This window comes from Lygodium microphyllum, chromosome 2, assembly GCF_053477565.2.
Source record: "Lygodium microphyllum isolate KBCC chromosome 2, Lygodium_microphyllum_v1.1.10, whole genome shotgun sequence".
Classification (NCBI taxonomy): domain Eukaryota; kingdom Viridiplantae; phylum Streptophyta; class Polypodiopsida; order Schizaeales; family Lygodiaceae; genus Lygodium; species Lygodium microphyllum.
Genome location: NC_141136.1, coordinates 124,617,597 through 124,761,775, shown reverse-complemented (window position 1 = coordinate 124,761,775; position 144,179 = coordinate 124,617,597). Strand labels below are relative to the sequence as shown.

Genomic DNA, 144,179 nt, shown 5'->3' with positions numbered 1-144,179 from the left:
GGCAATGATACTAGATCCCAAGTCTTATTAGCCTCTAATGCAGCCATCTCCTCATCCATTGCTGCATCCCAATGAGCATGACCAACAGCCTCCTCAAAACATGTGGGCTCAACATCCTCAACTAGTTTCACCATATAAGCATAATGGTGAGCTGCATAACCCTCAAAACCAAATCTTTTAACAGGGTATCTCACCCTGCTAGACCTGCGTACCACTGGATCACTCAATGGAGTCTTTGCATTAACACGTGCTCTCTGCACACCTGGAGTCCTCACTGAAGGAATGCCAAGCTCATCATCCAAGCTCTCTGAGCCACTGGAGTCTCCATCAAGAACTGCATCAATGCCTTCTGACACTTTATTCTTTCCTTTGTCTTTACCTGTAGTGCTACTAGATGCACTCGAAGATGTAGAGGTACTCCTTAGTCTCCCAGACCAAGGACTACCAGATGATGTCTCTGGTCCACTAAGAGTCCGTGATTCTTGCCTTTCAGCTTGCACATGAGTGTCATGATCATCATCAACATCCAATGCATCACCACTAGATGCATACCAACTACTCATTTCATCAAAGATGACATCCCTGCTCACTCTGAACTTACATGTGACAGGGTTGTAACAGCGATACCCTTTTTGCTCTAAAGAGTATCCAATAAAGATACACTTTTCAGCCTTTGGATCCAGTTTCTTCCGCAACTCATCTGGCACATGAACATACGCAATGCAGCCAAATACTTTCAAGTGTGAAACATCAGGCTTCTTACCTGTAAAACATTCTTCGGGGGTCATACCATGAACTGCAGCTGTGGGAGTTCTGTTCATAATATAAACAGCAGTATGAACAGCCTCAGACCAAAAATGCTTAGGCATATTCTTTTCAGCCATCAAGGCGCGTGCAACTTCTGCAATATGCCTGTTTTTCCTTTCTGCAACCCCATTTTGCTGTGGGGTATACCTGCATGTGAACTGTCTCTTTATCCCATGAGACCTCAGAAAATCACTGAACTCATTTGAGAGGTACTCTCCCCCTCCATCTGACCTCAGGCACTTTACTTTCAAGCCTGTTTCTCTTTCAACTGCAGCCTTGAAAGTTCTAAAGTGCTCAAAAGCTTCACTCTTTTCCTTCATAAAATATACCCACAGCTTTCTAGAACAATCATCAATGAATGTGACAAAGTATGAACTGCCTCCAAGAGATACATTTTGTGTAGGCCCCCAAATGTCTGTATGCACAACATCAAGGATATTTCTGCTTACATCTCTGTCATGTGAAAAGGGTTGTCTTGCCTGCTTACCAAACTGACATGCTTCACATACCTTCTGAAATTCTGCAACTTTAAAAGTAGGCAAACCTGTAACCAACCCTTTGGACTGCATTAATTTCAGCCTTTGTACATTTGCATGTCCAATGCGTTTGTGCCAAATTTCAATGTCTGCAACAACACCTTTTCCTTTGGCATACATAGCAGCATTCATAGTAGGAATTCCAGCATCTAGAGTGAACATACGTCCAACTCTACTTCCCTTTGCTACCAACCTGCACTTGTCATTGAAGTCTTCTACAAAGCAGCCCTTTGCATTAAATCTGACTTGCAGCCCTTGCTCTACCATTTGACCGACTGACACCAAGTTCTTTGTAATAGATGGTACATGTAATACATCTGAAAGACTCTTTGTCTTACCATCATGCAAGGACAAGGGAACTTTTCCAATGTGTGAAATTGGGTGGCATGAGTCATCACCCGTCTGCACATAACCTGCATTCTGCAAATCTTGCATCTCTCCAAACCATTCTGCATGGCTGGTCATATGATTGGATGCACCTGAATCAACATACCAAACATCTTCATGTGTTCCCTTTCCTGTAACAGCATTCAGCATATGCTGCATAACGAACAAACGTTCATTTTTGTCTTCATTCTGTCGTGAAGACGATGCATAGTTTCCTTGCTGCAACTTACCACTGCGGATATCATCTCTCTTAGCATAACATTGGGCTGCAATATGACCTGTTTTGCCACAGTAGTGGCACACAATACCAGAGTTGTTAGAACCTCTGTTCTGCCATCCACCTCTTCCTCTAAAGCTCCCCCTGCCTCTAAAGTTACCACGACCTCCTGAAACCTGCATATCGCCAAATTGCTGATTCAATCTGTTTTGCTGGTTGTCACTACCACGTCCTGTACCACGGCCTCTTGAAGAGAACCTGCCACGTCCCCTTCCTGAACTGGAGTAGAAAGCTTGGACCTGTTCACCACTTCTTTCAGATGTCTCACTCTGCATGTTGATCTCTTCAGTGATCATAAGGGAGACCAATTCATCGAAATCTGGGAATGGCTTTCTGACATATACGGAAGTTACAAAAGACTTCCAAGCCTTTTCATTGTTAAGTCCACCCAAGGTAGACGACACCAAATCATCATCATCGGGCATTGCATCAATCGCTGCCAATGCATCTGCAATGCTTCTTACTTTCAGTGCATACTCATTGATAGACATCTTCCCTTTCTTCAATGTATTCAACTCTTGCTTGAGTTGAATCTTTCGTGCCTTTGTATTTACAGAAAACATACTTTCAAGTATGGTCCAAGCTGCATATGCATTCTCTGCATTTCTAATGTGTCCCAGCATGTTATTGTCAATTACTGCAGACAACCAATACATGACCTTCTTGTCTTTTGCATTCCATTCCTTTCGTGCCTTTGTCTCTTCTGCAGTTGGAGGATCACTCACCTCCGGCTCCTTTTCTTCACCTGAAACGAACTCGTAGAGGCCTTTTCCAATAAGAAAGTTCGTGACACGAAACTTCCATGATGGGTAGTTGTTCTTGTCGAGCTTCTCAATGATGGGGCTTCCACTGTTCTCTGCCATTATCACAAAACTAATACCAAACAGCAAGCAAATCTTCTGCAACCCTTGACCTGTAGTGCACAGCAATACACCAGACAGCCTTTTTTACTGTCTGCTCAACAATACATGCAATCTGCAACCAGTTTGCAGATAAACCTTGTGTTTACTCACTGATAAACACCTTTGAACTTACAGATCTGAAATCTGTAACCTGCGCACCCACGTTCGGTCAATACAGTCGAAGTCACAGTGTACCCCGAAACTACTGTCCGCAACCTTGCGGCTCTAAAACGGGCCCTGAAACGGCCTCAAATGCCCAAAATCTCTGCGGGAAAGCCCTAAAGGGCCAATCTGCAGAATATACAGCGCTCTTCGCGCACACCAAATCTCACTGCAATCTGAGATTTTTGCTCTGCCCTGCTTCCGGTGCCTCCACAGGCACTATCCAAGAGAAGGAGTGGAAGAATGGGAGAGATTCTTACCCGTAGCTTGCTTGCTCGAACCTTGCTTCTTCTCCTTCACTTCAACCTTCGAAATCAGCCTCTCTCAATGGCGCGGCTCTGATACCATGTCAAGAATCGCGTGGTGGAGGGGGTTGCTCAAGATGCTGCGCCGAACACACAGAATGCACAAGGAGAAGCTCACTCAAGAGACAAGAAGAGAGATGGAGGCCAAAACGTTTTCTTGCTGATTTCTTCTTCTTCTTCCACACTCTTTACAATGTACACAAAGTATAGATAAGATACAACATAAAAGGAAAGTGGCCTACTAAGTCAAACAATGCATAACCGACTACACTAGTCGACTGGCGCTATAACTATGCCAGCTGTAAATAGGTGTAACAACCTGAATATAATAAGTAATGAGTCAGTGGCCATGTGAGAGTCATAATGACCACCGACGTGCTAAGTGTAGACGTGTGGACCCATCTAACCAGGCGGTCCATCATCCATGTCCACATGTGTTGAGCTTGCCATCTCAACAACATTGAAGTCTGCTCCCTCATCGATCAAAGCATTGAAAGCGCAGGTTTGCTTTGCAGTGACCGTTATATGGAGGTACGCGGGCTCTACGGCTTCTTCATCCTCATCATCCATCTCAGTGATTGTGGCCACTTGTACTTTGACAGGCGGTTCTAACATCGGGGGCTCATGCCAAGGATGGGTGGGAGGGTAGTACTTCTTGACATGACTGCCATTGAAGAAGCCTATGCTCTCACCGTCTAAGGTTTCAAGTTCGACATTGCCTGTGCGGCTGATCGCACGAACTTTGAAGGGTCCAAGGCCTTGAAATTTCATTTTCTGTTTATGTCCCTTAACGGAGTAGAGGAGCACTAAATCGTCCTGTTCAAAGTTACGCTGTGTGACATGCTTGTCAAACCAACTCTTGCGACGAGCCTTCTCACATATGAGTGCATGGGTGGCTAGAAGACAGGTTTCTGATAGGCGTTCAAGCTCGACCAGGCGTTGCATCCATGCCTCCTTCCCTTCCCATCATTCTTGAAGGGCTATTCTGAGGCTAGGAACAAAGAATTCTAAGGGTAGGATTGCTTCTGTTCCATAGGTCAGCCTGAACGGGGTTTGACTGACAGCCGTTTTATAAACTGTATGGTAAGCCCACAAAGCCGCCATAAGTTTGTTGTCCCAGTTGCTACGTGAGGCTGAGACTACTTTGGTTAGGACATTGATGAGAATCTTATTCGTGGATTCTGCCTGACCGTTTTCCTGAGGGTAGTATGGCGATGATTTGAGATGGATAATGAGAAAGGTGGACAGGAGATGCACAATCACTTCATTGATGAAGTGCATGCCTTGATCACTGACCAATTCGATGGGGCAACCAAATCACGAGATCACTTGCTCCCATAAGAACTTGGCAGTCATCCTAGCATCGTTTTTACATGTGGCTCTTGCCTCTGCCCATTTCATGAGGTAATCCGCGGCCACAATGACGTACTTCGCTTGTGAGTACTGCGCCGCAGGACTGATGGGTCCTATGAAGTCAATTCCCCATTTTTTGAAGGGTTGTCGAGCAATAATTGGGGTCAACTCCATCTGATCCTTGCGAATCGGGACTTTTGTCCGTTGGCACTCGTCACAATGCTTGACGAATCGCATGGCATTGCAGAAAAGCGTGGGCCACCATAGTTGAGACTGTAGCACCTTCCGTGCTGTCGTGTCTCCGCTAAAGTGTCCTCCTGCAATGTCACTGTGCGCCTCCGAGAGCACATCGTGCATCTCATGCTCACACACGCATCTACGCAGCAATCCGTCTTGCCCCAGCCTATAGAGTTGGCCTGCAATCAGCTGATAGGGCTGGATCTTAAGGATTAAGTGCCTAAGTCAGAATTTTTCTATTGGTCGCTCAGGTAGTCCGTGCTCAAGCACTTGGACTATGTCATCTGCCCAATATGGTGTTAGATCATCCTTAAATAAATCTCTCTCGCTGGACAAGTGGAATAGATGGGTGTCGGGTAATTCATCAACAATGCCTTGTCCAGCTGCTTCTCCCGTGGGAATGCATGATATATGGTCAGCCATGTAGTGTTGTTTTCCTTTCCGCACAACCACGGAGAAATCGAATTCCAAGAGCAGAAGGAGCCATCGAGCTATGCATCCTGTAGCACAAGGTTTGTTTACTAGATAGAGTAGGGCTTGATGGTCCACGAAAAAGATGAAGGGTGTGGCCAATAGATAATGTCGGAATTTCTTCACAGCGAACACCATGGCTAATCCCTCTCTTTCTGTTGTCGAGTAGTTCATTTCCGTCTCAGTGAGTTGTCTGCTAGCAAAGCTCACTGGATAATCTAAGTTGTGCTCACCAGGTTGGCACAACACTGCCCCCACGGCAAACTTGGAAGCATCGATGTGCACATGGAAGGTAATGGTCCAATCTGGGGCTCGTAGAATTGGTGCTGTGGTTAGAGCCTTTTTCAATTCTTCGTACGCTCGTTGGCATGCCTCGGTCCACTCAAAGACAATCAGCAGCTTGTACAATGGTCTGGTGAACGATCAACGCATAGTTCAGTACAAACTGCCGATAGTACCGCGTATGGCCTAAGAAGCATTGAACTCCCTTTTAATTAATTGGGGGTGGAAGGTCAACAATAACCCTGCCTTTCAAGAAGTCAATGGCAATGCCGTTCTTTGACACCACGTGCCCTAAGATGCATCCGTGCTTTACCCAAAACTGGCACTTTAAGGGGTTCAAGGAGAGACGATATAAGCAACACCGTTCAAATACTGTGCGGAGTTTGTCTAAGTGTTTGATCCAGGTCGAATGGACACACAGGTTGTCGACAAAGACTTCTAACTCCTTACGAAGCATGTCCTTAAAGATGGTGCACATGAGGCATTGGAAAGTGGTAGGGGCGTTAGTCAACCCGAAGGGCATGACTATGTAAGCAAAGACGCCCCACTCACTGGTGAAGGCGATCTTGTGCCTATCCATAGGATGCACTTGCACCTGGTTGTACCCTGAGAAGCTTTCCAGAAAACTGTAGGCTTCCTTGCTTGCCACCCTCTCAAGCATGTGCTCGGTGTACGGCAATGGATAGTTGTCCCTCTTCGTAGCAGCGTTCACCTTCTTGTAATTGACACACACTCGGATTTTTCCATTCTTTTTCATCACGATGACTATGGGTGATATCCAGTCTATGTGCTCAATTTTGTAAATGAATCCCGCTCTCATCAGCTTGTCAATTTCCTCTTTGACAACATGAGCGTGTTTTGGATTCATAGGGCATGGTCGCTGCTTGACCGGTGTTGCGTCTGGTGTCATGGGTATGTTGTGAGTCACAACACTCGGGTCTACCCCCTTAAGCTCTTCCAAGGACCACGCGAATATGTCTATGTACTCCTACAAGAGAGCGACAAGACTAGTTTCTTCTTCCTCAGTCAAGTCGTTGGCAATGAAGACTGGTCGGGGTGTTTCCCCTTCCTGGGCCAGATTCACCTCCTTGACCTTGGCTCGATTGGTTCGTTGGTTTGTCCTTGACGTTTGGAACCTAACAGAACCACTATCATATCCCCTTTTTTGAATTTCGTGAAGTGCTTAGGGAGGTCCTGCGATTTTCGTTGTTCTTCCATTCGCGTACCCCTGGGTTGTTTTACCTTTTCCTGCCTTATCCGTATGCGCCTCAGGTGGACGGGTAGATCCCCCTTCGTGCGTCTAACCATGGGCGGCCTAGGGATTTCTAGATCACTGTCCGAACTAACCTCCGACTCAGAGTCAAACTCCCCGTCTTTGCTAGAAGAGGTAGTCTCCCCAGGTGGACGTAGTTCAGATGGTGATTCCGTCCTAAGGACTGGTGTCGTCCCTGGCTGGGCTAAGCCTACTTGTTCAAAGTTTATGGCTCCTACGTGTTCCAATCAGGCGCGGTCACATTCCCTGCGCATGACCCCTCTCTCTATCCTAAAGATATTTCTTTTCTATGGCTTGGAGTCTGCTTGTATTTGCTCTATTTCTTGTCCTTCAGTGTCGTATTCTACGGTATCTACTTCACCCTCAGTTCCATCACTGAAGGATTGGCAGTCTTCGTATTCGTTGTTAGAATCCCCTTCATCAGACTGCTCGTCCTCTCCTAGGGCTTGGTACACCTCTTGTCATTGGTCAGGAAGTAGGGCCCAGTTATACATGAGGTTTAAGTCATGCACTCTGGTCCATTCCCACTTGAATTCACCTAAGAGATCCTGTAGTGGTTTGAAGTTTGCAGCTGAATTGCCAGCTAGCTTGTCTGTCAAGTATTCCAGCATCTCCTAGAGTTCCCTTTTGTTAGTTGCGAATCGGAAGTTGATAGGCCTAGGCTTTCCCCAAAGGGTTCCTGCCATCATGCAGACTGGTATGGAGAGTGTCTTGCTAGGCTTGTCGATCGTTTTCATGGTTTGCTCATATGCCCCATGGTCTGAGAATGGCAGGTCGATTGCAGCAAGAATGTGCATCCAATCCCGCTCATCCTCTGGGCATGGGATATACTTGGTCAAGGGCCCATAGGACTCCTTGACCTGAGTGTTACCCTTGAGCATAGCAGAGATGGCATCTAGGTCGACCGGTGATGTCTTCCAAGTATCCATCTCTATCCTTACAGCATCCGTTCTGTTGCCAAGGAAGATCAAGCCATTACCCCAATCTTCGATGACTCTAGCATTGCGCATCCAGGGTCGGCCTAATAGGATATCGTAGTCCACTCCCTTCATAACTATAAAGTCAACAAAGAACTGGATGCCTGCAATCTTCAGTGGCCAATTCTTAAGTACCCCCAATGGCTTTACTCTCATGCCGTTTGCTAGTGTGACATTAAACCTAGAAGTTTCGACAGGCGGGTTTTCCCAAGTCTGAAGCATTGCATGGCTAAGCACACTAACCCCAGCTCCCGTGTCTACAATCCCCTTTCTTGTTGTGTCGCCTAGGGCTAGGACCGGTAAGACTACGTGCATCTCAGAACCTTCCCAGAAGGCATTGACATGCAAGGATTTAGGCACAAAGTGCAGCGTCAAACTCGGTAATTGCATTTCTGCGTCATGGTCGTGAGGGTCTACTGTGACCTGCTCTCGCAACCCTTCGACCCACTGCTTAAGATCTCGCCATAGGGTAGGATGCTGCCTAAGCAGATCTCCCAGGCTAAGTGTTACGGGGGTAGCCACTAGTGTGGTCAGGAGATCGTTGGATACTCATCTCTCCCCTAACCTGGATTGTCCTGGCCAATGGCCGTGACTGATCTGTGGCTCTATAGCACCAAGACTTGGTCTTAGCAGCACTGCTTGTGGCGTGGTTGCTTCTGCCGACTTAGGTTGAGGCGGTGATATTGGCATGCTTACACTGGAGAGATCATCGATCTCGTCCTCTATGATGGGCTCAGCGTCCTTGAGATGCTCTTGAGCCTCCTTCACCCATTCCTTTACTTTTTCTATGGCCTCTAATTGTCGCTTCAGATGCGAGTATTCCCCTACCTTAGTGCTTCCCTTTTCGGCCGTCTTAGGGGCTGAAGTCTCTGGCTCTACATCTAAAACCTTCTTTCCAGTGGGCAGAGTCATAGCACTCACTATTTTTAGTGCGACTTTAGCTTCCGATCTCTTCTTTTTCTGCCTACGGCTTTTCTTCCCTGTCGAGGTTGCATCAAGATTGCTAGGCCCTAGCAGAGAGATGCCGGCCTACTTCATTTGGGCTCGGATCATGACCCGCAATGGGATAGGTGTGGCCTCCCCATCGAGGTTTTCGACACCAAACAGCCCCAATGGGACAGATGGTACATTGGCTGAGCTAGAAGATGGCTTTTGCTTTGGGCAATCTATGAAGAGATGGGTGATTCTGCACTCTCCGCACCTTTGGTCAGCCTTGTCTCTGTTTTGCTGCTCTCTTTCAGGGCAGTGTGATGAGACATGACTGGGGTGACCACAAGTCCAACAGATGATTGGATCTTGCGTCTTCCCTCCTAGGCCTCTACCTCGTCCTCTTCCTAATGCCATCACCGGACGGGTCAATAGTCCATGAGGACAGCGTTGCCCTCGTCGTCACATGCGAGACGTAAGGGTATATGTAAGTTTCTTCCTCACTTGGCTCTTCCACATAGTGGACTGGAGCATCGCTCGGTGGATGGGTCACGTAAGGACCAGGCGGTCTAGGGATGCCCGTAGGATTTATTTCCATCCATGAGGACAGCGTTGCCCTCGTCGTCACATGTGAGACGTAAGGGTATATGTAAGTTTCTTCCTCACTTGGCTCTTCCACATAGTGGACTGGAGCATCGCTCGGTGGATGGGTCACGTAAGGACTTGGTGGTCTAGGGATGCCCGTAGGATTTATTTCCATCCTAGGAACAGCTGGCTTCATATCATTAGGCGTGGAAAGGGCCAATGGGACTCCCCTTCCAAAGAATGGCTGCGGCCTGTTCGCTAGGTAAGGCGGGCCGTAGGGTTGCGAGTACGGAAGTCTTATTGGTAATCTACAATGTGCAGCATCATGGCCAAACCTACCGCAGTTAGCACAAGGTCTTGACCTAGGGTCTTGACACTCGGCCGGTAAGTGGTTTCCGCCACAGTACATGCATTGGACGTGCGGGCGCGTTGGTCGTCTCAACATGTCTTGCAACTTGGCTAATTTCATCTTGATATCAGCCAAGCCTTGGTCTATCTCGGTGGCCTTCCCCTTATCTTGGGATGATGGGACTGATCGCTCACTAGGGGCTGACGCTCTCTCTGAACCTCGCGAGTTGGTCTCCTCTATGTTCGAGCTCTTGGAGCTCCGCTCTTTCAGCTGATCATCGACTCTGATGACTTCCTCAAACACTCTAGCTATCACATCTCGCTGCAAGCTTGAATTGCCTGTCAAAGCCTTGTATAACTCCTCGTCTCGAATTCTGCTAATGAATACAGTTGAAACTGCTCTTTCAGTCGGCCGCTCGCCCAGAGGGATTCTCTCGAAGAGACTCCTCACATGGATTACGTAGTCGCGAATGTCCTCCTTCTCTTTCTGCTTGATGTTCATCAAGCGTACTAGTAGGTTATCGGAGTATTCAGGCTCAGCGAATCTCTTAATGAAGAGATCCTTGAGGCCATTGAAATTGGCTCGCTCTACAGTATCTAGGCTCGTATATCACGTCCTCCCCTTGTCGCCTAGGCAAAGCCCGAACGCTTGCGAGCATTGAGTTAGGTCATTGAGGCCGTTGGCTTCGCAGACTTGCTCAAACTACTCAACAAAGCTGTATGGGTCGTCATGGGGTTGGTACTTATCGAGTTGCTTGGCAACGATCGGTATTTTGGACTGGCTCTTTGAGCCTTGGTTCGCCCCTAGTCCTGCGAGCATCGATGTCGCTAGTGCCGCGGCACTTTGCTCTGCAGCCGTGTTATCTAGCAATCGCTGTTGAGATATCGAGCTCCACTCGTGATACGCCAGGGTGACCGTTGTGTATTTACGTCACCGACTTGTCAGTTGCAGATGCGGTTGGTACACCGCCCATGAATAATAGCTACATGATAGCTATCCTTATCTACTCTAGTTCGTGGCTCAGTTAGTATGCCACCTTAGTTAGTTGAGTTTGGTTTGAGACCCATATATAGGGTTGTTCTATTTCCTTGTACGTGAGTTCTTTTGGCTTACACAACTAAGAAGAGGAAAACTGTTTTCAGCCTCCACCCTTGTGTGTATTCCCCCATTGTGTAAGCAAGAAAGCTACAAGTGAGACTCCTTCCTTCTCTCCCACAATCTTGACATGGTATCAGAGCCTTGTTCGTGGTAAGGAGCTCAAGAAAGCAAGCCAAGCTCACGGTGTTCTGGTAAGAGGAGCAGTGTTGCTTTCATTTTCTGTTTTGGGAGCAGATCTCTATAGATAGCACAGCCAAAAATTGCAAGAGTGCACTGTCTCAGGTTGAGACGCCCTTCGCGGTGAAGCAAGAGGGCAGTATATGTTGCGGGAGAGGACTTTAGCCCTTGGCGACCTTGTTTTTTTTATTTGAGGCCATTTCGGGGCCTGTTTTGGAGGCGGAAGTTTTCTGCACGCACTCAGGAAAAGGCCCGGTTTTATGCTGTGCGACCACTGTTCTACAGGTCGGTGAAAAGTTACCACAGAAATTGCATTGTATGCTTATGTGCAGAGACATTGGAAGTTACAGAATCATCCTTGGTTCCTGTTTATGCAAAATCGTCACTAGGAAGTGACTGTGTGGTCAAATACCACTTTCGCCAGTTTTGCAGATTTTCCCTTGTGAGGGTGAAACTGTGTTTTTTGCAGTGACAGAATTTTTTGCAGTGTTCTGTAATGGCGTCTGATTCTCTTTCACAGATTGTAATTGAAAAGCTTGACAAGAACAACTTCCAAGCATGGAAGTTTAGAATGACGAATTTCCTTATGGGAAAAGGATATTGGGAATTTGTTGCAAGAAATGAAGAAGAACCAGTTCTTCCTGATGTTCCCAATCAACAACAAATGCAGGCATTTAAAGCATAGCACGAGAGAGCCAGGAAAGTTATGTACTGGCTGTCTATCAGTATTTCAGACTCTATGATTGTGCATATTCAGGATGCAAGTACGCCAAAGGAGGCATGGGATACTTTGTCAAAAATGTACAGCACAAATACGCAAGCCAGGAAAATGCAGCTCAAGCAAGAGTTGCATAATGTGCAAAGAGAAAATATGAGCATCAATGACTACCACATGAAGGTGAAGAAGATTGCAGATGCACTTGCTTCCATTGGATTGCCAGTGGAAGATGATGATTTAGTTTCTGTGACCTTGAATGGTCTAGGAAAGGATTATGCACAGTTTCGGACATCCATTTCAGTTCGTGAAAGATTTCCTGATTTTGAGGAGTTGATTGCTCTTCTAATTTCTGAGGAGCAGAGAAATGGTGGTGCATCTTCTTCAGGAGGAACTTCAAAAGAAGCTGTCTTCTACTCAAATGCTGGAAGAGGTAGAGGCAGAGGTAGAGGAGGCCGATTTGGAGGCCGTGGTAGAAATCAGAATATGCAGCAAACTCAAGAAAACCAGTCCTATGAAGGAGGACGTGGTAACTCTAGAGGCAGGGGGAGCCAAAGAGGTCGTGGTGGATGGCAAAGAGGCCAAAATGCAAACAGCAATGTTGAATGCTACTACTGTGGTAAAATGGGTCATATGGCTAAAGACTGCTATAAAAAGCAGAATGACATCATGAATGGAAAACTGCAACAAGGGAATTATGCATCTTCTAGTAGACAGGGTGATGACAGAAATGAGCATTTGTTCATGGTGCAGCACATGAACAATTCTGTGACAAGTGCAGAAGAAAGCAACGATGTGTGGTATGTTGACTCAGGTGCATCAAACCACATGACAGGTCATGCAGAATGGATGGAGGATGCAAGGAAAATGGAAAAACCAGGATTTGTGGAGACTGGCGATGATACTGCACATCCTATTGTGCAGATTGGAAAAATTCCTTTGTCTATGCAGGATGGGAAAAAGAAATACCTGTCTGATGTATTTCATGTCCCGAATATCACCAAGAATCTGGTTTCTGTTGGTCAAATGGTTGAGCAGGGCTTGCAGGTCAGATTTAATCCTCATGGATGCTTTGTTGAGGATATGAAAAATAAAGGTCGCTTGATAGCAAAAGGAAAGAAGAAGGGCAGAATGTTTACATTGGATGCAGACATGTCTGAATTGAGTGCAGCAATGTTTGCACATGGGACCGGTGTAGTTGCAGATATTGATATCTGGCATAAACGCATTGGTCATGTTAATGTACAGCGACTTAAATCAATGCAGGCCCAAAATATTGTTGCAGGATTGCCCAAATTCAAGGTTGCAGAAATGCATAAGGTATGTGAAGCCTGTCAGTTTGGAAAACAGGCAAGGAAACCATTTCCTAGACATGTTCAAGAGAGTGAGAAGCCATTGGAATTAATCCACTCTGATGTGTGGACTACTAAAGCTGCATCTCTTGGAGGCTGTCATTATTTTGTCACTTTTATTGATGACTATAGCAGAAAAGTTTGGGTGTATTTTATGAAAAAGAAAAGTGAAGTTTTTGGGCATTTCAAAACTCTTAAAGCTATGGTTGAAAAAGAAACAGGCGTGTAAATAAAATGCCTAAGGTCAGATGGAGGGGGAGAGTACCTCTCAAATGAGTTTGCAAGGTTCCTGCAGGAGCATGCCATAAAGCAGCAATATTCATGCAGTCATACCCCACAACAAAATGGAATTGCAGAAAGGAAAAACAGGCATATTGGAGAGGTATCTCGTGCCATGCTCAACGAAAAAGGCTTGCCAGATTTTTACTGGGCTGAAGCAGTTGCTACAGCAGTCTATATAATGAACAGGACTCCCACTGCAGCAATACATGGGATGACTCCAGAGGAGAGATATACTGGTAGGAAACCAGATATTTCTCATTTGAAAATTTTTGGTTGCATTGCCTATGTACATGTGCCAGATGAGTTGAGATCCAAGTTGGATCCAAAAGCTGAGAAGTGCATCTTTATTGGTTACTCTCTGCAGCAAAAAGGGTATAGATGCTATAACCCTTCTACTCGTAAGTTTACAGTGAGCAGAGATGTTGTTTTTGATGAGATGAGTAGCTGGTATAAACCAGTAAATGTGATTGATGATGTAGATGCACAAAATGGTAATGCTGCACAGAATTCACAGCAGCAGTCACAAAATATTAGTGGACCTGGAGCGTCCTCTAGCAATGGTTCACATTCTTTGCCATGGACAGGCAGATTGAGATCAGGAGAATCTTCTCAAAGCAATGCAGATAGTGGTATGCAGGTATCACGAAAAGGAAAAGAGAAGGTTGATCAGCCCATGTTTGATGTGAATGTAGGTCACTCTTATGTGGATGGTGAATCCAGTGGCTCAGAACAGAGCATTGATGATGAGTTGGGTATTCCTTCTATTGTTACACCTGGAGTAAGGAAGACCAGGGATGTTTTGAGAGCACCTGGGAGTGAACCTACTTTGCGCAGGTCTACGAGAGCTAGGTATCCTGTGGATAGGCTGAAATATGATGGATTTACAGCCATTCACTATGCATATATGGTCAAAGTGATACAGGAACCAGAACCCACTTCTTTTGAGCAAGCCATGGGAAAAGAAAAATGGGAGAAAGCCATGGATGAAGAAATGGATGCCTTGGAAGCAAATGCTACATGGGAATTAGTACCTTTGCCTAAAGGTAAGAATGCAATTGGCTGTAAGTGGATTTATAAGGTGAAGCACAATGCAGATGGTTCTGTGAACAGATACAAGGCAAGATTAGTAGTCAAGGGGTATGCACAAACATATGGCATTGACTATGAAGAAACATTCAGTCCGGTTGCAAGGATGGCAACCGTAAGAGCAGTCATTGCTATGGCTGCATCAAAGGGATGGTCTTTACATCAGATGGATGTAAAGAATGCCTTCTTGCATGGTGATTTGCAAGAAGAGGTCTATATAGAGCAGCCACCAGGTTATGTGCATGCTATTCATCCTGAGTTTGTTTGCAGGTTGAAGAAAGCCTTGTATGGCTTGAAGCAAGCACCTAGAGCATGGTCTGACAAGATAGGACAGTATCTTGTCACTATTGGCTTTCAGATTTCCAAGGCAGATTTCTCACTTTATGTGAGAAAAACAGAGAAAGGTATTATGCTACTTGTCATTTATGTTGATGATTTGATTATGACAGGTGACAGTGATGAAGATATCCTTCATGTGAAAATGCTATTGAAGCAGAAGTTTGAGATGAAGGATTTGGGAGAGCTGCGTTATTTCTTGGGCATTGAGGTGATTAGATCACCAAGTGGGACACAGCTCTTGCAGAGGCAGTATGGATTGGACATGCTGTCCAAATATGGGATGACAGGCTGTAAGCCTATCTCAGTTCCTTTGGAGCAGAATGTGAAGCTGAGCGCAGATGCAGGTGAGCTTCTGGAAGACCCTACTATGTACAGACGCATAGTAGGAAGCTTGATTTATATGACTATTACCAGGCCAGATTTGAGCTATGCTGTTGGATTGGTAAGTCAGTTTATGCAGGCTCCAAGGAAACCGCATTTGGATGTGGCTAGACGCATACTCAGGTATGTGAAGTCCACATTGCAGTATGGACTATTTTATGAGACTGGGGTTCAGATACAGCTGCATGGATACACTGATGCTGATTGGGCTGGTAGTATTTCTGATAGACGATCTACCAGTGGATATGTGTTCTCTTTTGGGAGTGCTGCAGTCACTTGGAGCAGCAAGAAACAGCCTACAGTTGCCTTGTCGAGCACAGAGGCTGAGTACAGGGGTGCAGCAATGGCTGCATGTGAGGTAGCTTGGTTGCATAAGCTACTTTATGATATGCATCAGTCTATAGATGGACCAATTGTCATTTACTGTGACAACATGAGTAGTATACACTTGGCAAATAACCCAGTCTATCATGCTAGAACAAAGCACATTGAGGTGCATTATCACTATGTGCGGGAGAGGGTTTTACTAGGTCTTATTGATCTAGTTTATGTAAGCACAGAGGATCAGGTAGCTGACATATTTACGAAGGCATTGGGCGCAGAGAAGCTGCGCAAGTTCAGAGACCTGCTTGGTGTGCAAGAATTGGGATTGAGCTCGAGGGGGAGTGTTGAGATATCGAGCTCCACTCGTGATACGCCAGGGTGACCGTTGTGTATTTATGTCACCAACTTGTCAGTTGTTGCAGATGCGGTTGGTACACCGCCCATGAATAATAGCTACATGATAGCTATCCTTATCTACTCTAGTTCGTGGCTCAGTTAGTATGCCACCTTAGTTAGTTGAGTTTGGTTTGAGACCCATATATAGGGTTGTTCTATTTCCTTGTACGTGAGTTCTTTTGGCTTACACAACTAAGAAGATGAAAACTGTTTTCAGCCTCCACCCTTGTGTGTATTCCCCCATTGTGCAAGCAAGAAAGCTACAAGTGAGACTCCTTCCTTCTCTCCCACAATCTTGACAATCGCTTCATGAGAAGCTCACTCAACGTCAAGTCCCCCTCTAGGGCTCTCTCGTGATCTGTTCGGTTCCTACCTGCTAAGTTCAACACTCGCTGCACCTCGTGCAACTCTGTACTTTGCCTTTGGCTTCTAGCTTGCTGATCCCTATTGTATTCGGCTATGCTTTGCGGGCTAGCTTTCTCTCCTCTTCTAGATCCGCGATGATAGCGTCTGTTGTCCTACCACGGTGCTCATACCGGGTGTGTGCACCGTAACTGCTTTCCAGCTACCGAATAGCATCTGGGAAGATGTTCAAATCGAGTTCCTCATTAGACCCGCGGTCTGAGCTTTCCTCTGCCATTGTCGAGTTGTCTTGCTCCTCCAAGCTGTCGATCAAGTTCAGTAGACTTGTTAAATCCACGTCCTTGGCACCCCTTGCTCGGTCCTAGTCTGCGCTTTGATGGCTTGTCTATGTCTTGGGTCCTCTCCTATTGGTGGGTTCCTTGAGTGGTTTATCTGAGTGAGTTCCTTTAGTTATTGAATACAAACCTCAATTCATGATCACTCAATGCGTGTGTCATTTCTCGTGCACTTGTGCTCAATCAAGCTTTCAGCTTTCTTAAGTGTACTTCAAGTGCGAAAATTCAATGTGAGTGCAGCAAGCAATTCCTAAGTGTCTTACACACTCTCGCTTGTTTCGGGCCTAATAGGCTTGTAGATCAATTTTCTGGCCGTTTTGTTAGGGTTTAGGGTTTTTCTCGTATGTCGCCTTGTTCGTTTTCGATCAATCAGGTTTTACAGCTTAGCGGCTCACATCTAAGTCCTTGGGTCTCGCAACTGCCTACTTCTAGCTGCTAAGCAGCTGTGCGCTACGATTTTTTCCTATTACGTGTGCCAGAATCAAGTTCTGAGTGCCCGAAGGGTTTCGACCGTTTGTGTTGTTGCATTTTAGTCAGGTCAGGTCAAATTTCTAAAAATTTTAATTAAAATTTGCACTTGGACCAACTGGTCCAAATTGCAAGGTCCGAGTAGGTCACTCGGACGGGCCGAGGCATAGGGCCGAGGGCCAAATTTCAGGGTTTGACTCGGACGGTCTTGACTCAGACGGGCCGAATGGCAAATTCGGACAAGGTGATTCGGACGGGCCGAGGCACTTGGACCGAGGGCCGAATGTGGAAAGTGGCCGAGGGCCGAATTTGAGACTCGGACGGGTCATTTAGACAGGCCGAGGCCGAATGTGCCACGCTGTCGAAAGTTTGATTCGAACGGGCCGAATGGGTTGACTCGGATGGTTTGACTCGAACATGGTCCGAGGGCCGATTGGCCGAGTGGGCCGAGTGACAAGGGCCGAGGGCCGATTCTGGAACTCGGCCCAGAAAAGGCCACTCGGACGGGCCGAGTGCAGCGCGCATAAACCGTGCGAACACATATTTGATCGATTCACAAGATATAAGCAAGCACAATGGCCATGCACTTCTAGATCCTATCTAGGGGAGTAGAGGGAGAGATTCATATACCTGAACGGGCCGGTAAGCGCGTTGGTGATGCGATCGAATCGATGCGGGTTGGAGCTCTCTATCTCTCTCTCTCTCTCTCTCTCTCTCTTTCTCTCTCTCACTGAAATGGCACAAATGAGCTCTCCCTTGGCCTCATGGCTCTTATACCCCTTCCCAAGTGTGGTGTTGATGCCCCCAATCACTCACTTGCCAATCTTAGGCATCACTAGCGAGCATTTTACCAATTTTTGCACAATTTTTGCCCTGTTTTGCCCTGTTTTGAAACAGTAAACCCTACCCTTCTCCGGTTCGATTTCCTAATTCTAACCTATGCTAAATGCAACAAAAATCAAAGGAAAAAATTTGAAATAAATTCTCCATGTTTTCCAATCATCAAACAACCAAAATATCCTGAAATACTTACTTGTTTTGAAGATCAAAAACACCCAAACTTCCTACCTATCTCAAGCTCTGTTTCAGGGATGAATCCCCTACTTCGATGCTCGGTATGAGGCGCGCAAGTGCTCAAGCTTGAATCCATTGTTCCCGAAAAACGGAACCAAAATGTGGTGGGAGCTCAGGCTCAACCGCCAAGACCCACAGACCACTTATTGCTTCAAGCGTTTCAAGCGAGCTCTAATGGCTATCTCTCACCTAGCCGATGCGTCGTCGATCCTATGAGTGTAATGAGCTTACCTTAATGTCGATGTGAGTAGCCTTCTCCCTCACACACCTCGGTAGCTCCACGATTCTTGATGCTAGCTCAAGCATCCTCAATCCTCCTCCATCTCCAAGCTCCATCCTCCATAGCCGCGCGTGAGAGAAGAGAAGAGAAGAGAAGAGAAGAAGAGAAGAGGAGATGGTAAAGAGCTTCACCCTCTTGATCCCTCACTCCCACACACTCACTCCCTCACACTCTCACACTCCCTCTCTCAAGAGCACACACAAGCAAGAAGGAGAGAAGAAGAGAAGAAGAAGAAAGCTCTTGTTAGCCACACACCAAAGAATGAGCTTCCATTCACTTTTTGAACTTTATATACAAACCCTAAAATCCCATGGGCACCCATCCCCTTTTTTACATGACCAGCCATTGTGGCAAGGTCTTTTTTCCATTTCCCTCTTCTAGCCTTATGCCTCTGCCCGTCTAATATTTTACAATTGGCACAGGAGGGAGCATGGCGCTCTTTTATAAGAATTTTCCAAGTTTTTTGAGGCGCCTTTCATTTAAAAATGCGCCTTTGGTCTCGGCTTAGCTTCTAAAGGTCGCGTGCGTGTCTTTGCTCTTCTTCCATGCTTTTTTCGCTTTTTCCTTCATTTTCCGCCATTTTTTGCCATTTTGACTTGGGGTTAACAGTGCTTCGCAGAGTAACCACTATAAGTCAACATGTCAATAGGATACCTGACTCTCTGTGAGTGTCTCAGCTATGGTGCACTGCTCGATTCCCCTCTCTCATGAGGCGGAATGTACCTACTGTGCCTCATGACAGTCGAAATGCCAAGCTCACTGTCTAAACTGCCAGCAGAGTCATAGCCTGAAGTCATAATACTAGGTGTCATAATACTAGGTGTCATCAAACTTGATACATCCTCAAAGGCTTTTTCCTTCCCTTTGCTATCCAAAACATCATGTCTCCCCTTCACTGACATAATGCCATTAGTGGATGGTGTTACAGTCCTCCTCAATCTACCCATCCAAGGAGACACATGAGAAGAAACATCTCTCAATGTAGGACCTGACAATGCAATACTATGCTACAAATCAGCTGTAGACACCTGTGTAGAAGACATATCGGATGGCACTATAGTAGGTGATGCATACCAAGATGCCATCTCATCAAAGATAACGTCTCTACTCATTATTGTCTCCTGAGTGGAGGGATCATAGCATTTGTATGCCTTCTTCTCCTGCGAATATCCAAGAAAGACACACTTATGTGCTTTAGTATCCAGCTTCTCCCTCTTCTCATCAAGAATATGCACATAAGCTATGCAATTAAATACCTTCATGTGACTTACATCTGGCTTGTAGCCATACAGCCTCTCAAAAGGTGTCACATCATGAATACCTGCAGTGGGAGTCATATTAAGAATGTACATGGCTGTTATAACAGCCTCTGCCCAATAATACAATGGCATGCTCTTCTCATTCATCATCGCACAAGCAGCTTCCATCAACACTCTGTTCTTATGTTCAGCCACTCCATTCTATTGAGGAGTATAGCTGCAAGTAAGTTGTCCCGATGAGCTCGCAGTTGGTCTTGTGTCGAATACCTATCACATGTAGACAACTTGGGCTCAGCCTTAGCTGCTCCAGTCACTACTCCCAGTAGCCTTTCCCTATCAAGAAGTTCTCCATATGAAACTTCCATATGGCATAATTGTTGCTATCGAGCTTTTCCCCATAATCTAGGTAATGTTGTCCGTTTTGTCTGCATTTGCCATATTGCAAACTCTACTTGACTCCCTACAAACCAAGGCTTTTGGACTGATCGGTTTCAGCCTTCCAATGTAATGACAACTTTCAGCAACACTTTGCTCATAATAATTATTCTATTCATTGTATGTTTAGGATAGTTTCAGTCCTCCTATTTTTAGCAGTAAATTCACTGCAATATACACATTATCTAAGCTTCCAAACTTGTTCAAACATGTTCCAACATGTATACTCTTAGTTGAGTATCAACACTTAAGCATTGTGATCATAATAGTAACACAAGCTTCTCGTATTCATGTAAGAAAAAAAACTTTCAGCAATCTGAAATTGCAAAAAATTGCAGTATTCAGCATAACCTTATTTCATTGTTTGTGCTCTTAGCAACTCAAATAGTAAGGCATAATCATATAGTGGCATTCACGCATGTATGAAGGCACACTGCGGTGAGCTATTTTCAGTTTTTTTAAAAACAACATGTTCAAACTTCCTTACAGAATATGGCATGCACTATTCCTTCAATTTGTTTGCCCGAATATTCAACCACATAAGTTGCATGACAAGTTCAATGTCAACATTTGTCCTCAGCTTCCAAGTCGTATTCCTTTTGCATTAATTACTGAATATGGATGGACCTTTTAGATTCTGATCATGTCACTCTCTTGAATTGTAGCCATTAAGCTCTAACAGGCTTGCAATGATACCAACCAACTATTGACACATATATCCATTGTAGACAAAGAGAACCTTGATTTATTGATAGTATTGCTACCCATACATTGGAGACAACACAAGTACTACCTCCAAGATGCAAACAGTGTATTCTCAGAAGGTATTCATCCCTCAGGATGATTCATAAACTTCAAGCAAGCATGTTGTTACAGCTCACAGCCTGATCACTAACTTAGCATTCCATTTAAAAACATGGGCTCTCAATCTCATGCCAAAGAACTCCATGAACTAGTGTCTTATGCTCCCAAGGCATAGTACCATCCATACTCCAGCCAGATTCAACTCTGAAAACATATACCACTCAAGCATTCTTGCTTGACAAGTTTTGTACTTTCACCACTCATCAAGAATCAGATAGCTCATACATTAGAGATCTAGATTACTTCTGAACTAGGTGTCAAGTCAACCCAAGAACCACAAATTTTCCCTTGCTTAACCCTGGCTTCAACAAGCATACACAAGTGCTTTATCTTCAACCATTAACTCCTCTTCATCAAAAATCCTCAACACAAGAGTGACACCTTGCAGTGATGCATTCAAGTATCACAATAGCTTAGTTGCTGATCATGCTATCAACCAAGGAAAATAAGTGCAATCTTCAGATGTTATCCACGTTGTTAGTCAAGGAGGAAAGCACAATCTCTGAGTCCACTTTATCAACTAGGACAGCAGGCACAATCTCTACTATCCACACTGATCCACATTCTTGTCCACGCTATTCCACGCTGGTTAGGAATGCCAGAAGTACATGTGTTTGCTCTGGTTGGTGCTTAACTACTCAACACTCAACACTATGGGCTTCCTTGAATGCCTCACAGGCACTGATGAGAAGATATCTTAGCTACATACCACTTACTTGAGATTGCCATTGATTGCAATCTAGATTCAGCTCCCGGTTATACTTGCTCTCTGCCAAAAACCACGCTCTGATACCATGATGCAAGTGTAAGAATAGTTGAAACCAACAATGCCAAGCAAAGAGCTCTAACACATCTTCATTATTAGTCAGTCATAACCAAAAAGAGTACTACAACCTAAGGTCACAATAGGACCATTCACACCAAAGACAGCTAAGTAGAGCTTGAATTCTAACAGTTTTTTATCTACAAAAGCACTCTCCTTCTCCTTCATTTCCTTCTAGATTTTCTCCTTTAAGAGGTTTTCTTTTTCTAGACAAACCTTTTGGAATTTTGCTTGTAGGGACTCCTTTTCTTGTAATACCTTTTGGATGTCCCGGTTGTCCCACATGGCTCTAGTCACACTGAGATCCTCTCTCTTTGGTTAGAGTTATGCTTTGTATTCCTTGAGTTGTTCTTGTAGTTTTGTTACTTATTTCTCTCTTTCTATAATGAAGTTCCTACATTTTTCTTGCAACTCATCCAACTCTTCCTTCATATCTTGTTTTTCATTAAGTGCATTAGTCTTTTCCCTCTTGAGGTCTTTGCACATCCTCTCTAAGTTTTTTGTTCATTCTCTTTTCCCTTGTTATTCAAGATGTCTATGGGCACTTCTCATGGATTCTACATATTGCTATTGTAATATCCCGCCCTGTGTAGGAACCACCTCCCCTTAAAATTAATCGAAATTTTTTTTCATCCCCCCTATCAACGCCAACAGCTGGCAAAGGGAGGGGGAGATGGAGTATCAGACGATGACGGGAGGGAGGTAAAGGCAAAGCTAACGAGGTAGAAGAGGAAGATGACAGTACCAACATAACGATGTGGAGGAGATGATGATGGTGCCAACGAAGTAGAGGATGACATCCACGAAGAAGGAGAAGAAGTCAACGGAGATGACAATAGGGGGGAGGGGCACACATGTGCCACCTCACTCCCCCCCCCATTACCTCTTTTCCCCCAATAATACACCCCCCAACACCTATAAAACCCCCCCCTTAAGCAAAGGGGATGGCCACATCTCCTTTTCCCTTGCTGCTGGTGGCAGACTAAGAAAGAGAGAGAGAGAAAGAGGGTGACAGAGAGGGTGAGAGAGAGATAGAGAGAGAGAGAGAGAGAGAGAGAGAGAAAGAATAATCCAAGGAGTCTCCTTCCCTTCCCCTCCTTAGAGGGTGACTACACATGTTTTTATTTGTCTCTCTTCCAAGTTATTCCCTTCCATGTAAGATTAATCTCCACCCCGCAAGCTTAACTTTCTCCCCGATTGGCCCCACTATTTGAGAAGGAGATTGCTGAAAATTCAATGGGAATTGCGCATAGAAGAAAGGCATGTTTGTGAATGGCCCCCAAGCAAAGAATGTCGAATGCACACAGAAATCCCATAATCCGCAATGAAACCTCAAGCAAAGGCATCACTGCCAGTCCAACTACGATACCAATCGTAAGCAATGTGTTTCCAAATTGATGGATGCTTGCTTTGATTTCCAAATGAGATGCATTAGACCCATACTACATCGCACAAGAATGGATTATTGAGAAGGATAAATTCATCACAAGCATTTGAAAGATGGAGTTTGCGAAGTGCATATATCAAGGGAAGCACCTTTGCGCCTTAGTTGCATATGACTTGTTCATTGATAGAGCAATTACAAGAAAGAATCAATCAGGGGTTATGAATGGCATAATCATTAAAAGAATGGCATTAAAGACTTGTGCACACAAGAGCTAGGTTTAAGCATAGTCAAGGGTTACCAATAGCATAATTGCTAAAAGAATATCACATCAAGAATCATGGACAAGGTTTCCTAGTTTAAAGTTTAGATACTTCAAAGTACTTAACCTAAGAACCCAAATATTAGGAAAAATGAGATTCTAGCCCACCAATGCAAGGCCTATTGGAGTCTAGTTACTTCAAATCATCTAGCACTTATCTTACCAAGTACTTACATGTTATGTCTATAACATGTTTGATATATGGGAATAGTTTCCTATTTGCTTCATGGCTTGGCTTGTTGACTAGGAGCTAGTACAAGAAATTAATCATAAGGATTAAAACTAAGATGTCGTGAGATCCATCGAATAGCTACGACTTTCACCAATCCAATTCAGAATTGGGTTATTGATCGATGTAAGTGACCTATAGAACTTATGTCGCGTAGAGTGTTTGAACCCTTAACATATGGCTTATCCGAAAGAAAGGTGTGTTAAGTAAATTTTACATAGAACTGCTCCTTGATCCCAAGGGGGAGAGAAAATCTACGATGGGAATGTTATCGCGTCTATTCTTGCATTGTTTAAAAAATACAATTGGTTTCATTGGATTGATTAAACAATGTCCTAAATGCTTTTACATTCAACTGATTGTTAGAATGTCATTTGGATGATTATTTCAACTACTTGTGTTTGATGGTAAATACATGGCAGGGGTCTATGATGACAAGTTGCCATGGGGATAGAGGAATGTTTTCTTGGACAATGATATTAGGCTGATTGCCTTAATTATGCTTGATTCTTAATTGGATTAATTAAGGAAGGATATTTTGTGCAGGGGGTGGAGATCTGGACACCCCTTTCCTGTCGAGAATGGAGTTGAAGATTGCCGTGAGCCCAACATATGTGGCATTGGAAGATCCTATTCTAGATAATGGATGGAAATTATGGTGCCATGTGATTTGGACCGGGTACTTCTGTTGGACAGAAGGGATATATAATTTCTCCTGTATGGGCAGGAAGGACCTAATTAGATAACTAAAGAACACCTATGGAGGGAAGCGGGTGGACGGAACCCCGACAGGTCCATCCTACAATAAGGTGGTCCCAGAGAACCGAGAGGCTTCTCACAAGGTTTTATCAATGTTCAACCTTTAGGTATTGCTAGGTTAGAACCCCAATTCATGCCATTTTAGGGGACCGGAATAGGACTATGCCCTACAGGCAGAGAGGTTGAGTAATGCATCCCTTTCATTTCCCATTCTCTTTAAACGAAGTGCAGCATGGATTTGCTTTGGCTTGGGTATCTCTACATAAAGTAGGATATCCAGGACCCAACACTAGAATGCTGTCAAGAGACCTTGACTACTAGAAACCCAAATTTCATGTCGATCCTAGTGGGTTCAGTCGTGAACATTCTGTTGCGAGGCAACGGACTCGAGAAACCCTAGGCAACAAACCCCATGACATTCCATGGGAGTGCCTGACGATGTCGCTTAGACTCGTCTCTTGATGGACCACTAAAAATATGCCTAAGGCATGCACATTTTAGCTACTTTTCTTACAGATTGGTTGTGGTGGTCTCTTATGGGGTCTTTTCTTTGGCCACAAAGGCATGCATTTGTAGCTAATCCATCTTTCTTTGCATGTTGAGTAAGAGGGACAAGGGGTAGGTGACAGATGATTTTTGACACCGAGAAGTGCTAAAAAATAGCCAAAATTTACGAATATCCAGGGAAAAATAGGCTTCGTCGAAGGCGGCGGTGGCAATCAGTACAATTTTAAGCAGCAATGCCCCAGAAATGCTTAAAAGAGCCACTGGATGGCGGTCGGAGAATTTTCATAATTTTTTGGCATGACTGACGAGACCCTGGGAGATGCCGAGTAGTGTGGGACCTCAAGACGGACGTGCAGGAATTTTCGGCTCACAGTTCGGGCATCGGACATGGAAAAGGGAGTGCCCGAAAGGCCAAAGGGCCAAAGTGGGGAGAAGCCAAAGGGTGTGACCCTTAGGGGGCCCTTTGGCCCCAAAAAATCAACGAAATGAGGGGAAGAAGGGGGCATTTTTTTCGCGTGAAGAAGAAGGTGCAGATCAACGAAATGGGGAAGGGGGGGCTCCATAGCCATATGAGAGCCTCCATATACCCATACCAACTAAAGACAGCAGCAGACTGAAGGTCTTCCACACTTCCTATCGCCGGCCTTCGCCTATCAAATGATGCACTTAGCAAAGAGATCAGAATCTAATCTTTCTCTCTCCTCCCTCTCTCTTCTGCATAGAGGCTATTCACATGCAAGAAATCAAGAAGAAGAGGGGCTGAAGAATGCTTGTCCAGCTGTGATCAGATTGCTTCAAGATGAAGAGGAGGCTAAGGAAAGAGGTTCAGCACTAAATAATGGTTGTTGGTTAGTCTGTGGGCTGCTCAAAATAATTATTAAAAAACCCGCAACACACAAGACACGTGGTATGCTTCAATTCTACAAAGTAATTTGATTGTTTTTGTTGTTTCATGGTCCAAATGTTATTCATATGCAATGAAATTTTGTTTGAACCTTGTTTACATCATGATTGAGGGCTGGGACTATAGAAATAGAGAACTCGTAATGGTTTAGAGCCGTTATTAATTATTTAAAATCCGTAAAATATCATTTTTAATGGAAATTAGTGGGTTTTTTTTATTTTGAGTTGGGAGAAAGGAGTGGAAATGGGATGAACTCGGAGAAAATGTTAAGTTTCAGTCAAAATAATAAGTCAATACAAATAAATCAGAAAATACCTATTTTTTATGAATAATAAATAGGAAAAAATAGCAAAAATAGAGGAAATTGGGGTTTTGCGCTCAAAAAAATATGAAAAAATAAGATTTATGTGTGTGAATTTTTGGCAAGGTTAAAGCATGAGGTTAAGCCTCATTTTGACCTTATCCTTTGTGTTCTAGTACGTGTTTATTGTTTTTTACATACAAAAATAATACAAAACAACCATTTACACCTATGCACCGCAGCAACACCTAAGGTGACTAGTAGCACGAAAGTTCTAATGTTGGTCCCTAAAGCAACGCAGCAAGTAACGCCTAGTTTAAATTCATGAAAGGGCTGTTTTCCGCACCTCACATGGCTGGTTTTTTTAATCATAAAATGGTTGTGCACAATCGTCATACACCTTGCATCAAGCATGCCACGTGGTATCTCCTAGAACGCATTACAATTGATTGATAAACTTTGACCAACGTTGAGAAGACAGGATTACCCAAGTTGTAGGGTTAGACAGGTGCTTCCGTTGGGGAAAGTTTTGTGAGGAAAATCAAAATCTCCTGGAACACTGAATTATGAAAGAGTGGAGTTTGTGTGTTATGTTTTATATGTTGGAGCGACGCATCTTGGGGCCAATCCCCAAGGTGTAGGAGAGTCGCAGTGGAGCCGCCGCAATCAGCCGAGAGGTGCTTCCCTATGTGTGTATCATGAGGCATTATGCCTATATGTTATGGGATCTCCCTCAGAGGAGAAGGGAATGTGAACTTTGGACTACATATTGGATACAAACGCAAAATCTTCATAAGCATTTAGTGCAAAGTGAGTTTTAGACACTCCTGGCCTGCGAGGCCGTGTGGTGGGGTTGTCTGTCGTATGTATGAGGTCCGGCTAGTGCTATGGCCAGTGCCGGCCCATTTTAGGTCCCATCAGTAGGTTCTTCATTTTCCCTCTCTTCTCCCTTCTTGGAGTTGGATTCTCCCCTTTCAAGAGCCATTATAGTCGTGACTTGTTCTTGGATGAAGATTTCTAGTGATACATGGATAGCCTCAGTGAGATCCTCCCTCTCTTGCTATGTATGTTCAACTTCTAGTTTGTAAAATTTTGACTTGGAGATTCTGGCTACCATCCCAAACAGTTTTTGTTCCTCCTCATCAAACATGTCTTCTCATGGCCTCTTCCATTGCTGCTCTTTTTCCAATTTTGTCCTTGCATGGTTGGTTGGTAGGGGGCCAAGCGCAGAGTTGCCAAGAGGGACTCCAAGGTGGGTATCTACTAGCAAGTGAGTCAGCATCGATCCATAGTTGATGATTATGTTCTTAGTCTCTAAACGATTCAATTTGGAGGATCTATATTTCTCAAAAAACCTTGTGAGCTCGTACAAGTGACTCGGAAATACACTCCAACCATAGTGCATTTGAATCTTGGTTCACTATATTTCCTATCATAATATCCTCCATGAACCATTTTAGAATTCTTAGTAGACTAGAGATACGCTTGTTTGTAAGTGAAGAGATGGTGTAGGACTTGTGTTGTAGAAATCAATTCTTCATCCCCTAGTTTTGTAAAAGAGAACTTTCTTTGAGTCCTTTCAAATCTAGGATACTATCACTAGTTTTGTTGTTTGGTTGTACCTGCCTATTATTCTCTCGGGGGATTGCAATATCCGCCGTCGTAATAATTTTTCCCCCCACCTTTCTTTTTTATATATATAATAATAAACTAAATTATTTTTTTCATCGCCTCTCTCCCTGTCGACGCCGTCTGGTTGGCAGAGGGAGGGGGAGTTGAACCACAAGATGGAGGGGGAGTTGAACCACAAAATGGAGGGGGATTATAACTACAAGATGGGAGAGAGAGATCCAGACATATAGTCAAGATAGGTGAAGAAGATGACGAATACAAAGGGGGGGACACACGTGTGCCACCTTCAAGATGGGAGAGAGAGATCCGGACATATAGTCAAGATAGGTGAAGAAGACGACGAATACAAAGGGGGGGGACACACGTGTGCCACCTTCAAACCCCCCACTATCACTCCCTCTCCTCCAGAAACTTTCAATTGCATGGCAGAAAGGTCGTTTTGGCCACGTGAATGGAGGAAGAAAAAGGGGGCCTCGTGTCACACCCCCCCCCCCCATAATACCCTTCTCCCCTTCCCTATAAAAATCCCCCCCCCCCTTCTTCACAAGTGAGATAATCCTCTTTCTTTTGTCCCTCTTAATCATCACTATCCCTCCTTATAAATCATTTTCCCCCCCCTTTACTTTCAGGAGACCCGTTATTCTTCTCCCCCCCCCCCCTTGCCACACCAAAATTGTGAGAAAGGGAAGGAGACAGAGAGACAGTGAAGGAGAGAATGAGAGATACATGAGAGGAAAGGGAAATCTAGAGTAAAGAAAAGTAAGACAGGGAGAGAATTGGTTCAACAATAGCTCCCTTATTGGGCAAAGGCTTGAGTACCACTTCTCCCCACTACAAGTCCCGTAGTCGCTCCATCGACTGCCTCTAATTGACAAGGAGAATGCAAAAGTCAAGACAAGCACATGGAACTCCAGCACCAAGGAGTCCTTTGAAGGAAGTGAAGATCGCTTTCCAACTCCGAAATGGCCCCAAAGCATAAGCTCTCCAAAGTAACTGGAAAAACCATGACTACGAGAGAAGGATCCCGCAAAGATGCCACCATCAATATGAATGGGTTATCAAGCATGAATGCTAACTCCACACTCCAAAACCAGGTACCGCTACCATGTCTAGAAAATTGAAATCAAATATTTAAGCATAAGAAACATTAGGAAAAAGTCATACCTTGCATCGGGTAATTTGCATATTTTGAAAGGTAGTTGAAAAGCATCTAATAATCATAAGTTGTGGGGAATAGATTAAGTATCTACAGTTACAACGGAAACAAGTCAAGTATTAGGATAGAACTTTTGCAGATGCGTCATAGATTGCTGGGGTACATAAATATTCCGTATAGATCAATTGCACTCTGTAGACCATTGTAGTGAATTAACTTGCATTTACAATGAATGCATGTACACTTGCATTTGAATAATTAGGTCATGCCTTTTGAGTGCATAAATGTACTAGAAGGGATTTTTATGAATAGGGATCTCGCTTTGCCTCAACAACTCAGGAAAGACTTGCACTGAGAATTGATGGCATCATGAATAGCCTCAATTGCACCACACAATAGGATATGCATCTAAAAAGGTAGATTAAGATGTGCATGTGAAATGTTGAGCTTAATTGAAAGGGACAGTTTGGTAAATGAAATCCTAGCCGATATGCAAAGCCAAGTTCGACCCAGCTGGACTTTAGTCACAAATATATCAAGTCGTCCTTACGACCATATTTTGACTTGGAGTCAACATGCTCTTTGGTCTCTACCCCATTAGCCAACTGCGATGGATCCAAAACACTCCTAGGTATATCATTTTCAAAATATGATACATCCCGAAGCTAACACAAGGAAGCTCGAATGTAGTACCCACAAGGAGAATGACTATTCTCTAAGTTACATTCGATGCTCGCAACTATTTTGGAATGGTAAATAGACATGGTTTTACGCTTGACTTGTAAGAGGAGTAAACACAAGTTCTTGCTTTCTTGAAGGTAGGAGACCCTAGGGTGAACTTAGAGCCCCGATAGAGTTCTAAGATGGAAAACGCTAGACCAAGATCTTAAGATAGAAACCAAAGGATAGTAACCTTGAGAAGCCGTCATCTAAAACTATAGCGTAATTGCTTAACCCTATTACATAGAAGTGAGGTCAGAAAGAGGGTATTCTCTAACCCTGGAAGATGATGAAAAATGCTGTTAGGGCAAGAAAGACCCAAGAAGGGTAACACTAAGCATTTAAGACGAGGACTCCACCTTAGCAAATGTCATGAGCACTCACCTTCATTGATTGTTTGTGCCTGTAAATTTAAACTCAATATTTGCAAAAAGAATTTATGACTCAAACTTACAAAAGTAAATTTGAATAATGATTTGGGTTGAATTCAAGGAGGGCACACCAAGCTACCCCCAGCTGGCCGCCAACCCTAGCCAAGGGGGTTCCAAATAATCGTGATACGAACGTGGACCGAACCCACCACGAGAGGTCTCTCCATGGGTCAATTTGAATGTAGGAGGACGCTTGGATGCTGGGGGGGCTCTGGCTATAAATTCCCTACCTCCAAGTCCTACTCAAATGATCTACGTGACTCAAGATAGATTCTCGAGGCCCTATTACCAGTACAAGGGCAGAATCTTGGAGGAAATAAGATGCAACCTCACAGATTGTGGAATTTGTCCTTTTTGGATTATATTTCAGTCAAAAGGATAATATAAAAGTTCACTTCCAAAGAACTTCTCTGAACTATTTTTGTGTGAGTGCTATAAGTCACGTAAACAAACCCTACTTCCTAAAAGGCTTAATTAAGGAAGTTGTTTTTTTAAATGTCACACATAAATATGATAGGACCTATTTAGATAACTAAAGAATGCCATTGAGGGAAGTGGGTGGGCGGAACCCCTAACAGGTCCAGGGTGGTCCCAGACAACTGGGAGGCTACTCACAGGATTCTACTAACGTTCAACCTTTAGGAATCGTTAAGTTAGAACCCGACTCATGCCATTTTAGGAAACCGGAATGGGACTATGCCTAACAAGTAAAGAGGTTGAGCAACGCATCCCTCTCATTTCCCATTCTCTTTGAACCAAGTGCGGCATGGGTCTGCTTCGGCTTGGGTATCTCTGCATAAAGTAGAATGTCTAGGATCTGGTCCAAGATCCGACGCTAGAATGATGTTAGGAGACCTTGGCCTCTAGGAACCTAGATTTCAGGTCGATCCTAGTGGGTTCCGACCGTGAACGTTCCGTTGCGAAGCGAACTCGTGGAACCCTAGGCGACAAACCTCAGAACATTCCATGGGAGTGCCGACAGGCAGCGACGCTTAGATTCATTTCTTGATGGACCGCTAAAAACGTGCTTAGGCGGGCACATTACAGTTGGTATCAAAGCAAGCCAATGAATAAAAAATCTGAATATGAATAAATTGGGAAGGGAGAAGTGATGTTTTTCACTAGGAAAATAATTTTTTCTGTTATTCATTTGTGGATTGTTGCCACTTTCAAACTTACAAGGCATGGAGTAGGCTCCTCGTATTTCACATCATGTTCAAGATGGCCATGAACTCTTCAAGTTATCGCCGATGATCTGATATGATGGGGATCCTAGATCGACTCTACAACCCTTCACCATTGTATGTGGAAAGGCGTTGGACTTGGAGTGCGGGATACTGCTATATAGATGCCAACCGACTCACCTATCTTCAAAACAATCTGAAGAGGCTAAAATGGTTGGAGGATTTGAAGGTCATCAAGTTGTTCATCTTCCATGAGGCTCGTGTAAATTTGATACTACATATCGGATGCCGAAAAGTTGAACAAAATTGCTATATCTATGACGAGGTCATCAAAGTCTTGCCCACTGACAAAATTAAAGTAATGGGGTGAAGCGAACATCATGGCTATCAAAAACGGGGACTTCCCGAGCTTCCCATGACTTACTGCTTTCTGAAAATCCATTCTCCCAATCCATATTTCTATTCTATCCATGTAGTTGAATCCAATATGTATCTATTGGAATGATAATCATCCTAACCAATGTCTATCTATCCCCGAATAATTGTACTTAAATCTTATGCTTCTTTATGGATAAATAAGAATTTTGTGTTATTTGATTTGCCGCATAATAGCAATGAAAAATAATTTGTGCATTGTTTCAAGATGTGTAAAGATATGTAAATATTATCTTAACACAAAGGTTTTTAATGCAAAACCAGATAGAACCCCAACCGCAGAACCAGAGTCTTGTTTCCGCACTAAGCCCAGCAAAGGCACAAGAGAAGAAGTTTCTTCTCAAACAGATTGAACCACCAAAATTCGACAGGAAAGGGAAGTCTACTGAAGCTGATGTCGAAGTCTGGATTGAATCAATGGAGGATTACTTCAATGCAGCGGGAACAGCACCTGTGAACCATGCTATGATTGCCAAGCTCAAGCTTACTGGAAAAGCTAGGCTGTGGTGCAAGCAATGGTGTAAGGACCAATCAGTCTCTGAAAGCACAACAACTTAGGATAAGCTAAAGGAAGCCGTGCAGGGAAGATACATGCCACCTACATACAAAACTCAGAAGATGAATGAGTTCTTCAAATTGAAACATTTGGGCCTATCTTTGGAGGTGTACTACTCGAGATTTGTCTCCTTGCTGAAATACACTCCAACCATGATCATTCCCCAACAAGTTTCAAAGTCTTGTGATAGGCTAAACCCACCCTTGAACACTCGGTTGGAATCAATGCATCCTTCGGATTTGCAAGATGCGTTGATTGGGAAGGGCAAAAACTTCCAATATCTCCACTAAGGAAATCAACGAAGGAGAAGACCCATCCATGGAAGCTAAGATTGAGAGGGCATCCATTCATGCTGCTCTTCATAAAAAGGGCCCGAACTGCCAATTCTCAGTGATCCAAACACCATCAGATTACCAAGGTAAGAAATTCAAAACCCTAATTGACTATGGCAGCACTCATTCCTTCATTTCACCAGCTTGTGCAAGAAGGTTAGGAATAGCCACTGTACCTACCTTGCTTGTTGAATTAGCAAATGGGTGAGAAATCACTTGCACTAGACAAATTGCTAAGGTGGAATTCCTACTTGGAAATGAGTCCACATCCATTAAGTTCAAGGTAATGAATTTAGGAGTCCATGAATGTCTACTCGGGATGGTTTGGCTAGTCCCCAATGATGCTCACATTCATTGTGGGAAAGGAAAAGTCTCCTTCCGTAATCCTAAAGGCAAGCAGGTGACAACACAAGGAGAAGCAGATAAACCAAAAATCCAGCTAGCTAAGGCAACACAAATAGTTCAAGGGATAAGGAAAGGATTACTAGTCTAGCTGATCAAGCTAAATAACCCGGAATAGGTAGAGGACACCAATGAAGAACCATCATGGATAAAAGAGTATACGGATGTGTTCCCAGAAGATTTGACTGAATTACCACTACCTAGGGAAGTGGATCATGAGATTAAGCTAACACCAAGAGTTGCACCAATCGCAAAAAGGCCCTACAAGATGTCCATTCTAGAAGCTATTGAGTTAAAGGAACAACTCAAACAGATATTGGACCAAGGGTACATACGGCCTAGCAGTTCTCATTGGGGAGCTCCAGTATTGTTCCAAAAGAAGAAGGATGGTACACTTCACCTTTGCATCGATTATAGAGGCCTGAACCAAGTAACCATCAAGAATAAATATCCTATCCCAAGGATAGACAAGTTACTTGATCAATTGCAGGGAGCAAAAATATTCTCCAAGATCGATTTGAGGTTAGGATACTACCAGATCCACGTCAAAGAAGAAAATATTCCTAAGATGGCATTCAACACAAGATATGGTCATTTCAAATTCACAGTAATGTCTTTCAGATTGACTAATGTCCCTGCCACCTTTAACATGCTAATGCAGGGCATTTTTAGAACATATCTTGACAATTTTGTGCTTTTTTTCTTTGATGATACCTTGGTCTATTCCAAGGAAGAGGAGGATCATGAATCCCAAGTTCACATCGTCCTTGAGACCATGAGAACTCATAAGCTCTATGCTAAGAAGAAAAAGTGTGCCTTCCTCAAGAGACAGATTGAATACCTTGGATTTATTGTGTCAAATGAAGGAATCTCTATAGATCCTACTAAAGTCAAGGATGTCCAAGAGTGGCTTCCACCAACTATTGTTAAAGAGGTGAGTAGCTTTCTTGGATTAACAGGTTGGTACATGATCTTCATTAAGAACTATGCCCTAATTGCAGCATCCCTTACAAATTTGCTAAAGAAGTAGGTTGCCATAGTGTGGACGCCCACTGAAAAATCAAGTTTTGATCACCTCAATCATACCTTAGTGACAGCACCAATTCTAAAACACCATGACTTGAGCAAGGAATTTGAAGTTGTCACCGATGCTATTTCACTTGCACTAGGTTATGTACTGATGCAAGAAGGTCATCCTATAGCATATTCTTCGAGAAAGCTAAAAACCCATGAAACGAATTATGCTACCCATGACCTAGAGCTATCAGCACTTATTCATGCCCTCAAACTTGGCGACACTATATGCTTGGTAACAAATTCTCTTTGGTCACGGACCATAAGAGCATTAAATGGATCTTCACCTAGACCAACCTCAATATGAGGCAAAGTCGTTGGATTGAGTTTCTGCAAGAATATGACTTTGAAATTAGGTATTGGCCTGGCAAAGAGAATGTAGTTACTGATGCCTTAAATCGCAAAGCATTTCCAACTCTCGTATTATAGAGGAACCCTCGATGGCAAAATCTTTGGCAACCATGGTGTCAATGCCTAGCAACCCTATCCTTGAATAAACAAAGGAGGAAGCTAGCCATGACTTCTCTACTTTAGGACAAGATTGTCTACTTTAGGGCAAGATTGTGTATACCCTTAAGCAGGAAACTCAAAGTCAAGTTTCAAGAATTTTCTATCTCAATGAGGGACTTGTCTACTTTAGGACAAGATCGTGTATACCCTCAAGCAGGAAACTCAAACAGAGAATACTTTGAGAAGCACATGATTCCCTTTCTTAGGCCATCCCGGATATGTCAAGACCCTCAACACAGTCAAAAAAAATTACCATTGGGAAGGCTTAAGGGAGAGTGCTCAAATATGTCACGAAATGTTTGTCTTGCTAGTGCATTAAGGCAGAACATGTAAAAATGCATGGAAAGGTACAACCTCTTGACATTCCCCAAATGAAGTGGAAATTTATCAGCATGGACTTTGTTGTTGGATTACATTCAGAGTCCAAGGAGGATACAACTCAATTATGGTTATAGTAGACATGCTCACCAAGGTTGCACACCTCATTCGAGTCAAGACAAACTATAAAGCTTCAGACATTGCCAGATTATTCATCAAGGAGATATTCAGACTCCATGGGTTGCCTAGAAGGATCATTAGTGACTGTGATTCCCTCTTCACATCATATTTCTAGAGAGGGATATTCGAGGCCATTGGGACTCAACTCTGTTTCAGTACAGCTTATCACCCTCAAACTGATGACCAAACAGAAAGGGTCAACCAGGTCATTGAAGATATCCTTAGAGCATATTGCTGTCACGAACCCAGGAAATGGATCCAATATCTACCATTGGTAGAGTTCGCCTATAATGCTTTCTACCAACAAAGCATTCAAATGACACCTTCTCAAGTGTTGTATGGGCATGATTTCCGTACCCCATTGAACTTTTCATATCCTACCTTGAGGGTAGAAGCTTCCAAGAAGATGCTTGAGGAGATGGATGAGTAGATCAAGGCCATCATGCAAGACATTAGAGCCACCAACAAGGATAGGAAAAAAGCCTATGCAGATCTAAGTAGATAAGAGAGACTCTTCAAAGAAGGGGATCTGGTTTTTATTCAAGTATGACCCAAGAAGGGTTCCTTATCACTAGAAGAATTTACAAAACTGAGTCCAAGGTATTGCGGACCTTACAAGATCCTCAAATGCCTAGGGCCCAATGCCTACAAACTCCAACTCCCTAAGAACGTAAAGGTTCATAACATATTCCATTTTAGCCTACTAAAGAAATATGTATCCAATCCTAACCATGTACTCAATGATCAACAAGTTGTAGTGCCAAGCCAAGGAGTCCTTGAGCTCTGTCCAGATAGAATCCTAGACATTCGGGAAAAGAGGTTAAGGAGTAGAACCCTCAAAGAGTACCTCATCCAGTGGAAGGACTATCTAGAAGAAGATGCCACATGGATTAATGAGAGTACTCTCAACAAACAATACCCCCAATTCCTTTCGAGATGAGGACATCTTGATTCCTTAAGGGGGGGAATGATGTAATAGCCACCGCTGTAATAACGTCACCCCCCACCTTTCTTTCTTTTTTTTATAATAAACGAAATTATTTTTTTCATCGCCTCTCCCCCGATCGACGCCATCTGGTTGGCAAAGGGAGGGGGAGTTCAACTACACATCGACGAGGGCAGGGGGAGTTGAACCACAAGATGGAGAGGGAGTTGAACCGTGAAATGGAGGGGTAGTCGAACTACGAGATGGGGGAGGGAGTTGGACATATAGTCAAGATAGCTGAAGAAGATGACGAATACAAAGGGGGGAGGGGCACACGTGTGCCACCTCCAAACCCCCCACTATCACTCCTTCTCCTCCAGAAATTCTCGATTGCATGACGAAAAGGTCGTTCTGGTCACCTGAATGGAGGAAGAGAAAGGGGGCCTCGTGTCACACCCCCTCCCCATAATACCCTTCTCCCCCTCCCTATAAAAATCCCCCCCTCCTTCACAAGCGAGATAATCCTCTTTCTTTCTTCCCCCTTAATCATCACCATCCCTCCTTATAAATCATTTTCCCCCCTTTACTTTCAAGAGACCCGTTATTCTTCTCCCCCCCCCTTACCACCAAAATTGTGAGAAAGAGAAGGAGAGGGAGAGGTAGTGAAGGAGAGAATGAGAGATGTAACAGGAGAGGAAAGGGAAATCTATAGTAAAGAAGAGTAAGAGAGGGAGAGAAGTGGTTCAAGAATAACTCCCTTATTGGGCAAAGGCTCGAGTACCGCTTCTCCCTACTACAAGTCCCGTAGTCACTTCATCGACTGCCTCTAACTGACAAGGAGACCGCGAAAGTCAAGACAAGCACAGGAAAACTCCGGCACCAAGGAGTCCCTTGAAGGAAGTGAAGGTTGCTTTCCAACTTCAAAACGGCCCCAAAGCGTAAGCTCTCCCAAGTAACTGGAAAATCCGCGACTACAGAAGAAGGATCCAGCAAAGACACAAGCATCAATATGAACGGGTTATCAAGCATGAACGCTAACTCGACACTCCAAAACCAGGTACCGCTACCATTTCTAGAAAATTGAAATCAAATATTTAAGCATAAGAAACATTAGGAAAATTTCATACCTCGCATCGAGTAATTTGCATATTTTGAAAGGTAATTGAAAAGCATCGAATAATCATAAGTTGTGGAGAATAGATTAAGTATCTATAGTTACAACAGAAACAAGTCAAGTATTAGGATAGAACTTTTGCAGATGCGTCATAGATTTCTGAGGTACATAAATATTCCGTATAGATCAATTGCACTCTGTAGACCATCGTAGTGAATTAACTTGCATTTACAATGAATGCATGTACACTCGCATTTGAATAATTAGGTTATGCCATTTGAGTACATAAATGTACTAGAAGGGATTTTTATGAATAGGGATATCGCTTCCCCTCGACAACTCAGGAAAGACTTGCATTGAGAATTGCATGGCATCATGAATAGCCTCAATTGCATCACACAATAGGATATGCATCTAAAAAGGTAGATTAAGATGCGCATGTGAAATGTTGAGCTTAATTGAAAGGGACGGTTTGGTAAATGAAATCCTACCCTATAAGCGAAGCCAAGATTTAGTTCGACCCAGCTAAGACTTTAGTCACAAATATATCAAGTTGTCCTTACGACCATATTTTGACTTGGAGTCAACATGCTCTTTGGTCTCTACCCCACTAACCAACTGCAATGGATCCAAAACACTCCTAGGTACATCATTTTCAAAATATGTGCAGCCCCAAGAGAAACACCAAGGAAAAGGGGATTCTACTCCAAGAAAATCTATCTTATAACATCAACAAGCTTTTATTTCATTCTTTTGATGACCAAAACAAAGAAAACAGCAAATCTTCACGCAGCATCATAGTAGATATCTCCCACGGATTTGATAGAATCAACCATAATCTTCAACATCTTCATAAAATCCACCAATAGAACAAAGAACACAAAGGAATACACCACTTTGAATGGAAATCAATCACATAGTATTCATCTTCAATGTCTTCATAGTTCTCTCTCTCAATCTCTCATATACGATTACACTATTTTGATAGAATTGACTATCTTTGGCTCTCTCTCTCTCTCTCTCTCTCTCTCTCTCTCTCTCTCTCTCTCTCTCTCTCTCTCTCTCTCTCTCTCTCTCTCTCTCTCTCTCTCTCTCTATCAATAGTACATCATCTTCTCACTACAATACTCTATAATGACTCTCAATAATCCTTCTTAGGTCGTGGATGCACCTCCCAAGAGGTATGTCTGATGTGAAGAGGCATCAGAGCCACTACAGTGTCTCTTCATAGCTCACTACTGTCACTGTCACTCCAGTCTTCTCTTCAGTCTTCAGCAAGTGCTTCTTCCATTTGTTTTAGCTCTTTTGAACTTAGATTCATCCTTTCCAAAAGTTAGAAAACTTTTTCAAAGTAACACATACATTCTACAGAACACTTACAGAAGATCTACAGAACGATACAGTACAGGACCAGAGCAGATACAGAACAGATACAGAGCAGATACAGAGGCTCTACAGAAGGTTTACAAAGGGTTACAGAAGGTCATCAGAGAACATCAAATCCTCATAACTCATACTAAAACCATTCCAAACTACCAAAAACTATTCAATAAGCTTTCAAAAGATTTCAACCTTCATCAATCATCAATCCATGCTTCATATAGAAGAAAATCAGAACAAAACAAAAGCTATATAGAAGGTATACAGAACCTCAACAGAACTATCAGAACATCACAGAGCTTCATATCTCTACTAAAAATTATCATGAACTTCCAAAACATAATCAATATCATCCAAACACTCTCAAACACTTCCATTAACAACTATACATCACTCTAAATCCATCAGAAATCAATCATTCAGACCTCAAAAAACAAAAAAAATCAGTCACAAATTCAGTCTTTTTCCACTCTCAACATATCCCCACACTTAGAAAGGAAGCGTCCTCGCGACCTAAGGAAAAGAAGAATATAAGTTCACTAAAGAGCTCAATTTTGATCTTCTGTAGTATCTTCAATAATCTCTCCAAACCATGACCCCAACTTATCACCTATATCTTTAGAAAAAACTACTAAAGGAAAAATTCGTTATTCATTAACTCATCTGATAATCAATTGAAAGTCATAACAAATTTGTAAAGGATATAAGAGGTTCTTCTTCAATGTTTCATCGTAGGCTTGCCATCCACCATCAATAGTTTGAAAAGAGCTCTCGAACAAATTATTCAACCAGCACGAACTCATCACATATAAATTATTACAACACACACACAAACACTAACACAACCATCTGAATGACACCTCCAAAAATAGATATATATATCATTAAGAATCATCCAAAATACATTGCAAAGGCATCAATGAATGTGATCCCTTTTGAAGGCTTGGTGATTTCGAAAACGATCCATGGAGAAGGACTCATCCACAAATGTCTTTGGAGGATTTTGAAAGAACTGAAGGCAGCACATCCTTTCTAGCAAAACAAGATATCTGCTAGGTAGACATATGGTATGAAAATATAGGACATCCAACTGTTGGGAATCAATGTTCACATTGGCATTCATACAAAGCTTTGGAATGGCCTTTTGATTGTTATGGGAATGCCTATACATATATGCTAGATACTAAGCAAAATGAGTTGTCAATCTCACTGAAGGATCTAGAGATTATGAATATTGGTGAGCAAAATGGAGGTAATTCTGGTATGCTTGACTAGCAGTTATCCAATCCCATGGAATTAATGGCCAATTAATCTGTGGTCCTGTGAGAGAATCAGTCGAGCTCCATCCTCTTCTTCTCGAAATCTGCTGATCAAATCCTTCGTACCCACTAACCAACTGAGGGGGTTGAGAAATAGAAGTGGCAGGAGATGGAAGTGGAATAAGTAAAAGAGGATGAAGAGATGGGTAGGCAAAATCATAGAAGGAGGAATAAGCTAAAGAAGGAGTGGCTGAAAATTTGAGTGAATCAGCTAGGAAAGGTGTCAATTGATAAGCACGAAAAGTAGAAGGTATATGGATAGATGGAGAAGGGCATGGTGGAGAAGGGGAAAATACTCGATCTTCAATGAAAGAACAATATGTAAAGATAGGAATTTGAGGAAAACCCTGAGGATGGAAAAGGAGAGGTAAGATAGCTACTGAGTTGGATTGATAAAGGGAAAGATAAGTATCATAGCAATGGGCCATTTGTTGGTAGTACAATAGGCTAGGAATAGAGGGACCTAAAACAGATCGTCTCTGATAGGCATCAAAGAAGGATGAATCAAATGGATGATTCTTGGAAAGATAAGCTAGGAGATCCACCCTCAGTAGGTTAGTGCTTTGCACATAATTATAAGCTGTATTCTGATGTTGATTCAGGACCACGGAATCAATTATTGAATGCCATGGTGTCAGGGCAAGTAGCCACTTTAGAGAAATAACACTGGAACGTGTCATCTATCCTCAACTCCAAATAGTTGACATATAAGACAGCTTGCAAAACCACATCCCCCACATACCAAGCCAAATCTACATCATCTGGAATCAACAGATCACCTCTCGTAGATACATATAAGATAGCAACATGGTATCCGTCGTCTCACAGAAACTTCAAAGTCCATACAGACAACTTCTGTCAGCAAATCAGAAGACCAAGCTCCACTCCAACCATCCTCTGGAAGAGGAAGATCCATCGTTGAAAGCTTCATATAGAAGGCCAACTTCTGCAATTGATAGTGGACAAAGAAAGAATGGTCCGGAGGAATATACTCCTAAAAGTGCTCAAATGTAGACCATAACAAATCCATCCTGGACTGCAACCTTTTCCACTTTATCTTGAAACAACGGACATAATGTGGCCTGCCTCTGAAGAACTGCCAAGTCCTACTGAGATATAGAAGGAATCATAAGAACATTGGGGCTTGGAAGAATGGACCGTGACTGTGCCAGTTGGTCTTGCAACTACTTAATCTGGCAAGCTTGTGATTCCATTGTATTATGAGCAGTCTACAAAGCTGACAATTTTGCATCTAAAAGAGTCTGAAACTCTTGAGCTTCTTTGGACATTCTCTCTTTCTCTTCCAAAACTCTAGTGACCTTTGACTGAGCTTCTATTAACTGAATTTTCAAAGAAGATATTTCTTCTCTCTGGGTCTCAATCATTTGGGTCTGCTGCTCCATCTACTTAAACAAATCGGCAAGAGTGTCTTTAGTAGAGGCTAACTCTGAGGTTGCCTTATGCAACTGGTCTTTGGACTGCATCAATTCTTCATAGAAAGAAGCATATAACTGTTAAACACAAGCTGTCACTGAGAGTTCAATAGAACTCTGGATGTCATTACAAAGGAATGGAATAGCATCTCCTAACACTAAACTATTCAGTGAAGGGACTAATATTTCCAAAGAACCCTCTCAATGTGCCCTGAATAAATTGTTACATGTAAGGTAGGCAGGGAGGTCACTTCCAAAGGTAGTAGGAACTGTTACTGAAGGAATGACTGAGGGAGTTTTATTTGCCACACGCTTCAAGCGCTTCCGCTGAATGACCAATGGAGGGGAATCAAGATCCTCTATGTCAATAGGTTCTGACTTTTCTGAAGGTGGAGGGGGAGGAACTGAATCAAATGGAGGAGGTGGTAGCACACCCTTCTTAAGGCCTGAGTATGTAAAAAAAGCATATAAGTATGAACCATAAGTGACATTTGTGACATTCCCTCTAGTCACTTTGACAAAATGTTGGTCCATCTTCGTAAGCAGGTAAGTACTCCAATCAATAGCCACCCCTTTTAACACCATCCTGGAAGATGTGAAGAGTTCCTTGGACAAATAATGAGATGGTGTTTTGGCAAGCATAAACCTGTCTTGGAGGAACTGGCAGACTAACTTCCAAAGAGGATTAGTGATCATGGAAAAAGACACTCCTGAAGTATTAATCACTTTCTTGACATCTAGAACCTCTTTGGTCTACTTTTGTAACAGCTTGAGAATCTCATCATTGGAGAATAATTGTCTAGCTATAACAAAGGGTTCTCCTTTGTAGGGAAGAGACAAAGCCTTCCCTAACCCTCTAGGTGTCAATACCATGGAAACACCACGAACCAGGCCCGATTTCTTACTGTATGATGCAAGAAACTCATCACACAGGGATGGATTGTCGAGAATCAATAGGAGTGAAACAGCCACGAAAGTTGCAAGTCTTGCTTTCGCTATAGGCTCAAAAGCCAGTAGGGAAGAATAATCCCTACTGATTAGCGAGATATACTAAATAGGAGGAGGAGCGTGAGGTGTCATTCAGATGGAATACACACACACCACAAACACAGACAATCTCACAAAGAATGCCTGCAAAACAACAAAATAGCTATCAAAAAGAAATTGATCAAAAGAAGTACACACATAGACGTAACTAACCAATTTACCACCCCAAACAACCCACATCCTAGAAAAAATTTGGCATGACCTCTACACATATGCGATCGAAAAATTCATGCGATGCAACAAACAGGCACCCAAGACCCTGTATCAGGCAAAAAAGAAGAAAAAACTACAAACCGTATCCATAATCGTATCACATAAGCAAACCATAATACCATAAAAACCTAATCAAGACCTAGCCATAACTTTGACCAACAATTTCATCTAAGAGGACTTTACGTGCCCATCCCACGAAGTGTGTTTATTAAAAAGGGGGGAGGAAAAGTGCAGTGAGGGGAAATGATTTAATGAATGGTTCATTTTAAGAAATTATTAACAATGGGTGAAATTTTATTAGGTTATAAACCTTAATAAAAAAACAGTGGTTCCTTCTTAAAATTTTAATTACAATTTATTAGGGTGAAACGGTGCTTCAACGAAACCCGAACTTCGATACCCAGATTGGGGTCTCTAAATGCAAATTCATTAATTAAAAATTAATGGTGATGTGGAGCGCTTTTTTGCCAGCATGTGCTTTTTTGTGATGGCTGGTTCAATTTTTATTAAAAATTAAAGTGTCTCTGAAGTGCACGTAGGATGTGCAAAGTGAACGGCTGGTTAATTTTTAATTATTAGAAACATCGTGTGTTTAGCGCGAGCGCGCATGAAAAAGTGGGTGAATATAGTTCATTTTAAGAATTAACTGTGGTTAAGGGATGACCAAAACAAATAAAGCTCGAAAAATAAATATCTGGTAGGGGTGTGTATGCAAAAAAGTGAAGGCGCACTGAGTAGTCTCAAATGCAAGGAATCCAGTCAAAAAGCAAAAACCACTGATGACTGGAAAAAATAAAGCACCTTAGTGTTTTGTTTTATTTTTATTTTTTTACTTGTTATTGTTATTATTTTTTTAATGGTAATTTAGGTGTGTTTGTATTATGTATATTGTTTGGTTTTGTTTTTTTTCTTTCTTTCTTTCTTTTTTTATTTTTTTACATGATTAAAATAAAATATAGGATGCATGAGTATAAGGGTGGAATTTCAGCAATCCAACCAGTGTCAACAATATGTTTGAATTTTTCCATGATTGTTCGGCCGATTTTTGGAATTTAAAATGAATTTTCATGAGGTGAAGTATTAAATTTAGGGTTTTGGCTTCAAATAATACTTTGGCCATTTATGGAAGCATTTCCAATTGAGAAATTATTGGCAAAATGGATAAGGGGATTTGTGAAATTTTTTGAAATTTTTTGGAAATATTTTTGAATTTTTACCATTTTTCAATGAATTTTACTCATTTTTCATCAATTTTTGAAAGATTTTTGAATTTTTGAATTTTTTGCAATTTATTTTCTTGAATTCCCACTTTAGAAAATAGTGCAAATGATTTCAGCAATGTTGGAAACCTTTTAGGAATTTTTTTGTAATTTTTTTGGATTTTAAATGAATTTTAATGAATTTTTTATTTTTTGGTGTTTTATGTTTATTTTTATGTGTGTTTATTTTTTTTAATGTGATTTTCGGGTTTTGAAATTAAAAGGCGGTACCCGAGCTGCGTGTGAACAGCGGAGGATGACTGCATGTGAACGGCTGACTCCAACACCCCACTGCATGGACAAATCGAAGGCGTGTCCTCGCGCGTGAACGCTCACTAGCCACACCCGTACACACACGCACACCGAAAACGGCCGCACGGCATGGGAACAAGGGAGGGAGAGGGGAGGGTGGCTGCGGGTGGAGAGGGGTGTGGGTGGGAAGGGGGGCTAGGGGAAGGGTGTGGCTGGGAAGGGGGGGGGGAGAGGGGGGGTAAATCTGGAGGGGGGTAAAATTAGGTTTTGGGGGGGGGGGGGGGGGGGGGGCGGGTAATTTGGTGGGGGGGTACCCAAAAAGGAGCGGGCGGGCAGGGGGGAGGCCCACAGGGAGGGCGGGTGGCAGGAGGGTGGACAAGGCCATGAAGGTGGGGAGGGTGGACAGGGCCATGAAGGTGGGGAGGAGGAGGGCGGTAGGAGGAGGTGGCGGGGGCGAGGGCGGGGGCGGGAGTAAGTGGTGGAGGAGAGGGAGGAGGGGAGGTGCAAGCAGTGCGGGCAGCAGGAGGGTGGAGGAGGGCACGGTGGTGGAGGAGAAGGAGGAGGGGAGGTGCGCGAGAGAGGGTGGAGGAGGGCGAAAGAGGCAAGGAGGCGTCGGTTGGGGCCGGGGGACTACGCAAAGAAGAGTGAGGAGCTGCTGAACTACGTGGCGATGCTGGAGGCGACGCCTGGGGCGGCCGAGGGAGAGGGAGTAGACGGAGGGTGCAGGTGAGGAGGGAGGCGTCGGCAGGCAGGGGCTATGGAGCTTGGAGGGAGGCGAGGAGGGAGTCATCACTAGGGCTCCACCCATGAGGGAAGCGAGAAAGGAGCTAGCGCGAGGAGCTAGCGCGGGAGGTGTGGAGCCAGGTGGAAGGTGAGGCAACGACGAGGAGGGGGAGAAGACGAACAGGTAAGGCGGTTCGTGTGTGTTGGGTTTTTTTTAAAAATGTGTGTTTGTTTTTCGTGTTGTTTTGCCTTTTTTTTGTTTTTTTTTCCTTGTTATGTTTGTTGTTTGTGAATTTCGAGTGTTTCGTGTTGGTTTTTTTTTTAAATAATGTTTGTTGGGTGTTTTTTGCTTTTTTTTAAATGGTGGTTTTTTTGTGATTATTTTTAAAATGTTTGGTTTGCTGATTTTTTTTTCTTTTTTTAAATGTTTATCTTTTTTGGTTTTGGTTTTTTTTGTTGTTGATTTGTTTGTTTGTTTGTTTTTTAAGAACAAAAAATTGTTATGATGGGTAAAAAGAAGCACAACCCTGTCTCGCGCGCAGCTGCGAGGCAAGGGTAAAAAAAATTGCATCGGCTGGATCAGACGGGGTGGGGACAGCGACACGCGAGGCACTGAGGTCACGAGAGCATCCTGAAGCACGTAAACCCAAAAACAAGCGCGTTTACACACGACACGAGAAACACGATCACACGACAAAAAGAAAGAAAAATTAATAAAACTCAAACCGTACGTCGAATCGAAAAATTGCAATTCGGACCTGCTGGACCGAATTTAGATTTTTTCAATGCCAAAAGACACTTGATGACAAAGTTCAAGGTGTATAATAACACCATTAGTGCATAAAAGCATTCTAGGCAAGCTTAGTTTTGCTTGTGGATGGAGACTTGATGAAGATCTCATGCCAATGCTTATTTCTAAAAGAAGGATGTCCAACGATGCTTGTACATATCCGAAGACTTGCCTATATTGTGGAATATCTAGCTTAATACAAAAATGCACATGTAAGACAATATAAGCACTATTATATGAAGCTTTAAGAGCTTCCATGGCTACCATTGTATCTCAGTTATCCATAATAGCAATGGGATGTTTTCTATCCACAAAAACATTGTTGCAATTTGAATTCCTTATACTTCTTTTTTGTTTTGCTCCTTCCTTCAGGGGTATTGACACTTTCTTTTTTCTTAAGATAAAAGTAGAAGGTTCCATTCTCCCTACAATGATCCACCAATTGATCTATGTTGAATGAATTTGGATTGGTTATCTATGCACTTATAGATTAACTTGGAGATGAAATCCATGTTAATGATGATCCCTATAACACAATCATCAAAGATTTATATGATACTTAGCATCTAGTGTGGGCCAATAATTTTAGAAATAATATACCTTAGAAGTATGTGTAAAAGTATGATCCTGTGGCTAATAAATTGAACCCACTATTAATGAATACATCATATTGAAGTCAAGTAAAGGATCTTCATTATAAACACTTTACCATTGTTCATAATCATAGTGAAGTTTCTCAAAGAAGGATCCCCACATTGTATAAATCGTGTAGAAGTGCCTAGGAAGTTGTGAGGAGGGTGGTGGATGAGGCACTTTCTCACTATTGGATGCACTTTGAAATTCTACAATCGACTATTTTAGTTTGGCACATGGCAAAAGGATAGGCTTTGCATTTCAAATGCACATTTATAAAAGGTAAAATTTCAATGTAAATATCTGTAGCCTTCAAAAATGCAAGAAAACTGTGTGTATGTGTGTGTGTGTATGTGTGTTTTTTTTGTTTTTGTTTTTTTTTTTTTGCATTGGCTCTTTGATTCATTCAAAGCTCCACAATGGCCTATTCCTACCCTTCCTCCTCCTTCCTTGTTTCTAGGCTAATTTACAACTCCAAAGGCCCAATCATGTCTCTATCAACCCCTCCTCCTCCTCCTCCTCCTCCTCCTCCTCCTCTCCCTTTGCATTTATTTCCTATTTTTCTTGTGTCCTCTTGTTTTAGAGGGACAGAAGCTCAACTGAGGAGCTTGAAGATGCAATGAGCTCCATATTTACCTATATATGCTCTCATAGGTATTCTTGGGCAACAAGCTGATGGGTTGCATGCTTGTCAAACTTACTAGCCTAGGTAACATGGATATTGGCTCGGATAGCCACAACAACCTACTGCCAATGGGCGTCATCTACAACTAACAAGCATGTACTAATTCTTTGGCATCATCTACAAGCATTGAGCATGTACTAGTTGGATTTGAACACAATTAGCTTAGCGAGGGCATCTTTGAGGTGCTTGATGCCTCATCAACTTCAAGACTCTTTCAACTTATAAACTTTTGAGGTGTAGAGTGCCTATAGTTCCATGGCATGCTTGATGATGAGTGCACATGCCCTTCAAGAATGCAGAATGCATGGCCTTGAAGTGTGCCCTTGCCCCCCCAACCCAAACTCTCCAACATGGCTCCAACTCCATCTTCTCCTCCTTGCCATCTATGTATGCATATAAGATCGGCATGTGTATGTATAGTATACATATGCAAATCTTCAAAACAAAATGTCTACTAGGTAAAGACTTATGTAGTTTTCTAAATTCAATTGAATAATGATTAAGAGCCCCCCTCCTGGCTCCCCCCCCCCGCCCCCGTAGTGCCCCACAACCCAAAAAAAGTGTGCATGTGTTGGCATGTGCAAATATGTGTGTAAACATTTATTTAGTTATTCTCATCAAATGAGAGTGTTTGAACACCCCAACATTGGATACTATTATGGATAGCACCTTAGTATTATAGTTTTTATTTAATCATCTAACTAATTTCTAGCCCTTGAAGGATTTTACCTTTTAAACTCATATATTATTAGGATTTCTCAAAGATGTAATAATCCTTATGCAAAGGCTCATGAATGTGTTACAAAATAGAGAGAGAGAGAGAGAGAGATGTATTTATGTCTTACAAAAGGCCAAATCAACCCATGAGATAAAAATGGATATATCTAGAATTCAAGGAAATGTCGTGTTTTTGAGTAGAATAAAGAAACCACGATTTAAAAAACATCTAGCTAGGAAACAACAAATAACTAAAAAAGTGCCATGGATTTAATACAACGTGGAACTAATATGGGGGCCAATATCATCTCAAGATATATCTCATTAGTCTATCTAGCATGGATAGGTTAAAGCATCGAGGTAGATAGTGGCTCAATTATGTCTTAGAATAGTTAGTGGAAGCACTCCTTGATTAATAGCACAAAAGACATCTGTGTATGTAGTGCTCCTTGGTCTTTGGTTCATGCTAGCAAATCTAACCCTCTAGAGCAAAGGGAATCTACTGCATAGCTACAACTGTTGTCAAGGGAATCTGCTACATATCTACAATTGTTGTCTACATAACTAGAGTAAGAAAGTGTGGAGCAAACCAATTGCACATTGTACTCCATGGGACAAGTGTGTGCCCATGTACCTTGGCTCGATCATAAAAGCATGTAGAAGATGCTTTTGGTAGAAAGCCACCTTTGCCTCCAAATTCTAGGTAGGTGCCAACCAAGTCCTGGTTGTATGTAGCTGAGAAATGTCCGTCCTAATTATCCTATTGAGCTCCTCTAAGCTAGGCTCTAAGAAAGGGGAATCCAAGCTATATAGTAGAGGTGGAAACTGATCCATATGTAGCCCATGTAGTTGTAACCATGCGTCTATCTTAGCATACCAACACTCAATGTTATGATGTAGTGCTAGTTGTCTAGATGACCCTAGAGAAAGTATAGAGTATCTTTTTCTTGGGCGGCTCCAAATCTTGTGCATAAAAATCGCTATCTAGAAAAGGGTGTTAGCTATGATAGGTAGTGCTCTTATCTCTACTCAAACTATCATATGTGGCAGTAAGGACTTATACCTAATCATCCATGAAGTCATCATTACCAGGGTCCTCTCCATCTACCCCCACCCATCATAAACCTCCCTTGCATGTAGGAGTGATTGCTTTGTTGTAGCTCTCCTCTTGCGACATAGGCTCGATGCCCAAATAGGAGCTCCATATAAGAGGGATGGTGTAACTAATGTGTTAAAGAACGAAATATTCTTCGTCTAGTGTTCTTGTAACACACACACACACACAAGGGGGGGGAGAGAGAGAGAGAGAGAGAGAGAGAGAGAGAGAGGAAGAGAGGGAATGCCTAATTATACTCAGGGGAGTGTATGTACTCATAAGTGGGCTTAAACAATTTACAATAAACACCTTCAAATAAGGCATCTAACTTTTAGGAGACAATAAGGAAAATCTTTCTAGCATGCAATACTACACCAATGATGTGTGTGTGTGTGTGTGTGTGTGTACATATTACATTGCTAACTCACCGGGGCCTTGTATGGTTGAGAATTTGAAGGCCCAATTGGTTTTTTTTTGGGGGGGGGGGGGGGGGTTGACATAGATCCACATCTCTTACATTAAAGATCTATACTTACTCTCTATTCCTCACATCCTTTGTTCCTATTTCCATAATATATGTAGCATCTCTTACTCTCCATTTTGTGGGTTTCCTCTCTCTTCTTGTTTTCTTCTCATCATCTCTCTATTGGTTCATATCTTTCTCTCTCACTATTAGAGGAGGCTATGAGGAGTATAGGTTGGGGAGGAAGAGAGTCTCTCCCTCTCACTCTTTGTGGAGGCTAAGGGGGTGTAGAGTTTGGGGAACTCTCTCTCTCTCTCTCTCTCTCTCTCTCACACAATCACACACACACACACACACACACACACACACACACACACACACACACACACACAAAATTCGGGAGTAGAAGAGCCTCTCAGACAACACTTTTTACCTCTCTTATTAATCCATCATATCAACAAAGTATTCCTTGCTGTTGATTTTGTTGTGGTCTACAGAAGCTCCTACACTTCTCAAAAGCCTAGAAGAAAACGAAAGGCCATTGATGTAGTTATTTATAATAATGCACCTTCACAACCAGGTTTGTACTCATTGCTTCTATGAAACCTCCAACTCATTGCCATATTCTCTCTCTCTCTCTCTCTCCAACCAACCTTGCACTTATAAATGGGATATTCAAAAACTAAATGCCATTGTTGCTTCTACTCGTGCTATCCCCCCTTCCATATTTTAATTGATTTTACACACGATGAAAGTTAAATAGAAGATGAGGGTAGACTATCTACCCTCATCTTTTATTAAAACTATCATATTTGACCTAAGACTTGAATTGACTAATTGAGAGAGATAACTATATAAGATCCTCATCTTTTGTCAACTTTCAAACCCTCATCTTCCAATCAAGGCAATACATGAGGATGTGTAGACACCCCCCCCAACAAACCCCTTCTTTGTCCCTGTGGTTATCTTTCTCTCTCCCCAGTTTTCTTGGCAATCCTTTTGTTCGCACTAGTAATTAGCAACAAATCAAAGAATTCTAATTGTTGCACATCACATGGCATCGATAGTCAACAATGCATTTGGGACTTCCAATCTGTGGTGCTATACACCATATCACATGTAGTGGCATTAATGGGCACAACATCAGCTAGCTATTACATTGGAGAATCCTATTGCTCGTTGCATGATGTAACCAATTGGTGGTGGTGCAACATTGGATAATCCTTGCTAGGTTTTCACCTCTAATACCAAAGCCTTTTGGTGTCACCAAGAACAATCCAAGATGCATGCCATCATTATTGCCATGCTTCTAATACTAGAGGGACATATGGGTGTGGTAGACCTCCGCTTTGGGAAACCCTAGATGCCTCCACTTTATATATATATCCTTCTCAAAGTGCACGCACACACACACACAGACCTATGCCCTACACATGAGAGAGAGGGGGAGGAGGGAGAAGGAATTTAATTAAAAAGGGGAAGAGGAAGAGAAAGGGAAAGATTATACGTGAGAGAGAGGGAGGAGTTTTTAATTTGAGAGAGAGAGAGAGAGAGAGAGAGAGAGAGAGAGAGAGAGAGAGAGAGAGAGAGAGAGAGAGAGAGAGAGAGAGAGAGAGAGAGAGAGAGAGAGAGAGAGAGAGAGAGAGAGAGAGAGAGAGAGAGAGAGAGAGAGAAGGGGGGGAAGAAAAAATGAGAGATTACACGTGAGAGAGAGGGGAAGGGGAGGGGAGGGGGTTTTAATTGAAAAAGGGAGGTTTGAAGAAGGGGGTAGGTTTGGAAAGCCCGTTGGAGGTTCGGGGCTTTTCGAACCTATAGCCAAAATAATATAGTGGTAAGATTTTGAATGAAGACTAGTGTACGCCTAAGAAACATATGAACAATTTGCAGACCAAGTGTTTAGGTACATTGGTGTTATTTGTGTTGATTTCTACCACAATTGAACATAACAGTTTTGACCAATTAGTACAATACTATTGCTTCACGAGGGAAGGGCACTCTCCCCCTTGATTATGAATTCTTGGAGAGTACCGTGCCAACTCTCCACCATGTTAGCATAGTTTTATGTTCCTTGTTTGCTAAGTGCTTGTGCCTAGTCTCCTTGCTATACATACATCTTTCTTGTTGTTTGTATATTGTCTTCTTTAACATTTGTATGTTTATGGCTTTTTTGTGTGAGGTATTATGGACCTCGACCGTGTCTCTTGTTGATGTGCTCAACCATGACATGATTCTTCAATCAATGTAGAGTAAGTTTGCATTCCCATTTCTCTTACTCCAATTATGAATAACTACTTCTAGATTTCTTACAAGACAATATAAAAACACAATGCAAACCGAATCATATTGTTAGTATTATAAGCTAATGACATTTGTGAGACGAATGATTGATTTTTCCTTTAAAATTATATTGTCAAACAAGTATAAACCACTTTAGATATGAATGAAGATGATCAATTTCTACCTATTCGCATATACTAACATAGTGATATCTCCCATGTAGCTCATCTCAATACTAGAATGGAATCAACAAAGTATAAATTGCTTTAGATAGGCATGAACATGATAAACTTCCACCTATTCTCATGTGTTAACATTGCGATATCTCCCATATAACTCATACGGGTACTAAAATGGATCCAATGAAGTAGGATGAAAGAATTAGATTATGCTAATAGATTGGGTTAGATGCACATGTCTACCCAGTTTGATATCTAAAGACTTTCTACATGGGTTGGATGCACATATATCCCGGTGCCGCCTAGCCACCTCACGAATACCATTATCCATACATTCGTAAACCTGAGTTCCGGTGCTGGGGTCTGGATAACCCAATCAATCAGTCAAGCCATGGCAACGGCGCTCCAGCCCCATCATCATCATCATCATCAGCAAAACTCTGTGATGCACCCCTGCGCCTGCCTCCCGCTGCACCAACGAGCTCACTACAACACGGGCGATGGATCCGGAAGCGTTTCTTTCAAATCGCGTAAGAAAGGACTGACTGATGGTTGTGCAATAACATGTCTTTCATTGTCTTCTGCGTTGCTCTTGGTGGCGCGTACTGTTGTCATGCCGGTTAGTTTCAAAAGTTTCAGGAAAAATGTTCACTAGTGCGTGGTAGATTCTTATAAGTTTGGATGGCTGCCGTTCAATTTTTTGAGGAATACGTTAAACACACAGGGATTGAAACAATGACTGTAAATAAACACGCCTTCCGGTAAATACTGCAAAATCTTGGACAACGTATGAAGATGCTGCATTTTACCTTCATCAATTTTAGGCTTCTCAAGCATGCATATGCAGACTTAAACCAGTAAAGAACCAAGATGACTTTAATAAAACCTCGTAAGATTTCATTTCATCTTTCACATTGTTTTCAAATGGATCTTTGAGTCATTTGATTTCTGTCTGCGAGAGAAGATTCCTGTGGTTTGAGACGAGAGGCTAGTTGGTGCAGTCACAACCAATGGCTTGCAGAAAAGGTTTTCGGTAAACAGAGGCCATGAGCCAGCGGTTGACAATTAGTTTTCTTAATGGTCGTGCCATTCTGTTTCTCACAGCGTGTATGAGGGACGAATGATGGTCATCCTTGAGGGACGTGTGGAGCTCCATGAATATAATATGTGAAATACAACGAACTCAAGAAAGAACGGGTTTTGGTTTGGTCTTGTAGTAGAGGCCACTCAAACTGACTTCACCTTGGTCATATTGGTTTTCCCCTCTTGCGACTGATAGTTGGTCCATCTACCTTCTTTGGGAGAGCCCTCCCTCATGTCTTAAGTACTCATGGAGGAGAGTACATTCACCCATAGGCAATGGTTCCCTTCCTCCTCTATCATCAAGATATCATTAAGCTTCTAAATCCACTCTTCCTTTGTGGTTGTACAATGCTGAGTCAATGTAGATGTGGGTTTGAGAAAGGAGCTTCCCTCTTAACAACATATGAGGTCCATTGAATTTTCAATTGAAGTTGGCCAAGAGCTACCTTGAATGCCACAGCCAAGAGCTACCTTGAATGCCACATTGTCCCTACAATAACAAGAACTCGTTAGTTGGTACTATTCTTTTGTAAGACTCATTGTCCCATTACAAAACTCAACAAAAGAAGAGAGAACCCAAGAAAGGTAGAAGAGATCGTCAAATTTTTATTACAAAAGACCAATAGAGATTTGTGCAATTATTGGCTCCATGAGCTCAAGTTCTATCCAGCACTTCGAATCCATGAAGTTGCCTAACTGTTCTACTTGAGACAGCTCTTCACTCTGTCGTCTCAATCCACTCCAAATAGTCTTTACCTCAATCAAGCCATGAACTCAATGGCTCGCCTCAATCTTGTGCACACTGGGCAGACCTGCTCACTGCCTCTCACAAATTTGCACGAATAGGAGGAGGAGAAGATGTGCTTGCTGATCACTACACATTTCTTGACCTGACTTGTGAACAAGACTACTTCAAGTTTTCATACCCTCTAATAATGTAAAAATTGTGTGTGAAGTGGAAGAGCTTGTGTTTGGATGATTTTAAGCATGTAGTCTCTTTGCGGTGCTACTATAGCTTCAACTTATCTGTTGTGAGTTGGAGATGGTGTTTTAGTTCATCCAGGGCCTCAAACCTCAACACATTTTCCTCTGACTCTAGTGGGGGGCCCAAGTGGTAGACTCCTCACTTTTGAAGAGATCTAGAACTTTGTAAGAGGCTAGCAATTGCTTCCATCGTGGGGATGGCTACAATAAAAAGAAGATTGTTGCCTAAATTGAAAGCAAGGTATGGGTGGCTGATATAATCTTTGCATCTCTTGGCTTTCCACTTTCACTTTTTTCTCTATGTTGATTTCTTCCACTACTTTTATGACCTGTATCATTGTTATCGGCTATGTGTTTGGTAGAAAGGATGGCATGTTGCTTGAAGGTACCATCCGATATCATCCAACTACCTTTTATGTTTGATGTTGTCTCTTGCTGTGGCATAAAGAATAACAAGTTTGTCGACCAGTCCCAGTTAAGTACAAAGTCAGGTCTTTTTTTAGACATGCGAATCTGACCTTTTCTTGAAGGACAACCTTGAGGAGTACCTAGTCTAGTGTGTTTCACTACCAAGATTGGCACACAATTAAAAGTTGTGTAAAAGCGACTCATTGTGCTTTGCCACTTTTTATTCCTCACCCTCACCCTTTGATGCCAGCTCTTCTCCATCATCGTGCTACCTCACAACTTGTCGCTAGCATTCTCCCTCATCTCTCATCATCATTGTGATCATCATCATCACCTTCTGCTACTGTTAGGCTTCCACCCTGATGTCCTACCATCCACAGGTGCTATTGTCTGCACCTTGGCCTGCTCTCCCTGCCGTGTTTTCATTCCAACATCTTGATAGCGGCATTAGCCGATTCCCTCACCTCTAGCAGCTGTCACTAGGCTCACAGAGGGTGACACCTTAGGCCTCTCCCATGAGAAATAACGGTTGTTGGGGACAACTCCTTTGTCACAAGAATCAGAACTAACTTTACTATTGTCAACTAAATTTAAGTAATGAACTTAAAGTTGACGAATAAAATGGAAATGTTTTGGATGCATAGTTCTTGGTATGTGAGTTGTTGCATTGGGATTTAGGATTGAAGGCAAAGGACAAGAGCAGGTCACGGACAGGTCCTCTCTAGGACCTTGCAAGGCTGAATTTAGATTTCAGGCTGGATTTGACCAAATTTGAAAAATACAAATAAAGTATTTTTTGGGTCTGTTAATGGAGTTCAAAATTAGGCAGTAATGCAGTAAAATTAAATCTTGATGCATGCCATGACTTTGGTATCTCACAACACCCAATTCTCTCTCCTATTGCCTACATTATCTTCATTCTTTGCCACATTTTGACGCCCTCACTAACGCAGTGCAGCAGTGTGCAGGGGCTAACTATAGCAACCTTGTATTCAGCTTGGGATTAGTGCAGATTTTGTTCCTTCTTTCCTTGTGTTCACTTTGTCTCTCTCTTCCATTTTATCTCTATGTTCATAATTTGCTTCCTTTGTGCACTCTTGCATGGTATCATCACCAAAGGAGATGAGTGGAGATGGTAAAAAGAGGAGACTTCCCAAAGTGCTGCAAATTGCTCTAGATTGCAGTGTTCAGCCTGGCAACACATCCTACTGCTGGACTACCATCAAGCACAGCAGTCTGAGTGCTTGTGTCACCTTCTTCAGCCCTGAAGTCCCTTCTACAGCAGGCTGCCCTCAAAACACAGCTATCATAGTGGGCCTCTCATCTTTCTGGAGCCTAACACCCAAATGCAGCATTTTCTTGTGTTTTTAGCATGGTTTTTTGAAGGACATCCATGGTGGATTGGTATGATTGGCAAGAATGGTGGAACATTAGTATGATAGAGGCCATGAAGACCGAAGAAGTGACGACTGTGATTATGAGGATCAACATCACAATTGTTGAGATTGAGAGGATTGACGCAAAGCTCATCATGATTGTGAAGATTGAGATGATTGTTGCAAAGCTCATTATGATTGTGAAGATTGAGATGATTGTTGCAAAATGTGACAAGATTGTGATGTGGATCGAGGTACGGACCATGAGCAGCCTCCTTCGCACTAACCATCCCTTCAAGTTGCTACCATTGATGGCTCCAAGGGTTCTCGACTTTCTATTATGGCACCCTTTGTGTGGGTGCTTGTTCTTCCCTTCCTCCTCAAGAAGAAGAAGTCGGATGGCTCCAACTTTGCCTTGTGGTTATGCAAGGTGGAGTACATCCTAGATACCTTTGATTTATGGGAGTTCGTCCATCCCTTGTCCCATTGTGGATCCTTGCCTAAGATCTATACTTGATCAAACAACTCTTTTGGACTGACTCAACTCTAGGGCTTAGTCATTTCTCTTTGTGAGCTACCTCAACTCTATACATATTTGTGCCAGAAGGATTTGCTTTATGGTAGATAGCTTACTTCTCTACTAGATTTGGATCTTTGCACATCGCATGATCCTCAATATAAGATTTTGTCAATGCATCCCTAGGAAAGGTCTCGAAGGAGTATATGGCTATGAGGTCATCACATCTCTTGCCCCTTAAAAATGATTTATTCTACACAAGTCTCCTTAACTCTAGGGTTTGGGATACCGTCACGTGGGAAGATCAAGTGGTGTAGGGATAGCCAATTGGTGTTGTATGACTGGCACGTTTATAGGTACTAGATAGAAGCAAAAGAAGGAAGAGACCAAAGAAAGAGCAACAAAAGGAGGAAAAAAATTAAAATGTGCAAGGGTCATCCCAAGGGCTCTCATTGTGTGAAGATGACCCATCCAGAGGAGAGGGGTTGAAAGAAATACCCCCACCTTTGACCTGGTGCAAAGGATGAAGGGAAGGAGTCTAAGGCTAGATCAACCGCTAGATTGGAGTCAATATTTGTCCATCTCTATGAGATGGTTGACTTTGCACTCGTTGAAGATATGCTAGGGTTTGCATTGGGCAAACACAACATGTATGACGAAGACCGAAATATAAAGACTAAGACCGTGACAAGCAAAACTCAAACCCTAAATGCAAAATGCAAACGCAAAACTCAAAACTCAAAAACAGAGAGAAGAAACTTTGAAGTGAATGAATGCTGTAAATGAATGTAAGATTGTACACAATGCCTAAGGATAGAGCAATGGAGTGTTTGAGAGTGATGTTTATTGGAGATGAATCCCAAGTGTTGTGACCACCAGTTAGAGTCATAGAAGGCGAGGAAAACACCAAACGTTGATCACCTGAGAGTCAGGAGACTGAGGCAACAGTTATGGATGATGCCTGATGTGTGGGCGGCAACAATAGGAGAGTTGCTAGGAGGAGGAGGATGACTGTCAGCACCGCCTGGAGGAGAGAAGAGCCAAACGTAGGTTGGAGCCTGTCACTTGATGCAAAGGAAGGGCTGCCACCTATTGCCTAGGACTGTAGAGTCCAAATGCAAGCAGCAAGAAGGGACTGGTGATGACAAAGATGTTGAACGTAGCTGGAGGGAGAGCACCAACAACTGTGGAAGAAGGCTCCAGGACTTGGAGGTGTGGAAGGTGTGCTAGCCATTGCAAAGGTCGAACCACCTGTCATGAGGACATGTATTTTTGAAACCTCACTTAACATGTGGATTAATTTTTAATCACATGGTTAAGTAAATGTTGCACATGTGAGGTGTAACTGGGATTAGAGTAATTTGTAAATTTACGAGCTTGGGACTCCAAGAAATCATGGGATGTCAAAGGCAAAAGTTTCTATAAGTTATGTTGCATAGGCACTTGGTGGTATCTGGTGCCAGTTGTTGGCCTAGGTCATTCATTTGGCCATAAGTGTCGGTTGGTGACACTAGGGAAGTGGCATTTTGAAACTAGCCTTCCTCTTGGATAGGGCAGTAAATAACCTGATTAAGCACTATTTACAGTTATTAACAAATTTATAAAATTAAAATGCAAACTTTACCATATAAGCTTGGACATTGGACATCTTGTTGGCCCCAAAACTAGCGCTTCTTTTGGAATTTATTTAACTTAATTGAAGAAGAAGCTGATGTACGATGGGATTCTCCCAATCCCTTTCGGTATTCCAAGTCCCCTTGTTGCCCAAAATGACTAGCAAGTCTTCAATCTGATTTGTCCCTTGATTTGGGCAATCAATTGGCCTTCACCTGCTTTGATGGAGATGGAAAATGCCCCAAATTCAATGATTTGCTAGTCCCTCCACTTGAATAGGCTAAAAACAGCTTTAGCCTTGTTGAATCCAAGTCTTGGAGCTTCCAATTTTTTGCATGCTTCTCGAGGCTGTTGCTAAACCCTAATTTTTGCTGCAGATTAGGGTTTACAGCAGAGAAATTTGAAATTTCTCAGCCTTTGCTGATCTCAATGCTGTAATTTTCAGAGCAAGGTTGTAGAAAGGCTCGGGGATGAGAGAGTACTGAGGAGAGACAAAATTCAGACTTTCTTCGTGAAGAATTGAAGAAAATCTGTCATTTATTGCTTCTGCCCTGTCTCAATAGCTTGTAGATGCAAAGATCTGAAGAAAATCAGTCATTTACTATTGTTGCTCTGTCTCAACAGCCTGTAGATGTTGTCGCCTACTGTTGATTGGTCTTTTCTTGCCCTTGGCTGCCTCAAAAGATTCTCCAATGGCTGCAAATCAGACTAGTAGCATCTCCTCCCTCTCTCTTGCAGGCCGAATACACTAAAAATGCCTCTCTCTAGCCTTTAAAGACGTTTTTTAGTCTTACGTGGGTATTTTTGATAAAAGTGGCAGCCTTCCCAAATGGTTTTTCCAGCATTATCCATAATTAAGTATTAAGATCTTGGTGAGAGTAATGTTTTCTTTAAGCTTTATTTCCTATGACTTGCCACAGTATTCTTAATTCACATTCCCTTGATGGAGTCTCAAGAGCAACATGTTCTAGATTTTGGTTTGAAAAACTGAAATCTAACCTTCTTACTGGTTTGCCTTGGATCATGGATTTTACCTCCTCCACATGGCAAATGTGACGATGCTATTTGGTATTGTAGGGTTTAAACATTTATAGTATATACATATTTTTTCTTTTTTTTGGGACTTATCTATACATAGTCTAGATGGGTTTTTTATTTATATACAAGTGAAGGATGTGAGATTACCATATATTGTCACTCGTCCTTAGAGTATACCACTCATAAAAGTATGGATTTTGTTGAAAACATGCATAGCTATCAATAAGTTATGGCATCATTTTCAAGAATGATAGGTAGATGATTTCACTCATTATCACATCATGTTTGCCTATTCGCAACATGCAATTTCTCTTCTATAAAGATTTCGTTGAATAGAGGGTGTTATAGAAGTTATTAATGGCTTGTTCAAGGCTTGCTGGACATAGTGGTGACCTAGCAGCCATGCGTCTCCTGCATTCGTGGAAAGCAGCATAGGGATGCGATTCCCAACCAAGCTTCGAGGCGGTCTACTTCACCTATGGAGCTTGTATCTACGAATCTTTGTGGCCCAATGAGGGATGAGTCATTGAAGGGGAGCTCGTACTTCATGTTGATTGTAGATGACTACAGTAGGATGACGTGGGCCTCCTTCTTGGCACTGAAGTCAGAGGCTTCCTCCCACTTCAAGGATTGGCTTGTCTTCGAGGAAAACCGATTGGGTTGAAGATTGAAGACCTTGCGATCAGACAAGGGTGATGAATTTGTTTCTAACGAGTTTACTCGTTTTTGTGCAGATAGAGGCATTCACCAGGAGTTTGCTAATACCAATACTTCTAAAGAGAATGGCATTTTGAAACAGAAGAACCGAAGTGTGATCAAGATGGCATGTACCATGATGGAGCACCGATAGACACCTCAATTTCTGTGGGCTGAGGCAGTAGCTACGATAGTCCACATCCTAAATTGATCCCCCACTTCGGCCGTTGACAAGATGACACCTTTTGAGTCTTACTTTGGGACTAAGCGTGATGTCTTTTATTTCAGGATCTTTGGATGTGACGCCTTTGTGCATATTCTGAAGACACAACGTGACAAATTTAAGGCGGCTTCTCGACAACATGTATTTGTTGGCTACAACTTCCTGTCCCAAGGTTATCGCTTGTATGATTCCTTGAAGCGGGATGTCTACATGAGATGTGGGGTTTAGTTCCAACCACAGAGGGGGTTGAGGAGCACCCCGTACTTGGAGATCCAAGGGAGAGTTGGGCTCCCGAGACAGTTCCTTTGGAGCAAGAGCCTCTTGATGGAGATTCTTCTTTAGATTCCGAGTCTTCTCTTTCATTGGCCATCCCAGTGGAGATTTCGCTTGTGGATGTACTCGAGTCTTCCGTAGATGGAGAGTGAGGAGGAGAGATCCGGTCTCTTCCTCGTTGGGCCCGTGACACACTCCGTGATTCAGGGATCGAGGGGGTCCCTGAGGAGTGGGAATTGCAGGATGGACTGCGGAGGTCACGGAGGCACTAGACACATTTTATGGAGCTTGTTTGCTCTAACTATTGTTTGATGTCCGGTGTTATGTAGGATAGAGAGCCTACATGAGTGAAAGAGGCTTTCCAATCTGATCATTGGTAGAATATGATGGAAGCCGAGTTGGAGGCTATCGAGCGGAATGGCATGTGGTTCCTTGTGCATTGTCCCTCTCATAAGAAGGTGGTTGGTGTCAAATGGGTCTTTAAGACCAAGTATCATAGTGATGGCTCTTTGGACAAGCACAAGGCTCGCCTTGTTGCTAAAGGTTTTGCATAGCGCCCAGGTGTTGACTTCCATGATACTTTTTCCCCTACAGCTCGCATGGCGACTATTCGTGCTGTTCTTGCCTTGGTTGGTCATAGGAGATGGCCTGTTTTTCAGTTGGATGTGAAGTCGGCCTTCTTGAATGGTGATTTGAAGGTGGAGATCTATGTAGAGCAGCCTCGTGGCTTTGGTTCCTCAGAATGGAAGGTTTACAGGTTAAAGAAGGCCTTGTATGGCCTAAAGCAGGCTCCGCGTGCTTGGATTATGAAGATTGATTTGTTTCTTCAAGCCAAGTTTGGATATCGACGCTCTAGAGCGATCCGCAGCTTTATGTGCACACTTTCGAGGGTGGTCGTATGTTGTTTGTTTTGTATATTGATGACTTGATTGTTGGAGGTGATCATACCCAGAAGGTCGAAGAGATAAAGGCGGCCTTACATTAGAAGTTTGAGATGACAGATTTAGGACTTGTTCATTTCTTTTTGGGCCGCAAGATTTATCAGTCTGAGAGGGGGATTTTCATCTCTCAGCAGAGATATGTATAGGAGCTCTTGCCACTTGGTGACTTTTGAGATGGAGGATTGTCGGTCCATTTCTACTCCTATGGATCTGAATTGGAAGGCCACTTCACATGCATATTCTCCTTTGGCGGATGCTACCCGCTACTGTTGTCAGAGGGGTTTTTGTCAAAAGGTTGTATCCAGTGGGGATTAGAGATAGAAGGAAGTAGAGTAGGAGAATGAAAGAGAAGAAAAAGAATAGACAAGAGGTAAACACGATAAAGACAAAGCACAATGAATCAAATCAATATGTATTGACAGAACCTGAAATCCCTTGTCTGGCACTACTCAGAAGCAATCTCCAAGCATTAGATCTCCCGGAGCTCCCTCGTAGATCAAAAACGTGCATCAAACAAACAGCTTTTTCTATGCTGCTCGGAACCCAAATCTGATGGTTCCGTTGGCTCCGAAAGGGGGGTAAAACCCTAGGACGCCTGGTCAGGATTCCCCCCAGATCACTCCTTCTTCCTCCACTTCAAAGTGCCGTTTGCTGCTTGTCAAATGCGATTGCAACCTGCGCCATTTTGCCCATTTTTCTTTTTCAAGAAAAATCCAAAACTGGTTGAAAAAGCAACTTGCTTTTTGCATGCCACCCTAATCTAGAAGTTTCCCTAGCTTTTTAAGATATTTACAATGAAGAATATCCAAAATATAAAAAATAAGATAAAAGTGTAAAAAATCTAGTATTTTTGGATCATCCATGCCACAGACACTAGCACTAATGACTCAGATCACATTGACTCTCTAGATGAATAAGAAAGTCGGATGATGATGCACTCCAGAGTTTCTTACATAGTGTCCACGTAGTGGCACGACATTCATCCCCTTTGAATTTGCACATCCTCGGGTATGTGCCAAAATCCTAGTTGTCACCAGATTCTGAGTCCTCATCATCCTCTACAACCATATCCTTTGCTTCTTTATCTTCCATATCTTCTTGGCTAGCCCCTATATCATGGCCACTATTTTCTTCCAATTCTGGCAACTCATAGGTAGTGGATTCCTGTCTCTTGAATAATTTATTCTTTTCCCTGCTACCAGAAGTTTTATGGCTGTCCCATCCAGCTCATTTAATGCATAAGTAGCATTATCAAACACCTGTCTTACCACATAGGATCCAAACCATATTTTGGAAAATTTACGCATGGCATTATGGTGGTTGTCTAAACTGCTATCATAAACCAATACCCAATCCCCATCTGGTATGGTTCTTGGCCTCAATCTATGTCTTTTGTCAAACCGTTTCTTATTTTGTATCCTTTCTGCCCTTAACTTTGCGACTGTTGCCTCTATGTCTTTTGACTTTCTTTCCAACTATCTAATGTGTAAGGCCAACAACTCCTCTCGATTCAACTCCTCTTCCCAAGGTAGCATACTCCATGTGAGTGTCATCTCTTCTATCGGCATGATAGGTTTTTGAACATACATCAATTCAGCAGGCATATATCCTGTAACGGCACTATGAGTTGTTCTATTAGTCCACAAAGCATAAGGGAGCAATTGTGACCACTCTTTTACCTTCTCGCCACATGCTTTTGCCAATGCCTTCATGATAGGTAGATGATCTCTTTCACTTTTGCCATTTCCTTCAAGGTTATAAGCTGAAGTTAATCAAGCTTTATCCTTAACCATGCAAAGAAATCATGAGCTTCATCTGCATTTAGCTCACCCCTATTTGCTGTAATTTTTCTCACACAGCCATATCGACAAAAAATCTCTTCTAAGAGAAAAGTACACACTGCATTTGTTGTCTTAGTACGTAGAGCTCTCACTTCCACTTGATTAGTCAAGTCTTCATGAGCAAGTACAAGATATCTCATTTGCCAAAGACGTGTAGGCATCGTGACTAAATCCACCACCTACTTAAAATGAAGAGACAAGGGATATGCAGGCTACAATCCATCCCGATGTCTCACAGATGAATATATTTGACACGTCATACATGTTTTCACAAAGTAAGCAACATCCTTATACATACCCTATCACCAATATCTTTCTTTGATCTTTGCAAAAGTATCCCAAACATCTCTATGGCAAACCCACAAGCTTTCATGAAATTCTTGTATAATATTTACTTGTAAAGCTTTGCCACCCAAAACTCGCAATGGCATACCCTGTTTCTTTTTAGCATGTTTTCATAAGTATCCATCTTTTAAGAAAAACCTATAGGCTTTCCTCTTGATCTTCTTAAACTCCTCATCTAACCATTTGTCTCTCTTTGTTAATGTACTGAGGTATTGACCAATTTTGAGCCACTCTCCTGCATATTTGTCTTCTAGAAACACTTTTACACAAGATCCAAAACATCTAAAGTGTCTTCTCTTTGCTGTCCAAGCTTTTGTTAGTGTTGTAGCAACTTCTTGTATTGCTAAATTCACTCTCACAACATCATTTTCAGCGTCAAGAAAGTCATCTTCTTCCTTCTCATCCATCATCTTATCTTCATTCTCATAGCGTGCCTGAGATAACATGTGTGCCACTGGGTTATCTCTGTCAGAGTGCAACGGTGTGGAAGCGTAGGACTGAGAGAGAGAGAACGCAGAGGAGAGACTGTGGAAGATGAAGATCTGCTGTATAAAGTGTGCTGTATACAAAGATATGCAGATATATACACGGGCGCAGTGCGCTGGACTGCGTGTCTCCACCTCGACGATGCAACCTGCTGTTCATCTCGAAGTCCGCTGTAGTCTGCACGATCTCCTGTCTGAAATCTGCGAACAGAGACGGAATCTGCGCGAGCCTCCAGCCTGTAATCTGCGAGCAGAAGAATGTGGGAGACTGCTGGAAATCACAGCTATAAATAGCCAAGAACTGGGAGCCAAATAACTGCCTGCCGGCTGCATTAAATGCAGCCGACTGTACTGTACCAGGTCGGACTGCCACGTGGCAGTCCGACTGTACAGCTTGGCTACAGTCCGACCAGGCGACTGATCTCTAACACCCCCTCTTAGAGCCTGGGCGGGGCAGAAGCTTGAGGGATCTGGCATGTCTCCAAAGTAGAGCCTGGGGAAGCGCCTTCGTAAAGAAATCTGCAAGATTGTCCTCCGTCTTGCAGTACTCCACAGTGATGGTCTTATCCAGAAGCTTCTCTCTGATAAAGTGGTACTGGATCTCTATGTGCTTTGTCCGGGCATGAAAAACAGGATTCCGTGCCAAGGCAATGCAACTCTCATTGTCACATTGCAGCAAAGTAGGACGAGTCTGGGGGCAGCCAAGCTCCGCCAACAATCTCCGAAGTCACACAGCCTCACATGTGGTGGAAGACGCGGCCCGATACTCCGCCTCAGTAGACGAAAGGGCTACTGTGGGCTGCTTCTTGCTACTCCAGGAGATAACACCTGCACCCAAGGTAAAACAGTAACCTATAGTAGACTGCCTGTGGTGCACATCACCGGCCCAATCCTAGTCGCTCCAACCTGCAAGAACAAGATCTGAACCACCTGTGCCTGCTGGATAATGAATCCCTAAATCAGACGTCCCCCTCAAATACCGAAGTATCCTCTGGGCATCTTGCCAATGCACCGTCTGAGGTTCACTCATGAACCCTGCCAAAAGCCCAACAGCAAAACAAAGATCATCACGAGTGTTGAGGAGCCAAATCAATGATCCCATCAACTGACGATAGCGGGAAGCATCCGCCATGGGAGAAGCTGAATGGGAAGTGGCCTTCCAGTTCGGATCCATAGGAGTAGAAACGGTCCGACAATCCTCCATCGCAAAAGAAACCAAGAGCTCCTGTACATATCTCTGCTGAGAGATGAAAATCCCCCTCTGAGATTGATAAATCTCATGGCCCAAAAAGAAATGGAGTAGACCCAAGTCCGTCATCTCGAACGTCTGATGTAAAGCTGCCTTCGTCTCTTTGACCTTCTGTGCATGATCACCTGTGACAATCAAATCATCAACATACAACACAAAAAGCACACAACCAGCCTCGAAAGTGTGTACATAAAGCTGCGGATCGGCCTTGGAATGCCGATATCCCAACTGTGACTGAAGGAACGAATCAATCTTCTCGTTCCATGCACGCGGAGCCTGCTTGAGGCCATACAAGGCCTTCCTCAACCTGTAGACTCGCCCATTTGAAGATCCAAAGCCAGGAGGTTGCTCGACATAGATCTCCTCCTTCAAATCACCATTGAGGAAGGCCGACTTCACATCCAACTTGTAGACAGGCCATCTCCTATGGCCAGCCAAGGCAAGAACAGCGCGAATAGTCGCCATACGAGTAGTGGGGGCAAAAGTATCACGACAATCAATCCGTGGTCGTTGTGCAAAACCTTTAGCAACAAGGCGAGCCTTGTGCTTGTCCAAAGAACCATTGCTAATGTACTTGGTCTTGAAGACCCATTTGACGCCAATCACCTTCTTATTCGGGGGGCGAGGCACGAGTGACCAAGTGCCATTTCTCTCAATAGCCTCCAACTCGGCTTCCATAGCTTTCTTCCATGGTGCGGACTGTAAAGCCTTCTTCACGGAGGTGGGCTCTCGATCCTGCATAACATGGGTCATCAAACAATAGTTAGAGCAAACAAGCTCCGTAGAATGTGCCTGGTGCTGCCTTGACCGCCGCGGACCATCCTGCGGTCCCCACTCCTTTGGGACCCCCTCGATCCCTGAATCACGGAGTGTGTTACGGGCCCAACGAGGAGGAGGCCGGACCTCTCCTCGTCTCTCTCCATCAGCTGAAGACTCTGGGATGTCCACCGGTGGTAACTTCTCGGGGGTGACCGGTGGAACAGTAGACTCTGTATCAGAAACAGAATCGGAATCAAAAGGCGCGGGCTCCAAAGGAACTGTCGCGGGAGCCCAACTCTCCCTTGGATCTCCAAGAATGGGATGCTCCTCACCTGCTGCTATGGTCGGAACCTCCACAAATAGCACATCTCGACTGTGTACACATCCCGCTTGATGGGATTATACAAACGATAGCCTTGGGATTGGGAGCTGTAGCCAACAAACACCTGTCTTCGGGAAGCTGCTTCAAATTTATCACGATGAGCCTTGGGAATGTGAACATAGGCATCACACCCAAAAACCCTAAAATAAGAAACATCGGGCTTCGTCCCAAAGTAAGCCTCAAAAGGTGTCATCCCATCTACGGCCGAAGTGAGGGATCGGTTAAGGGTGTGAACTGCGTAGCCACAACCTCGGCCCACAGAAACTGAGGTGTCTATCGGTGCTCCATCATGGTGTGCGCCATCTTGATCACACTTCGGTTCTTCCGTTCAAGAATGCCATTTTCTTGAGGAGTGTTGGTATTAGCAAACTCCTGGTGAATACCTTTATCTGCACAAAAACGAGCAAACTCATTAGAAACAAATTCACTACCCTTGTCGGATCGCAAGGTCTTCAATCTTTGGCCTGATCGGTTCTCCTAAAAAAGAAGCCAATCCTTGAAGTGGGAGAAAGCTTCTGACTTCAACGCCAAGAAATAGGCCCATGTCATGCTGCTGTAGTCATCTACGATCAACATGAAGTACGAGCTCCCTCGCAAGGACTCGTTCCTCATAGGGCTACAAAGATCCGTAGATGCAAGCTCCACCGCCGCGAAGCTTTGTTGGGAATCGTATCCCTATGTTGTTTCCCACGAACGTAGGAGACGCATGGCTGCTGGCTCACCACTATGTCCGGCAACCCTCGAACAAGCTGTCCACGTGACGCCCTCCGAAGATAATCATAGTTGAGGTGACCAAACCGAGCATGCCATAGCTCTGACTGTGTCTGAGAGGTAAGAAGAAGAGTAGAGAGGGCGGTAGAAGACTTCAGTTTGTAGATGCCGTTCTCCTCATATCCTGATGAGAGAACCTTTCTTGACCCACGATCAAGGACTCGCACCGAATCACTGTCAAACTCCACCATAAGTCCAAGGGAACAAATCTTATGAACTGAGAGTAGATGATACCCTAAACCTGGTACATGCAAGACCTCTGAGGTATGGGTACCACCACTTCCATCTGGAATAAGCTGCATCTCACCCCGTCCTGCAATAGACACCGAAGAGCTATCTCCAATGAGAATCTGCCCACGCGAAGGTCGCAACTGGGCAACACCATCTGATGAAGGAGTCATGTGCCTGGAGGCACCACTGTCTACGATCCACTCTCGAGCCTGGGGAGCTGTCATCGCAGCATCAGAAGCATTCGGTGTAGAGTCCTCAATGACAGCTAGATGAAGAAACGCAGCTGATGAGGGTGTAGCCACCGCTCCAGAATCCTTCGTGTCCTTCTTTGTTGGTGTCCTTCTTGTCTTTGTCAGGGCAATCCTTTTTCCAATGGCCGGTCTTTCCACAAATATGGCATGTGGATTCTTTGTCCTTGTCCTTGTACTTCTTTGACTTGTTATCCCCCTTCTTTTTTTGGTCCTTCCCCTTCCTTTGAGAGGCTTGACCTGTCAGTGCCTCCGTCTTGGAAGCATTCTGTCCCTTCAGTTGTTCCTCTTGGTCCAAGACCATAGGAACCAACTCTTCCCAGCGAAGAGTGGACTCTTGCCCCGAAGCAATGAGGGCGGAGTAGAAAGCACCGAATCGTGGCGGCAACTGGGACAAGAGTGTGATCGCCATGTCTTCGGAGGAAATCGGCTTCCCCGCATTCTGAACCTGCATCTGAAGCTGTCTAAGCTTGTTGATGTGTTTCCGCAATGAAGAAGACTTGTTCACGGACAAGGTCCGCATCTGTACCTCCAAAGAAACCCGCTTCATAAGGGTCATCCGGTTATACATTTGATCAAGCTCCAGCCATATCTCCCGAGCCACCGTCAAGTGCTCGATGTGAGCTATCACGACTGTAGTACAAGACAGAAAAAGAAAGGAACGAATCCTGGCATTTAGTTTGTCCCAGTGAGACTGTGCCTTGGCCAACTCCGCACGAGCATCGGAAGAGAGTTTGGACTCATCTCTCACCGAGGGCCGGTCGATCTCCTCCTGTACAAGCTCCGCCAAATCGTATGACTCAAGGATGGCCAACATCATCACGCGCCAGATGCGGTAATTGTCGCCATCGAGCTTCTGATCTGCGGGGAGAGCCGGTAAGACAGGGCACCTTCCGGTCCATAATCGTCTGGAACTCCAAGTCAATCTCTGTAGACATCTTCACTTGTAATGCCTTCACAAACGCAAAAGCAGCCCCCTCTGACTGTGAAAACGCAGCCTGCTAGGGCTCTTCCGTGTCCCGAAACTTCTTCACCCGCCGGAGGCGATGAAAAAGCAAAACCTGCACTTGAAAGCTGAAAACTCAAACTTCCTCCTCGTCAAACAGCAGTAAACAGCAGCAAATCCACCACCTGGACTCCTTTCCCGCGCGCCCACGCTCGCTTCAGCCTTGTTCCGAGGCGCAGCTCTCCTGCTTGCCCTCAAATGCTGAAAACGCAGCCTTGTGTCGCGATAGAAACTCCTCTTCAGGTTGGTTCTTCACTCACTCAGCCCTTCTACATTGCTCTGATACCTTGTCAGAGTGCAGCGGTGCGGAAGCGTAGGACTGAGAGAGAGAGTACGCAGAGAGAGAGAAGAGAGAGAAAGAGACAGTGGAAGATGAAGATATGCAGTATAAAGTGTGCTGTATACAAAGATATGTAGATATATACACGGGCGCAGACTCTCATGAGGTTTGTTTGAGAACCTGCTCAAAACACCAACAGCAAAACTGATATCTGGTCTGGTGTTACACAAGTAGATCAGATTGCCGACCAACCTCCTATACCTCCCAATGTCTGCTAGTGCTGATGTATCCTCGACGGATAACTTTGCATTCACCTCCATAGGTGTAGCTATCTCCTTGCACTCGGTCATGCCAAATGCCTTCAAGATCTCCCATGCATACTTCTTCTGAGAGATGAAGATCTTTCCTGGCTCTTGCCAGACTTCAATCCCCAAACAATAGTGCAGCAAGCCCAAGTCTGTCATTTTAAACTCAAAACTCAAAACCTTTCGAGTTTGGTTGATCATATCTTCATAGTCACCTGTAATAAGAAGGTCGTCCACATATAGAACAATCACTACAGACTTTTTACCATCCCTGTAAACATACAAGTTAGCATCTGAGGCACATCTTTTGAAGTTTAGGATTAAAAAGAACTTATCTATCCGCTGGTGCCATGCTCTAGGGGCTTGTTTTAACCCATACAATGCCTTCTTCAGCTTACACACTTTGTTCTCTGAATGGGGGGCCTCAAACCTTGGTGGCTGAGCCACGTACACCTCCTCCTTGAGGTCACCATTTAAGAACGCTGACTTAACATCCATTTGGTACACTGGCCACTTCTTGTGGGCAGCCATTGCAAGTACCGTGTGAATAGTGGTCATTCTGGCAGTTGGGGCAAATGACTCTTGAAAATCAAACCCTTCAACTTGTGAAAATCCTTGGGCAACCAGTCTAGCTTTGTACTTTCTAAGGTACCATCAGCCTTGTACTTTACCTTCCAGATCCACTTGGTGCCAATAACCTTCCGCTTTGCTGGTCGATCCACTAGCTCCCAAGTGTCATTCTTCATTATGCTGTCATACTCCGCTTGCATAGCAGCCTTCCATGATGGATCTGCAAGTGCTTCTTCTAAGTCAGTTGGCTCCTTTACTTCTCTCATAATCTCAACCATCAAGGCCATATTGACTATGTGAGCAGAAGCCCGCCTTTGCTCCTCTATTCTCTGAGACCTCCTTGGTCCATCTGCCTTCTCCTCAACAGATGCAGGCATAGGATTATTGTGGTCATAGAGCTGCTTCACCCAGCGCGGCAATGGCTTTTTCGGTGGGGTGATGTCAGGTTGGTGAACTTTTTCCTCATCATCTGAAGATGATGCTTCCTCCTCCTTAAGGATAGGGATAGCTCTCGGGACAGGTTCATAGGGGACTACTTCTTCGCTTGATGATAAAGTGGAAGAACTTGCCTTCTCCTCCTCCACTGTATGCGGCTCCTCCTTGAACACCACATCATGGCTCACGATGATCTTCTTTGCCTCTAGGTCATATTTTGTAAGCCTTCTGCTCATCATTATAACCCAAGAAGATACATTTTCTGCTTTTTGGTTTTAACTTGTTTCTCTTCTCATCTGGAACATGTGCATAACATTCACATCCAAAAATTCTGAAATGTGAGACAGATGGTTTCTTACCAGTGTAAGCCTCATGAGGTGTTTTTCCCTTGAGAGCCTTTGTGTAGCTCTGATTTAGAATATAGACTGCAATATTAATAGCTTCAGCCCAAAAATGGTTAGGTAATCCCTTGCCCTTTAGCATGCATCTTACCATCTCCACAATGGTGCGATTCCTGCGTTCCACAACACCGTTCTGCTGAGGTGTGTGAGGCGTCGTCAATTGACGCTTGATCCCTTTGCTCTTGCAAAAGCCTTCAAACTCCTTTGAGTTGAACTCACCACCACCATCTGTTCTAAATTTCTTCACACTTTTCCCTGTTTCATTCTCAACAAGTTTTAGCCATTCTTTAAACTTACCAAAAGCTTGAGCCTTATCATGAAGGAAGTACACCCACATCTTCCTATTGTAGTCGTCGACAATCAACATAAAATAAGAAGATCTCCCAAGTCCTGTGTAGGCATCTTACCACACAAGTTAGCATGCACCAACTCTAGAGGAGCGTGTGCTCTATTCTTGCTTTCTTGTGGAAATGCCTTTCTCTGTTACTTGCCCATCATACAAGCTTCACTTGGTTCCTTCAATTTAGTTATTGTAGGTAGGTGAGCAACCATACCTTGCTTTTGCATCTCCTTCAATACTGCAAATCCGATGTGTCCAAACCTTTCATGCCAAAGCTTACTCGTGCCCACTCCAACGGTGGCTGTAAGAGCACTTAGCTCATACAGGTTGTTCCTTCTTTCTCCTTTGCCAACAATTGTGCCAGCACTATCAAGAATTTCTGCACCTGTCTTCTTGAACCTCACTTCATGACCAAGATCAGTTATGGCAGCAACTGATAAGAGATTTCTCCTGATTTCGGGAACATACAACACATTTGAAAGCTTTTTGACTTCACCATTTGCAGCAACAAAAGAAATAGTACCTGTGCCCGCAGCAGGGCATTTAGCATCATTTCCAACCGTCACAATGATGGATTCTTGTAGAGGCTGCATAGAACTGTATAGACCTTTCTTGTTGGTCATGTGACGGGAGGCTCCACTATCCAACACCCATGAGTCAGTGGTAGATTCTTCTTGCGCCGAGGAGCACACTTCCTCAATGGTCGCTATGAATAATTCCAGCTCTGCTTCAGCCGTATTGGTTGTCTCTTTTCCTTTACTTTTAAGGGTACCATTCTTTTCATTTGCCTTCTTGACACGACAATCTGCAATTGCATGTCCTTTCTTCTTGCAGTAGAAGCACTCTCCTTGAAACTTCTTCTTTCTGCCCTTCTTCTTTTTGTCACCATCATTTTTGGTGGAGGAACGACCTTTGCCTTTTGCATTGGCAGAGAATGCAGCATCTCCATTGTTGCTTCCTTCTCGGGCTTTCAGCCTCAACTCCTCCTCCATTAATAATGCACAAAACTCCTCAAAAGTCAAAGCTTGAGGTCTCACCTAAGTATTAAGGGCAGTTACTAGTCCATTAAACTTTTGTGGACAAATCCGAAGACACCTCTGAGCTAGCTCTTCGCTAGTCTTTTGTATCCCAGCGCCAGCCATCTGGTCGCGCAGATTCTTAATCCGAGTGATGAATGCTTCAACCGTCTCTCCTTCAGCAAACTTCTCCGTTGCTAGTTGGTTCTCCAAGTTTTGAATCCTTGTTTGGTTTCGTGTTTTATACTGACTCCTTAGTACATTCCAAGCCTCTGACGCTTTGGTTGTATGCTGAATCAAAGTCAGAACATTGTCAGAACAGCTTGTAACTAAGGCACACAATGCATTTGCATTCCTTCGTTTCCAAGCTCGTAGAAGATCTGCATTCGGAGGAATCATCACACTAGGATTTGATGGATCGGGGGTAGGCTGTGGTTCTACGTCAGTCCCCAGCACAGTCTCCAGAAGCTCATAAGAATCAAGGATAGTTGTAATTTTGAACTTCCACAAGGTGTAGTTTGTACCATCTAACTTGCCTTCGCTGAAGGTTGGTGGACGAATCCTCAGTGTTTGAATAGCCGGTACAGCAACACCACCTCCTGCACCGCTTCCTGATGCGCTAGAACCGCTTTCGGAAGTCGACATAGTTTCTCTTTGCTGTTGAAGCCTTTGCCTCTTGCACACTCTCCGATCTCTAGAGCCCCCTAGACTCTGATACCATGTAAAATATTACACGGCACAGCGAACAGAATCTGAGAAAGAGATAGAGAGTACACAACAGATAAGAGGAGAATCAATAAATTCTTTAACTCCAAACAACTGATACAAAGATGGCTCTGTCCACCCGTGCGCTTCCACTGTGTGAAGCTTAGATGGCGATCTAGACAGAAGATAGGTGAAGAGCTTAAGGCTAGCTGGAACAACAACTCTGACTGGGTAAAAGATGAGTGATCGATGGCTGTGAAGGGGTTTAGCTTTTATAGCCTGCGAAGGCCGTGAGGTTGGCCTGACCGACCTACCATATAAGCCTCCACTAGTTGGCGAGGGAATATTCCCTTTACCATCGGGCCAGGGGCGCTGCCCCCGGACCCCCGCCAGGGGGGCCGCTGTCTCCCCCCCCCCCCCCCCCCCCCAGCCAGGGGCCGCTTCCGCGGCCCTCGGACCCCACAATAGGGGCCCCTTTTAACTCCCTTAACCCGCAACTCGATGCAATGCGCCTCAAATTGCTACCAGCTTAACCACTCCGTCTAACCTAAAGATTAGACCCACAACGGTCACCTTTTTGCCATCCGGTCACATAGACCTCATCTTATATACAAGTCAGGACTCACTCAATGTCCAGGCTCACATTTGGCTTCTCCTCGTAATGGGGGCCTTACAACTTTGAGCACCATGGATCATTGGTAGCACCTAATGAGGGTGGGGCATTGATCATATCTAACAGATAGGAGAATGGAAGAGAAGAAAAAGAATAGACAAGAGGTAAATTACGATAAAGACAAAGCCCAACGAATCAAATGAATATATATTGATAGAACTTGAAATCCCTTGTCTGACACTACTACTCAGAAGCAATCTCCAAGCATTAGATCTCCTGGAGCTTTCTCGTAGACCAAAAACATGCATCAAACAAAGAGCTTCTCTATGCTGCTCGAAACCCAAATTTGACGGTTCTGTTGGCTCCGAAATGGGGGTAAAACCCTAGGCCGCTTGGTTAGGATTCTCCCCAGATCACTCCTTTTTTTTCTTCCACTTCAAAGTGTTGTTTGCTGCCTGTTGATTGCGATCGTGACCCGTGCGATTTCGCCCATCTTTCTTTTTCATGAAAAATCCAAAACTGGCTGAAAAAGTAACTTGCTTTTTGCTTGCCACCCTAATTTAGAAAATTTCCTAGCTTTTTAGGATATTTACAATAGATAATATTCAAAATAGGCTACAATTGTCCAAAAATCTAATATTTTTGGACCATCCATGCTACGAACACTAGCACTAATTACTCAGATCGCATTCACTCTCTAGATAAATAAGAAAGTTGGATGATGGTTCACTCCAGAGTTTTTTACATTGTGTCCCTGTAGTGGCACGACATCGTCAGCTGATTGGATCATTGATTTGGCTCAACACACGGGTTGATCTATGTTTTGCTGTAGGTCTCTTGGCTGGGTTCATGAGTGCAGCTCGACAGGTTGTTCAAAGGATACTTCGATTTCTGAGGGGGACCTCCGACCTCGGGTTGTTCTATCCAACAAGTTCAGGTGCTTCTGATCTTGTTCTTGCAGGTTCGAGTGATTTAGATTGGGCTGGTGATATGGATCAAAGGCGGTCTACTACAGGTTACTGTTTCACCTTGGGTGCTGGTGCTATCTCTTGGAGTGGCAAGAAGCAGCCCACGGTAGCCCTATCTTTGATTGAGGTAGAGTATTTGGCTGCGTCTTCTACCACATGTGAGACTGTGTGGCTTTGGCGGTTGTTGGAGGAGCTTGGCTGCCCCTAGACTTGTCGTCCTACTATTTTGCGGTGCGACAATGAGAGTTGCATTGCCTTGGCATGGAATCCTGTATTCCATACCGGACGAAGCACGTAGAGATCCAGTATCACTTCATCAGGGAGAAGCTTCTAGATGTGACCATTGATGTGGAGTACTGTAAGATTGAAGACAATCTTGCATATTTGTTTACGAAGGCACCTTCCCAGGCTTTACTTTATCGACATTCCAGATCTCTCCATCTGTTGCCTTGTCCAAGATCTGAGAGGGGGTGTTGAGAGTCATTTCTTGCCACGTCAGTAGTGCCATGTGGCAGCAATCGCACTGTTCCATTGCAGTCGGTTGCATTAAATGCAACCGACCTGATTATTTCATGTATTTTTCAGGCATTCTTTTCAGCCTTTATAAGGCCGAGTTTCCAGCAGTCTTGGATACTTACATCTGACAGATTTCAGTCTGCTGTTGGTGAGGGATACTGCACTCGGGACTGACGGAGATCAAGGTCCTCAAGGTGAAGACATACTAGATATTTTCTTTGCACCTGTGTATAATTTTGCAACATGCTGTTGGTGAGGGATACTGCACTCGGGATTGACGGAGATCAAGGTCCTCAAGGTGGAGACATACTAGATATTTTCTTTGCACCTGTGTATAATTTTGCAACATTCTTCATTGCAGATTTACTGCGTTTCACTATCTCCTCTCTCTGTTCACTCTTTGTCACGGTCATTCGCTTCCGCATTGCTTTACTTTGACATCTTTGCCTATCAGATTGGTATTAGGTACCATTAAATGCTACTTTCCTAGTGTCACCTATTGACACTTATGACCAAATGAATGACCTAGGCCAACAATTGGCACCTGATACCACCAAGTTTCTGTGCGACATAACTTATAGCAGCTTTTGCCTTTGACATTCCGTGATTTCCTCGGGTCCCAGGTTGGTAAATTTACTTTAACCCCAATTACACCTCACATGTGCAACATTTACTTAACCATGTGTTTAAAAATTAATCCACATGTTAAGTGAGGTTTCAAAAATATATGTTCTCATGACACGTTTAATGGTACCTAACGTCAATCTGATGGTCAAAGATGATGCAGAGACAGTCGGAAATGTAAGTTGCCTAGCGAATTTCATTATTGGCCAGTCAGATTATTTTTTAGGATATCGAAATAATTATTAGATTAATTTTAAGTATTTAAAGAGTGAAAATTAATATTTAATTATGGATAATGCTGGAAAAAACCATTTGGAAAGGTTGCCACTTGTCAAAAATGCCCATGCAAGACTGAAAAACGTCTTTAGAGATTGGAGAGAGATATTTTCATAGTAGGTAAGAAACGCGTTTCTTTAAATTCGAAACTTACAAAACGTTTCTTAAAGTACCAACATTTCTAAGAGTAAAAAACGTGGGTGTTTTTATTGTTTTTTATTTTTTAGGTGAGTTGAGACTCAAAACATGGGTTTTTTTACAAAAACTATTGGGCAATGTTAAACATGATGATGATGATATGTAATGACTCATGAGGGCTCAAGATTTTGGATGAGAGATTGATTTTTTTATGATTTTGTTTAGTTATTGGACTTTGTTAATCTAGTATCTATTCTTGTCTTGAGATTTGAATATTATATGAATTTAGTCTCATTTATGTGTTATTTATGATATATTATGATTCATTCTCGATTTTGACATTTTATCAATTGTTTTGAAATGAGAATCATGGTGTTGCAACTTGACTCAGTCCATATTATAGATAGACTATTTACATGTTAATTTCAATTTTCTTTGTATGATATGTATAAATCATAATGTTTGAGTTCTAAACTGTAGTATAGCTTGTCCAAAGACTAACTTTGACATAAGTGACAAGTCAATAATGGATCATGGATATGTAACGTATAATGTATTATTCTTAATTGACTCTTATCACTCAAGATGAATTAGCCATTTTTTCTTTAAGAGAGAGTTCCATAGAGGTTTAGAACCTCTTTCCCCAGTCAAAACTATTAAAACTCCCTATATAAAAAAACTTGTGTTTCTTATTTTACCCCCTCTTGAAAGAAAGTTATGAAACACATTTCAGACATTTCGTTTCTAAATGTTTTTGGTGTTTCTGGCTACTATGGGTATTTTAGTGTATTTAGCCTGTAAGAGAGAGGGAGGAGATGCTACTGGTTTGATTTGCAGCCATTGGAGGACCTTGTGAGGCAGCCAAGGGTAGGAGAAGACCAATCAACAGTAGGTGACAGCATCTACAGATTGTTGAAATAGGGCAGCAACAATAAATGACTAATTTTCTTTAGTTCTTTGCATCTACAAGTTGTTGAGACAAGGTAACATCAGTAAATGACAGATTTTCTACAGTTCTGCGTAAAGAAAGTCTGAATTTTCTCTCTCCTCAGCATTCTCTCTCATCTCCAAGCCTTTCTATAGCTTTACTTCGAAGATTACAGCATTGAGATCAGCAAAGGTTGAGAAATTTTAGATTTCTCTATTGTAAACCCTAATCTGTAAGAGAAATTAGGGTTTAGTAGTAGCCTCGGAAAGCGTGCCAGAAATTGGAAGCTCCAAGACTAGGATTCAATAGGGTTGAAGCTGTTTTTAGTTAAGTTTAGATGGAGGGACTACCAAATCAATGAATTTGGGGCATTTTCCATCTCGATCAAAGCAGGTGAAGGCCAATTGACTGCCCAAATCAAGGGGCAAATCAGATTGAAGACTTGCTGGTCATTTTGGACAGCAAGGGGAGTTGGAATATCGAAAGGGATTGGGGGAATCCCACTGTACATCAACTTCTTCTTCAATTAAGTTAAAGAAATACCGAAAGGGGTGCTAGTTTTGGGGCCAATAGGTGTCCAATGTCTAAGATTATATGGTTAAGTGTGCATTTTAGTTCTATGAATTTGTTAATTGCTGTAAATAGTGCTTAATCAGGTTATTTACCACCCTATTTGAGGAGGAATGCTAGTTTCACCACCATGTGGATGAAGTCCATGTATGAGATGAAACTTAATTGTGCATTTCTCATTGATGTCTTTTAGGGGGAGATTTATGTGGATCAGCCTTCATTTTTTAGTCTATGAAGCAAGGAGGATTATGGCTATTGGTTGTGAAAAGGTTCTCTATGACCTTAGGCAAACTCCTAAAGCTTGCTATTAGCAAGTCAACCGCTTCTTCCTCAAGCATGGTTCTAGGACATATGAGCACAACCACAATCTCTACTATCAATTGAGAGGGTCAACGATGTCTCCTTGTCCTCATTTATGTGGATGATAAAATCCTCATAGGTAGCCATATACATGAAGTAGAGTGTATGTGGGAGATTCTAAGCCAAGAGTTTGATAGGACAAATCTTGACCTTCTCTACATCTTCCTTAGTATTGAAAATTACTAGCTATCTTAAGGCATTTTTATTTCTTAGCATCAATACATAGCCAAGCTTCTTATAGAGTCTGTTATGGCTGCATGTAAGCCTATCTCATGCTCCTTAGATCCAGAGTTCAAATTGCTAGTTGTAGATGATTCATTGGCAGATGCTACCTATTATCTAAGCTTAGTTGGGTTTGTTGTATGGCTCATCCATACATACCTTGACATCTCTTTTGTGGTAGCCTTAGTCTTTGTCTATCTAGACATTCTTTTAGGGCTCACTAGCAAGTTGCTCTTCATGTGTTGTGGTATCTAGGAAACCTGCTCTTTCAAGATTTTATATTGAGAGGGGGCCATTTTCATTGGACGAAGTGACTCAAATTGGGTTGGGGCCATTGAGACTCCAAGATTGACATCTAGATATGCTTCCTCTCTTGGCTTGTGTACTTTCGTTAGTAAGAAGCAGCCTACTGTTTTTCTTTCATTGAAAGAGGCAAAACATTGATCTTTATGTTCTACTGCTGAGGAGGCAAAATGACTATGCTGCATACTTGTGGAGATTGGACTCTCTTATGGAAGACCTATGCTACTATGGCCAACAATTAGAGCACTAGTAGCTCTTGCAAAGAACTTTGAGCGGTGTGCTCACATGAAGTACGTAAAGCCATCAACTAATACAATATGCCCTAAAAAGTGAATTTCATACAAAAAAAATCACTTTTGTTGTCATTGATAACCAGCCTATGCTCATGCAATTCATTGAATACAATGTCCCAGTGTCTTCTATGCCGTCTCATTCTTTGAATAGACAATCATGTCATCAAAGAAAGTGTCCACAAATCCTCTATGTAGCACAAAGATGCGATTTATTATTTGATTAAAAGTGATAGGAGCATTTCTAAGTCCAAAAGGCATAACAAGAAACTCATACAACCCAAAAGATGTCCTGAAAGTTATCTTAGGCACATCTTTCGGTCTAATGTGTATTTGATGATAGCCACTTTTCAAATCTATACGGCTGAATATGGCTGCCCTCTGTAATTAATCCATAACATCATCGATCCAATGGATCCGAAATTGATTTTTTATCGTATCTTGTTCAGAGATTGATAATCAATGCATATATGCCATGAACCATCTTTTTTCTGCACAAAAGCATTGGAGAACAAAAAGGAGATGAGTTGGGCTGAATCAATCCTTTTTCTAACAGCTGATTCACCTAACTCATAATCTTCTCTTGGGCTACATTGACTCTGTAGGGTGGCTTATTAGGTGGGCTATTTCGAGGGATAAGATCTATGCCATGATTTTCAGGCCGTTTAGGTGGTAGCTGCCTTGGAAATGACTGATAGAAGCAATCAACATACATTTTCAGAAATGACATGCGATCCTTCTTTAACTTAGATATATTCCCAATTTTCTCGCTTGTTAGCTTGCCTATTTTTAGTCCTATTAGTCTGTCATCTCTCGGTTGTGAGCTCTTTTTAGAGTCTGACGGAGACATGGGAGCTTTGACAGTTTTAGGTGTATTTTATGCATTTTTCTTGGTGTTTGGACATATTAGTGTACATTTTCTAGGCTATCTAGGTTTGTGACAATGTAGCACATGTGATGCACATGGTAGTTATTTCATGGTAATATGTCAAGGACCCTGAGGTGCAGTGGGTGCCAAAGGCAAAAGTTGTAATAAGTTATGCTTGACAAGTAGTAGGTGGTACTTGGTGTCAGATTTTGGCTAACTAATGTTAGTAGTAACATTAGACTAAGCATTAATTAATTAATTAGTGCTGGTCTAAGGGCTAATAATTGCTCAGGGATACTTGGAAGATAAATTGGCCTAGCTAATTTAATTATTGGCGGGTGAACTTAATTTTTTGAGCACTAGAATATTTATTAAATTAATTTTTGTCTAATAAGCTGGATAATGTTGAAAAATGGGATTAGAAGATTGCCACTTGGTAAGACTTGTCCATGCAAGTGGAAAAAACGTTTTTAGGGGTTAGTGGAAGTCTATTCCAGTCATTGTGTGAGAGAAGAAGGCTATTAGAGAGCAAGCAGAGACTACTGATGTGATTTCAGCTGCGAGCGATTAGTCCTTTAGTATGTGACAGCTCTTTGGAGCCCTAGAGGAGCAGATGGCAGCAGCCCAAGGTCCTTCTAGTACAGATGATAACATACAGGAGGGGGCACCAGTCTTTTCGGTGGTCCTAAGCTATAGATGACAACTTCCATGGCTGTTTGATCAGGGAAATAGTAGCTTTTCAACGTTTCTCACGATGAAACTCTGAAATTTTCATCTCTACAACATTCTCTCTCATCCCCTAGCCATCTCTCAAGTGATCTTAGCATTTTCTAGTAGTTTTAGCCATTAGAGGAAGAGATTCCAGTTAATCTCTGATGTAGACCTTAATTTACAGCAAAAATTAGGGTTTTGATAGTGGTCTTGGGATGCATGCTCAGAATTGAGGGCCTAGGACTTGAATTTCAGCAGTTGGAATTGAGAAATTTCAGAGAGATTGAAGAGGCCAACCAGCCAATATCAGATTTGGGGCTGAATTTGTCTTTTAAGGAGCAAGGTGAAGGCCAATCCCCAAGCAAACCAAGGGGTAAATTGGTTTGGAGGCTTGTTGGTCAGTTTTGACTGTAAGAGGCACTTAGATTAGTGGAGAAGGTCAGAGGATCTCTATTGTACTCCATGCATTTGCAATAAAAGTTAAAGAAATACCACGAGAGGGGTGCCAGCCGTTGTGAGCCAGTTTTGGGGCCAACAAGCTGTCCGATATCCAAGATTGTATGGTACAGTATGCATTTCAGTTTTGTGAATTTGTTAATTGCTGTAATTAAGTGCTTAATTAGGTTATTTACCACCCTCTCCGAGAAGGAAGATTGGTTTCACAGCCTGATCTGGTGCCCTCATTGATGCTTAGGGTTGCGTGTAGGGATTGAGCAGTCCTCATCATTGTATTCAGCATTCTTCTTCAGTCAGTGCAATCTTTCTTCCTATATATATATATATATATATATATATATATATATATATATATATATATATATATATATATATATATATATATATTCGTGTTCCGTTTTCCATTGCGCACTCACATGATATCATCGCCTAAGTGTATGTTGAGATCTGTTGCAGAGGAGCTTCCAAGTTGCCAAATGTAGGTTGTCTACCTTGCGTTTGCTGTAAACACAGCCATATTTGGAGGATTTTAGTAGAGGTGACATTTCCTGGTGACGAGTCGTCAGCTTTCTAGTGCAGGCGGTAGCTTTTCTTCACCAGACAGTAGCATTTATTGCTTCCTCGCCAGCTTTTGCATCTAGGAGCTCTCTTTTGGAGACAACAACATCTTCTGTGGCAAATTTCTGGATGATTGTAGGTTTGGAAGGTGTCTTACCAGCACCAATTTCAAGGCCTTGATGACTCAGATGAGGAGCTTCTGTCTAGCTACTCTTTTGAGCGGAGACGTGATTATTGCGTTGTCGGGTGGAGTCTCCTTGAACCCACTCCTCTTCACTCGTCTATCACAAAGGGTCCCATCCAAAGTAAAGGCTCTATCTGAAGTGAAGATGCCTTTCTTGATACCATCTATTGATGTGCCTGTTTTATCTTGCTTGTAAAAAAGAAGACAAACTGGATGGTTCCAACTATTCGTTGTGGTCGTATAAGGTGGAGTGCATACTTAACACCTTCGATCTTTGGGAGATAGTTTTTGTCTCTATTCCTCGTCCACAGGAGGTTCCAATAGATGGGCCTTCCATGGACCGTACAACCTTATGGGATTGGCTAAACTCTCGAGCTAGATCCTTTCTCTTTACGAGTTTGCATGATTTTGTCCTTGTGCATGTTTGCAGGTTGACGATTGCGGCAGAAGTGTGGAGTAATCTTGCATCATTGTATCAACACAAGATGTTTGCCCACAAGATCTCCCTTGAGAAGAAGTTGCGGACGCTTCATAGAAATAGGAAATAACTAGAATTGCTCCCTGGCACGCTGAAATGCTATCCTTGTCACAAATCCGTCTCAAATTGTGTCCTTGTCATGAATCCGTCTCAAATTGCGTCCTCGTCTGGCAAAACATTCCTGTTCCATTCTTGACAGGGAATGTAGTAGGAGGGAACCCTATTAGAAGGTATAGGGAACGCCACGTGGCAGGCCACTTACTTGAAGCTCAGCGGTCAGCTTCTGCTCCCGCCTACCACTCGTTTCGCACCTACTATGTGGCTCCATCTACACGCACTCGCTTGCCCGTAGGTCTCGTCGACTGCAGCCCCCCATCTCATTCGCTCGTGTTTGTAGCGCCATCACCTCCTCTTCTCTCTTCCTTCTTCTCCAACTTTCCACTTTCCTCTTTCTTCTTTCTCCACTTCCCTCTTCTCTCTCTTCTCCATTCTTCTTTTCTTCCTTCTCCCTTCTCTCTTCAAAGTTCTCAGCTTCTTCCTCACTCTTCTTCCTTCTTTCGAGTCTCTCCACAGCAGCCAGCCCTATAGGCTTTTCTTCAATGCTTTTTATTTCAATTTTCAGCGTGAAATGGCTTCATCTTTCCACCCTGCTTGTCGTGCTAGTGATTGAGGAAGAAGGTCCGGCGATTGGTTATGGTGGGAAGAAGCAAATGTTGACCGCCCTTTGAGCGGTGGAGGATCTTAACCATGGCCTTGCAAGCTTTGTCCATACAAGTGAACTAGTGGAGCAAACAAGGTAATCCGTTAAATCGAGTATTTCTATTTGAATTTTTATTGATTTAAATCTTTCACAGTTACTTAAATATTAGAATATGAAATACCAATTGCTGCTTATTTCATCTTATGCATAATTAGGTTTGAGCTCATCTTCTACAGGAGCCAGAATCAGAGGTACAATTTGTCCTAATGTGACCTTGGAGAAGCAAAGGGAGCTTCGTGACCGTGTAGCAAGTCAACAATCTTATCTTGCATCTAGACCATGATGTGTTGCAGTTAACTCTGCAACTTTTATGACACCATCCCCATTAGATGCGTCTAGATCAGGATTGATATCAGGAAGTGCCACCTCCATACTTGATGTAGGCATTCTATTGGCCATGACATTAGCAGCGCTACATGTTGCACGTAGACGAAGCACACTTGATGCTGGTTGGGATCCCAAGAAGGAAGAGGCGGATACATCAGAGGCACATTTTTTCTATCATGACCACATTCAATTTCGTGCAACCAAATTAGAGTATTTTAAAATGATGTGTAAGAAGATTGGTAAGTATGACCCTTCATACATATCTCCATCATTGGAGACCTTATGCACCACTTTGCTCAACAAGGAAAAGTACCTTGATGAGTGACCAACAATGACTAGAAAGAGTTAGTTGGCTAAAAATGGAGTCTCATTGATTGTTGATGGTTGGAGTGATATATGCAAGTGATCCATTCATGGCATGGTTGCTTATTCTCGTGGTGAAATGCATTTCATATCCTCACATGATGCATTAGGGATAGGAAAGTCAGCAAATGTACTTGTAGTAGAGTGGGCTACAGGTATTGAGCTTATTGGCGCAAAGCATGTTGTGGGATTTGTTGTAGATGGAGAGCCTGCAAATAGGGCAGTAGGTGCTATCATCTGGGGATATCATCCACATATCACAGTTTCATATTGTATGGCTCATTGCTTGAATAACCTACTAAAGGATATTGGTAATGTGTCATGGATTGCACCTATCATAGAGCGAGGAGCTCTAAATGATTAGCTTTGTTTTGAGTCACTAATTTCTTTGCCATCCCTTTCACCTTTGACGGATGTGACTACTTCTTTGGTGCGTACTTCCAACCCTTTAGCCTCCCTTTAGGAGTCTTCTAGGGCCACTTGACCACTCAGCTGTTAGAGGGGGAGCCTTCTTCAAATGGGGAGCATCTACCTTTACTTGGTGAGGGGGCGTCCCTTACACAGACTGGTGCCTTGTAGATTCCGGAGGTTCTTTTGTATCCATGGCAGTAGGAGGAGTCTATTTAGATTCCTTGTTGGTACAAGTAGCTCATGTAGGATTCATGTGTTACTCACTTTCTTGCTACTCCTTTAGGTCCACGTAGATCAGCCCGATTACAAGCCTGCCTATTAGAGTTATTTTAGTCTGTTATCTCTTGGATGTGAGCTTTTGCTATAGTCTCTCTTGGATGTGAGCTTTTGCTAGAGTCTGATAGAGACATGGGAGCTTTGGTAGTTTTAGGTGTATTTCATGTCTTTTCTTGGTGTTTGCACATATTAGTGTGCATTTCCTAGGCTGTCCAGGTTTGTGACAGTGTCTGCTATTTTCTGCCACGTGTGGGCTGCTATATCAACAGACCGCATTCATTGCAGTCAGACTGCACAAGAGCAGTCAGCCAGCATTTATTGCCTCTCCCAGGAGCAGTGAGCCTGATTTAGGGCATATTTCTGCAATTGGCTAGTTTTGGTGGTAGTTGGCTATATATAGCACCCCCTCCTTCACTTGGCAGATCTCTTGTCTTTTGCAAGCTTTGTACTCTTTGTCTTCGACACTCTTCGACTTTGGTGCTGCCATCATCATCTCAGCCTGATCTGGTGCCCTCGCTAACGCTTAGGGCTGCGTGTAGGGAGTGATCAGTCCTCATCATTGTATTCAACTTTCTTCTTCAGTCACTGTAGTCTTTCTTCCTTCATCTTGTGCTTTCTCTCTCTCTCTCTTTGTTCTTGTTCTATCTTCCGTTGCGCACTCTCACATCACCATCATCTTTATCCTTACTAAAAACCAAGTACGCTGAAAGTTGATTTTTCATTACTTTAGAAATGACAGTTGTAAATACGATAGGGATAGATTCACCTTTGAACTTTACATCAAGTGTGAGTGTCTTTCACTTATGCTGAATAGTGATCTCTTTTGGACTTGAATCAATCACTACATGCATACAGTGACACCATGGCATACTAAGCAACACATCACAAATCTCAAGTGGAGCAATGAAGAACTCTTTGTTGTCCACATATCCCTATATATGCAATTGAAGGTTTCCAATGAGTAGTGTGACGGGCTCTACATGGCCTTTATATGTCATTCCAACTTTTCCCATGGGTCCCATCTCATCCTCTCTGATGCCTAGACTAGTTGCTATATCAACAGAGGTGAAGTTGACTTGTGCACCATTATCAAAGAAAATCAATGTGTCACGGAGACGTGAAATTTTGAGATGCTTTAATCTTGCTGATAACATTTGATTAAGTTATTGATCAAATGTGCAAGGTTGTTTAGCACATGTGATGCACATGGTTGTTATTTGATGGTAACAGGCCAAGGTCCTCGAGCATGCAATGGGTATCAAAGTTATGCCAGTTGGGCTTTGGGAGTCAGTTGGTGTCAATTTTAACCCTAGGACAATTATTTGGCCAATAGTATTGGTGGTGACAATAAGAACCGACATTAATTAATTAATGTCAATCTAAGAGTCAATAGAGATTGGGAATCACTCCAAGTTGCAAATGGCCTAGCCAGTTTAATTATGGATGGGAACATTTAATTTTGGGTAGGGTCAGAAGGGACGACATTAGTTTTCAAGATTATTTAATTTTGAAAATTAATTAAACGGTTGAATAATACTGAAAATGGGTTTAGAAGGTTGCCACTTGGCAAAAACGCCCATACAAACTGAGAAAACGTTTTTGGGGGTTGGGTCTTAGCCATTTAGTTAGTTTCTAGCTTGAGAGAGAGAGAGAGAGAGAGAGAGAGAGAGAGAGAGAGAGAGAGAGAGAGAGAGAGAGAGAGAGAGAGATCGTCACTCATCTGCTCTGAGGGCGGGGATCCCTGTCGTTGCCTTTCAGCCCCGTGGGCCTTCGTCTTCATCCGTCCCGGTCCTGAGCGCCGCCGTCTCCTGTTCCGCCTTCTGTCCCGTGTCCCGCCATCTGTCCTGTCCTGTCCTCTGCCCAATCGCGCTGCCACGTCACCAGTTGCCCCGTCGCCTGCCCGTCGCCTGCTCCTGACGCCCCTCGCCTGTCACGTTGCTTGCCCCAGAGCCTACCCCGTCGCTTGCCCCGCCGCCGGCACTGTCGCCGGTCTCTGAAGCTCTGCGCCTGCTTTTTGCCTGCGCTTCGTCCTTTCGCCCTGCGCGTTAGGGTTTCGGCTGCCGCCTGGCCCCTGCCCTGCAACTCCGACTGTCCCCCTCTGTCATCGCCTGCCCGCCCTGTGCTCCACCCTCCTGCCCCTGCACTGTTAGGGTTGTGCCCTGCCGTGTGCCCTCTTGGGACAGGTCGCGACTGCGGGTGGACAAGGTTACGTTTCCCGCTATTCACCGTGCGTCAGTCCTCCTTCGAGATCAGATCGTGATACACGATGGCTGGTTTGGATCTGGATTTCATAGACCAAACGGTGGCAGCACTTTGCCCGGATTCTGATGCTGAGGAACCTGAGGATATGGTTCCGTGCACCGAAGAGATGCCCCCTGGTCCTGACATCCAGCCTGCGGGTAAACGTACCAAGCATACTTCGGAAGAGATAGGTGTTCATCAGGATCGTTCCTATGCTCAGGTTGCTTCGGATTCTGTGGAATCTCAGGATGTTGACTGGGAGCATTTGCTGGAATTTGCCAACACTCTGCTTGGCGATTATGTTCAACATAATCAGGAAGTTTGTTCTGACTCTGCACCTGACGATGTTCTAGAAGCCACCGTGGACCCAAAAACTGTCCTACGCTCCTTTTCGGTGTTTTATGATCGCGCTGTGATACTCTTCTTCACTGGTCGAATCCCGCTACTTTCCCGTATTCGCCAGTGGCTGCACAATCTGCTACAAGGGGAATGTGTTGAAGAGATTTTTGTTGGGTCTCGAGGTTTTTTTGAGATCCTGTTGAAATTTGAGACGCACCGTGCTGCTCTCCTATCTAAACTGCCTTTGTTTTTTGATCGCCGGTTGGTTCATGTGGTTCCATGGCGCCCAATGGCAGATTTTCAGTGTCTGCTGCAACGTGAATGCCCTGTGTGGGTAGAAGTGGAAAATTGTCCGGCTGTTTATTGGCCACTATTGAAGGATGCTATGGCCGCTGTGGGCACTGTTCTGGTCCCTCCCAGTCTTAGGGCTGTGAATCGCAACCGCTTGTGTATGTTATGGGACACTGCAAGGAAAAGGCCTGCTTGGTTACGCCTCAATTGCTCTGGCATGCATCCGTTACACTTTCGTTTGAAATGGGGTAATTTTGCAGGACATTGCTTTTCCTGTGGACAGTTGGGGCATTTTATGGCCGAATGCCCGGAGCAGCAACACACTTCAGATGTTGGCTATGTTGCGCCGCCCATGGAAGATATGGTGTGTGATGCTCCGTCGCTAGATACTATCCACTCGCCTCAAGTTCTGGCCAAAGGTAAACAACAGGTTTCGGGTCTGGATTCCCACTGATTGGGTTGAAGTATGTGCAAAAAAAGGCAACAGGGTTGTTGCTGGCATGGAAAATACTGTGCCTACTACCTCACAAGATTCCATGTGTACATATATGCGCAGGAAGGAAATGTTGTCTTCCGAGCGCTCTGCTCCTGCTATGGTTTCCTCTGCCCCCCGTCCTCAGCCCGCCAGGAAAATGTATTCGGATCGTCCAAAGGGTCCACCTGCTAAGCTGGCTTTTAATACCAGAGGCAACGTCATTACAACATGGGACCGTCGTTATCCACGTTCCAACCCCAAGCCAGCAGATATGCCGTCTACTTCCAAATTTGGTCCTTAGAACTCTTTTGCGGTGTTGGCGGATTTCTTGGACGAGGGAGTCCTGGACATTCTCGCCGACAAAGTCAAATCGAGGCAAGCTGTGCCTCGTACCTGATTTTGTTTTGAATACACATGAAAATAGCCACGTGGAATGTGCGAGGAATTTGTTCTCGACACAAGCAACATGCCATGTAGACTGTATTGTATGAGAATCAGTGGGATGTCCTGTGCGCTCTTGAGCACAAGAGTCACGGTGAAGCTGGAAAAGTTGTGGATTGCCATGGCTTTCGTTTGTTCTATGTAGGGACACAGGCCATGCATTATTCGGGTGTGCTCATGATTGTACATGACAAATATCAGCCTGTTCTTATTAAAAATGATGTTCATGGCCGCTTTTTGGTGATTGAAATTTTATTCGAAGGGGAAATCTTATGGTTACTTGGCCTCTATGCTCCGAATGATTCGTTATCTCGTCGGGAGCTTTGGCAGACTTTGCAGACCTCCTTGTCACTTGGCAGACGGGGCTTCTTCATGGGGGATTTCAATATGTGTGTTGATTCTTCCCAGTCCACATCGGAGCATTCGGTAATGGATACGCCGGAAAGTCGTATGTGGCATGAGTTGGCTCTTGCTGTTCTTAAGCAAGATCTCTGGTCTTGGCTACACCCGTCTTCTACATGGTTTACTTTCCATTCTGCCCAGTATGCAACAACATGGTCGCGGTTGGACCGTATATATATCATGCAGAATGATGATTTACTTCCCGAGATGCTCGAAATAAAAGTGTTGCAGCAATATGCCTTGTCGGACCATTTCCCTCTGCAGCTCGAGCTGCTTGCACATCCCATTGCACCTTTCAAGCAATTTCTGGAGAGACTCCCTTTGCGTTTCAACTCGTCTTACTTGAAGCATGCCATATTTCAGGGCTATATGCAGCAATTGATTGACAGATTCTTCTTGGACTTCTCCTCTCAGGGCACTGCGTCATTTGAACGATTGCTCTCTAATGTGCAGCGGGTTGCTCGGCAGTATGGGATCTATCATGCCTCTCTTTGTCGGCGGCGTCGACAGGCGGCGGAGGACCTGCTGGTTTTGGTTCGTTCTCTGCTGGTGGACACTCCGGATGATGCATTTCTGCTCGCACTGGCCATGCGGGTGGCTGATCTTATTAAAGAGTTCCAATTGAAATCATATCAGCAGGCCAAATTGCAACATCTGACGGAGACTTTGCAAGATAGTGCGTGTCAGACCCATAAGTTCTTTCGAGCTCTCCACGCCTCTCCTGCTCGAGAGAATATGACCAGACTCGAGGATGCAGAAGGCCACCTTATCCTGGATCTGCAGACTATTGTGCATATGTGCAGGAATTATTTCCGCGACCTTCTCGGTTCCACTTCTCCACCTTCAGCCCAAATTACTCAGGCCCGTTCGGTTTTTTATGACCTGGTCCGCAATCAGCTTCCGCAGGACATGCAAGCTACTATGGAGTCAGATATTTGTGAGGCAGAGGTTATGGACATCTTGTTACACTTGCCCAAGGATAAAAGTCCGGGTTGGGATGGTCTCACCAATGAGTTCTTTGAGGCTTTTGCTACCCAACTGGCGAAACCATTGCAGGCTTTGTTTCAGCAGGTGTGGGAAACGGGGATCATGCCTTCCTCATGGAAAGAAGGACTTATTAAACTGCTTCCAAAAGTTCCTTCGCCATCTAAGTTGACACAGTGGCGCCCAATTTCTTTGATGGGTTCAATGTACAAAATCTTTTCCAAAGTAATGGCGAATCGGCTCCATAAGCATCTCCCTGCCATTGTGCACCCTCTCCAGTATGGTTTCATTAAGGGCCGAAATATTCTGCACAATGTATTGAATGCTCAACTGGCAATTGATTATTGCAAGGCATTCTCATCAGGAGGTAGTACTGATTCAACTAGACCTGGAAAAGGCTTTTGACTATCTGGACTGGTCTTTCGTTGCTGAACTTATGTCTGCTATGGGCTTTGGTGCTCGGATGTCTCGTCTAATCTACACCATTAGCGCTGCGGCGTCTTCGCGAGTCATGCTGAACGGAGGTGTTACTGAGCCATTTGTCCTTACCCGCTCTGTCAGATAGGGTGCCCTTTGAGCCCTCTATTCTTTGCCCTTGCGACACATCCAGTTCTTTCGATGTTATCTCATATGGCAGCCTCTTCTCAGTTGGCCAGTCTGTCGCTTCCTACAGGACAACACTTCATTAGCCAATCCCTGGCGGATGATAGCTTTATGATTTTGCGTGCGGACAAGGATAACCTTCGAAAAGCATTGGATGTTTGGGGTCTCTTTGGTCAGGCGTCCGGCCTTCGTATCAATGCGCTCAAATCAGCCATTCTCAGCTGCACGGAGTCGGATTTGCAGTCCTTGGACTGGCAGGGTCTGGTTGTTCCTCATGGCTCCATTGTCAGGCATCTTGGGTACCCTTTGGGTGTTGATGTTCCCCCAAAGCAGCTTCTGCAGTGGATTTCTCAGAAAATGGTGGCTAAGTTTATGTATTGGAAGTCTCAGGCCTGGCCCTTCCATATTCGCCTCAAAGTAGCCCAGACAATTATGTTGCCAATGCTCACATATTTCTTGCCATTGTTGCCCTGGACTACTACGACTCTGAATGCTCTTACTCAGTCTATTCGTTTCATGCTATGGAAGAAGGACTCATTGCATGCAGGTATTTCCTGGATCTCTTGGTCGCATGCGTGCACCCCCAAACGCATGGGTGGCGGAGCTATTTTAGATGCCCAAACTCACATGCAGGCACTCCGTTGGTCTCTTTTCCGCGCCATGTGCTCGGATCATCATCCATGGGTCGATATAGCCCGTTATTTCCTTGAGGGCCATGGGCTTTTGCATGGCAATACCCAAATCCGGAGTTCTTGGTGGCATGTTCTTAATGCTGATTCGCGGTTCTCCAGTTCTTCTTCATCGCTGCTTACTCATTTGGTATGTTCCTGGAAACTGGTCCTCCAGAAGGCTCAGTGGCATCCAGCGGAGGATCGCTTAGCTACTAACTCTTTTCAATTGGAATTGCTGGCAGTCTCGCATTTACTTTCATGGGAAGGTAAACATGAGCTTAGACCACAATTCAACTAGATGGCACGTTTGGGCTTGTCTTCAATTGCGGATGCCACCCTTGCCAGTCGCAATGTGCTTATATCGTTTCGCACAGCTAGGAGGCTTTTCAAGATCCCTCGTGGATATAGGCCTTTATAGGAACAGCTTTTGAGGGTGCTTCAGAGCAGACAACCCTTTCCTGCCCTTGCTTCGGATCACCCCTGGCAGGATTGGGACCTACAAGGCCGGCTGAATTTAAGCAAAGCTTCTGCTAACCAAGTGTATCATCTTCTGATTAAAGATCATCAATGGCTAGTTACTAAAGCGAATGCTTTATGGGGATTGCGTAAATCCCGGTCATGGTGGAGGGCAACTGTGATGGAGGGCTGAATGAACAAGACACCCTTCAAATATAAAGTCTTTCTTTGGAGAGTGATGATTGGTGGTCTTCCGCTTGCTTCAGCTCTTTCCAAGCGACGAATCTCCAATGGCAACTGTTTCTTTTGCACCACTACTGTGGAATCCGCGCGCCACCAATTTATTTCTTGCCCCATCGCTAAGAAAGTCTGGTTATTTTTGTCGGCTGTTTGGCAAGGGGTGGTTGGTTTCACCCTGCGCCCCTTTGATTGGGTTTTTGGGCAGCCCAAATACCCCACTCCGGCACAGCCACATATGAAGCTCATGTATCACTTTCTTCGATATTGGGGCTGTTGGCATAACTGGACCATTCGGAATGCTTTTCTTTTTGACTCCGCCTATAATGTTCAGCGGCATATTGCGAGGCTTAAGGGCCTCTTGTATTGGCAGTTAGATCTTCTCCAGCATTCTGATTTGCTCTCTAGGGAGGACTTACGTCCCTGGCATATGGCAATTTCCTCCGCGTCTTTGCCATGACCTTGTAACTTGTAGTACTTAGAACCTCTTCACATGATGGCTTAGATTGTTGTCATGTATCTTGTAATCAAGTAATCTTGTATTTTTTTCGTAATTAATACAATTACCTTTTACGAAAAAGAGAGAGAGAGAGAGAGAGAGAGAGAGAGAGAGAGAGAGAGAGTATATTAACGTCTCTAAAAGGCCAATGTGGCCTATGAGACCAAAGCAGTACATACAATGATGGTGTGTTTCTCATCTAGAACGAGAAAAAAGGTGAAAAACATGCCTATAAGACTGAAAAGGAAATGAAATAGTGTCCCACAAAAGGGAAACATGTTAGTGATCTGAAAGTGAGAGTAGAGAAAGGAAAACTCTCCATCAATGATATGTCTGTTCTCTAGGGAGGTGTATCTCTGCATAGCTGAGGCGTCTTGGCATCTGTCTCCTGTGGCGCTCAATGATGGCTTTAATTTGTCTGTGGTGTGGATGTCTAGGCCTTCGTCCGGGTGGACGTGGGCGCCTAGACCGGCTAAGTGCCACTGCTCTATCCAAAGGGACACCTACGGAAGATGAGGTCCAATGATGATGTACTCCTGTAGGCTGTGTGGCAGTAGTAGTGGTATCTGCCATACTCTGTCGTGTATCCATGAAAAAGTCAGTGACTGCTCTCTGTCTATGTGAGCCGAGCTGTGGGGGCCTCCTACTCCGTAGAATTGTTGCTCTGCGCCTCTGGAGCTCCAAGAGGAAAAATCCCAAGCATCTCTGATCCTCATACTGCATGATCCGTCTCAGGGGTCCAAAACCCTCTCGAAACAGACAGTGGTATCTACCTCGTATGTCGTAATATACAGTGCATCGGCAGATGTAGTGTTCCTCTGTCTCTGGCTCTCTGTCGCATAGTGGGCATATGCGTTCTTCTGTCTGTATACCCTCCCATCTGCCTGTCTCAATCCTCAGGTGGTGGGATGAGGTGCGGATCTGACCAATAACTGTGCGTAGTCCATGAGGCAGCTGTGTGTCCATGTAATTGGGTCGGGTGATGAAACCATCCTTAGATACCTGGAGGAAGTGGGTCTGGTAGTGTGCCATCCTCGTGCCATGGGGCGAGGGGGTCGGATCCAGGTCTTCTCCGTATCTAACTTCAGTATGCCTGCTCTGATCACATGGGGCGAGCGAGAGAGAGAGAGAGAGAGAGAGAGAGAGAGAGAGAGAGAGAGAGAGAGAGAGAGAGAGAGAGAGAGAGAGAGAGAGAGAGAGAGAGAGAGAGAGAGAGAGAGAGAGAGAGAGAGAGAGAGAGAGAGAGAGAGAGAGAGAGAGAGAGAGAGAGAGAGAGAGAGAGAGAGAGAGAGAGAGAGAGCACGGAGAGAGGATGCGTCGCCTGCGCCCCGTCGCCATCGCCTGTTGCTCCTTCGCCTGCGCCACGTCTTCGTCGTCTGGAGTCCCGTCGCGTGACTCGCCCTGCTGTCGCGCGCCTGACCTGCCCAACTGTTGCGCCCTGCTGTCTCGCGCCTGACCTGCGACTTCGGCTCCTACTCGTCGTCCGTCTGCCCTGTGTGTCAAGGCTCTTGATGTCGCCGTCAGACCTGCGCCCTGTGGACCGTCGCCTGATCCCTGCCGTGGTCTGCCAGCCCTCCGCCTCAGCGCTCTGATCTTTGTCGCTGCTCGTTGGCCCTGCGTTTCGCCTCTGTACAGAAAAGAGAGAGAGGGAGAGAGCGAGAAAAAGCGAGCGCGTGAGAGAGAGAGAGAGGGAGAGCGGCCAGTATTCGTTTCTACCACCCGTGAGCTCTTGGCTCTACATCTGACCTGCATAAGTGGTGACTCAACATGGCTGGTCTGGACATGGCTTTTATCGACCAAACAGTGGCAGCCCTTGGTCCGGATTCTGATATAGAGGACCCAGAGGATATGCTTCCTTGCACAGAGGAGATGCCCTCTGGTCCTGATTTCCAGCCTGCGGGCAAACGCTTCAAGCATGCTTCGGAAGCGGCAATGGATCATTAGGAACGTTCTTATGCTCACGTTGCCTCTGATTCTGTGGATTCTCAGGATGTTGACTGGGAGCATTTGCTGGAATTTGCCAACACTCTGCTTGGCGATTATGTCCAACATAATCATGAAGCTTTTTTTGACTCTGGAACTAAAGATGTGCTGGAAGCCATGGTGGATCCGAAAAATGTCTTGCGCTCATTTTCGGTGTTTTATGACCGTGCTGTTATACTCTTCTTCACTGGCAGGATCCTAGTGCTTTCCCATATTCGCCAGTGGTTGCACAATCTACTACAAGGGGAGTGTGTTGAGGAGATTTTTGTTGGGTCCCGAGGTTTCTATGAGGTGCCGTTGAAATTTGAGCAGCATCGTGCCGATCTCCTGTCTAAACTGCCATTGTTCTTTAAGCGCCGTCTGGTTCATGTTGTGCCATGGCGCCCAATGGCAGATTTTCAGCGCCTGCTTCAATGTGAATGCCCTGTCTGGGTTGAAGTGGAAAATTATCCGGCTGTCTATTGGCAACTGTTAAAGGATGCCATGGCCGTTGTGGGCACTGTGCTGGTCCCCCCCGAGACTCAGGGCCATGAATCGTAACCGTTTGTGTATGTTATGGGACATGGCTAGGAAAAGGCCTGCTTGGTTACGTCTTAATTGCTCTGGCATGCATCCTTTGCACTTTCGTTTGAAATGGGGCAACTTTGCAGGACATTGCTTTTCGTGTGGGAAATTGGGGCATTTTATGGCCGAATGCCTAGAGAAATAACAGACTTCAGATGCTGAGCATGTTGCGCTGCCCATGGAAGATATGCTGTGTGATGTTTCGTCGCCTGATGCCACCCAGCCACCTAAAGTTTTGGATAAAGGTAAACAGCATGTTTCGGGTTTGGATTCCCGCGGCACTGACTGGGTGGATGTACATGCAAAAAAAGGTAAAAGGCTTGATGCTGTCCTGGCAAATACCGGGTCTAATGCTTCACACGATTCTCTGCACACTTATATGCGTCGGAAAGAGATGTCTTCTTCAGAGCATCCTGCTCATCCTATGGTTTCTTCTGCACCTCGTCATCAGTCTACTAGGAAAGTCTATTCAGACGGTCCAAAGGGCCCACCTGCTAAGTTGGCTTTTGATAATAAAGGTAATGTGATTACCCCATGGGATCATCGTTATCCCCGCTTCACCCCCAAGACAGTGGATATTCCCTCTACCTCTAAAGCCGGCCGTCAGAACTCTTTTGCCGTCTTAGCTGACTTTTTGGATGAGGGAGTCCTTGACATTCTGGCAGAAAAGGTTAAATCGAGGCAAGCTGTGCCTCGTTTCCGATTTTCTTTTGAATACGCATGAAGATAGCCACGTGGAATGTACGAGGCATTTGTTCTCGCCATAAGCAACATGCCATGTGGACTGTATTGCATGAGAATCAGTGGGATGTCTTATGTGCTGTTGAGCACAAGAGTCACAGTGAAGCAGGAAAAGTTGTAGATTGCCATGGGTTTCGCTTGTTTTACGCAGGGACACATGCCATGCATTATTCTGTTGTGTTTATGATTGTACATGAGAAATATCAGCCTGTTCTCATTAAAAATGATGTACATGGCCGTTTTGTGGTGATTGAAGTTTTATTTGAAGGAGAGATCTTATGGTTGCTGGGCCTCTATGCTCCGAATGACCCGTTATCCCGCCGGGATCTTTGGAATACTTTGCAGACCTCCTTGTCACTTGGCAGACGGGGTTTTTTGATGGGGGATTTTAATATGTGTGTTGATTCTTCGCAGTCCACATCAGAACATTCGGTGATGGACACTCCAGAAAGTCGTGTGTGGAATGCTTTTGCTCTTGCTGTACTTAAGCAAGATCTTTGGTCTTGGCTACACCCCTCTTCTACAAGGTTTACTTTCCATTCTGCGCAGTATGCAACTACATGGTTGCGGTTGGACCGCATGAACATCATGCAGGATGATGATTTTCTTCCTGAGATGCTGGAAATGCAAGTGTTGCAGCAATATGCCTTGTCGGACCATTTCCCTCTACAGCTTGAGATACTTGCACAACCCATTGCACCTTTTAAGCAATTCTTGGATAGACTCCCTTTGCGCTTCAACTCCTCTTATTTGAAGCATGCAATCTTTCAGGGCTATATGTAGCAATTGATTGATAGATTTTTATTGGACTTCGCCATTGAGGGCAATGCTTCTTTTGAACGCTTGCTCTCTAATGTGCAGCAGGTTGCTCGGCAGTATGGGATCCATCATGCCTCTCTTTTTCAACGGCGTCGGCATGCAGCGGAGGCCTTACTGGCTTTGGTTCGTTCTCTGCTGGCGGACACTCTAGATGATGTATTCCTGCTGTCATTGGCGATGTGTTTGGCTGATCTTATTAAAGAATTTCAGTTGAAATCTTATCAGCAGACCAAATTGCAACATTTGAACGATAACTTGCAAGACAGTGCTTGTCAGACTCATAAGTTCTTTCGAGCTCTACATGCATCTCCTGCTACAGGATCCAGAAGGTCGAATGGTCATTGATCCCCAGACGATTGTGAATATGTGCAAGAATTATTTTGTTGACCTTCTTGGTTTTTCTCCTTCGCCTTCTGACCACGTTACTCATGCACGTTCAGTTTTCTATGATTTGGTCCGCAATCAGGTTCCACTTGATATGCAAACTACTTTGGAGACAGATATTTGTGAGGCAGAGGTTATGGATGTTCAGTTACACCTGCCCAAGGATAAAAGTCCCAGTTGGGATGGTCTCACCAATGAATTCTTTGAGACTTCTGCTACCCAACTGGTGAAACCATTGACGGCTATGTTTCAGCAGGTTTGGGAAACGGGGTTCATGCCTTCCTCATGGAAAGAAGGTCTTATTACACTGCTTCCTAAAGTCCCTTCGCCGTCAATGTTGAAACATTGGAGACCAATTTCTTTGATGGGTTCGATGTATAAAATCTTTTCCAAAGTGATGGCGAATCGGCTCCACAAGCGTCTTCCGGCCATTGTGCATCTACTTCAATATGGTTTCATTAAGGGCCGAAACATTCTGCACAATATCTTAAATGTGCAAATGGCTATCGACCATGCAAGGCACTCGAATCAGCAAGTGGTTTTGATTCAATTGGATCTGGAGAAGGCTTTTGATTATTTAGACTGGTCTTTCATTGCACAACTTATGTCTACTATGGGTTTTGGTACTCGGATGTCCCACTTGATCTACACCATTAGTACTGCGGCTTTTTCGCGAGTTATGCTAAATGGTGGTGTCACCGAGCCATTTGTCCTTGCACGCTATGTGAGACAAGGTTGCCCTTTGAGTCCTCTCTTCTTTGCCCTTGCGACTCATCCGGTTCTTTCCATGTTATTTTCCATGGCAGCTTCTACTCAGTTGGCTGGATTGTCCCTTCCTTTTGGACAGCACTTCATTATTCAATCTTTGGCTGATGACAGCTTTATGATTCTACGTGCCGACAAGGACAATCTTCGCAAAGCATTAGATGTTTGGACTCTCTTTAGTCATGCTTCTGGTATTCATATCCATGCTTTCAAATCGGCCATTCTCAGTTGCACGGAGTTCGATTTACAGTCGTTGGGCTGGCAGGGTCAGGTTGTTCCCTGTGGTTCCATTGTCAGGCATCTTGGGTACCCTTTGGGTGTTGATGTTCGGCCAAAACAACTTCTTGACTGGATTTCACAGAAACTGGCAGCTAAGTTTCTGTATTGGAGGTCGCAGGCTTGGCCCCTCCATGTTCGTCTCAAAGTGGCTTAGACCATTATGTTGCCGATGTTCACATATTTCTTGCCATTGCTGCCTTGGACTACTACTACTTTGAATGCGCTCACTCGGCACATTCGTTTCATGTTATGGAAGAAGGATTCCTTGTAGCCAGGCATTTCATGGATTTCTTGGTCGGATACCTGTACCCCCAAACGCATGGGTGATGGGGCTATTTTGGATGCTGAAACTCATATGCTGGCACTTCGTTGGTCTCTTTTTCGTGCCATGTGTGTGGATCAGCACCCGTGGGTCCTTATAGCCCATTATTTTCTTGAGGATCACGGGCTTCTGCATGGTAATACCCAAATTCGGAGCTCCTGGTGGCATGTTCTTAATGCAGACTCGCGGTTTTCTACTCCTTCCTCATCCCAGCTTGTTCATTTGGTCTGCTCCTCGAAATTGGTTCTCCAGAAGGCGCGTTGGCATCCATTGGAGGACCGCTTACATGCTAACTCTTTTCAACTGGAATTGTTGGCAGTTTCGCGACTACTTTCTTAGGAAGGCAAACATGAGCTCAGACCAAAATTTAACCGGATGGCACGTTTGGGCTTGACTTCAGTTGCAGATGCCACCCTTGCCAGTCGCAACGTCTTTATATCCTTTCGAACAGCTAGGAGGCTTTTGAGAATCCCTCGTGGATACTGTGATTTATGGGAACAGCTTTTGTCAGTGCTCCAGAGTAGGCAACCCTTTCTTGCCCTTGCTTTGGATTGTCCTTGGCAGGAATGGGACCTTGCGGGTCGGTTGAATTTGGGAAAGGCCTCAACTAACCAGGTGTATCATCTTCTGATTAAAGATCATCAATGGCTGGTTACTAAAGCTAATATTGTATGGGGATTGCGGAAATCTGAGTCATGGTGGAAGACAACTGTGATGGAGGGCTGGTTGAACAAGAAACCTTTCAAATGCAAGGTCGTTCTTTGGAGGGTGATGATTGGTGGCCTTCCACTTGCTTCAGCCCTTTCCAAGTGTCGAATCTCTAACGGCCATTGTTTCTTTTACACCACTACTGTGGAATCGGCCCGTCATCGATTTATTTCGTGCCCCCTCGCTAAGAATATCTGGTCACTCTTGTCAGCGGTTTGGCGCGCAGTGGTTGGCTTCTCGCTAAGCCCTTTGGATTGGGTTTTTGTACGACCAAAATACCCCACACCGGCACAGCCGCATATGAAGATCTTGTTTCATTTTCTTAGATACTTGGGATGTTGGCACAATTGGACCACTCGGAATGCCTTTATTTTTGATTCAGCCTCTAATGTCCCGGCACATATTGTGAGGCTTAAAGGTCTCTTGCATTGGCAGATAGATCTCATTCGGCACTCGGGCTTACTCCCTCGGGAGGACTTACTTCCCTGGCATATGGCAATTTCCTCTGCGGCTTTGCCATGACTTTTGTAACTCTTTTGTAGTTTAGTACTGGAGCCTTTACATATGATGGCTTCGTGCCATAATGTATCTTGTAATCAAGTAAACTTGTACTTTTTTTCGTAATTAATACAATTAACTTTTACGAAAAAAAAGAGAGAGAGAGAGTTGATGGTTCATTTTCCGATCGGAAAACAGCAATTTGTTGCAGAAAACAAGCATCTAGGGGTCTAAGTAGGTAGGAGATAGCAGGGAGTTACCTTCCAGGGGTTAGCAACAAGATTGCCGTCACCTCTGGCAGTAGGTGATTGCATTAAATGTAGGTTGGAGCAGGGAACAAACAAAATTTAGGGTTTTTTCGTGAAAAAAATCAGATTTCTCTCTCATCTTGGCTTTCTCTCACCTTCTCCATCCCATTCTTAGGAGATCTCAACATTTCTCAGCCATTTTGAGCAGATCTCAGCCAAATTTGGTGGACAACAGAGACATCTTTGCTATAAACCCTAAACTTTTGCAGAAATTAAGGTTTGACAGCCACCTTGGGACCTGTGGCAATTGGTGAAGGCATCATACATTGAATTCAACATCTGAAATTTGTGTAATTGTCAGGGAGTTCAGATGCCAACCCATTCATTGTAATTTGGGATAGCATTTGTCCAATTGGTGGTTCCATTTGTGCAAGTCCTGGGTGGAAAATCAAGGGGCAATTGGCCTAAATTGTTTGCTGACTGTTGCTACAACAAAGAGCCTTTTTGGAACAGCAAAGGAGATTGTGAGTCTCAGCTTGTACTCATTTCATTAGCAATCAAGTTTAAAAATTACCAAAAGGGGCGTCAGTTTTGGGGTCAATAGGATATCCAATGTTCGAGATTGTTAAGGTAATTTGTTCATTTCAAGTTATATTTATTTATTGATTGCTGTAGTTAAGTGCTTAGTCATGGAATTACTGCCCTTTCCAAGAAGGAAGGCTGGTTGCACAATGCATGCTAATCTCTAATTTTGCCCCATGCTTTGGACAACTGAGTAGCATCATCGTTGGGCTGATCACTAACAACATTAAGCACCAATCCCACTGATGTTTTGGGCTTCTTTGCCTTAGAATCTTCCAGGTTTTCTAATTTTCCAGCTTGTTGCCTACTGGAATGGTCCCTTGCAATGTGACCTTTTTGTTCACAAATGAAACATTTTTTTGCAACCATCAATTCCCTATGTTTTTGAGCCCTTACTTTGCTGTTTTGGCCTCTTTTCAAGCTGATTTTCAAATCTGCCCTTTTTCTCAGCCTTAAATAACTTTTTATTTGGCTTCTCCCCACTCTCTAGGAAGCCTGAATCCTTCCCACACAGTATAGTATTTGCTATAGCAGTAGTCTCTATGAGCTAAGACATGCTATACATGGTGGATCTTATGCAAAAATCCCTAATTCCTTTGGGCAAACCACAAACATAATTTTTCACTTGCTCATGAAGGGGTAGGGTTGATAAGAATTGACTTGTAGCAATGCATCCCAAAACTTCTTATTATATTGCTCCAAATTCTTATATTCCTTAGCATCCAACTTACTCCAAGTTGTCATGATGTCCACCCCAAAGGTACTTGTCAACCAATTCGATGCAAACATTTTCTTGAATCATACCCACGTTGACGGTGCTCTACCTTATATCAAAAGAATGGAGCACCATTGCAATGCATTTCCCTTCAAGAAAGCGACTTTCGAATCTTGGAGGACTTGGTGAATTTTCCCCTTGAATAGGTAGCATAAAACTGTTGAACGAAAGTCAAAGCTTTCAGCCTATCTTGTGTACCATTGAAGGACTTAAACTTCACTACTCTTCCACACTCAGTCTTTTGTTGCCCCTTTGGATGTCAAGTTATCATACATTGGTTGCTGCAAAAAGGGTGCATTTGCTGAATTTACATAAAGACCAATAACAAACGGAGCATTTGGATGACCAGCTCTCATTCCTTGAGCCCCATAGATATTTGGGGGTACAAATGAATTACTAAGCATGCTACTTTGTGCCCCAAGTATCGATCAAATGCTACTATACATGATGCGTTGAGTAGAAGCAAGGAGAGTACGCACATCAATCAAGGTGCAGTAGGAGTTTGGTGAACAGTGAGCGTGAGAGTGAGAGTCGATATATAGGTGTGTACCAATGTGGTACACACAAAGAATAAAATAATGTATTTATACTTAGGGTACGATACACTTACACCCACAAGGGTGAGTTCACATGTGTAAAGTAATATACACATGGGAGAGCATAAGGGGCCTTTATACCCAATAACTTTCCACTTAAAGGTCCTAAGTGAACCTTTAACCAACTCCCACAAGTCTAATGCAATACTCATGTGAAGCCTTTACAAGACTTTTAGTGAGAACATTTGCAGGGTTATCCTGTGAATTGATCTTCGTCAGTGTGACTAGACCATCATTCAGAACCTCTTTGATAAAATGATACCAAACATCAATATGTTTGATACGCGCATGAAACATGGCATTTTTAGCCAGACATACATGACTCTGGCTATCATATCTAAGTACAAGTGTTTTGGTGGGCAGCCCAAAATCCTTTACCAAACGACCAAGCCAAACAACTTCTTTTGAAGCTTCAGTGGCTGGAACATATTAAGCCTCAGTGGTAGAGAGTGCTACTATCTTTTGTAATCTCGAGTATCAAGAAACTGCCCCACTAGTCAAGGTAAATATGTACCCGCTAGTAGACTTGCAAGTATCCAAGTCACCTACCATGTCTGCATCACAATACCCTTGTAGAGCTAATGTACCCTTTTCATAGCAAATACATTTTTTTTTGTGTCCTTAAGGTACCGTAAGATGCATTTCACTACTTCCCAATGTGTTTTGCCAGGATTTGACATAAAGCTTCTCACTACTCCCATTGCACGAGCAATGTCAGGTCTAGTGACAACCATAACATACATAAGTGAGCCACAAGCTGAAGCATAAGGAACACCCTTCATAGAGGTGGCTGCCTTATCATCTTTTGGGCAATCTGCTTTGCTAAGCTTAAGATATGGTGGTAAAGGAACACCAAGGGGCTTAGCCTTTGCCATAGAAAAATGATAAAGTACTTTGTTGATGTACTTTTCTTGTGAGAGAAATAAGAGTTGCTGAAACCAGCCTTCCTCCTCGGATAGGGTGGTAAATCCTTGATTACAACTTAATTACAGCAGCAAACAATAAATGCAAATCTGAAAATACAAATTTACCTAGTGATCTTGGACAATGCACACCCGATTGGCCTCAAAATTGGATCCCCTTTCGGTATTTCTTTAGCTTTATTGAAGAAAAAGTTGACTTACAATAGGATTCTCCCAGTCCCTTTCGGTATTTCTTTAGCTTTATTCCAAGGGTCCAAATGCTGAGATCTTCGGAGCAAGGTTGTGAAATGGTTGGGAGATGAGAGGGAAAGCCGTAGAGAGAGAAAATTTAGAGTTTTGTTGCGAAGAATGACTGAAAATCAGTCAAATGCAGTTGCTGCCCTGCCACAATAGCATGTAGATGCAAAGAACTAAAGAAAAGCAGTCATTTACTGTTGCTGCCCTGCGTCAACATCCTGTAGATGCTGTCTCTTCTTGTTGATTGGTCTTCTTTTGTCCCTGGCTGCCTCAGAAGGTCCTCCAATGGCTGCAAATCAGACCAATAGCCTCCCCTCCCTCTCTCTTGCAGGCTGAATTTATAGAAATGCCTCTTTCCAGCCTCTAAAGACGTTTTTCAGTCTTGCATGGGCATTTTTCACAAGTGGCAGCCTTCCAAAATGGTTTTTTCAGCATTTTCCATAATTAAATATTAATTTTCAGCCTTAAAATACTGAAAATTAATCTAATAATTATTTCGGTGCCCTGAAAAATAATTTGACTGGCCAATAATTAAATTTGCTAGGCAACTTCCATTCCCGAGTGTCTTTGCGTTATCTTTAACCATCTGATTGGTGTTAGGTACCATTAAATGCCACTTCTCTAGTGCCACCAATTGACACTTATTGCCAAATGGATGACCTAGGCCAACAACTGACACTAGATACTACCAAGTACCTGTGCGGCATAACTTACTGTAACTTTTGTCTTTGACATCCCGTGATTTCTTGGAGTCTCGAGCTTGTAAATTTACTCTAATCCCAGTTACACCTCATGTCTGCAACGTTTACTTAACCATGTGATTAAAAATTAATCCACATGTTAAGTGAGGTTTGAAAAATACATGTCCTCATGACAGTTGCTACTCTCTATCTCTTGTCACACGCATGCCCAAAATGTGTTTAGATGCACCTAAGTTCCTCATGGAAAAAGCTAAGCTTAGTTGTTTTTTCAATGATCTAATCTAGCTTTTATGTTTACCAACAATAAGCATATCATTCACATAAAGCATAAGTATAATAAGGCTTCCATTATCAACCTTCTTAATATATAAGCAGTGACCTGCTTTGCTTTTGTGAAATCCATGTGAGAGCATGAAGGCATCAAACTTTTTATACCATCGTCTAGGGGTCTGTTTCAAACCATACAAGCTTCTCTTAAGCTTACATACCAAATGCTCCTTGTATAACAAAACCTTCGAGTTGTTTCATGTAGAACTCTTCTTCCATATCACCATGCAACAATGTAGTTCTAACATCCATCTGATCAAGTTCAAGATCCATAGATGCTGCAATGGCAAATAATACCTGAAGATTGGTCATTTTGATGACAGGAGAAAAGACTTCTTGAAAATCAATGCCTTCTTTTTGTATACAGCCCTTAGCCACAAGTCTGGCTTTGTATTTGGGTTTGCCATCCATACATTTGATTTTATAGACCCATTTGTTAGGAATGGCTTTTCTATCCTTGGGTAATGAAACCAAATCCCAAGTATCATTCTGATACAATGACTTCATTTCTTCTTGCATAGCTAGCTCCTACTTTTTCTTTAATTCACATGATAAAGCCCCTTTATACCTAAGAGGCTCACCTGTCCAAAGAGGGATCAAACCTTTGTATAGGTCTTCTGACACATGTAGACCTTCTTACCCAATGATTTGTGTTATTGGGTAATGGATCCACATCCAAAGGAATGTCAATGACCTCATTATTTGACTGCTTAATTGCATGTTTAGGTTGCTGTAATATAATTTCATGTTGCTGTAATTCATTTTCAGCATGCTGATTTTGTTGCCCTAGCTGATTTTCAGCATCTCCTTGCTGCCCATTTTCATCTGGCGGCTCAATGATGATACGCTGATTATCATAATCAACATCAAACGGAGCTGAATTTTCAATGGGGCTGATGGCTGTTCAAGAGGCTGATCATGTTGAAACTTCACTTTTTTTTTGTTTGAGTCATTAGATGTGATATTTTCCAGCAGCTTTGACTCATTAAATACCACATTCCAGCTGCGTAGCACTTTTTTTATGTTTGGAACCCAAACTCTATAGCCCATTTAACCTTCATCTCCATAACCCATGAAGATGACTCAATGAGATTTCATGTCAAGTTTGGTCTTGCTATCAACATGTACATGTATATAGCATCCGCAGCCAAAAACTCTTAAGTGGTCATGTGAAGCAGGTTTGCCAGACCAAACCTTTTCAAGAATGCCACTTTCAAGTGCACGATGTGGAGATCGGTTGCAGATATGCACTGCGGTTTTTAAGTGCCTCTCCCCAAAACAATTGCGGGAGATTAGCTATGGACAGCATGCACCATATCTTCTCACATAACGTGCGATTCAATCGCTCAGCCACACCATAAGATGACGGATTATAAGGAGCTATAAGCTCCCTTTTAATCCCATTGGCATTACAAAATTTATTGAATTATTTAAATACATACTCTCCCTTGTTATCTGTTCTATGCATTTTAATTTTAAATCCTTTTGAGTACTAACAAATGCATAAAACCTTTTAAAAGCATCCAATGCCTCACTTTTCTACTTAAGCAAGTAAACCCATAGCTTTCTAGAATGGTCATCAATAAAAGACACAAAATAACGAAAACCACTTTGAGTTTTTATTGGCATGGTGCATACATCAGAATGGATTGAGTCCAAGATACATGCCTTCCTAGAGGCTTCATGAGAGTATAGACTCTTTACATGTTTACCCAGAACACAGTCATCACAAAAGTCAAGCTTTGAGTTTTCACATTAACTTTTCCTAGTCAAGAAAGTGCCTGTAAACCCTTTTGGCTCATGTGTCCAAGACACTTACGCCATAATTCCATGTGTGACTGCACTTTAGCAATTGCAACAAAATTTCCAGTAAGTGCCTTGTAATAGAGATAATATAGAGTCCCCTTTTTACCACCTCTAGTGACTAGCATAGACCCTTTCTGTATCTTCCACATTCCACCACCAAAAGTGGTGAAGTAACCTTTGCTGTCTAGCTGTCCAATTGAAAGCAAGCTCTTCTTGATGCAACAAACTTGTGTTTTGTGCTTGGGCATGCGAATGCCCTGGTAGAGAAGGGAGAGAAACAAATTGCTGATCGAAAAAAAAAAGTCGTTGACCTGCCTGTCTCCTGCTTGACCCTGTTGACTTGTCATGCGCGTCACATGCTGCCCGCCTGGCCTTGGCCCTGTCGACCTCTCACACGTTGCTTGTCTGCTGGTTGTGTGCTGGTCAGCCCCGTGCCCAACAGAACTTGGTTGCGTGCTGGTCAGCCTTGTCGAGATGAGCCAACTCCTTTCGTGATGACCTGGAATCTGTGGCTGTTGCCTACAGTTTGCAACTGCTGCCTGTACTTGTCGCTTGCGACTGTTGCCTGTAGCAGACGACGTTGCAGTTGCCGCTTGCTTGGACCATCGTGCTCTGATACTAGTTTGATGAGTTGAGCAGAAGCAAAGAGATTATGCACGTCAATCGAGGTGCAGCAGGAATTTGGTGAATTGCGAGTGAGTGAGTGAGAGTTGACAGATAGGTGTGTACTAGTGTGGAACACAAAGAAAAAAGGAATGTATTTATACTTAGGGCACGATACACTTACACTCACAAGGGTGAGTTCATATGTGTAAAGTAATATACACATGGGAGAGAGGAGCCTTTACACCCAACAATACATAGGTTTTGCACATTTCCAACCATACTTGAATACATTGGGCGTTGCACACACCATGCATTGGTTGTTGCATATCATAGGGATTTGTGCCATACATTCTTGTATGCAGTCCCATTTTCAACCATAGCATAAAAAATTGTGCTACCACCAAAGTATCTTGGCTTGGCACTTCCATGATGGCCTTGCCCTGGTGGTACCAATTGTTTTACTTCATTGCCTCTTTGGATGCTTTAATTGAAGGCTTTGGCATTACCTTCGATGCACTTTGCTGTCCCGATGGTGTAGAAGATGACTTATTCTTCTTGCCATTGTTATTCTTCTTCACATCATTCAAAAATTGGGTGAATTAAGGATCCTTTTCCAATTCAACAAAGAGATTTGTTGCTATCCTCATTTGATTCTTGAATTGGTCATTAAATTCCTCTTCACTTTGCTGGTCATCAGTCTCATTATGCCTTGAAGGCCATGCATCTTGCCCAACAGCAACATTTTGAGCTTGATTTTCATGGTTTAAGTCTTGTCCAAGATTAGGCATTGCATTTCTTCTTCCCCATGTGAGTATCCATGCTGAGAGGCATTATCATTGCTTGATTCTATCTCACTATATAAAAACCTATTGTTGTAATGTCTGAGCTGAGACCAAAACTCAGCTCTAGCACAAATCTTTGGCTTGCAACCAGCTACCTTGGGTCCACCAAATCAAGGGATTGAGTGGTATTCCAGCAATGGAACCATGAAACTAGCCTTCCTTGGAAAGAGTGATAATTCCTTGATTAAGAACTTAATTACAACAATCAACAAATAAACATAAATTGAAATGCATAATTTACCTTAATAATATCAGATAGTAGATATCCTGTTGGTCCCAAAGTTGGTGCGCCTTTTGGTATTTCTTTAACTTCAATTACCAATGGATGTATTACAAGCCAAGATTTCACGATCTCCTTGGCTGATCCAATAATCAGCAAATAAATTGGGCAAGTTGCCCCTTGATTTTCACCTAGGACTTGCTCTAATTGGATGCCAACTGGCCAAATGCTGTCCCAAATCTACAATGGATGGTTGGACATGTGAAATCCTTGACAATACAACAAATTGTAGGTGCTGATTTCAGCGTAGGATGCCTTATCCTATCGGCACGGGTCCCAAGGTGGCTGCCAAACCCTAATTTGTGCAGAATTTTAGGGTTTACAACAAAGATCCCTTTGTTGTCCACTGAATTTGATTGAGATTTGCTCAAAATGGTTGAGAAATGTTGAGATCACCCGAGAATGGGTTTGAAAAGGTGAGAGAAAGCCAAGATGAGAGAGAAATCTGATTTGTCTCGCAAGAAAACCCTAAAATCTGCATGCTGTTTGCTCCACCCTGCATTTAATGGAGTTACCTATTGCCAGGCACCTTCAAAATTTTGTTTGGAAGGTGTCTCCCTGTTGTCGCTTGCTTGTTGAGGTCCCTAGATGGCTGTCTTGTTCAGCAAATTGCTGTTCTCTCATTAGAAAATGGACCAAAAGCTCCCTCTCTCTCTTCTAGGCTGTAAATTGATTGAATGGTAGAGACCCAGCCCCCAAAAACGTTTCCCCAGTTTGCATGGGCATTTTGGCCAAGTGGTAGCCTCCTAAATTCTTTTTTCAGCATTATCCAATAATTTAATTAATTTTCAAAATCAAATAATCTTGAAAATTAATTTCAGTTCTTTTAACCTTGCCCAAAATTAAATGTGCCCATCCATAAATAAATTGGCTAGGCCATTTGCAACTTGGAGTAGTTTCTAACCTTTGTTGACCCTTAGATTGGCATTAGTTCATTAATTAATGCTAGTCCTAGTGTCACCACTGAGACTTATTGGCCAAACAATTGTCGTAGGGTCAAAATTGACACCAACTAACCACCAAAACCCAATTGGCATAACTTAACACAACTTTCGCCTTTGACACCCATCACATCCTTGGGGTCCTTGGCATATGACCATGAAATAATTGCCATGTGCATTACGTGCTAAACAACCTTGGAAATTTGATTAATATCTTAATCAAATGTTATTAGCAAGATTAGAGCATCTCAAAATTTCATATCCCTGTGACATTGCTTTTCTTGGGTTTGTTGCCTTGTGATATGGCCAGCTTGAGTTGCGTTTCCTCTCAAAAACTGCCACCCAACATGCAATGGCCATCTTGGAGCAACTGCTCGTCAGCCCTGATTTGCGCTTTGGTGGAGCTGCCCAGTATTTTACTCAGCATTAAGGCCACTCTGCTGCCCTCTCTTCCCTTCAGCATGTTCCAGATAGATTTACCTATCTGATCTGTGTTTACAGCAGTTGAGGTCATCCAAAGGATTGGGGGATTGTTGGTTATCATTTCCATCCACTTTGACAGCTCCGAAGATTGTGTTTCACTCCCTTCATTCCTGTCCTTTATATCTTAGTGCATACTTTGTTCACTGACTGCAGGACTGCGTTTTGCTCCCTCCATTGAGCAGCTCCTTTCCTCATCATCAACACCTCTGCCTGAAGGATTGTGTTTTGCTCTATAGTGCAGATTCTTCTAGATGCTACTGCTTAATCAACTAAGACCGTGCAGTTATCTCCACGCTCCACTCCATTGTATTAGCATGATTTAGTGTTGATTGTTCATTATTCATCTTCTTCTTCAATGTTTTGGAGTTCCTTTGTCTTAGTGTTTGCCATACATTGCATTACTCCTTGCAAAACCTACCATTTCTTGACAGTTGTGAGCTTTGTTGGAGTTTGACAGAGATGGTGCAGTGTTGGGACTCTGTTTATGTGTACATTTTGTTGCATTGGTCCTGCCCATCAGTTCATGGTCACTAGAAAAGATAGGCAATTGCAGATGCTGAAGCCAGCACATCTAAGAAGAAGTAAAGACCAAGAAGGAAGTGTGAGGTTCCTGCCACATGGCAGTCAGCCAGCCACTATTTCAGCATTACTTTATTCAGGTTGGACTGTCTCCATTTCACCTTTTGAGGCAGTAGGTCCACAACAAGTATAAGTGCATGAGTATCTTCTACATGTGAACATGCTTTAGGGGATCCACAAAAAGCATAAATATGATTGCGGACCCTAAGGGCATCCTTTTTGTGTATGATGAAAGGAGCCCTCCAAACGGGGAGGGGGTTGTATAGCGGAGCATGGAGAAGATTGGCTGTGTGATAGGGAATGCCAAGGTGAGGAAGGATGGTGGTGGATGTGCATGGAGAGTGCAAGTGAGAAGGTGGCTGCAAAGAGGAGGGTGATGCAAGGGGAGACGATGTTGAGAAGGTAGAGGGGGCATTCAACAGGGAAGGAAATGGGCAGCAATGTTCATAGACTGCCGGTTTGCAACTCTTGGTGATACTTGGTGGTAGAGGCCCTTTTCGTGCACTAAGTATCTGTGTGCCAGGAAGATTATGCGGTTGCATTTGCACTTTACTAAGTCATTGTGCCACTCTAGGCTACAAGCACTTTTTTGTGACCCTCATTATGATCGGAGTAAAAGTTTTTTAAGAAGATAAATCTGAACTTAACGAAAACTTACACCAGCAAAGTTCTGTTCAATATGCTCAAATGGAAAAGAATTAGAATTGTTAGTAAGAGTGATAGTCATGCATATCACTAGAGCCTCATTTGTTTGTAGCTATACATAATGGTGTAACACAAAGGATGCTTTTCATTTTGCTGTCAGAATGGATCTTGTTTCACTCATCTTCCTTTATGTTCAATCAGCTTGAGCCTGTCTTCTTAGTGTTTATAACATTGTAAATGCTAGTTTTTATTCCCTTATCTTGAGGACATCCTTTTCTCTTTTTGTGTTCTATATGGGGTGCTCTTGGCATGATTGAATGCTTCCTTTGATCCCTTGGCTTGTAATAAGCTTGATATTGTTGTGTTTTGTATGGGCTGGTGTCTTTTTAGTACTGTCTAAGGTTAATCTTTTCTATGCTTTGTTATTTCAGTATGTATCATAAGGGTGATACTTTTGGTCGATTGCATTTTGCAGGCAGCTCTCTTGGGAACAACCAAATAAATGCTACACTCAATGATGGCAAGACACTTGTTAGAGCCTCACTGAGACGTAACATGGAGAAACATGATAGTGCTGAGAAGTTCGGAAGAAACAAGTCTTTTCCAAAGTTGGTCACTAAAGTGGAAGCTCAGGTATGTCAATGAAGAGGTGGCTTAGTTTATGATGCTGTTAAAAAAAGATCTATCCTTGATGCATTGTTAAAAAATGCAGCTAAAAATCAAGAGAGAACTAATACAAAGACAAATTGAATCTACTTTGGTTGTTCATGGCCTTTTATAAAGGTGCCCCTACTTAGAAATTTTGCATATTATAGATAGAGGTCAAAGAGGTCAAAGATCCCAACAATTAGGAATATTTAAGTCATGTAGGTCAAATTTTGTGAAATACGAGTGGAACAACATTTTAAATGGATTATTTCAGAAAATGTAGAAATTAATGAAAACACTCAAATCTAGAAGTAGAAACTCTTACTAAACCATGAAAAGAGCAAACGATGAACTTTTGGTAAGATGATATGCTTCGTTACAATAAGATCAAGAGGATATTTGATATGGAGAGCATTCACTTTGTGTCCATGAGTTCAAGCATTAGTAGGCACAATCTTTTTTGCCTAAAGAGGATTCAATCTTAAAATTTAACTTGTATATGCAGTTAGCCCATGTAATTGGCCTCTTTGTAAGAACATTAGGTCCTAAATGCACTATTGAAGAATAAATAAGAGAATCTAAATCCAGAAACTATTCTCAAATCTTATATCATAGTAAAAGTATGAAGTATGACTGGCGACAATGTACCTGCATTGTATGTCAGCCCCTTGTGCTATCCAGCAGCCTCCTGCACTTTGTATTCGTATAGCACACCCCTGTCCAATTTCAGACTGTCCCATGATCAATCACAATCAATGCTCAAATAGCCACAACAAGCCACGGATTCTCCTACTTGTAGTGCCCTTTCTTGCCACAATGGTGACACTCCACATTTTTGCCACAAGACTTGCTGCGAGCTCTATTTTCAGAACTTCCCTTTTGTAGTGCCCTTTCTTGCCACAATGATGACACTTCACATTTTTGCCACGAGACTTGTTCCGTGCTCTATTTTTAGAACTGCCATTTTGCTGAAATCTTCCCCTAGTGTGCAATGCATTAGAAGACTTATTTGTTGAATTATTTTGCCTATTGAGTTCTTCTATTAGCAAAGAACTCTCCACATAAGAATATAACAGCTGAGCATTTGAGTTACTCAAAGCTGTCCTGAAAGTATCCCAACCTTTAGGCAAAGTGTATCCCAACCTTTAGGCAAAGTGCATGGCAAGAAAGTAGCCTTGAACTCATCATCAATGTGAAAATCTAAAGCAATCAGCTGACTGAAAATTGAGTTGAACTCGTTTAAATGTGCAAACATGGTTGTATCTTCCTTCATGCGAAGGTCCATCAACTTTTTCAGCCAATAAACCTTACCAGCTGCACTTTTCTAAGCATACACTTCCTCAAGTCTTTGCCATATTTCATATGCAGAATTGAGCTTCTCAATGTTAAAGAGCAAGTTGTCTGACACTAAGAGCTCCATGGTAGAGCATGCAAGCTCATCCAAATCATCCCATTCTTCTTGTTCCATACTTGCTGGTCTTATTCCCTTCACTTTGATGGGCTTTACCTGTTTCTTCTACACCAAGACATTGTAGCATTGTCTTTGCCATATTGCAAAATTATGTGCACCCTCAAGCTTCTTGATGTGCAAAAGGTTGCTGTTGTCACTGTTTCCAGCCATGATTTGCAGCACTAAATTGACTCAAATGTTAGTAAATACAAGCCCAAATGTTACACAAATGACCAGGTATGCTGCAAGTATCAACCAACAATGAAAATCAAGAAATTGCAGAAATTTTAGATCTGTAAATTGATTTCTAGATGTGAAATCCCTAAAATTCTGATGCAATTTCTGCTCCAAATGTATTCTCGGACACAAATTTGATGATTGTGGTCAAAAGCCCCAAATTTTCAAAGGAAAATCCGCCCAAATTGCATCATACATGTACCCAAGTGCATATACCAGGCAATTCTCGCTTAAATTGATGCCCCAATTTTCTTGGTTTCAATGTGCACAAATTGCAGTGAAATTGACAAAATTTCACTAAAATTTGAAAAGCCCTAAATTTTCCAAGGAAAATGTGCACCAAATTTGCAATGTTTGAGTTGGATTGTCTTGTTCTGTATCAAAATCCTTAAATCCAAGAAAAGCCCCAATTTTTCCGGTCAAAATTGCACACTGTGTGGGGGCATGCAAACGCCGGTCAATGAAACGGAACAAATTACATAAAATAATTAAAAAAATGACAAAATATCTATAGAATCTGAGGCGCCCTAGATAGTTTTGGTGTTGTGCTTATCGCCCGCTCGTCAGCTATCACTTGTGTTGGCCTGAACTTGCATGACTATTGACGGTGTTAACCTATCTTATCACCTTTGGACTGCGCCCTCGTTGACTGCTCCCAGTCCGTTGCCTAGTTTGTTTGACGTGCTGCCTGATCGTGCAGTCCGCCACTTGCTTCCCAGGCTTGCCCACTTGTTAGTAGTCTACTTTGCCAACTGTCCATTTGACAGTTGCCTTGAGAAGCGTGCTCTACTGAGCTATCTTGAGAAGTGTGCACTCCTTGCCTGCTCTAATACCAGTTTGTTGGCGAGTGTGCGAGGATTGAGACAGAGTGCTCGCGGTTGAGGTATGCATAGTGAGAGAGGGAGTGAGCGCAGAGTAGAGAGTGAGGAAGTGTGAGAGCTTGACACTCGATGTGGGTACAATGACGAAGTGTATCACTTTAGGTTTTGGATACTATATATAAAGTACATGTGTAAGGGTGCATGCACATCTGAACACCGTAAAAGGCACGGTGACCCTTTATTCCCAACACCAAATTTGATATGGGTTAATTAGTCTCTTGAACCTCCCCGAAATTCTTTAATTTTAGTTGCTAAAATTTAAGTCTTAGGCTCTCAATTTTAAGCATGTATCTTGACGTGGTTGTCAAATCCTAATGTTTGTTGTAAATTAGGATTTAAAGCAGTGAGAGAGGGAGTGAGTACAGAGTAGAGAGTGAGAGCTCGACACTCCATGTGGATACAATGACGAAGTGTACCACTTTAGGTTTTTGATAATATATATAAAGTACATGTGTAAGGTACATCTGAACACTGTAAAAGGCTTGGTGATCCTTTATTTCCGACACCAAATCTAATACAGGCTTTTTGGTCTCTTAAACCTCCCCGAAATTCTTAGTAGCTAAAATTCAAGTCTCAGGCCCTCAATTTTAAGTACTATCTTGAGGTGATTGTCAAATCCTAATGTTTGTTGTAAATTAGGATTTAAAGCAAAGATTTTCCAAGATCTCCATTTTTGATGACTCAAGTGGTTGGATTTTGTTGAGATAATTGAGAGATGGTTGTAGAATGAGAGAGAATGTTGCAGAGAGAAATTTCAAAGTTTCACCATCATAAGAAAGGCTAAGAAATTGTTGCTACTTTCCTCAAATAGCCATGAAAATTGTTATGCTAAAATTCACGTCTTAGGTCCTCAATTTTAAGCACTATCTTGAGGTGATTGTCAAATCCTAATGTTTGTTGTAAATTAGGATTTAAAGCAAAGATTTTCCAAGATCTCCATTTTTGATGACTCAAGGGGTTGAATTTTATTGAGATAATTAAGAGATGGTTGTAGAATGAGAGATAATGTTGTAGAGAGAGAAATTTCAAAGTTTCACCATCATAAGAAAGGCTGAAAAATTGCTGCTACTTTTCTCAAATAGCCATGGAAACTGTTACATATAGCTTAGCACCACCAAAAAGGCTGTTGCTCCCTCCTGTGTGTCATCATCTACACCAGGACCTTGGGCCGTTGTCACTTGCACCTAGAGAGCTCCAAACCGCTGTCACTTGTTGTAGGATTGACTGCTGGTAGCTACAAATCACATTAGCAAGATCTTCTTGCTTTATAATAGCCTCCTTCTCTCTTACAATATGATTGGAGCTTGGAGTAGACTTCCACCAGTCCCCAAATATGTTTTTCCTACTTACATGGGCAAGTTTTGACAAGTGGTAGCCTACTAATTCCATTTTTCAACATTATCCAAGTTATTAAGATAATTTTTAGAATATTAATTTTGAAAATTAATTTAATAATTAATTTAGTACCTGGAAAAACAATTGTAATAATTAAATTGACTAGGCCAATTTGTCTTCCAAGTATCCTTGAGCAGTTATTAGTTCTTACACTGACATTAATTAATTAATTAATTAATTAATGCCTAGTCTCCGATGACACGAGTGACATTCGTGGCCAATAAATTGGTCTTGGTTAAAATCTGACACCGGTATTTACCTAGCACTTGTCAGACATAACTTATTATAACTTTTGTCTTTGGCATCAATTGATATCTTGGGGTCGTTGGTCCCATACTATGAGATAATTGATATGCACCTTACATGTGTAAGTCACATTAGTATATTTGATTTAACTTTTAATCAAATATCGAGCAAAGCAATAAAGTATCATGTCCTCGTGATAGGCACCCCCTTGAAGTTCTTGCAATCGTCCTTGATTGCACTGCAATGTACCAAAGTATCCATTGCCACTACTAGAAATACATGCTAGCATCGTAGTCAAACATGTGCACCTATTGCTTAACCATGCTCATGTCCTTTACAAGTGAAATTCTAGTCACTTAAACTAGTTACAATTGACACACATGAATCATAACCATAAGGGATGTATCCACATGTCAAAATCCAACACTATTTTGACTACTAAGGCATTGTGATGCATAAACTAAGCATAAACAACAGCTCATAGCAATGATGTACTACATGATACTCATGTAAAGTATACATCAGCTACAAACTGCATGTAACTTATGCAATTGTATTTCTCTTGCGTCACTTGCAAATGTACACTGCATACCATCCATGTATCCATACATAACTTGCAAATGTACATCACATCAAAATGTACATTCCATGTATTTCATACATGCTGGCAACGTTGCTGTAGGTGCAAACCATCTTCCCTTCCATTATCTCTAGTGTTTCTCTAGGTCCAAAATGAAACCTGGTTTATAGATCACAAATGTACCAATGACGATAATGTATCATTGGTTTCCTTAAAAAAACATTGCTTCCCAACCAGTCAATGAACTGGGCTAGGGCTAGAGCCTCTGTTCAGTTCAGAGCCTTCAACTCATGGGAGAGTGTTACAGAAGCTTTTTTATGCTTTCTAGCCTTCGGAAAGATTTATCCTAGGTGCCTTGCCAGCACCTACTAAGTGTTTGAAATTGATATGATGTTAAATAAATAGATAAGGTATCCTATGAATAGGTAATTATTTGGTCTCGGTAAACCGCAAAGGAATTGTTTTACAGGAATATTTAGAGTTATCAACAATAGTAAAAATATTTTATTTTTCAAACCCTTACACCACTTTTCAAAATTAAGAAATAGGCAATCAGGAAAAAGAGTCTAATTTTTTTTGTTGTCATCCAAAGCATTTCGAAAAAAAGAATCAATTTAGCTAAAGTGACGCTTCCCTTACGATTCTTTTGGGCCTTTTTGTCTAAAGGAAGCTTCCCATATCTAATCACCCAAAAAAAAAGCCAAACGACGGCGAAGCAAAACTAAAAAAACAAGTCTACTGACATATGACGGCATTACTTGTAATAAGGTAGCTTCGTTATTTCAATATAACTTTGACAAAAAACAAACATAAACAAAGGGTGAAGAGAAAATGTCAGTTTTTCACAGTCTCAAAATAAACTAAAAGAACTCGTTACTTACTTTTTTTGAGTGCTATGAAATAGAATAGTTTCTTATGCGCTCTGCAGTTTCCTAACCAGCCATTCCAATCAGATAGTTTCCAAGCCACCTATCCAATTTGGTTAGCTCATGAAACAAAGACCAAAATGAGACAAAGCTTTGATTGGGTACTAAAGGTCCTATGATCGCCAATTGGGGATTTAGTTTACCCTTGGATTTCGCCGATATAGCTTATGGTCCTGGTGTCTTGAGATCCCGTTTCGTTAATTGTCTTTTAGCAAGCAAGGAGTTGGCTTTTATAGAGCTGCTTATAATTTGGCTAATTTATATCTTATCGCCATTTTACCTTGACAGGCAAAAAGTGCACCCGTATTTGTTCGCATGTTTTTATTGTGCTTAGAACATGAGTTCATTGGATAGCCAATCAACTAAAAGATAAAGGAGAAAACCTTGATTTTCCATATAGACAAAGCTTGTCTCATATAACACAATAAAGCTCGCACAATAAGTACTCTATGTCAAGATTGTGGGAGAGAAGGAAGGAGTCTCACTTGTAGCTTTCTTGCTTGCATAATGGGGGAATACACACAAAGGTGGAGGCTGAAAACAGATTTCCTCTTCTTAGTTGTGTAAGCCAAAAGAACTCAAGTACATAGAGATAGAAGAACCCTATATATGGGTCTCAAACCAAACTCAACTAACTAAGGTGGCATACTAACTGAGCCGCGAACTAGAGTAGATAAGGATAGCTGTCATCTAGCTATTATTCATGGGCGGTGTACCAACCGTATCTGCAACTGACAAGTTGGTGACATAAATGCACAACGGTCACCGTGGCATATCACGAGTGGAGCTCGATATCTCAACACTCCCCCTCGAGCTCAATCCCAATTCCTTCACACCAAGCAGGTCTTTGAACTTGCGCAGCTTCTCTACGCCCAATGCCTTTGTAAATATGTCAGCTACCTGATCCTCTGTGCTGACATAAACTAGATCAATAAGACCTAGTAAAACCCTCTCCCGCATATAGTGATAATGCACCTCAATGTGCTTTGTTCTAGTATGATAGACTGGGTTATTTGCCAAGTGTATACTGCTCATGTTGTCACAATAAATGACAACTGGCCCATCTGTAGGCTGATGCATATCATAAAGTAGCTTATGCAACCAAGCTATCTCACATGCAGCCATTGCTGTACCCCTGTACTTAGCCTCTGTGCTCGACAAGGCAACTGTAGGCTGTTTCTTGCTGCTCCAAGTGACTGCAACACTCCCAAAAGAGAACACATATCCACTGGTAGATCGTCTATCAGAAATACTACCAGCCCAATCAGCATCAGTGTATCCATGCAACTGTATCTGAATCCCAGTCTCATAAAGTAGTCCATACTGCAATGTGGACTTCACATACCTGAGTATGCGTCTAGCCGCATCCAAATGCGGTTTCCTTGGAGCCTGCATAAACTGGCTTACCAATCCAACAGCATAGCTCAAATCTGGCCTGGTAATAGTCATATAAATCAAACTTCCTACTATGCGTCTGTACATAGTAGGGTCTTCCAAAAGCTCACCTGCATCTGCTCTCAGCTTCACATTCTGCTCCAAAGAAACTGAAATAGGCTTACAGTCTGTCATTCCATATTTGGACAGCATGTCCAATCCATACTGCCTCTGCAAGAGCCGTATCCCACTTGGTGATCTAATCACCTCAATGCCCAAGAAATAACGCAGCTCTCCCAAATCCTTCATCTCAAACTTCTGCTTCAATAGCATTTTTACATGAAGGATATCTTCATCACTATCACCTGTGATAATCAAATCATCAACATAAATGACAAGCAACATAATATCTTTCTCTATTTTTCTCACATAAAGTGAGAAATCTGCCTTGGAAATCTGAAAGCCAATAGTGACAAGATACTGTCCTATCTTGTCAGACCATGCTCTAGGTGCTTGTTTCAAGCCATACAAGGCTTTCTTCAACCTGCAAACAAACTCAGGATGAACAGTATGCACATAACCTGGTGGCTGCTCCATATAAACCTCTTCTTGCAAATCACCATGCAAGAAGGCATTCTTTACATCCATCTGATGTAAAGACCATCTCTTTGATGCAGCCATAGCAATGACTGCTCTTACGGTTGCCATCCTTGCAACCAGACTGAATGTTTCTTCATAATCAATGCCATATGTTTGTGCATACCCCTTGACTACTAATCTTGCCTTGTATCTATTCACAGAACCATCTGCATTGTGTTTCACCTTATAAACCCACTTACAACCAATTGCATTTTTATCTTTAGGCAAAGGTACCAATTTCCATGTAGCATTTGCTTCCAAGGTATCCATTTCTTCATCCATGGCTTTCTCCCATTTTTCTTTTCCCATGGCTTGCTTAAAAGAAGTGGATTCTGGTTCCTGTATCACTTTGACCATATATGCATAGTGAATGGCTGTAAATCCATCATATTTCAGCCTATCCACAGGATACCTAGCTTTGGTAGACCTGCGCAAAGTAGGTTCACTCCCAGGTGCTCTCAAAACATCCCTGGTCTTCCTTACTCCAGGTGTAACAATAGAAGGAATACCCAACTCATCATCAATGCTTTGTTCTGAGCCACTGGATTCACCATCCATATAAGAGTGACCTGCATTCACATTAAACATGGGCTGATCTACCTTCTCTTTTCCTTTTCGTGATACCTGCATACCACTATCTGCATTGCTTTGATAAGATTCTCCTGATCTCAATTTGCCTGTCCATGGCGAAGAATGTGAACCACTGCTAGAGGACGCTCCAGGTCCACTAATATCTTGTGACTGCTGCTGTGAATTCTGTGCAGCATTACCATTTTGTGCATCTACATTATCAATCACATTTGCTGGTTTATACCAGCTACTCATCTCATAAAAAACATCATCTCTGCTCACTGTAAACTTACGAGTAGAAGGGTTATAGCATCTATACCCTTTTTGCTGCAAAGAGTAACCAATAAAGATGCACTTCTCAGCTTTTGGATCCAACTTGAATCTCAACTCATCTGGCACATGAACATAGGCAATGCAACAAAAAATTTTTAAATGAGAAATATCTGGTTTCCTACCAGTATACCTCTCCTTTGGAGTCATCCCATGTATTGCTGCAGTGAGAGTCCTGTTCATTATGTAGACTGCTGTAGCAACTGCCTCAGCCCAATAAAAATCTGGCAGGTCTTTTTCATTGAGCATGGCACGAGATACCTCTCCAATATGCTTGTTTTTCCTTTCTACAATTCTATTTTGTTGTGGGTATGAGTGTATGAATATTGTTGCTTTATGCCATGCTCTTGCAGGAACCTTGCAAACTCATTTGAGAGGTACTCTCCTCCTCCATCTGACCTTAGGGATTTTATTTGCAGGCCTGTTTCTTTTTCAACCATAGCTTTAAGAGTTTTGAAATGCCCAAAAACTTCACTTTTCTTTTTCATAAAATACACCCAAACTTTTCTGCTATAGTCATCAATAAAAGTGACAAAATAATGACAACCTCCAAGAGATGCAGCTTTAGTAGTCCACACATCAGAGTGGATTAATTCCAATGGCTTCTTACTCTCTTGAACATGTCTAGGAAATGGTTTTCTTGCCTGTTTTCCAAACTGACAGGCTTCACATACCTTATGCATTTCTGCAACCTTGAGTTTAGGCAATCCTGCAACAATATTTTGGACTTGCATTGATTTAAGTCGCTGTACATTAACATGACCAATGCGTTTATGCCAGATATCAATATCTGCAACTACACCGGTCCCATGTGCAAACATTGCTGCACTCAATTCAGGCATGTCTGCATCCAACGTAAACATTCTGCCCTTTTTTTTTCATTTTGCTATCAAGCGACCTTTATTTTTCATATCCTCAATAAAGCATCCATGAGAATTAAATTTGACTTGCAAGCCCTGCTCAACCATTTGACCAACAGAAACTAGGTTCTTGGTGATATTTGGGACATGAAATACATTCGACAGGTATTTTTTTTTCCCATCCTGCATAGACAAAGGAATTTTTCCAATCTGCACAATAGGATGTGCAGTATCATCACCAGTCTCCACAAATCCTGGTTTTTCCATTTTCCTTGCATCCTGCATTCATTCTGCATGACCTGTCATGTGGTTTGATGCACTTGAGTCAACATACCACACATCGTTGCTTTCTTCTGCACTTGTCACAGAATTGGTCATGTGCTGCACCATAAATAAATGCTCATTTTTGTCATCACCCTGTCTACTAGAAGATGCATAATTTCCTTGTTGCAAATTTCCATTCATGATGTCATTCTGCCTTTTTATAGCAGTCTTTAGCCATATGACCCATTTTACCACAGTAGTAGCATTCAACATTGCTGTTTGCATTTTGGCCTCTTTGCCATCCACCACGACCTCTTTGGCTCCCCCTGCCTCTAGAGTTACCACGTCCTTCTCCATAGGACTGGTTTTCTTGAGTTTGTTGCATATTCTGATTTCTACCACGGCCTCCAGATCGGCCTTCTCTACCTCTGCCTCTACCTCTTTCAGCATTTGAGTAGAATACAGCTTCTTTTGAAGTTCCTCCTGAAGAAGATGCACCACCATTTCTCTGCTCCTCAGAAATTAGAAAATCAATTAACTCCTCAAAATCAGGAAATCTTTCACGGACGGAAATGGATGTTCGGAACTGTGCATAATCCTTTCCTAGACCATTCAAGGTCACAGAAACTAAATCGTTATCTTCCATTGGCGACCCAATGGAAGCAAGTGCATCTGCAATCTTCTTCATCTTTATGTGGTAGTCATTGATGCTCATACTTTCTCTTTGCACATTGTGCAACTCTTGCTTGAGCTGCATTTTCTTGGCTTACGTATTTGTGCTATACATTTTTGACAAAGTATCCCATGCCTCCTTTGGCGTACTTGCATCTTGAATATGCACAATCATAGAGTCTGAAATGCTGATAGACAGCCAATACATAACTTTCTTGGCTCTCTCATGCCATGCTTTAAATGCCTGCATTTGTTGTTGATTGGGAACATCAGGAAGAACTGGTTCTTCTTTATTTCCTGCAACGAATTCCCATTATCCTTTTCCCATAAGGAAATTCGTCATTCTGAACTTCCATGCTTGGAAGTTGTTCTTGTCAAGCTTTTCAGTGACAATCTGTGAAAGAGAATCAGACGCCATTACAGAACACTGCAAAAAATTCTGTCATTGCAAAGAACAGAGCTTCAGCCTGACAAGGGCAAATCTGCAAAACTGACGAAAGTGGTATTTGACCACACAGTCACTTCCTAGTGACGATTTTGCATCAACAGGCAACAAGGATGATTCTCTAATTCCCAATGTCTCTGTGCACAGGCATACGATGCAATTTCTACAATAACTTTTCACCGACCTGTAGACCAGTGGTGGCACTGTATAAAACAGGGCATTTTCCTGAGTGCGTGCAGAAAACTTCCGCCTCCAAAACAGGCCCCGAAATGGCCTCAAATCAAAAAAACAGAGTAACTTAGGGCTAAAGCCCTGTCCCGTAGCATATACTGTCCTCTTGCTACACCGCGAAGGGCGTCTCAATCTGAAACAATGCACTCTTGCACTTTCCGGCTGAGCTACCTGCAGAGACTTGCTCCCAAAACAGAAAAATGAAAGCAACACTGGTCCTCTTATCAGAACACCACGAACTTGGTTTGCTTTCTTGAGCTCCTTACCACGAACAAGGCTCTGATACCATGTCAAGATTGTGGGAGAGAAGGAAGGAGTCTCACTTGTAGCTTTCTTGCTTGCACAATGGGGGAATACACACAAAGGTGGAGGTTGAAAACAGTTTTCCTCTTCTTAGTTGTGTAAGCCAAAAGAACTCAAGTACATAGAAATAGAAGAACCCTATATATGGGTCTCAAACCAAACTCAACTAACTAAGGTGGCATACTAACTGAGCCACGAACTAGAGTAGATAAAGATAGCTGTCATCTAGCTATTATTCATGGGCGGTGTACCAACCGCATCTGCAACTGACAAGTCGGTGACATAAATGCACAACGGTCACCCTGGCATATCACAAGTGGAGCTCGATATCTCAACACTCTAAGCCCCCAACCACGCTTCTGTGACATGCTATAGTTTCATACTCTTGCAAGGCAATGATAAGTTCCATGTCCTGACACAAATGAAGTGCCCTAATAGTACCAAAATTGATTACAATATTTGCCCATAAACCATCTTATGGCCCCCCAAAAAGGAACTATAGTAATTTTAAATAAAAACCCTATCGCAATAAATAAAATCCCTCTAAAAATACCACTAGACTAAACATCAAACGAAGTGATTTCATATCCAATAAAGATTTTTGCTGATTCTTCAAAATTGGTAGTTCCGATAAGCCCATAAATCATAGAACAAATAGGACAACGTAAACTTTTAACCATACCTCCAGTCGATATAAAAGTAAACCACCTCTTAACCCTACGCACGACTTTTGTCGCATACGGCTTGCATGAACACCAGAAAATCTGGAGGGAACCTCTAGCCAGGAACTTGCATTTTAAAACATTATTCATTTTATGGCTTATCATAAAATTGACATATAGCGCTTACTAAGGGCTTCCCCTCTTAGCGGCAGCAAATAATAGAGTTTCTTTCAGGACACCCAACAAAATCAGTAAGTTGCCGATAGCACCTTGGAGCCTTTGGCTCACTTGCTCTGGCAATATAAAGTGGTTTTCTAGTGTCTAATCTTATTTCCGTTTTTTCAAGCTCACTGTGTGCTAAGCTAAAGACTATTTGTTTCTAATGATACTTGCGTAAAAACAAGAGCCCATAATTTATAACCCATAGATATCTCATAGCCAAATGGTTTTGCACCTTCACATTTGAAACCTTGCAAACATAATAAGTTTTCATCAGCACACAGAACATCATTCCAAAAATATGGAGCCAGATGAAATGCATAGAAATTTTGCCGGCTTTAGTCATCAAATAAGCTATCTCTTTTTCATATAGGATATAATTGGCCGATTTGTCTTTCTTCCTTCCCAACTTATCTATCATAATTGACATGAAGCACTCCTTGTTGTTCTTATCCTAATATATATTGATATTATTGCAAAAATGGATCCTAATCTTGCTTGCCTTTTTGATTGCCAGTGTTTTCGAGGCAAAAGAGAGAAAACCTGCTTTATTTAAATCTCTTAGGTTAATCCATTTTCAGTTCCTCTTCACTTAGCATATAATCCATAATAATATTGCGTGTATCACGGAGATAACTCAATAGAGAGACACCAAGTCAACCTCAAAAAGGTCTCAAAGAACAACTGCACATGAATATTTGCATATGCGAATAGGTTTCTTTTTATATCTATAGATATATTTATGATTAGACATTTATTTATTTGTGTATGCATATATGGGTGGTTTGGAAATGTTGTCTAATGAAATTTTGCTTTCCATAGGAATAGACGATAGTTTATTTTCTTTGGTTACAGGTTTGAATTACATTGCCTTTTCTTTTTTTTCACCCTATCCATTTGGTCAAGTATGGCAAGCAGACGAAAAAAAGTTTATTACATTCAGCCAAAAAAAGCTATTTTTAGGTCCTAAGATTCCAAGCAATCTGCACCATGGGCTTTCCAAATTGGAAAAGAAAGATAGCTGATTTTATTCGCGATGCATCACGATGCAAATTAAATGGACCCTTGCCCTCACAACAACCAGCTCATATAGTAATTTTTTAAAATTAAAGCATAGTTATAAGTTATTGTACACCATTTTTGTCCAGACTCCGCTTGCCCGATGACAAAAGATGGGTCTTTAGATGGCTCTTAAGCGTACTTTCATAGCTTTTAATATAACCTTATATCATAGCGGAGTGTTGGTTAGGGTTTATAGCGTACTCTCTATTTTATTTGGGGATATTTTGCTTATAGCAAATCAATGGAATTTTCTTTATGTATATATTCAATAAACCAAACCACTCAATGCTGCAATGTCTAATCTTAAATAACAGAAATAAGGCTTATTAGACGTAATCACCAGCTCTTATCCTAACCGATAAATAGTTTATCTTTTTACATTACATCGAACCAATGGCTTATATGATAAAGGCCGAAGACTCAATTTGTCCAATCAATTTAGGTTAGGTTATTGTATGCTCCAAAGCAATCCATAATAGATATACAAAAGTTTATGTAATTAAGTGTTCTTAGCCCCTGTGGACATCTCAACGAATGTCTTAAAGAGGGCCTCTCCAGTCGATGAAATAGATATCCATTCGCTTCGACCATTCCCAGCTTGTCTCTAGTCATGCTCATTCCAAAAGAAAGTAAAGATAAGGGCACTTAAGGGATCCTTGGAAGGACCCAAGAAAACACATAACATTAGCTTAGGGTTTAGTAGACTAGCCAAGGTCGCTCCTTTAGTCGAAATATTGAATTTCTGTGTGCCTCCCTATTGCCGGTCACACCTTCGGAACTTCCACTCTTAAAGATATCTATTCCTCTCTATTCTTTCGCTCCTTTAGTCGAAGTATTGAATTTCTGTGTGCCTCCCTATCGCCGGTCACACCTCCGGAACTTCCACTCTTAAAGATATCTATTCCTCTCTATTCTTTCTAATTCCAACTTTGCGTTGAGAACTTTATCCATCGTGAAATGAAAGAGGCCATGTTTATATGGATTGAAATCAAAACTCCCTGCATAGTCAACCAGCCTGTCGACATTGTTTAAGGATGTTTATCTAACAAATAAAATTATATATACATAGAATAGTTTGTATGTGAACCTCTATACGTATATAGACAAAAATACATATAAATATGTGCATCGGTAATTGGCCAGTCGTACCCAAACAATAATAAAGTGAGGTATGATCCTTTTATTGCATTTGATTGAGATGAAGTGTTTTATCGCCAATGGTTTTGTCGATGGTTCATTCTCCCCCTGTTGAGAGGTGATTGTTCTTGACAATAAGTTTGCTGGACAAACATGCATCCTTTGAAGAAGGAATATGGAGGGGATGCATGATGTCATTGAAAATGGGAAGTATCGTTTCTCAAGAGCCAAGATTGATGAAGTGTAAGAGGGTGGTGGCTTTGATGGTGACTGCTTGGAAGATGAAGGTTGAGACATCACAAGCTAGTTTGTGCCACTCTTGATAAACCCGGTGCTCATGATGGCACATGCGATTGTTATAGGAGGGCCGGCTTTAATACCGTGTGAGGATATACTAGGATCATTAAGAAAAGGATATAGGGTTGGTTTAGGACGAAACAAGATGAAAAGAGTAGCTAGACCATTGATTCTTTTATATAATTTTAAGCCAATTGTCTAACCAAATCTTTGGAGTTTTGTTTTTCAAATAACTAATTAGTGTTTTGGAGTTATATGAGAGCCAAAAAAAGTGTACATAATTCGAGATTATCTTTAGGCTACAATTTGAGATAGCTTAACAAGAATGGCTGTCACCTATCGTATTTGATTTTCTCTCCTTCTTTGGGTTGTGATCATTCTCCAAGCTTGAAAAGGAAGTCTCAAAAGATCAAGGTTAGGCCATGGTGAGAGAATATCAAGCCAACCAAATAGAAGTGTCCTAATGAAGACAATATGCAAGATGATAATGGAGAAAAGAGAAAGTAAGAGATACTTGCTTTACTCATGGTCATTCAACCTGAACAATCAAAAAGTTCAAAGGTTTAATCATAGCATGGAGAGGTGGAAACAACAATGTAGAGAATGTAGTGAATAAACACGACAACCGACACACATTGTAACCAAACTTAATATATGAACTATCATCAAGATGTAGTGGCTCAATGATTCATTTTATTTTGATGCTTAGAGAGCTTGATATGGTTATCATTTGATGCTATAAATTATCTTCAACAACTATAATAAATTCTCAACGAGGAGTGCCTTTGAGACCAAATGGTAGATCAATCCTCTAGTATAGAAGAAAGATGGGTCTTGGCGCATGTGTGTGGACTTTTTTTTTTGCAAATAAAGTGTGGCTAATTATATTACTTCAGAAAAAAACGAAATACAAGAAAGTGCTTATGCTCAACAGACTAGTTGGAGTTGATGCAGAGTCACAGATATATCAAGTATAGAAGGCCTCTTAGGGTTGTCTAGGGGGGATGGGGGCAAGAAGCCATTGGGGGGGGGGGGGGGGGGGGGGGATGGTGGTGTGTGTATCGCTATTTGGGGCTGCTTGCATGCATCACGAAAAACAGGTCTTGGCCGCCCCCGGTGCACATGAAATGAAAACGGAGCCCGTGTCGAGCTCGAGACTCGCCCTGCACCTAGTCCCATCGGCTTCGGAGAGAGTGGATGATGGAGGTCTAGAGCTTTGCTAAAGTCACCTATATTGAAAGTCTCTTCCCGCCAAAAGCCTCTTGACACTGCGTCTTCCAGATATGCCATCCAATAAGTCTCCCTATGATCTCCCATACCTCAGAGCTGTTTGTTGTGGGCTCCAGTACCTGGCGGATGGGTAGAGCCTTTAAACCCACTACCGTGCATGACCTTGTCTCAATAATGAATATCGTGTCCTGCATCCCAGCCTCATACAGAAGGTGATGGCCTTGGGTAACTGCCTGCCAGCAGAAAGCTCCCCATGGGATATATCCAAGGCTGGGTGCTATACGGCGGAGAATGCTGCATGCTCCTCTCCACACGAGTTGCGCTGCCTTACACGACCAAAGGCAATGCTTTGGAGACTCTAGAGGCTGCTGTGTACAACGTTTACAACCTCCCTCCTGCATTTGGGCTAACCAACTCCCCACCGCCATGCCCCCATGAGCCACTAGCCATAAGAAATATGATACCCTTCTCTTTGGAGACTCTAGAGGCTGCTGTGTATAGCGTTTACAGCCTCCCTTCTTCTGCATCTGGGCTAACCAACTCCCCACCGCCAGGCCTTCATGAGCCACCAACCATAAGAAATACGATACCCTCCTTGGCCTCCAATTGTCCCATAGGCAGCGCCAGAAGGTTCGTCGGAAAGCCCCCATCATTTTGTGCTCTGCTGTGTGACGACGCCCAATCCATGTCCTCTTGCATCAATACGTGTTTGGACAATCCTGGCTGTGCACTCTAGGAACCTTGGTGGCTTCTTGGCGACCGTAGTGGCTAGCCATACCACTCTCCCGAATCCCACTCCAGCTCATCAAGTGGCCTGCCCTTCCAAATCCAGAGGTGCCACTCCCTGAGCTCCTCCTAGAAGACATAAGGGTCCAGCTGCCATGTCTTCCCTAAAGGCCAACCACCCGAATCCTCCTCCATGAAAGGACAACTACCCCCTCATCCTGCTGCCCTCTGTCAAGGGCTAGAAGCCCCCCCTCCTGCACGGTGAAGAAAGTCCCATGTGGGGCGCCTCCCGCTCTACCTGCCACCTGTAGGGGAATATCTGCTAGTGAAAACCTAGCAGCCCATACCTCCTCGGGCTGTACCGGCTCTTGTCTCGGGGGGGGCAAGCCACTCTTGAGGTATTGTTGCGTCTATCTCCCTTCTCCTCAACTCAACTCTTCTATGACTACTTGATGCCTACTGCAACACCTCCTTGTCCACCATCCTGTACACCTCCCGCCATGTCTTGATGGTGCAAGCCGGGCCGGCCTCCCAACCAATCCACTAGATATGGGGGTACTCGCCAATCTGTACCCCATCCCGATCTCTGACCTGAGGGTTCCAGATCACTGGCTGGCGGTCTATCTCCTCTTGGTAGCTTGGGGGGCTTTGAATTAGGGCCTTACAGAGGCCTTGCCACACACGAAGTAGACTGCGTAGGAAGGGGAATTTGGGGGGAGGGGGGGTTTTGGGCTGTCACGAAGGTCCATCTCAGGGACAGCCTCCAATCACCGCCAAGCCTCGGTCTCCACTCCTGGAAACCCTATTGCAATAGGACCTTCTAGGTATGCCCTCCTGGTGTGGGGCCGTGAACTACTAGCTTGCCCAAGAGGGTCATACTCTGATACTTTGGGTCTATGATCCCAAGCCCTCCCATTGACCAATACCGAATGATGGTCGCCTATACCATCTTGGCCCAGGAATGCCTGGAACCATATGCTGAGCCCTGCCCAGAGGAAGTTCCCCACTAGGCGGCGAAGCTGAACTACACAGGACGAGGAGAAGCACCAACACAAGGCGATGTACCAAGCCGTTGCTAGAAGGACCTGGCTAACCACCAGGGCTCGGCCTGCTAGGGAAAGGCGAGCGGTACTCCAGTAGGTTAGCTTCCTCCGAATAGAGTCAATGACTGGAAGAAACGGCTAGGCGGGAGTGATGTCGAATCCCACCTAGAACCCTAGGTAACAGACGGTCTGGCCCTTTGCACACCCATCTAAATCCCAAGTGGACGCTCGACCCTGTGCTAGAGTCCGGTAAGGAAACCAACTGACTTTTGCCAGTTGATTTTCGCTCCCTTTGCAGTACAGAACACCTCGAGAGCCAGTTTCACTCTCTCCAACATCAACTCATCGTCCTCTATGTAAAGTGCTGTATCATTTGCATACTTTGAGTCTAACAACTTCATCTCCTCTCTCACTGGAAGTTGGAGGTTGCGTAGCCCGCTCACACGTGACCCGAGGAAGTGAGATATTGCATTTGCAAAGAGTAAGAACAGGCACGGGGCCTGGGGGCAGCCTTGTCGGACCGATCTCTCCAGTCAAAACTCCTCCCCTCGCCTGCCACCTATGAGAACCTTGCTGATGGCCGATCTGTAAAGTGCGGAGATCCCATGGATCCATGCCTAGGGAAAGCCACCAACCTCACCAGCCAATCCATGACCACTGTGCTGGGCCCACTCTGTTGCCTAAAAAAAGGTGAAGACATTGTCTAGGATGCTTCTATCCTGGACAATTTGTGTGTCATGAATGATGTCTGGAAGCACAGGGCGGAGTCTCCTACCAATTATCTTTGCCAGTGCCTTATAGGCCACTGACAACAAGGTGATCGGTCTCCATTGGAATAGCTCCAATCGGTCTCTCCCTTTGGGGAGGAGACTGATAAGACTTGTTGAAAGACTCCTTGGCATGTGTCCAGAAATCAAAATCTCCTAGAAGGCTAGCAGTAAGGGATCCTTCACCACCTCCTAGTAGGTAGTGAAGAAGGCCTTAGAGAGGCCATCCTCTCCCGGGCATTTCTGCCCGTCTTGTGTATGGAAAGCCTCCTCTAGTTTCTTCTCTGTGAAGGGGACTAGGAGGAAGCATGCCATCTCTGTGATGAGGGACGAGATTTGATCCCAGACTTGCTGTCTACATTGCTGTCCTCTAGTTGAGGTTGTCTCCTGCTGGAAAAGGTGTATGTAATAGTCGGTGGTAATCTCCATCACCTCGTTTGGGCTAGAATGAGTCCTCCCATATTGATCCCGAAGACTGCATATGTGCTCTCCTGAGGTGCGGGGCTGGTGCACTTGGAAAAACTCCCAGCACATCATGTCTCCCTTCCGCGCCCAGAAGGCTGCTGAGGTACGGAATGAGAACTCTGAGCGCTTGTCCTCTAGGTCGGCGATGGCTGCTCGTGTGCGCACCTCTTGTGCGTGGAGAAAGGGATCCCCTAGTGCCTTCTGTAGTAGTCTTTGCGTGGCTGCTAGGTCTCGTCGGAGTGCTCTCTTCTCCTCCCAGCTCTACTGCCTGGCGTGTAAGGCTGCCTCCTGGCAGATACTACTCGACTCGGCTAGGACCTCTACAACCTCCTTTGTGATCCGGTTCCTCCTGCCCCACTCCCTAGTCCAAATCTGCTCAATTTGTCTCTTCACCTCCTTCCTCCTATAGATTGAGTCAGGGATGCTGGGGGATCAAGTGTCAAGAGAACCAGTCAAGGTGGTGCCCGCCGACTACCCTACCTGGCCTCCACGAGAGCATCCCCACTCTCCCACATAGAACCTGTCCAGTCGCTCTAGTAGGACTCCGCCTAGCCGCCTGTATCCCCAAGAGAAGTCCAATAACCTCTCTTTCCTGTGGAAAGTTGGGTCTGTGCAAGTATTGCGTGCTCCTATTGCCAGTAGGAAGACCTCCCATGTCTCCTGCTCCTCCCCAACCATATCCTGGTAGTTTCTACCTCTGCCCTGCTGGTCCTCTAAGGCCTCCAGGTTGTTGAAGTCTCCTCCAACAATCCAGGAGTCCACCTCTGGGAGTCCTGTTGCGATCTCCACCCAGAACCTGCTATGTGCCCTAACCTCAATAGGAGCATAGACATTGAGGACTCCAAGGCACGAGTCCCCAATATCCAATCTGATCCATAGAATCCTCCCTGCCATGATCGTCTCGTGGTCTTGTACACAGGCGGTGAGGCTCGAGCCAATAGAGGTGTATAGGCCTCCACTCCTGCTGTAGGCACCGATGGTGTGCTCCCAGTAAGTGTGCGAACTACCCGGGAGTACCTTCCCCACCCGTTGGGCCTGGGTGGGAGTGAGCTTGTGCTCCTATAGAAGTAAGATGTCGATCCGTCCAGCAAGGGCAGGCTTTGCAACTCTTGCCGAACAGTCAGCTTCTTGGAACCACATGCTCCACTTTAGTGGAGGCTATTCACATTCTAGGATGCAAGATGTAAACTCATGGGGAAACCTGTGACTGGCCGAACAAACATATGTTCGGTGTGGAAGCTGCTAATGAAGAAGAGTAGCTATGAGGCATGTGGATATGCTTCACTGCACTCTAGAAACTGTGGTATATTCTTTGTCTTTTTAACTACCGCCCGTACCTTTGGGACTCTTGCGGCTGTCACTGTGTCTGCAAAAGAGGTGGGAAGGACAGTGCTGAAGAGCTGTCCAAAGTCTTCCACAAGCTAGCGATACTCTATTGCTAGTTCAAGGAAGAGTAGGGGGACCGGGTGTCTAAGGAAACTATTCTGGAGCGTGAATGCCTTCACAGTGAAGCCACTATACCAAGGGACCATGTATATGACCCCCTTCGTGGAGGCATAGGGTGAATTGGCCACTAACTCATGGGCTACGTCTGCCGAGGTGAGTTGTACCATGAAGATCCCTTGCCCCATGAGAATCACCTCCACGATGTGCGCCGTGCCGATGCGCAATGTGGAGTGAAGCCAATCCTGAAGCTGAGCCTTGAATGGGGAGTGTCCTACGACGTGATCGAAGATCTCTGTTTCTTTTAGCTCGAGCTTTGTGGCACGGACAACTATTTCTCAGAGAGGACTATGCATGAGGTATTTGACTGGGAGCACTTGCAGAATGCAACGACTTCTGACCGGAGGGTGTTGTTGTAAGTGGAGGGAGCAACCAGGGGGTGGGGGGGGAGGTGTGATAGCGAGGAGGGGGGGGTCTATTTTCTGATGGTGGTGGAGGCACTGTGCGCCATGGGTGATTACGTTAGACTGTAGCCGCATGGGTGGGGGGACCTGGATCCACAGGGTGAAGGCCAGCGAGTGCCTGGGGGGTTAGAGTGGTGTCGCGGAGTGCGGCGGGCCTAGATCGTCAGCTTGGTGGCACCGCAGGGGGAGACACCAGGGCTGGGGGGGGGGGGGCAGCGCGAAAGGGTTGTAGGCAGGCAGAGTCACAATGCGAATGGGGTGCCCGGGGGGGGGGGGGGGGGTCCAAGAGGCGGTGCAATGGGGATGCAGACGGGGGGGGGTGGGGTGTGTCAGTCAGCGGGGGGAGTTCGACAGGGTTACGATGGCGGGGGCAAGGGCAGAGGCGTGTCAGTAGGGAGCTCTGTTTGTAGAACATTTAGAGGGGCCTATGTGTGTGGACTATATGATCTTGAACAAAATTACTTTCAAGAATAAGTTCCGCTTACTAAGAATTGATGATATCTTTGGATATGTCGAATGGATCCAAAATATTGAGTTAGAGTGACTTGAAGAGTGGCTACTAGTAGATAATGATTTCTCTTGAAGATTTACATAAATAACATGTAGGTTATTATACAAGTTTCTTTAGCTATCATTTGGTCTCACTAGCACTATTGTGAACTTTAATAAGATGATGGAAAGAATCTTTAAAAAAGCACACTGAAAGTTTCCAGGTAGGTACTTTCTTTGATAATATTTTGGTTGATTCAAAAGATGAATAAAAGCATAAGAAATACTTGAACATAGTGTTTCAAATACTGCAAAATTACAAACTTTATGTAAATGGCAAAAAGAGTGAATTGCGTTTAGTCACAAAATATTTCAGGGCATTTGAGATGTATTTCTTCTAGCCAAGCTTTCGAAGAGATATTTAGAGATATGTTAAAGAATGTTTGGTGTATCAAAAAATAAATTTTGATTTCCAAAACTCTGTAGGGCTTTTGCATCCATTAACAACAGTCACAACAACATGCAAAGCACCAAATCCAGCAACATTGATTGGCCAAAACCATGTGAGAATGAGCAATGGAAGCCGAAGAACACAATTTCTGAACACTGAGAAGAATCAGTAATGAAAGAGAGAACATAAGAACTCAAAGAGTGAAGGAATGGATAATGGAATCTCTAGTAGAAGCACGAGTTTACTTAACAAACCACATAGGTGATGGCCTGTGTGATAACCAGGAGTACCTTCAATTTCCCTCTCCCCCCAAGTGTATGTGATTTGATACAATAAGAATGGAGGAGTGGAGTATTTTTGATGATATGAAATGAGCTGCCCAATTTCCCATTAAGGCTTCCAATTAATAGCCCAATGGATGTGCCTAAAACCCATGAAATGTACACTGCTGATAGTCTAAAGGGATATGCAGCCTTGAGACAGCAAAGTATTGGTCTTCTTACTTGACAACGTTTCATGTTAGTGGAGGTGCAAAATTGACTTAAAATGTATAATGAGAAGGAAATGCTTGTGAGCCACTTAGCTGCATGGGAGCTAAGTGGGCTTTTTCTCCAATTGTCCACACTTAGCTGCATGGGAGCTGTTGCTTGGGCCCTGAGCCCTATTCTTTGGGCCTTTTTCTATGTGCCACTTCTGATATCAAATGCTGGAGAGCATGTTGGTTCATGAATTCTGATTGGATCAGAGATGTTCCTAGGCCAGAACCTTGCATGATACTTAATGAATGGGTCGACATTTATGTGTGCACCATCTTAAGCGGTGCTGAATAATCACAGAACATGTTATATTGTGGAGTTTAACTAGCCTAGAGCGCCATTTCCAGGAGTGACTCTTTTGGACCTTGTATTTCTGTTGTAAGTGTGAAGACTGGCTCTGATTTTATGTCATCTTTGAAGATTTGTAAGTCATTATTGGACAGTGGTGTTGATGGATTGCTACCTTCATTCAGATTCCTTTTTTTAAGAACATTCTGATTCTGAAGTATAAGTTAACATTTTCCCTCCTTGTCTGGGCAGTAAAATTGCAATGCATCATTACTAAAGAAGCACTGAAAACACATTGCTTATTTGATGTTTCTTTTTCAGGCTTCAGAACCTAAGGATTCATCTCCAGCCCCTGCTATTAACAGCATTTTGTGCAAACAATGTGATGGAAATGGTAGTAGTTACTGCAAACTTACTGCTTTTGAGCTGTGTACAATAAGATGGTGCTTGTCCACTGAAACAGCAACTCTCTTTTCTCAGGGGCTGTTCTATGTTCTCAATGCAAAGGAAGTGGGGTTAACAAGGAGGACTTTTTCAATGGCCACTTCAAGGCCGGGGCTGTGTGCTGGCTCTGCAGGTAGGTAATTTGGCGACTTGCTCATTTCATTGGATGTGTACAACTTTGTGTTTGCTTCTGTTGAGCCATGATTGTTACAGGGGTAAAAGAGAGATGCTGTGTGGCAACTGCAACGGTGCTGGCTTTTTAGGAGGATTTTTAAGTTCGTTTGAAGATTGACAATCGTCGATTTGCTGTAGGAACTATGTACCTTGGCAGGTTTGGAAGTGGCAATCTCTCTCTCTCTCTCTCTCTCTCTCTCCCCCAAGCAAATAAAAATAGATCTTTTGTGTCTCATCAGATGATGCTAAACAAAATAATGTACTAGCATGGTCTATTTGTTTCAACATTCTTTTGTGGTTTCTTACAATTTATAGCATCAAGCTTGTTATGTTGCTAGCTTGGAACCATAAAAAGATGCTAATTTGTTTTAGGACTTTAGCATGGTAATTTTTTTTGTTCTTTAGAAATCAATGAACATTTTCTTTAATGACAAGATAGTCAATTTTGCAAAATTGCAAGTGCAATTTTTCGAGTTATTTGCATAGTTTTTATAATGACAGACAATGTGTTGATTGAAGTCGCTTGATACATGTATCAAACAAGGGTTTCCCAAGGACTTTTTTTGGATGATTAGGGGACCCAAAATCATAAATTGTTTGCCTTTTGATTAAGCTGTTTGCTCATGCATATTGCCCACAAAAGCATTAAAAAAGTGATAGAATATGCTTGCAATATCTAGAATTAGTTACAAGTCACTCGAGAGCCTCTAGAAATAATTAGAGTGATTGTTTTTCTCTTTTATTAGGTGCCACGTACATGAGGCACTAGATTGAGAACATGTTTAATTTGTTTTTTGGTATGTGGTGAAGGCATTCTAACAACACCCATTGTTTCTTAACACACGATGATTGGACCCAAAAAAAAGGATAGAGCTATTGACATATGCTTGAGAAGATGTTTTAAATGCCTTTTGTGAAAATTAAGAAAACTTCAATTATTTTAAATATTTATTGCTATTGATTTCTTCCATGGAAGCTTTTTGAAGTTGCATTTCATTGTTAGCACCTTGATACTCGAACAATAGATTCTAAATTTTACTCCTTTTTTTTGTAGGAAGGCCTCTATATGGACAAGAAGATTACCCTCCTCAATAGGCATGCAAATATGTACACGTCATTTGGTAGTTGGATTTGTGTAGACTAGCCTTTTGCATCTTGATGTTATTAGCGAAATATGAAGAAAAATGAATTGCTTCTAGCAATTAGTTCCTTTGCGTGCGAAGAGTAAGCTAGTAAGGTGTCTTATAGTGTCACCACACATGATATCATTTATGAAACTCTCATAGAGTCCATCATATACTTCAAAAGCATATCGTGTACCATTTTCTTGATGCTAATTTTGTATTCTAGGCCAAGCTAATTTTATTTAAGAAATGTGATTTTTTCTCTACTACTTCTAACATATTAGTTATAATGGCTTCTAATGCTTAGCTATTTTCTTGATTACTTATGATAGGTTATTATCCAAAATTGGGTCATAATTTTGGTGTTCTTTGTGTAGTAACTTTTAATCTAAAATTTCCTACTATTTTGCAAAATAAGCCTTATGTGATTTTCATTATACTTTTAATCTTAATTTGTATTGCTTCCACTTAACTATTTGGTATGACCGTTGCCACTTTTGACTCTAAAGTTGTATCTACATTGGGGGGTCTAAAGCAAGCTATGCTCATGACTAATTGCATGTGCACAAGGTATGCACATAAATAGTTCACAAGCGGACATAATAACATGGATGTGTGCCTCCCGTGCACATTCTACTAAACAATGGGGTCATAGGACAAATTGAGGTATATTTATGTTAATAGATATTAAAACATACAATGGTAGCACTATTAAAGAATATAGATTTGTGAGAAGACTAGTCGAAAACAATCCAATGAGGCATGAAAGAATGCTTTGGGGACATCTAGGAAGAGCTATCAATGAGTGAAGGGGCTTAAGTTGGGTGGTTGTAGGATGCTCAAAGGCTAGTTTGAAAAATCTATCTAGAGGATTTGAAATGTTGGCTTCTATGGACACTTGCTATCGTGTTAAGGGTGGAGCTTTTTAATCTCTAGTTATAGTGGGTGTGCTCTTTACAATAGTTACAATTGTTGCCTTGCTTATACTACCATGATGGATTAGTTTTGATGGTGTTGCACTTTCTTTTGGTCCCTTGTGTTTAGTCATGTTTAATTCTACACAGTGTCGCCAAGTAAAATAAAAAAGTGGATTTCTTTTTATATATAAATGTTAACTAAATGACCCTTGAGGTTCATGTTTCTTGCAATGGATAGATTTAATAAATATTCATTATCTTGTTATATATAAAAAGTCTTAGTAATCATTAAATTAGCATTAGTCAATTAATATTTGTTATTTAGGGTGCTTTGTCCATGACTTAATTGCGAATGGGAAGCAGTCTTTGTTCAACTCTACTCCACCCTTGCTTTATCACAATTGAAGGGTAGAGGCTTTAATGTTCTATCATATTTACCTTGGATTGAGTTGGCTTTGAAGGCCAAGCTTTGAAGTTGTGATCCCTTGTTGTTGCCAAGTTCAATGCAACAATGTCACGAAATTCACCATATTGTCATGCCTAGCAATTGGTAGTATATTCATTAGCTTCTTGATGTGATCCTCCATTTTCCTTGTTACTTAAATTGTAACTTCGTTCATGGACTATTTTGGGTTGATTACCAACTCTATTGCTTGCATTGTAGTTTCAAGTGCTTGGATCATTTTCATTGGTTTCTTTGTTGAATTGTTGTTTGTTCTTTTACTTTAGACAATATAGTTGGGATAACTTGTCTCTACCATTTTCCTATCATTGAGGGACTATTCAAGACCATTCGGGACAACCGGGCATCAAATATCAATGCTATCCAAGCATAAACATAAAGTGGTGATGTAACATTGTTTATGGCTACCTGCGGACTATGGAAAATAGTCCTAGACTAAGATAGTCCACAAATCCATTCCAATGATAAACCACCAATGCTGAGCATCAAGGGGGCGTTCCCAAGTGCCAAATGAAGGGTTTTCAAGATGCCAATGAGTGCCAAGGGAGGGCTAAAGTAAAAAACAAATTTTTTTGTAGGTCTTCAATCTAGCCTAAACAAGGCTGATGTTACTGGGTATGCTACTTGATGGGACCAAAAATGGGCTAGCACTAGCTATGGCACTAGCCGGAGGAGATGGTTCGAGTGTAAGGTATCCTTTTGCTCTTCTTAGCTTGAAGGTACCATAAGTAAGGTCTCATTGATTCACCTTGAATATACTAATTATTGCACTTGCTAGAACTTGATCTTGAATGAAATGGTAATGGACCTCTATGTGTTTGGTATGAACATGATGCACTAGATTCCTAGCCAATTGAATGCTATTAAGGTTATTACAATATCTTAAAATCTTCTTATTTACTTGCATTACCAAATCAATGAGTAGCTTGTATAACCAAGCTACTTCACATGCTACAATTATAGCACCTATGTACTTTGCCTTTGTGCTAGATAAGGCAATTGTCAGTTGTTTCTTGCTTCTTCAAGCAACAACACTCCCAAAGGAAAACATAAGATCATTGGTTGATCTCATGTTTGAAATGCTACTAATCCGATATGCTTCTATGTAACCACCTACTTGGCTAAACTCTCTTTTAAATTGTCACGGATATGTGCTTAGCTATACCATTTTGGGATGGGATGTACAGGGCGGTGAATTGATGCTTAATGTCATTCTTATCACAAAATTGCTCAAAGTCTTTAGATACATACTCACCTCCATTATCAGATCATATGTATTTCAACCTATATCCAGATTCATTCTCAACAAGAGCAAGCCAACACTAAAACATAGCTAGTACTTTTGATTTATGGTCTATGGAATATACTCGAAACTTAGGTGAGTAATCATCAATGAAAGTAATAAAATACTTTGCACCATCTAATAACTAACAAGGTATAGATCCACAAATATCAGAATGAATAAGAGTCAGGGACTCATCGTGCGTGTAATGTCATTCTTATGTGAACGTCATGTTTGCATGCCATAAAGGCAATGCTCGTAAGAATCAAAATATTTTTAGTCAAGGGTTGAAAGATATTAAAAATGGGTAAGCATTTTCATTCCCTTTAGTTACATATGCCTAAGGTGACGATGTTGTAACGATACATGTGGTACTGCAGCCATGGCCAAAACATGGTATATAGACCTAAATACAAGAGATAAAGAGGACCAAACTTGGTACCTTGTGCAAGGACAAGATTCCCATGGGTAATCTTCCATGAGGAATCACCAAAAGATACAAAGTAACTTACATCATCCAATTTGCTTATAGAAATAAGGCTTTTGGTTAAAGTTGAAACATTGCATATATCATGTAAAGTAAAGATGCTGCTTGAAGCAAATTGTAGCTATTTATCTCCAATACCAATAATATTCAATGTCAAGTCATTATCCAATTTGATAGATCTTATCATATTATAATAAAAGTGGAACCTCTCGATGAGAAGTCACATGAAATGAAGCCCCTAAATCGATCAGCCACCAATAGTGAACATAAGTAGATGAGGTATTAATCAATATTGTGAAATATCAAGAGAATAAGTTGCAAGTCTAAAATCGGTATGCACTACATTAATCTCTTTAATCTTGACATTGGACTTACTAGGGACAATGCTGCAATAATCACTCCTTTCTTACACTTTGCCCTGTTCCTTGTCCTTGTGCTTGTCATTACACATTTTATGACACTCTGATCGAATATGACCTAGCTTCCCACACAACAACGTCAAGTCAATGCGGACTTATGGCCCCACAACTTACAACGAGACTGTCCACAAGATTGAGAATGAGGCTTTTGAGAGTCTCTTCCACAGCGGTCATTACTGCTCTTAGCATTACTTGCCTGTGACTATCAAAGCATAAGTGTTGTCTTATTTATTACGTATGAAATAGTTTGTGAATGTCATGTGAGGGATGTATGTCCTGGTTGTAACTTATTGTATGCATCTTTTCATATATATCTTTCATGTATAGTCGAAATAGTTCAAGATGGCATCCTATTATGATTGTAGAGATTATAACTTGAATGTTTATCTCTATCTCTTGAAAATCTGATGTCGTTTGCTATGGTTTTTTATATCAATTTTTAATTCAAGAAGAATGTAGACTATAGTATCTTTTAGAACAACATTTTTCTTCTATTGTATACAATGTTACCTAAAATTTTGTATTATTTTCTTGAAGAATATTTATTGTTTTCTATCATATTTCGATTCAAGAATCTATGAGCTGAATTATGAGTATTCAAGGCACATTTTTGTGTTGGTTGTTATTTTTGTTTTATTGTGGTCAAATAGGCCAATACACTTTGGCGATCATGTTGCTTGGTTTATGTTGTATTGCACTCATGATTTAGATGTCAAGCCTTGAAAGAAAGAATTTGCAGGAGTAACATATGAAAACATGATTGTAATATTTGAAGATCTGGTGCAACAGAGAATTCGGTCTATTTAAAAAAGATTTTAGTCATATCTATAAGGTAGATCATTCAAGTTTCATCTTCCTTCTTGAAGTACTTGTTGTAAGTTATATTTTGATGCTCTAATTTTAATATTTATGCAATGGAAGCAACACAATCTTACGATGGTTTAGTTGATAGCTTGAAGATTTTAATCTATTCAAGAGTTTTTAATGTTGTGGATTTAAAGCAGTAGTCTAGTTCAAGTTGAAATCTTAGATTCGTGAAAGTTAGTAGTTTTAAGGATTCATTTTGGGAGTCTCAAGATGCAACCCTAATTAGCTCCAATTTCAAGTCTTCACATTTCTTCTTCTATATTAAAATGTTAGTAGAAGAAGATACAAGAGCAGCAAAAGAGGATATAGTCTATTGAGAGGTAATTGGAGACGATGAGAGAAATGCAATCTTTTTTCTACGAAGACATTATGATTCATTTTTATAAATGGAGGGTATCAGGTTATCTCTTTTTATAATGTCTTGCATTTAGGCCATTTTAGAGTAAATAGAGATTCATGTAGTTTTAGGATAGATATGCACTCAAGCATATTTCCTCAATTTAAGTAGTTTCCTGCAATTTAGGCAAATTCGTGTAATTTGGATGTTCAGGAGATGGTGGAAAAGAATACTAATAGGACTTACTAGAAAAGTGCCACTAACAAAGAAGGAGATCAAAAGCAACTTCAAGAAAATGTAATAACGAGGGATGGTTTGGTAGGAAATGCTTTTCAAGCTAAGATGATGAATAGGAAGATGTAGAAGAATATAAGATAAAGAATAAGGAGAAGAAATGATTTTGCTTTATTGAAATCAACCCTAAGGGAATAATCTGAAGTACAAAAGTGTTAAGGATTTGTTGAGATGACATGAATAACTTGAATTGCACTAGTTTCAGGTATAGCTTGAAGTGCAAAAGTGTCCGAAGCTGTAGAAATGGTAGGAGTAACTTGAACTGTGGAAGATATATTAGAGATAGCTTGATAAGATAGAGAAATCTAATCAATATAGGAGTTTTCAGGCAATACTTGCAAAATTTTCAACCAACTTGAACTACAGAAATTGGAGGAATAACTTGAATATCATAGGCTAAAAACTTGTTACTTCATCATTGCAAAAGTTAGGAGGTTGTTTGGAAGAAAAGTGAGTCATTTGTAAATTGCAAGTATGTTTCATCATGGGTAAAAGAGAATTAAAGTTTGCTTTAATTCTAGAAATACCTTGAGATATTGTCAGTATATTTATGAGTCTTGTGAAAGAGGAAAATCATGCAAGTATTCTTGCATGGTTGATTTATATACGCAGTTCAATGATATCTACAAGAAGCTTTTTTTAGCGGCAAAGAAAGGTGCAGGTTCAAGGAAAATGTGTCGCATGATTCATGCAATGTAACCAACAAGAACATTGGTGGAAGATTTTTCTTAAAGTCAATGCCTTGTGAAGAAAGTGACTTAAAATAGAACGAAACTCATTTGAGCAGGTGAACATGGAAGTCCCCTCCATACAAAGGTCCATGAGTTGCTTAAACCAATATATTTGAGAGGCAAGGCTCTACTACTTATCATAGACATCATGGATGTTCTCTACACATAATTGTCAAACGAACTATCAAATCAAAGCATCTGCTCTCATAAATAATGTATAAACATACAATTACAACAATATGGTAATAAATGTAGTAGTGAATCCAAGAGAAACTATGGGCAATTGATCAAGAAAATCCAAGCACACATTGCTCAGTTTATGTGGCAACAAAAGGGATATGTAAGAGTAGCTAATAATGAAGATGCATTGTAACGTGCCTGCCCCTCAAATTGCGAGACACGTCTTAGCAGCCCATCGAGAGATTAATCTAGAAGACGCCGCATGACACTTCCAAGGAATGATATGGGGTTTACCAACTAGGGTCTCTCGAGTCTGCCCCGCAACGGAACTTATCCGGCCGTCCCCACTAGGATCGACCTGAAGACTGGGTTCCTAGTCAACATTGTCTAAGGTCATAGAGACTGACTTTTTCCTAACATTTCTCGTTATCATTTCCTTTTAGGAAAGCTCTCAGCTAACCGAGACCACCCTTCTGTAGGATAGACCCATCATTGGTCCACCCACCACGCTTCCCTCGGGGATTGTTTTAGTTATCTAATTACCTACCACGTTATGTTCGACGCATAAAAGCAGCTTCCTTAATTAACCCGTTAGTCACAGGTTCCTTTATGTAATTTAGGGCACAGACACTAAGACAAGATAAAACAAGATCAAACACTTCCTTAACTTATCTTCAGATTAATGTTCGTCTCCTGCCCATACAGGAGAATTAAGTGTTCCTTTCTGCCTCCGCAAAAAAATCCTTCCATTTCCCGGCAACAAAACCCAAAGGTTTATTTTACCAAGATGCCACCTTGTAACTAGTATCAAGGCCTCGAGATCCCATCTCGAGTCACGTAGAACACTTGTGTAGGGCCCAAAGGCATTGGGATTTACGGCCAGAGCCCCCACTGGCACCCAAGCGTCCTCCTACGCCAGGTGATTTCCACGGAGAGACCTCTCGTGGTGGGTTCGGTCCACATTCCAAGCGCGGATTCATAACCCCGTTGGTTAGGGTTTGGCGGCTCACGGGGGGTAGCTAGTGCCATCCTTCCTTAATTATTCCTTTAGGAAATCAACCATAGCTGAAGCAACCAACTTAATAAAAATTGCTAGGGAAAATGTTCATTTCGTTTCCATGGCAATCAGTCATCTCAAACCCGGCCATGAAATCATCAAACACTCCCCACTTGGGTTAACGTCCAAAACCACAATAACAAACAGTTGAATGCACAACCTCTTACTTGCATCGCAATCCCATTGCATGCACAATCATAATTCTAATTCGATGTATCTTAACACTTGCTTAAGGGATTTACAACCTTTCCAACCTGCCAAGCATAACTTGGGTCAACAATCCATTTAGGGTTAGGTCACTAGCTTCAATTAGGCTAAGAGCGTATCCATTTGCGATAGTCCACAGCAAGATCGATAAAACAATTTACAGGCAATTATACTTATTCCTAATGCACCGGATTTGATGAAGGTCTAGGTTTCTATCCATCGGAGTCTATTATTTCATGTGTTTCTTTTAGTCATGATCGTGAAGAATGATTTCTAAATGACTGTTCATGCACTGAAATGGTTTAAAAGCTATTATTTGATGTGAAATAATGCAAAAACCTTATCATTTTATGTGTGTAAAAGCTATCATTTCATGCACATAAACTTATGCGAACTCCATACCCTATCATTTCGTGCATACAACCTAGCGCCTAAGACTCGTCCGTGTTCCATGCACGTAGCTAACCCCTTCGTTTCTTTCACGAGAAATAAAACGTAATTAATTACAAAGCTTAAAGAACCTGGGTTTGATTTATGTAGGGGCATTCGCCACGTTGGTCGCTCCGCTTGCCTTTCCCGCATTACCGGTACCAACGGTAGCTTTGGCACCTACGTCTCCCGTGTCTTTCTTCTTGGGAGCCATTTGCCCACGGAGATTGGACAGTTTGGACCTCGACGGATTTCAGGACGATAGGTTTGGTAGGAAAGATCGCTGGATGGGGGTCCTTCGCCGAGGGGGGGGAGGTTTGGGTGTGGCTCCTTGAAGTTACTCACTAGCTCCCACTCCTTCTCTTTCTTTCTCTCTCTTCTCTCCCTCTTCTCTCTCTTCCCTCTTCTCTCTTCTCTCCTTCTACCCCTTCTTCTTCGCTTCTCTTCCTTCTCCTTCTCCCCCTCTTCTTGTTTCTCTCTCCTCCTCTTCTTCTTCTTCTCCCTTCTCTCTCTCCTTCTCTCCTTCTCTCCCTCTTCTCTCTTTTCCCTCTTCTTCTCCTTCTTCTTTTCCTTCTCTCTTCTCTCTCTCCTTACCCCTTCTTCTTCTCTCCCTCTTCTCTCTCTTCCCTCTTCTTCTCACTCTCTCTCTCAGCCCGTAGCAACATTCCCTTATGCCCCATAGTCTCCTAGTGGGGAGGGATATCATTCTCTTTTATAGGCTGGGGGGGTGTTATATAGGTGATTGGGGGGTATCATTCTCTCTCACTTCGCCTTCGACTTCGCCACGTGCTCTCCATGTTGGCGCATGGACTGCTAGGTCTACCAGTTCATGCGTGGGGGGGGGGAATGAAGAAGCTTCGGCCGATGAGGATGATGACGATGAAGATTACGATGCTGATGATGCGGGAGGGAGTGATGGAGATGGCGGCGCTGACGACGACGACGACGACGTTGCTGATCACTTGTGGCATGCTGACGAATGACGGTGAGGACGTGGAGAGGAGACAAATTGTTTGTGGTAGGACTGTAAGTTTTCTTTCGTTAAAAAAAAAAAAAAAGGTTTAAGCTTACACTTTACTAACTTTTTATCATTGTTTCTATGTAGGGGGGGGAGGTCCGTATGCAGAGAAGGAGTTAGAGTTTTACTTACAGGACACTACATGCATACAAGCAGTAGTAAGGTTTGTCACAACTTCAATGCGTTAATAAATCATACATCCAATAGGCATAAACATCATGCATATAGTAAATCTTAGGAGGAATAAAAGAGAGCTACCAAATGCACAATTGACTGAGCAAGGGTAAAGAAGCTCAATAGATAGCCAAGCAATGTGTATACATCAGTGACATTACTATGAAAAAAAATAAGTTTTAGGTCCAAAGCATGAATCAAAGCAGCCCACTAAAGAGTAACTACATTCAAGAAGCATCAAGATAGTATATACATATCTCAATGAGTCTCACTATCTCAATAGACTAAGCTCATCGATTGCATACAACCCAAAGATCTACTTGAATGCAAAATATTCAAGTAGCCCAAAGTAGCTCTCACTAAAGTAAATCCATATGAAAAATGAGCAGTACAAGCTCAATGCATTAAGTATATAACCATTCGCAATCAAAGATACATCAAGAGTATAGCTGGGAGCACATCTTAATACATCTTCAAGCCTGTATGTGAATGATCATTGTCGCAAGTGACCAAAGCTCCAAGACATATAACCAAGATAAAATCCGAAGCTCAAAGCATTCCATAAGCATATCGAGGTCAATATCATCATTTTCCAGATATTAATACATCCAATGAAGTACTCAAATGGCATCAAAGAGTAATAGACATATATTTTTGATATATTTTCCTTGTGTAAATGCTTGCGATCCACTATATTACAATTGTGAAATAACTATCAAATCTAAGCCAGTGTAAGCTCAAATTGATTCAATAGAAACCCAAGACATTATCCCAACATCCATTAATGGTCTGGGCACCAATAGACAAAATAGAAGCATAAACGAGCTTCAAGCTCTAATGGAAAACCCTTCACAAACATGTGTACAACGTGTTTTGCTATTGTATATAGTAGATATTTGAATTTAAAGAGCTCAAGTCCATTCCCAAAGCCACAATAGTAGTGCTGGGAGTGACACAAATGATTGCTTGTCCAAGAGTACTGCCTTAGCCAATGAAGTAGGCAATGGGTTGCTGCCAGCCAAGAAGAAGAGGGCTAAAATTAGGCGCAATAGCATGAGTTTGGTGCTGAACTACTAGTCACAAGAGAGACAAGAGCAATGCTCAATGGTCCTCATTGTAACCCTAGAAAAAGCTTACACAAGCTGGGGAGTGAGTGAGTAATAATGGTTACCTCTTCAAGCTGAAGCCATGGCTACCATTGATGAAGTGTTATAGGTATATCAAATCAAGGCTAAAGAAATGGCACATGAAGCTCCTCGATCTTAGCTCTTATATCAATTGAAGGTAGAAGCCCGAGTAGTGGGATCATGAGCAAGCAAAAGCAAGTGAGGTGTAACCTATGGAGGATGAAGTAAGAAAGCAAGAGAGGGCAACTCAATATGCAGAAACTCCAATAGTCACAATGTGTGGCATGCCTTACCTTATTCATTAGTTACTGAAAGAATATAGAATGAAGTGACAATGATGAATGCCTACCACCTGTAGTGTATAGTTGTGGGTACCAACCACTTGCACACAGGGGGCGTAG

General features: G+C 42.7%; 1 protein-coding gene across 2 annotated transcripts; it reads left to right on the top strand.

Annotated features, from left to right (window-relative positions):
• Nucleotides 1–52,014: 52,014 nt before the first annotated feature.
• Nucleotides 52,015–134,055, top strand: LOC148040275 (DnaJ/Hsp40 cysteine-rich domain superfamily protein). Of its 2 annotated transcripts, none has more exons than XM_087698085.1 (6): nt 52,015–52,252; nt 109,193–109,350; nt 132,369–132,441; nt 132,528–132,624; nt 132,705–132,822; nt 133,724–134,055. In XM_087698085.1, exons 1-5 carry the CDS (start codon nt 52,114–52,116, stop codon nt 132,781–132,783), a joined length of 546 nt encoding a protein of 181 aa, XP_087554211.1. In that variant the 5' UTR covers nt 52,015–52,113; the 3' UTR covers nt 132,784–132,822; nt 133,724–134,055. The 2 variants fall into 2 exon arrangements, with proteins under 2 accessions (XP_087554211.1, XP_087554210.1); XM_087698084.1 differs by having other exon boundaries at nt 133,720–134,055.
• The last annotated feature ends 10,124 nt before the right edge of the window (nt 134,056–144,179 follow it).

Coding starts and splice junctions, on each gene's coding strand:
- LOC148040275 (XM_087698085.1), top strand. CDS start 52,114: ATGGCAACGGCGCTCCAGCCCCATCATCATCATCATCATCAGCAAAAC. Junction 52,253..109,192: donor AAGCGTTTCTTTCAAATCGC/GTAAGAAAGGAC, acceptor TGCATTTTGCAG/GCAGCTCTCTTGGGAACAAC. Junction 132,625..132,704: donor GCTGTGTGCTGGCTCTGCAG/GTAGGTAATTTG, acceptor TGATTGTTACAG/GGGTAAAAGAGAGATGCTGT.